Consider the following 144,179-nt stretch of genomic DNA (forward strand, 5'->3'; position numbering starts at 1 on the left):
GTCGTAGCACGGGCCCTCTGTGTGCCACAAAGAGTGATCTCAATATTATGGCAACGATTGAAGCAGACAGGAAACGTGTCCAGGCGTGACGGGGCTTCCAAAGTGTACAACACCACAAGAAGACCCATATCTCACCATCAGTGCCCGCAGACGGCCACGGAGTACTGCAGGTAGCCTTGCTTGGGACCTTACTGCAGCCACTGGAACAGTTGTCACTACGGACGACTGAACAGACATGGTTTATTCGCCCGGAGACCTGCAAGGTGCATTCCACTGACCTCTGGTCACAGGAGAGCCCGTAAAGCGTGGTGTCAAGAACACAGTACATGGTCATTGCAACAGTGGACCTAGGTTATGTTCACGGACGAGTCCAGGTATAGTCTGAACAGTGATTCTCGCCGGGTTTTGATCTGGCGTGAACCAGGAACCAGATACCAACCCCTTAATGTCCTTGGAAGGGACCTGTATGGAGATCGTGGATTGATAGTGTGGTGTGGGATTATGATTCGTGCACGTTCACCCCTACATATCTTTGACAGAGGAACTGTATGAAGTCAGGTGTATCGGGACGTCATTTTGCACCAGTATGTCCGCCTTTTCAGGGGTGCAGTGGGTCCCACCTTCCTCCTGATGGATGATAATGTACGACCCCGCCGAGCTGCCATCGTGGAGGAGGACCTTGAAACTGAAGATATCAGGTGAATGGAGTGGCCTGCCTGTTCTCCAGACCTAAACCCCATCCAGCACGTCTGGGATGCTCTCGGTCGACGTATCGCTGCACAAATCCCTAGGACACTTCAGGAGCTCCGACAGGCACTGGTGCAAGTATGGGAGGCTATATCCCAGCAGCTGCTCGACCACCTGATCCAGAGTATGCCCACCCGTTGGTGCGGCCTCTGTACGCGTGCGTGGTGATCATATCCCATATTGATGTCGTGGTATATGCGCAGGAAACAGTGGCGTTTTGTAGCTGATGTGTTTCGGGACGGTTTTCTCAACTTATCACCAATACCGTGGACTTACAGATCTGTGCCATGTGTGTTCCCTGTATGCATATGCCACTAGCGCCAGTTTTGTGTAGTGCCACGTTGAGTGGCACCACATTCTGCAATTATCTTTAATTTACGAGCATGAGTGTACTTCCTCTCCTGTGCCAAACTCTTCATCTCAGAGTAGTAGTTTTACTCAACATCTTCGATTATTAGTGGGCTGTTTTCTAATATCTGTCTTCTCCACGTTTTTTACGCTGGTGCCATGGAAGCTACTTTCTAATACCTTGACACGTGTCTCATCACCTTATTTATCCCTTCTTGTCGTCAGTGTTTTCCACGTCTTCCTTTCCTCAACGATTTCGTGGAGAACCTTAATATTTCTTGTCTTACGTCTACCTAATTTTCAACGTCTTTCTATAGTACCATTTCTCAAACGCTTAGATTCTGTTCTTCGCCTATTTTCCCACACTCCATAATGAACGCTGTTCTCCAAACAGACAATGTTTAAAAAAACTCTTCCTGAAAATAAGAACAGTGTTTGATAATAGTTGACGTCTTTTGGCCAAGAATTCGTTCTTTGCCTGCGCTAGTCGGCTTTTCAGGTACTTGTTTCGTCCTCATGTGCTATTTTGCTTCCAAGGTAACAGAATTCGTTCATTCCGGCTACTTCGCTATCTCCAGTTTTGATGTTAAGTTTATCGGTAATCTCATTTCTGTTGCTCCTCAATAATTTTTTGATTCCATTCAACAGGTTCTATGATTCCTCCAGACTTTCAATGATCCGTTGTGTCCTATTTTATATGTATCTCTAATCAATCAAAGCTGACGGTAGGGAAAGAAATCTGATGCTTTGCTATAACAATCATGGCAGGAAGTTCTCAGGCACTTAGCTGTGTGCGGAGGATGTTTGAGACACTATCGTGCCATAACCCAGAGCAGCATTTTTACAGTTGGAATGGTGGGAAATGCTGTTCATATAATTTAACGATGGAAAAATTCTTGAAGAACAGCGCGAATGCTCACATCTGTTCTCTGTGTAAAAACCTACGTGCTTGCTAGCAATCATATTCGAATTAAACCAGCATACCTCATCAGCTGTAAGAAAATATATGATTTTTAGGTAGGATTACTACAAGCATGAATAACAGAATTTGTCTATTGAGTGGAAAATGTAGTAGTTGCGCTACATTAAGAATTATACTTTATTTACATGTAAATGGTTGTGTATCAGAATATATACAATAAAAATGTGTTACACACAAAAAAACTTGCAATAAATAAATAGGAAACGAACATTCAACACAAAACACTTACAATGAGGCTATAACCAGGAATGCAATGCAAGATTAATTTATTTATCAAGGGAGTAATCTTAAAACATTCTCATTGAAAATCTTTTGTCTTTCTTCCAATAATGAAAGTTGACGTTAATTCAGCAGTCTTGTTCACGGGTCGGCTGACATCTCCTACGACCAAAAAATCTTGACTTCGACCTTGTAGCATATGATCTTGTGTTGCACTTCATTATACATCTCCCAAACCAGGCTACCTTCCACCTGAAAATAAATCAAAACTTAGCATCGTACTTACTGTGTTGATACACGTATTTGTAATACTTCCTAACTGCCATACAAATATGCATTGAGTGAACAGCATGCAGAATCAAATGTTCTGTAAGTTAAGCTCTTAAAGTGCTGACAACAGTCACAAAAGAAGGTTTACTTTATGCTATAGGGATTGTATCTGTCTTGTTTCTTCCTTTACATACTAAATTAAAGCTACCAGCTGTTTGTATATTTGGGCTAATGTCAGGAACTACTGTACGGACTCTGATGCAGTTTTCACAAATAGGTTCACAAAGAAGATCTGTGTATACAGTTTATAACTACACTACTGGCCATTAAAAATGGCTACACCAAGAAGAAATGCAGATGATAAACGGGTATTCATTGGACGAATATATTATACTAGAATTGACATGTGATTACATTTTCACGCAATTTGGGTGCACAGATCCTGAGAAATCAGTACCCAGAACAACCACGTCTGACTGTAATAACGGCCTTCGTACGCCTGGGTATTGAGTCAAACAGAGCTTGGATGGCGTGTACAGGTACAGCTGCCCATGAAACTTCAACACGATAACACAGTTCATCAAGAGTAGTGACTGGCGTATTGTGACGAGCCAGTTGCTCGGCCACCATTGACCAGACGTTTTAAATTGGTGAGAGATCTGGAGAATGTGCTGGCCAGGGCAGCAGTCGAACATTTTCTGTATCCAGAAAGGCTCGTTCAGGACCTGCAACATGCGGTCGTGCATTAGCCCGCTGAAATGGAGGGTTTCGCAGGGATCGAATGAAGGGTAAAGCAATGGGTCGTAACACATCTGAAATGTAACGTCCACTGTTCAAAGTGCCGTCAATGCGAACAAGAGGTGACGTGTAACCAATGGCACCCCATACCATCACGCCGAGTGATACGCCAGTATGGCGATGACGAATACACGCTTCCAATGTGCGTTCACTGCGATGTCACCAAACACGGATGCGACCGTCATGATCCTGTAAACAGAACCTGGATTCATACGAAAAAACGACGTTTTGCCATTCGTGCACCCAGGTTCGTCGTTGAGTACACCATCGCAGGCGCTCCTGTCTGTGATGCAGCGTCAAGGGTAACCGCAGCCATGGTCTCCGAGCTGATAGTCCATGCTGCTGCAAACGTCGTCGAACTGTTCGTGCAGATAGTTGTTGTCTTGCAAACGTTCCCATCTGTTGACTCAGGGATCGAGACGTGGCTGCACGATCCGTTACAGCCATGCGGATAAGATGCCTGTCATCTCGACTGCTAGTGATACGATGCCGTTGGGGTCCAGTACGGTGTTCCGTATTACTCTCCTGAACACACCGATTCCATGTTCTGCTAACAGTCATTGGATCTCGACCAACGCGAGCAGCAATGTCGAGATACGAGAAACCGCAACTGCGATAGGCTACAATCCGACCTTTATCAAAGTCGGAAACGTGATGGTACGCATTTCTCCTCCTTACACGAGGCATCACAACAACGTTTCACCAGGCAACGCCGGTCAACTGCCGTTTGTGTATGAGAAATCGGTTGGAAACTTTCCTCATGTCAGCATGTTGTAGGTGTCGCCGCCGGCGCCACCCTTGGGTGAATGCTCTGAAAAGCTAATCATTTGCATATCACAGTATCTTCTTCCTGTGGGTTAAATTTTGCGTCTGTAGCACGTCATATTCGTGGTGTAGCAATTTTAATGGCCAGTAGTGTATCTCTGTATTTGAATACGTATGCCTATTCCAGTCTCTATGGCGCTTCACTGTATACTGTCATATTGATTAGGTACAGTAAGGTTTTGAGCTACACACAATAGTAAAATGTCTTTATCAGCATCAGTATGTAATAACAAATTCGCACCATCTGCACTTTTCACAGTTAATGTATTCATCAGAACATGAACTTCCTGAGTACGAGTAGGTAATTTCAGCAGAATTTTTCTCCTAGCTTTGTAAATGGATTTACTTAAGCTGTTGGCATTTAATGCTATTTCTTCTCTTTTCGGTTGGTACTAGAGGCTAACGCGAGGGGCGTGGGTTCTGCGCCCAAAGCTACAAGCATCACAGTACCACCGGGAAAAAAAAAAAAAAACTGCCCCGCATCACAATTTTTCTTTTTCAGGGTAACTGTTTTCGTTAAGTTTTACTTAAATGATGCGCAGGAGCAGCAGCAGAACAAAAAAGAAAGATAAATGTGCTGCAGCAACGTAATGCACAAGCGGTAGCTCGACAAAAGCAGCTATCAAGGAGCTTGGTTGATTAGGTTTTTTCATATTCCCTACATTCATCCAAAATTGCTCTCTCAGTTTCCATCTTTTCCTCTTTGTACGCAATAACTGTTGAAGAAATTATTTCTGTAACGAATTCGTTCTCATTTTACAGGTTCCGTCCCACTAACAGTCTTGCACTTATATTAGTTTCTTCTTCTTCATCTATACCATCACCCTTATCCAGTATTTCTACGGGGTCAGCACCTTTGGATCTGGCAATGTCAGTAATACGGGGTGGCCTCTGGCTGTCGCTATCTCTTCCCCATCTGCCCACCTTTTGCACCTCATCTGTCTGCGTCCAGTGTTATCACATGTGAAAGTAGAGAACATTTTCGAAGCGTTTTCGAATCCTGTAACAGAGGAGGGATAAGGATACCAGCCCGGTATTCACCTACTCGGAAGTGGGGAACCACCTAAAAACCAAATCCAGCTTAGCCAGCACACCGGCCCTCGTCTGTGCGGGCTATGCGGGCGAGTGGGCTTACTTCAGTTGAAGACAGGGAAATTTGTGTAGAAGGTTGTGATTATGTTTCGTTCGTTCTTATTTAATACTGTACATCTCGATTCAAATCAGTGACGCATGTATTCCTTGCACTCCATAAGATAAAAATTTATGATCTACGAAGGCTCGCTGAAAATTAATGCCCCCGAATTTTTAGTGTTAAAATTCTTGAAGCTTTTTTTTTTTTTAAAAAAAAGACGTTAGTAAGATAATCTTTACTCTCCATTTCAAAATATTTATTTCACAACGAGGTCACGCTAGTGACGAATCCATTTCTCCAAACTAGAGACCTGTTTGTGGATACCGTCACTGTGGAATGTTTGAGTTTGTTACAGAGCCATAACCTCACCTGTGCTAGTATCGCTTCGTCACTATCAAAGTGAATTAAGGTTGTTAGATTAGGTCTTTGAACATCCCACACTATCGCATCTCGGCACAGCCTCACTATAAAAAGAATGAAGTAAGTGCGAACTGCGTAACGCAATCGGGACGTTAACGACAATGGGTTGGTTATAAATTGCTGTCAACCTTTATATTGGAGATGAGAGGGAGAGAATCTCCTTGGTTTGAAGCAAATAAGTTTCCTGAAAATAGGTTACAGAATTGCAATACGCAGAAAATATTGGTTAGTTTCTATCAAGTTTATTCTCACCTATACTTATGTGAGGTGTTGTACCATAAACCCCTTAGTAAGATTCAGTCTATTTATTTGGACTTGCTACTTCAAAGCTAATTGCCAGTACATATAAGAAACAAGTACAAAGCAATCACTTGTTCTTGGTTAGCCCTGAAATCTCTCTAAGTAATTGAGACAAAGACTGACAGCTTCTGTTCAACTCTATTCCAGTGAAACTAAAAATCCTACTTGACCTGCAGTTCCTGAGTGTCCACCAGAGTCTATCACTGTTTCCTAATAGTTGAAGTCTTTATCAGCTGTATCGGCTGCTATGGGCCTACTCGGACCCACTGGCGTCTCGCTGCGGAATCTCCAAACTGCCGGCACTGGCTCTGAATCTGAATCTCTGCTTCTAGCTATTCCGCTGCCCGACCTTTTATTACGTTTCTCATGTACTTGGGTGCACACGAGTTAATTTGTTTCACACGACCCTTTCATTTCTAAGTGATCGGATTGCACAAGAATGCCTATGGTTCCACACGACACTCTCGTTTCTAATTGGTCGGCTTGCGCAAGAATGCCTTCGGTTCCACACGACACCTTCGTTTCTAGCTGCACACAACTTAATTTGGTTCCACACTTTTCCGCACGTGACTGACACTCTCTCGTGCTGTATTATCGCACTGATGTTTGCGTCTTCCATTGCGCAAGTTTGATTCAAGCTGCTTTCTCTGACAGGAAGTCAAACACTAAGGTATTTGATCAACAAGTCATACTTGGCAGCCTCCGCCGCTTATCTTGTCCATACGCCCTGGTGGACTATTTCTTAATATCGGCTGGCTGTTTGCCTATGGAGCCTGGACTCATATTATGGTCTCAAAAGCAAGAATAAAACTTAAAATTTTCTACGGACACAACAACACATTCTTCCAAAATTGCTCTCTCAGAATTCCAACTTTTCCTTTACACTTTTGGAGGAGGTGAAAATCGGATGGGGCCACATCGAGAATGTACAGAGGATGATCGATAACAGTGAATACAAGGCGTGGGAATGCTGCAGATGTCACAGCGCTCCTATGTGTCCTGGCATTATAATACTGAAGGAAAGGGTGCTCCATGTGTGGACTAAGTCTTTGAATTCGAAACTCGATCACAGCACATTGTTTCTCGTGCACCGACATAGTTACACGCTACAATTCGGAGCCCTCTAGCGGCAGAAAGGTGCAAATATATAGACACGAATAATACAGATTTAGAATATTAATAACGTTTGTTTCACTCAAAAGCCTTGAGAGTTATCGCATAAAAAAATTGGAGGCATTGCTTTTCTGCACGTCCTCGTAATAAGGAGCTGTTACTGTTTTTATACTGTTGATGAAGGTGAAGAGCCCATTTCTCTTCAATAAGACCTTTAAGCCGATTGGGTTAACTTCCTGACAGATGGATCATCGTTAACACTACCAAAAGGTTAACCAGAAATCACGCACATGCTACTTGTATAGCGCACAGCTTTAGAATATTAGCGTGTGGTTGCAATAGCTTTCGTAGACACGAAAAGGGGACAAAGTCAACTGTGAGCATCGGTAGGTGAGGAAAATGCGTGAATGGCAGCACTTACGCAAACAGTTCTATTGCGTGCGGGACACCTTGTTTACGAATAACATGCACACCTGATCAGCAATTTGACGTCACGCAGTTAGCTGCTGCAGGTGTCCGCTGAACAGTCCCGAAAGTCATGTTTTGGAACTGATAAAGCTTGATGGCGTGTCTGAGATACAGTCTCGCGAAAGTGACGCAGGCTTTCTCGGTATTAACAGACGCAAAAGGGCGACAGGTTTCGGGAGTGTTACTTAGAGCACACTCTATTTACATTACACTGTCTTTCTATCGCCATTGTCACAAACAAAAGCACTACGTCGCCAGTCGTGTTATGCCTTCCTCTTCCACCGCCGGTACCAAAACATAAACATACTGTTGGGAATTATACAGTGCGACATCTGCCGACTGCTTTCTCAGAAATTCAAGTCTGGTTCGTAGCTCATGTTTCTGGAATAACGTCAAGGCAGAAATTCTGCGATACGTTAGTGTTGATCACGGTCTCTCTCCATGGCAACTGGGGCTTCAAGTTTGACGACATTTTGGATGTCATGTACCAAAAGCTTTCGATTAAAGTTAAAAAAAAAATTCTGACTGAAGACCACATGTGTAAAAATAACAGAAAGCGAAAAATTGTCGACAGGCAGTATCAAGAACAGTATAAGGGGCGTTCCAAAAGAAACGAGCCGGAGTCATAATTACAGAAACCAGTGCCTGTATGTTACAAGTATTGACCCTGACTGTTGATACACCTGTCCCACTGTGACACAAGGCGGTGAATGGCTGTCTCATAAAATTCCCGGGGCTGCGATGTTAGCCAGTTCCGCACGTACAGCTGGACGTCGTCGTCCACACGAGTGCACGAAAGGTTATGCTGAGGTACTTCTTTGACCAAGATGGCCCCCTTCTGATTCACTTCCTGCAGCACGGGACAACAGCGAATGCCCAGCGTTACTCGCAAACGTTGACCACCCTTCGCCAAGCGATCAAATCAAAACGACCAGGCAATCTCACCTGTGGGGTCATTCTGCTCCACGACAGTGGAAAGCCTCATAGGGCCAACACAGTCGCGGCACTCCGTAAAAATTCAAATGGGAGGTTCTCGGCCACCCTCCATGCAGTCCGGACATCTCTCCCTATGATTTCGCCATTTTTGGTCCCATTAAAAAGGCTCTGAGGGGCAAACTATTCACTTCGGACGACAAAGTCCAGTTGTACGTGCGGAAATGGCTAACATCGCAGCCCCGGGAATTTTATGAGACAGCCATTCACCGCCTTGTATCACGGTGAGACAAGTGTCTCAACAGCCAGGGTCAATACTTCTAACATACGGGAACTGGTTTCTGTAATTATGCCTCCGGCTCGTTTCTTTTTGAACGCCCCTTATATTTAACAATGATACATTTTATCTTCATTGATTATACAAATTCAGATACAGAAATTTCAGATTGTAAATTTACTTAATACTTTCGGCTCCGTAGCCGAGGTCGCTATGACATACCAATGCGTTGTTCGAGAGTCTGGAAGAATCGTATCGTGTCTTAGTGATGGAAGGAAATTTCATCAGAAAGATGTGGCCGGTACGGAGATAAGAAGTTGCAGCATGGAGTTTCTGATCAACAGGTCGTGTGCAGTGACCAAGCTCTCCGTAGTGCCTAAAAAAGTAATCACATATAATTCCCTCAGTGTTTCACTGATTCAAAATTTCCGACACTTCCCCTCAGATTAGAGAATTTGTTTCCTCTCTCTATCTGACCATCAAAGCGTCTGGGAGTAAGAATCTGTAGTTATCCGAACTGCAAATACGTGGACTGCTGGTTCTTTTCAGGATCTAGGTTTCCGTGAAAGAACATGCCATCCCATACAGCTAATTTATTGTGATGCTGTCCTCACTGATTTTAACATTTGTTGTCATTATTATTATTACTACTATTAGTAGTAGTAGTAGTATTAGTAGTATTCTGACACATTGATTAATTCAACAGATGGTTATTTGAACTGTGGTAATTTTTCATACGTCTGTTATCAACACATTTCTTATTACACAGGCAGCGACGGAAAACTGTTTTAATGAAATTGATTTTCTTAGGTTTTGTAGAGTGTTGAACTTTAACACAATAGGCCGGCCGCGGTGGTCTTGCGGTTCTAGGCGCGCAGTCCGGAACCGTGCGACTACTACGGTCGCAGGTTCGAATCCTTCCTCGGGCATGGTTGTGTGTGATGTCCTTAGGTTAGTTAGGTTTAAGTAGTTCTAAGTTCTAGGGGACTGATGACCACAGCAGTTGAGTCCCATAGTGCTCAGAGCCATCTGAACCATTTTAACACAATAACAAAAAATCAGTATAACTCATCAGTAATCAAAAAATGCATTTTCAGTGATTTTAATGTCATAAATTTCATTTATTAATGTAGTAGTATCAAGCTGAAATTTCGGTGGTAGTGGTTGCACAATTATAAAATGGTTCAAATGGCTCTGAGGACTATGGGACTTAACTTCTAAGGTCATCAGTCCCCTAGAACTTAGAACTACTTAAACCTAACTAACCTAAGGACATCACACACATCCATGCCCGAGGCAGGATTCGAACCTGCGACCGTAGCGGTCACGCGGTTCCAGACTGTAGCGCCTAGAACCGCAAGGCCACCTCGGCCGGCTGCACAATTATAAATTGGTATCTGCTGCGATAAGCCCTTGGTCTCTCCTGGCATTTACGATGAGTTAATGATTAATAAACGTGAAATAAAAATTACAGGTTTCGTAAAGAGTATACTTTTCGCACTTAAGAAACGTTCTGTCCCGACTGAGACAGAGGGAGGTGATGCTAATTAGTTTTAAATCAGTTGCAAAGTGATAGAGCTACAACATATTGAATGTTTTCGACTCCTAAGCACTTCGCCGGCGTCGTAGGGTGAAGTGGTTGTCAGGGAGTCCGTTGTGAGGCCACGTCACTCTCTACACGGTATCAGCGACACAGATAATACGAAAGCAATTGGAAAACAGGTACCAATGCTGGTAGGTGTTAAAAGGCTTAACTCACTGTGCAGTGGGATACGTTATTTTTTGGTGAAAAATAATGGGGAGGGACAAAGCCCCGCTTACTGAAACGATTACGAGATTAGTCAACGCAGAGAAGATCAGAAATGTTTGTTCAGTCTGCTTTTTTTAATCCTGTATATTGACAAATTTCGAGAAGATCATTGGTGATTGTGATAAGAAGAGCAAAATTCGTTAGTGTGTTAACGAGATGTAAGAGACTTCTTTTAAGGGCAATGTGAAATATTTTAGTATTGTCACTGAAAAGAGGCTTCAGAGTTTAGGCGATAGCTTGTTTGATATGGTGGAGCAAAACCATTTGAATGTCGTGTGTGCCATAGTAGGCTACATCGTTTGTGATGATGTTTGGTTTGTGGGGCGCTCGACTGCGCAGTCATCACCGCCCGTACAAAGTCCCCATTATTACGCAGTCCAATGTTTAACTCAATCCAATCTAGTAACTGTCACGAATGATGATGATGATGAAATGTTGAGGGCAAGACAAACACCCAGTCCCCGGGCAAAGAAAATCCCCAACGCGGCCGGGAATCGAACCCGGGACCCCGTGATCCAGAGGCAGCAACACTAGCCACTTTTTTGTTTTTTTTCTTTCTTCTTTCTTTTTTTAAAATCTTATTTTGTTCGATATTGTCCGTTGCATTAGTTCCTATCGGATGTCCCATGACACCCGGTCAAGTTCACTGTTGATCCTTTCACTCAGTTTTTTGTATTACAAAGGGCAGCTAACCCTATGACCGGACACGCTGAGCTACGGTGCCGGCAGCACTAGACCACGAGCTGCGGACTTCATTGTTTGTGAACCGAGAAAATGACTATGCATCAACGCCGGCAGACTTACTGTTTCGTGAGAAAACGATTTTCGTAAATGCTACAAGGATTTCATTCATTAATGTTCAGGCAATGGACAGTGCAGGGGAAACGAATAATGCCGCCACAAATCTGATTCTTTAATAAATCGAACTCTCATGTGTAAAACTGCATGAAACGTCTGATTAATTTCCAAATGCGTTAATGTGTTAAATATTTGAAGGTAAGGATGTAAAATCTTTGTGGCTGAAGATGCAAAGCCCTAATTATGTTAGTTTTATTAACGTCGGATTTTATAAGAGGTGAGTCGAATAGGAATGAGACTGGCAACACTGCGAGTGACCTGGCAGCTCTGAGTTGTTCTAATTGTGTAGATCAGTGTGTTCATCCCTTACGGATGCTTGGTCCGAGTTTCAGCTCCGTACAACCGTCACGTGATTTTTTAGAGCGCTGTCAGCGAAGCTGTATTTTTGTTGTGTTTTATGGAAATGGAACAGAGGAATTTACAGCAACTTCATACCGCCACGTTCTGTGTTGAACTTGGTGTCTCTGCGAAAACCTTTGAAAAGTTAAAACAGAGCTATGGGAAAATTCCTTATCAAGAGCACAAATTTTTCGGTGGCACAAATAACTTTTGAAAGGTCGCTAACACGTTGGAGATGACCTTCAACTTCAAAAACCGACAGAAAACGTCGAATGTACGCGTGATCTTGTGAGATTGTTCCTCCAGGCCAAACTGTCTACCAAGAGTTTTAGAAAGGTGTCCTTGAAAGGCTCAGAAAAAGTGTGCATCGAGTGAAACCGGGAGACCGGACATTGCAGACAAATGGATGCTGCATCACGACAACACCCCATGTCGCACGGTCATTTCCATCAAGGAATTTTTGACCTCAAAAGGCATACCCGTTGTTGCACAGCCTGATTTAAGTCCATGTGACTTTCTCCTCTTCCCAAAAATTGAAAAATGTCTTAAAAGCACATCATTTTGCGTCTCTGGAGGTCATTCAAAACAAATATGACCGATATGTTGAAGGCCCTACCATTGAAACTTCTCACGCTGCTACCAAGAGTGGGAACGACGACTCGCCTGTGTATAGCCTCCGAAGGGAATTACTCCGAAGGGAACAATATTGTTATCCGAAAAAAAATAAAAACTTTGGAAGATAAAATATTCAGTCGCATTATTTTTCTCACACACCTCGTAGTGTATGTAATTTGCAGTCCGTTTGAAGAAAAGCTAGTTTTCCACGCATTTCAATGTTTATGAAGATGTAATTCCTGAACTATGTCTTGTAGAATGATATAATTTTGCAGGTACATTCAGTGGTATAGCTAGATACTGCCTGGAAAATGTGTTGCGAATAAAAATGGTAGTAAAGAAGTAACAAATTAAAACGCCTTGCCTGACGCTAAGTTTTAGTGTATGAACAGCGAAAATGTGACATGCAATAATTTTTTTTCCTGTTATTATTTTGTGGTGAGTGTCAGCGAAAAAATTTAGAAAAGGTTTTAAATTATGTGTAAAGTTTGTTGGAAGTCGTAAGTGCTCTAATTTGCTAATACAATATGAATATATTTAGGGTGATTTGGGCACTGCGAGCTATGCTCTCTTTAGACAGATACACAGTTTCTAACGTTAATACCTATCTTATTGTGGCGAACTTTTAACGTAACATTATGTCTCATAATGAAAAGCTCATGTTAGCATTCTAAATTAACCGAATAGTTATATGAAATAGAGAAAATCAAATTTTTGTTGCCCCTGGAACCCGTTACATGGGCAACTTTCAAATGGAACTGGGTGACCGGGTCATCGTTTCTGCCGTTTATTGATATATACGATAACAAGGTAAAAGATTTAATGATACTTATTCAGAAATGATTAAAATTTCCACAGCAGGAACATGATGCACCTGCAATTTTTTGAAACCGAAGTTTCTTTATGAACGCTTTAGCTGTTAATGTTTCTAATGCAACTAGTTCAGCGCCCGTTGCCTCGCTCTCATAGACTGTATGACATGTAGATATTTTTTGTTTTTATTTAATCGATTTTTTTATAAAAACCTTCATCCTCCGCTTCAACCCCATAGGGCTTGAATGTCTAAAAACAGTGAAATACTTCCAGAATGAGATTTTCACTCTGCAGCGGAGTGTGCGCTGATATGAAACTTCCTGGCAGATTAAAACTGCGTGCCCGACCGAGACTCCCGAGTTCGAGTCTCGGTCGGGCACACAGTTTTAATCTGCCAGGAAGTTTCATATCAGCGCACACTCCGCTGCAGAGTGAAAATCTCATTCTGGAAACATCCCCCAGGCTGTGGCTAAGCCATGTCTCCGCAATATCCTTTCTTTCAGGAGTGCTAGTTCTGCATGGTTCGCAGGAGAGCTTCTGTAAAGTTTGGAAGGTAGGAGACGAGGTACTGGCTGAAGTAAAGCTGTGAGTACCGGGCGTGAGTCGTGCTTCGGTAGCTCAGTTGGTAGAGCACCTGCCCGCGAAAGGCAAAGGTCCCGAGTTCGAATCTCGGTCGGGCACACAGTTTTAATCTGCCAGGAAGTTTCAGTGAAATACTTATTTTTTTAATTTCTAACTGAGAAGCCAAATTTAAATTTTCATAGATTTATCTTTAAAAATGGTTTCATAATAAATTATTTTCATAAAAAAATCTCATCCCCTATTTCATCCCCTTAGGGGCTCAATTTCCAAAAAACACTGAATCAAATACCTTTCTACTTGTAACCAAGAAGTCAAATACCAATGTTCATAGATGTAGCTTTAAAAGAATTTTAGTAGTTCTTTAACAATGATACTTTTCAAAAAAAGCTTTTACCCAGTATTTCATCCCCTGTAGGGTGAAATTTCAAAAATGCTGAAACACCTATTCCTTTATTTCTGGTGGAGAAACCAAATATTCATTTTCGTAGGTCTAGCTTCAAAATGGACTTAAAAAGCGACTTTTTTTTTAAACCTTTACTCCCTATTTTACACCGTTAGGTTCGGAATTTCGAAAAGTCCCTTTCTAAATGGCGCCTTTATGGGTTCCACGTCTTCTGTAGAGGCAGTGGAAGATCTGCTGGCATTAGTATTGGCCACTGCACTAGAAACTGAAGAGACGCCAGATGGAATAGAGAGTGTGTACCAGAACATACTTCGTAGGTGCAATGTCGGCAATAACGTTGGTAGTCGCCACATCAAGCCGATGTTATAGGCATCAGTACTGTTCTGTACGTACAGTATGCTGGGTTCTTTTTTGTTTCGGGATAATGTAAACTCGTAGTGTTTAAGTGCTAAATGGTTCAAATGGCTCTGAGAACTATGGGACTTAACATCTGAGGTCATCAGTCCCCTAGATTTAGAACTACTTAAACCTGACTAACCCAAGGACATCACACACATCCATGCCCGAGGCAGGATTCGAACCTGCGACCGTCGCAGCAGCGCGGTTCCGGACTGAAGCGCCTAGAACCGCTCGGCCACAACGGCCGGCTTTAAGTGTTAACACCAAAAAAAATGTGATAAGGTGCTAAAGGGATGTTTCGTTATATTTCCTTTCAAATTGTTACCTAATAATTGTACTGCGTCACACCTAATTCATTTCCTCAAGCAGAAGGGGATGAGTCAAACCTCTGTCGTAGAACGGAAACAGTACATTTCCGAACTTGGATTCCTGTTCAGAATATTGTGTACTCACTCCACTCTACAAGTTCTAGACGTTTGTAACGGGAATTTCCGAATACCCTGTATATATTCAACTAAACTGCTTTCGTCGTAGTGTATTCCCTTATTACGGAAATGCACATTCACTGTGCTCATAGTGAACGACCTTATACTTATCTACTTAGTCTTACTAAACAACCAGTTCTAGAACGAAGGTTACATTTCGAAAGTAGGTGCGTAATGCGTTTATCCTAAAGCGCCAAGTTATCTGTATATCTCGATAACAAGTGTCTTCAAGAGGTCGATTCTGTGTGATCCTTCTTATCACTTTGTCTCACAAAGCGATTAAAGTGCCTGAGATTTCTGTGACCACCGCCTTGAAATGGACTATTTCTCAACTTATTGATAAAACTTCCTTCAAAGATGTCAGTTCCGGGAAGTATTCGTTGATATCCGATCATCCTTGGAGGCAATCATAAGGCCTGGTTGCAGTGAGACCTCAATATTGTGATCCTTCGCGTTGTTCAGCATCATTCAAACATTGACTGATGTGTGCAGTCATGAAAACTGCACTCGGGAGCTAGGGGTGCCACATTTTTGCCCACGTATGCCTTTGCTTCCAGCACTTCGTCACATTTACGCAGTTCCATAATTTGTTACTGAATCATTGCATGTACTTAAACAAATGTTTTTAATCATCAGATGTACCATTTATCTAAAAAGATGCTGGGTGTACAGTACGCACACCAAACGACAAATGAAGATTCGGGACTGATTGTATCAACAAGTGGGGAGAAATTACTCTGACGTTCAGAGGATCCAGTTCTCGGACCACTACTATTACTCCTTATTACGCTGACAAGAGCAGAAATATTGCTATTTTCTGATCACGAGTAACGTACAGTATAGGAAATAAGGATATATGTAAAACTGGTTCTTCACAGTTTTAAGAGTATGCATTGATCACGCTTTGCATCAAAATCACATGTTACAGATCTTCTCCAATGCTTGAGCGCAGCAATATTTGCTCTAAACGTACTGTATTTCCTGATTTTAGTGCTCAGAGCACTAGAAACGTAGCTTAGCTTTCATCAACTGATGTCATATGGAATAATTTCCTGTAGTAGTTCCATATGAAGACACAAAGTACCCATTTCACAGAAAACTGCTGTAAGGATAATACATCCTTTATCTAAACAATTGCTTAAGAAACTGGCCACACGATAAGCAGTCTCACAATACATTTACTCTTATATGAAGTTTGATATGAGGAATGGGACACTATTTTAAAATAGTTGTATTCATAAATATATCGATTGGATCAAAAAGAGTCTCCAATATCCACAAATTAACCTTACATTTTCACCGAAAGGAGCATAGTATGCACCCATAAAAAGATTTGTCCACCTTTCTAGTGATTAAAAGTACGTCTGACTGATGATCCATAGTTTAATATGAATTTCTGAACAAAAAGCGTGTATGTAATTGGGCTATACTTACAAATTTTGTCTTTTATTAAGGTAAAAAAAGATAAAATCGAGTTATTTGAATGACCGGCAGGTAGCTACACTTCCAGAGAAGTAATTTATCTTACTTATGAATCCACTGACACGATCAAAATACGAAAAGAATGAAAAATACAAAGACTATGATCCGAAAAGAAGAAATGAGTGAATGTTTTAATAGCATTAGAGTCTGGGACACAAAGTGGCTATTGAGGATGTTAAATGCCAGCTTGTCTGATTAGTGCTAAGTAGCACTTATCTATAAGGCTTAATAAAATTAATAATTGACACACAAATTTGTTATGAATTGGAATGATAATCAGATTTCTACAGCGAATGGCTTCACTTTTACGGGGAAAAATTACTATTTTCTTGCTAAAAACAACAGTCTTTGTGAAATGTGAACTTAATGAGGCACGGATTAATACTATCATGCTGAGTTCAAACTTTGGCAAGCTACACAACAGTTTTCCAATCACATTTTATAACGGGGTCGCCTAGAAAAGTTGAAACATTGATTTCTTGTGAAATGTGTTATTCTGCTCCGTTCGCATTTAGGGTCTATTAGTGGGTTATCAAATTGCGAGAGGAAGGGAAAAGTGAAGGGGAGACAAAAACATTTTAATAGTGGCTGAGTCGACGTTTTTAGAATCAAACAAGGAGCACGGAAATCCTTATGTATACGAGTTTTTTTGATGTCGCGTTCTTTATTTCGAAGTGAGGTGGTGGTAGTAGAGGAAAGCTAATTACGTACATACACTCATTCATTCATTTCCATGCCCAGTCAGCATTTACAGAAGGTAACAGCTCCCATGGCCTTGTTGTTTCCCTCGATCAGGTCCTGTGTTATGCAGGGTTGTTGATGTTGAAGACAAATTAGCAGGTGGGCCAGGTCTTGTGTTGTTCCGCATTCGCAGCATGTATCTCCATCAGCTGAAAGAGGGTCCCATTTTCGTATGTTGATCTTGCAAAGAAGAACGCCCACCCTACGACGATTGAGCGATCTTCAAATAGGGTAGGGCAAGTCATTCCCTGGAGCTAGCTCTTCCTTTACAGGGATATCAGGTGGTAGTTTGCTCTTCCACCTGGTGATGAGGTTAGACTCTGGTGTTCCCTCTAGTGGTTGAGTCCTGGCGATGAAGCTCTTTCTCGACTTCAGTCGACGGACTGCAGCCTGATGGTCATGCAGTGGATGTCGGGGATCATAAGTTTGCTTAGCCCTCTCTGCATCAGCAGCAACAGCCCTTCTAATAGTGGGGGGAGCTATTCCAACAATCGGTTAGATTTTATCGACTGGAGTTGGCTTCATACATCCCGACAAGATTCGGACGGACTCATTCATTGTAATATCAACCTGTTTGGTGTGAGTGAATGCACTTCACACAGGTGAAGCATACTCTGCAGCAGACACACACAAAGCAAGGGCCTAAATTCTCAGGACGGGAGGACTTGCTCCCCAGGTGGTGGATGTATGCTTCCTCAAGATGTTATTCCGTGAACTAATTTTCAGCCTGGTGCTATGGCGATGTTTCTTGAAGGACAGAATTCGGTCAAGGGTAACACCCAGATGTATTGGTGTTGAACAATGTTCCAGTTGTTTGCCTTGCCATGTAACGTCCAGTTCCCGTCGAGCTTCTCTATTCACACCTGAGTCTTGTTGGGATTTGGTTTTCTGTGATTAGCTTTGTAGTAGGAGCCAAGCGTATCTAGCGCAGAAGTCAACTTTTCCTCTGCTTCTTCAAACGCCTTTCCTTGAGCAGCCACTGCAGTACCGTTAGTATAGATGAAAAGCCTGGAATTTTCCATTATGGGCTGGTCATTAATGTAAACATTGAAGAGCAGAAGGGCGAGTACACTGCCTTGAGGTAAGCCATTCTTTTGTATGTGTCATCTGCTCTTCTTACCATGGAGAGAGACTGTTCTGCCGGCCAGAGTGGCCGTGCGGTTCTCGGCGCTGCAGTCTGGAGCCGAGCGTCCGCTACGGTCGCAGGTTCGAATCCTGCCTCGGGCATGGATGTGTGTAGTGTCCTTAGGTTAGTTAGGTTTAATTAGTTCTAAGTTCTAGGCGACTGATGACCTCAGAAGTTAAGTCGCATAGTGCTCAGAGCCATTTGAACCATTTGAGACTGTTCTGCAAAGAGATTACCAATAAGGGATGTTAGTTGGTAATCCTTGGCGAGTTGGTAAATTTTCCTCAGCAACATACACTGATAAGCCAAACCGTTATGACCGCTGTCCACTGCGGATGCCGCATGGTGGCGTTGAGGCGGTAACAAAAGCACGAGGTGCATTCAAGTTCTAATAGAAACATGCGCATTGTTTTAAAATGAGGCCGCGTTCATTGTCAATACGTCCCAGAGATGGCAGCACCATACGGCAGATGGAATTTTACCACCAGCGGCGAGAATGAGAACTGTTTTAAATACTTAAAATGGCGACGTTTTCCTTACTTGAACAGCGTGCAATCATTCGTTTTCTGAATTTGCGTGGTGTGAAACCAATTGAAATTCATCGACAGTTGAAGGAGACATGTGGTGATGGAGTTACGGATGTGTCGAAAGTGCGTTCGTGGGTGCGACAGTTTAACGAAGGCAGAACATCGTGTGACAACAAACCGAAACAACCTCGGGCTCGCACAAGCCGGTCTGATGACATGATCGAGAAAGTGGAGAGAATTGTTTTGGTGTTCGCCGAATGACTGTTGAACAGATCGCCTCCCAAGTTGGCATTTCTGAGGGCTCTGTGCATACAATCCTGCATGACGACCTGAAAATACGAAAGTGTCATCCAGGTGGGTGCCACGAATGCTGACGGACGACCACATGGCTGTCCGTGTGGCATGTTGCCAAGCAATGTTGACGCGCAACGACAGCATGAATGGGACTTTCTTTTCGTCGGTTGTGACAATGGATGAGACGTGGATGCCATTTTTCAATCCAGAAACAAATCGCCAGTCAGCTCAATGGAAGCACACAGATTTACCGCCACCAAAAAAATTTCGGGTAACTGCCAGTGCTGAAAACACGATGGTGTCCATGTTCTGGGACAGCGAGGGCGTAATCCTTACCCATTGCGTTCCAAAGGGCACTACGGTAACAGGTGCATCCTACGAAAGTGTTTTGAAGAACAAATTCCTTCCTGCACTGCAACAAAAACGTCCGGGAAGGGCTGCGCGTGTGCTGTTTCACCAAGACAACGCACCCGCACATCGAGCTAACGTTACGCAACAGTTTCTTCATGATAACAACTTTGAAGTGATTCCTCATGCTCCCTACTCACCTGACCTGGCGCCTAGTGACTTTTGGCTTTTTCCAACAATGAAAGACACTCCGTGGCCGCACATCACCAGCCGTACTGCTATTGCCTCAGCGATTTTCCAGTGGTCAAAACAGACTCCTAGCGAAGCCTTCGCCGCTGCCATGGAATCATAGCGTCAGCGTTGTGAAAAATGTGTACGTCTGTAGGGCGATTACGTCGATAAGTAACGCCAGTTTCATCGATTTCGGGTGAGTAGTTAATTAGAAAAAAAATCGGAGGCCTTAGAACTTGAATGCACCTCGTATGTAAGAGGAGCAGACAAGGACAGGGGATCACCCTAGCGAAGACATGGGCTGCAAATGTGGAGATACATTGAGATAAGCTACTTTGACAAAAGGCAGATTATTATTACGCAGAACCTGTGAGCTAGTATCTCGAAAACGGTGAAACTGGTCGAATGTTCACATGCTAGTGCCATGAGCATCTACGGAAAGAGGCAGAATGAGAGTGAAACCACTACTAAGCGCTAAATGGTTGGACGTCCACGACTCTTCAGCGAATGTGGTGTTTTGAGCCTTGTCTGCTTTGTAAAGTAGGATGGTGATCTGTGGCATTTCTGGCAAAAGAGCACAATGCTGGTGCACGCAGAAGTGTTTCGGAGCACACCGTCCATCGTACACCGAGCGAGGTGGCGCAGTGGTTAGCACACTGGACTCGCATTCTGGAGGACGACGGTTCAATCCCGTCTCCGGCCATCCTGATTTAGGTTTTCCGTGATTTCCCTAAATCGCTTCAGGCAAATGCCGGGATGGTTCCTTTGAAAGGGCACGGCCGATTTCCTTCCCCATCCTTCCCTCACCCGAGCTTGCGCTCCGTCTCTAATGACCCCGTTGTCGACGGGACGTTAAACACTAATCTCCTCCTCCTCCATCGTACATTGTTGAACATGGAGCTCCAGAGCAGACCATCCCTACGTATTCACATGTTGACCAAACTACATCGTCAATTACGATTACAGTGGGCACAGGCCGTCGGGATTCGACCGTCGATTAATGGAAACGTGTCGGCTCTTCGTGGTGAATCACATTTTTGCTACACTAGGTCGATGGTCGTCTCCATAGACGCCGTCACTGAGGGGAACGTCAGCTCGAAACGTGCTGCGCGACACGGGCACAGACTCGTAGGAGCAGTATTAGACTATGGAGACATTCTCCTGCGCTTGCATGGCACCTGTGATGGTAATCGGAGACACGCTGACAGCTGCGAACCACCTGCATCCCTTCATGCTTGGTGTCTTTCCCGACAGCTATTCCTTTCACCAGAATAAACGTTCGTGTCTCGGAGCCAGAACCATGCTACAGTGGTTTGAGGAGCACTGTAACGAACTCAGGTTGATGTTTCGGCCACCAAATTCGTCTGATGTAAATCCTATGGACACCATCTGAGTCGCTATCGGGCAGCATCATCCCATTCGCAAATAAGTGTCCCGTTGAAACTTCCTGGCAGATTAAAACTGTGTGCCCGACCGAGACTCGAACTCGGGACCTTTGCCTTTCGCGGGCAAGGCAAAGGTCCCGAGTTCGAGTCTCGGTCGGGCACACAGTTTTAATCTGCCAGGAAGTTTCATATCAGCGCACACTCCGCTGCAGAGTGAAAATCTCATTCTGGAAACATCCCCCAGGCTGTGGCTAAGCCATGTCTCCGCAGTATCCTTTCTTTCAGGAGTGCTAGTTCTGCAAGGTTCGCAGGAGAGCTTCTGTAAAGTTTGGAAGGTAGGAGACGAGATACTGGCAGAAGTAAAGCTGTGAGACCGGGCGTGAGTCGTGCTTCGGTAGCTCAGTTGGTAGAACACTTGCCCGCGAAAGGCAAAGGTCCCGAGTTCGAGTCTCGGTCGGGCACACAGTTTTAATCTGCCAGGAAGTTTCATATCAGCGCACACTCCGCTGCAGAGTGAAAATCTCATTCTGGAAGTGTCCCGTTATTTGCGCGAATTACATGACGTGTGCGTAGACTAGCTACACTTGGTCCACGACACAATGTTCCTGTAACGCCTCCCTCTGAAGATGACCCTGCAGTGGCTCGTAAACATGTTTATGGTTGAATAAATCGTAAAAAAGCGACTGGTTGCATATTTATTACCAGATAAACGCCAACGCACGGTGCTGTTTTTTAGCTTGCTATATTTGAGAAGCTCAATGTAATACGATGTTATATACGTACTCGTAACACTCAGTCACTACAGTGCCGTTCTTAAACCCTTCAGTTTTAAACTAAACGCATGCCGTATGCGGTTCACCAAATACACCCACGGAAAAATACTGCACTACATCAATCAGCCGCGCGCAACAGTGGGTATACTTCGCGCGTTCATTTGTTCGACAGCAGTAGTCCTTTTAAAAGTAGTAGGTCTTCATTGCAAGCACCGATATTAAAATGAAAATGCAACATTTTCACGGCTTGTTTTGTTTGTTGTTTTTTGCCGCTACATGATACAACTGTGTAGAAAAACAAATAGACAAACTGATATTGTAACCTTGCTTCAAGTTCACGTGGAAGTGTCATGCAGCTGTCATAAGAAAATACAAGCTGTTATTGGCCTGTCTTTTCTAGTTCGTTCTTATTGGAGCGTTCTTCAAATGACTTGACGGTCACGGCGGTGTAATAAAAAGAGAACAAAGCCTCTTTGACGCAGTTTGTCGAACAAATGAACGCGCCAGCTTATATTAAAATACACTGAAATTTGCTGCGACAAATTCACAATGCTCCCAACTTGTAACACAATCTGATAAAAAATATTGAAACTAAAGAGTAATTAAACGGAAAAGTTTAACTAACTCCGTTTTCATTATTTGGTTTGTGTAAAAAAAATTTAAAAGATGAGATCAGTAAATATGAATTTAGCGTAAGACCGGAAACAGGACTTTTGACGTCCGGTAGGGATGTTCCACCAAACACCATAATTTTTATTTAAAAACCAGACTGTCCGCGCTAAAATCGGACAGTTGGGAACCCTACCCGTTTCTCCGTGTATATGACACTAGACAAAAATTGTACATTTAACAGTATGCTGTTTTGTCTGAAATTTTTATAGTAGGAAAGTTGCGTATGTGGCTCATCGGCCTATGGTTAGAATATTACTAGGCAGTCTGAATGACCAGAAATATTGTAATGCTGCCCATTTGCAGATTAAAACTGTGCAGAATAATATAACAGAAGCTACTGCCGTCGAAGACTCAGGTGCTGGAGAGGTCTCTCTCATACCCCGTATACCAATGATCCCAACCGATGTATCCATTCAATTTAAGCGAATCAAGGTTTCGTTTGAAGTAACAGTAAAGGAGGCTCAAGGTCGGACATTTAAATACGTTGGAATTAATGTAAGATCAGAGCGTTTTTACCAGGCTCAGTTGTATGTTGCCGTTTCACTAACTCTCACCATACAGTACACCTACGGCTAAAACTATATATTATTAAGACATAGGGTGTATATAGTTTTAACTAACAACTGGGTACTCAGTTACATATACGCTGTGAGAATGTACTGTTTTGTTTTCTTCCTCACAGTCGAGCATTTCTCGCACGGCCAGCTTGTTGTATGTTGCCCTTTCATGTACTGGTAGTTCCGAAAACCAGTTTATACTCTTACCACAGAGTATCAAAAGAATTGTAATATTATCAACTTTAAAAGTGTTGTACTGTGTACAAAAAATTTAAAAAGGAAACCTTAAAAACAATAAAAAACAAAAACGAATACAAAGTAGTACTTTTCATTCATATTCTGTATCATTTGCTGTATTATAATTTCGAGTTCCATAGCTTGAAAGTGGACGAAGTCTCAACGAGAACCCGAAATTTGCGTTCTGACAAAATGGTTCAAATGGCTCTAAGCACTATGGGACTTTGAGGTCATCAGTCCCCTAGACTTAGAACTACTTTAACCTAACTAACCTAAGGACATCACACACATTAATGCCAGAGGCAGGATTCGAACCTGCGACCGCAGCAGCAGCGCGGTTCCGGAGTGAAGCTCCTAGAACCGCTCGGCCACAGCGGCTGACTGCGTTCTGACACAACTGGCATGGACATCACCCCCCCCCCCCCCCCACACACACACACACAGAAAGGGGGGGGGGGGCGGAAAGAGAGAGGGAGAGAGGCCTGTAATCTGTTCTCATTTACATTTCATTGTTATAAAATATATTCATGTTGTAAATAGAGTCAGGTCCAATTATGAAAGTAGAATCAGAAATGAAATACAACACTTAGCATTAGACGCACCATTGTTATGGGCACCAATGTACAGTGAGAACAGAACTGAACTCCTGGATGGAGAGTGCTGACATTTATACAGGTATTGAATATTCCAGAATATACAAACATAAGAGCTTTTGAGAACATTCCAGAAATGATAAATACTAAATAACAAATAGTTGCTGGTGGTTGGGTCTGAAGTGATGACCTGCAGGATGCCAGTGAGTGGAGCTAACTGGTACGTATATCCCGTTCCTATATGCATTTAGCTGTTACGAAGGATTGCCAGCTTCGCTAGTGTAAAGCGTAAATCATAGTTCGATATCTGATCTTCAGCCGAAGTTAAGCGTCGAATACTACCGTTAATTAGCAGCTCTTGTTAGGCAACAGACAATGGGAATTCCTAATCACCTTAAAACTTTGACAAAAATATACGATTATTAGACTTCAGATAAGAGGAAGTGAGAGATAGTGGCTGTAATCTAGTAGAAATCCCCGTTTCTCACTTTTGATCTCATGGTGCCGTCTCTCAGACAATTTCCCATTCAGTGATTTGATCAGATCTCCCCAGATATGAGGGGTCTGCATTTCACCAAGAACTAATCGCTTTATATCGAAAGACAATATCAGCAGTACACACTTCAAGTGTAAATGGTTTTCGTGTCCTGGCAAAACATGAGACGCTCTATGAAAATATGCTTCATGACAATATGCGAGACATAGGTGATTCTGTGTAGCTTGAGTTTCTCTTTAAACCAGTATATCTCACCTTATAGCTTTCGTTAAATATTATTAAAAAATCAGTTGCTGTAGAGCGTTGCTTTTTAAAAATTAGCAGTTTTTGGAGGTTCACGTGCTCCGTGGCTCAGGCGATAACTATTTAGTACAGGTGATTTCATCCCTTCTCGCTATGGAATTGTACCTCACTTTTAATTTGACACCCACAAACAGAATCGTAGAATAGTTTCGATACTCTTGTGATACAGAGGAACGATTCTGCATGGCGGTAGCAGTCAGCGTGGATCGGGGCGGTGTTATCGGCGCTGGGGTGCCGGCTATTCTTCGTATTTTGTGTAGTATTGTATTGTATGTTAACCTGGGACCTAGAAACGACGGAGAGGCTCCGTCCCCGCCGCAGCCGTTGTGGTCCACAACCCCACGACGACTACCGCAGTCCACTTCACCCCTCCGCCGCCCCACACCGAACCACTCTTTCAGGGTTATTGTGCGGTTCGGCCCCCTGTGGACTGGACCCCCCCCCCCCCCCCAGGCAATGTCTCACACCAGACGAGGATAGCTCCTATGTTTGCGTGGTAAAGGTGGTGTACGCGTACGCGCAGCAATCGCCGACATAGTGTAGCTGAGGCGGAATAAGGGTAACCAGCCCGCATTCGCCGAGGCAGATGGAAAACCGCCAAAAACCATCCACATACTGGCCGGCTCACCGGACCTCGACACAAGTCCTCCGGGCGGATTTGTGCCGGTGACCAAGTGCTCCTTCCCAGTCCGGAAAGACTTGCGTTAGACCGCACGGCTAACCGGGTGGGCTTCTTCGTATTTTACTGTCCGTGTTAATACAAATCGATACAATAAATACCGCACAGGACTAATTTGGGACCGCTCTATCGAATGGGCACTTAAACTTCCCCTTTTACAAATAATTTTTTTCGTAACGGGAAACAAACCCACGCTTTCTGTTGACAATGGACTTCACGTGAAAGACCCGACGAGCCGTAGTTGTTTGGGCTGACCCTGGCTACACAACTGCAGATATCTGCCGAAACACCAGAGCCTGACGACTGTTAGGAAGGACAGGCTGTGTGTGTGTGTGTGTGTGTGTGTGTGTGTGTGTGTGTGTGTGTTTGTTTGTGTGTGTGTGTGTGTGTCGGTTCTGTGACACAAACACGGTTCTTTAGATATCCCCACAAACAGAAATCTACTGGTGTTAAACCGGGCGACCGTGCGGGCAGTTCCTGAGGACCACGGCGTCCTAAACATCTGTTGTTCTTGTACAGCATCACGCGCAGAAAGCACTTGGCAACCATGAGCTAAATCCACATTCGGCCTGTATGCCTAGACTGATCTTTTTGAATAAGATTGACTATCGATGATAAAAGATCGATACACCTCACCTCTCGGAAAACTGGTAAGTATTGTGGGATTGCCGATTCCATGTTCAAGGATTCCACACCACACATTAATGCACCACATCATTCGACGATCAATACAATCTACTCACCTAGACTTTCTTGGTTCAAATGGCTCTGAGCACTATGGGACTTAACATCTTTGGTCATCAGTCCCCTAGAACTTAGAACTACTTAAACCTAACTAACCTAAGGACATCACACAACACCCAGTCATCACGAGGCAGAGAAAATTCCTGGCCCCGCCGGGAATCGAACTCGGGAACCTAGACTTTCTGTGAAGCAGTAATCTGTATTACGACGGTTCAGTGTAGCGTAACTTGTGATTGTGGATTCACCACAGAACATAATAGACTGTAAGGCGTATAGAGTACAAGTGTTCACGGCGCACTCGCAGAAAGTAGCTCTCCGATTCAGATCGTTCCCATGTAGCTCCTTTTTCAGTGACAGATGGTAGTGTGAAACCTGAGACCGCGTAATGGAGAGTGTTGTACCTAGTAACACTTTCAAACTTTCGCGTCCAGCCAGCCCTTTAATAGAAGTTTAACATATTTTCTTAAAAGCTGACAAAAGCAGCTATTCATTTTGGCAATTTTCTATTAGAAACGAGAGGAAAAAAGTGAAAGTGTTTGTCTTGTAATATCAAGAAAACGTTTCATTTCCATGTATTCGTGAAAACACTTTCGAAATTATGAAACAGTCGCACAAAGAAACACGCATAATGTACAAATGTATAAGTACAGCTACAAAGTGATGGGCGCAATGGTTAGCACACTGGACGCACATTTGGGAGGACGACGGTTCAGACCCGCGTCTGGCCATCTTGGATCACGTTTTCTCTAAATCTCTTCAAGCAAATGCCGGTATGGTTCCTTTGAAAGAGCACGGTCGATTTCCTTACCCAGTTCCTTCCTAATCTCACTTTATGCTCCGTCTCTAATGAACTCGTTGTCGACGGGATGTTAAACACTAAAATCCTCCTACAAGTACAGGTACTTCGCGTGTCTACACGCGATTATGCAAACGCCTCTACGGCAACGCCTCTTCATAGCTCTATTGTTTTCGCATACAGTCGTTTGGGCTTCAAGGCTGAAATCTGTCAAAAGCTCTGCAAGGTGTCAGGGATTTCCTGAAGTTGACTCGACTGCGGGAGTGTCATGTTTTAATGCTTCATGCATGATGCGGCGTTTTTTCAAGCATCTCACTGCTTATGACGTCATATGTCTTGAATTATGAGTCGTGTCGAAGTACACTACTGGCCATTAAAATTGCTACACCACGAAGATGATGTGCTAGAGACGCCAAATTTAACCGACAGGAAGAAGATGCTGTAATATGCAAATTATTAGCTTTTCAGAGCATTCAAACAAGGTTGGCGCCTGTGGCGACACCTACAACGAGCTGACATGAGGGAAGTTTCCAACCAATTACTCATACACATATAATAGCAGTTGACCGCCGTTGCCTGCTGAAACGTTGCTGTGATGCCTCGTGTAAGGAGGAGAAATGCGTACCATCACGTTTCAGACTTTGATAAAGGTCGGATTGTAGCCTATTGCGATTGCGGTTTATTGTATCACGACATTGCTGCTCGCGTTGGTCGAGATGCAGTGACTGTTAGCAGAATATGGAATCGGTCGGCTGACGAGGGTAATACGGAACGCCGTGCTCGATCCCAACGGCCTCGAATCACTAGCAGTCGAGATGACAGGCATCTTATCCGCATGGCTGTAACGGATCGTGCAGCCACGTCTCGATCCTTGAGTCAACAGATGGGGTCGTTTTCAAGACAACAACCATCTGCACGAACAGTTCGACGACGTTTGCAGCAGCATGGACTATCAGCTCGAAGACCATGGCTGCGGTTACCCTTGATGCTGCATAACAGACAGGAACGCGTGCGATGGTGTACTCAATATGAACCTGGCTGCACGAATGGCAAAACGTCGTTTTTTCGGATGAATCCAGGTTCTGTTTACAGCATCATGATGGTCGCATCAGTGTTTGGTGACATCGTGGTGAACGCACATTGGAAGCGTGTATTCGTCATCGCCATACTGGCGTATCACGCGGCGGGGTGGTAAGGGGTGCCGTCGGTTACACGTCTCGGTCACCTCTTGTTTGCATTGACGGCACTTTGAACAGTGGACGTTACATTTCAGATGGGTTACGACCCGTGGCTCTACCCTTCATTCAATCCCTGCGAAACCCTACATTTCAACAGGATAATGCACGACCACTTGTTGCAGGTCCTGTACGGACCTTTCTGGATACAGAAAATGTTCGACTGCTGCCCTGGACAGCGCATTCTCCAGATCTCTCACCAACTGAAAACGTCTGCTCAATGGTGGCCGGGCAACTGGCTCGTCACAATACGCCACTCACTACTCTTGATGACTGTGGCAACGTGTTGAAGCTGCATGGGCAGCTGTACGCGTACACGCCATCCAAGCTCTGTTTGACTCAATGCCAATGGATACCGCCTGCGAAACATGTTGCGAATACAGTTTGTAACAAAGAAGTAATAAATATAAACATCGTGCACGATGCGACGGTTTTTCAGACATCTCATTGTTAATACGTCTTTCTTCAATGTATGTGCCTTACAACAATAAGCGGCATATGTGGATACTGTCTGCTAAATTTCTTGCGACTGCAGTTAGTAACAACGAAGTAATAAATGTAAACGTCAAGCACTATGTGCCAAAGGCCTTGCCGCAGTGATAACACCGGTTCCCGTCAGATGGTTCAAATGGCTCTGAGCACTATGGGACTCAACTGCTGAGGTCATTAGTCCCCTAGAACTTAGAACTAGTTAAACCTAACTAACCTAAGGACATCACAAACATCCATGCCCGAGGCAGGATTCGAACCTGCGACCGTAGCGGTCTTGCGGTTCCAGACTGCAGCGCCTTTAACCGCACGGCCACTTCGGCCGGCTCCCGTCAGATCACCGACGTTAAGCGCTGTCGGGCTGAACTAGCAGTTGGATGGGTGACCAGTTGGATGGGGGCCGGCCGCGGTGGCCGTGCAGTTCTAGGCGCTTCAGTCCGGAACCTCGCGACTGCTACGGTCGCAGGTTCGAATCCTGCCTCGGGCATGGATGTGTGTGATGTCCTTAGGTTAGTTAGGTTTAAGTAGTTCTAAGTTCTAGGGGACTGATGACCTCAGATGTTAAGTCCCATAGTGCTCAGAGCCATTTGGACCATTTTTGGATGGGTGATCATCCGGTCTGCCGAACGCTGTTGGTTAGTGGGGTGCACTCAGCCCTTGTGAGGCAAACTGAGGAACTACTTGACTGAGAAGTAGGCTCCGGTCTCGTAATCTGACACATGGACAGGAGAGCGGTGTGCTGACCACATGCCCCTCCATATCCGCAACCAGTTACGCCTATGGGCTGTGGATGACATGGCGGCTGGTCGGTGCCGTTGGGCCTTCATGGCCTGTTCGAGGGGAGTTTTAAGTCAAGCTGTTTTTTCATGCATCTCAGTATTTATGACATCATATTTCCCTGAAGTATGTGTGGTATCCATATATAACTTTGTAGTTACATTTAGTGGTGTATGTGGATAAAGTCTGCGAAATATGTTACGAATACAGTTAGTAGCAAAGAAGTAGTAAATTTAAACGTCATACATGATGTGACAGTTATTCACGCATGTCATTGTTTATGACGTCATATCTCCTGAACTGTGATAGGTAGGTGGTTCTTACCGCCACAGAAATTTTTGCCTGACATTAAGAGATGTGTGTATTAAGTTTGGTTGAAATCAATCTAGTGGTTTAGGAGGAGATGTGGAACACACACACACACACACACACACACACACACACACACACACACACACACACACAATCATCTTTATAAAATGTATGGATTCCATTTTGCAGTGACAGCATTCACTTCATGTGTGCTGCAGTGTTTTATGAAGTTACAACCATTACTCTGGAAAATTGACGTTTTTACAAATGTGAAAAACTGTTCCAAGACATAAAATGGTCTTGTACCTAGGAACAAATACTGTTTATGATAAACTGTTTCAAGTTGCAACATAATCTTGTATCAAGAAACAAATACTGTTTTCTATTCAAATTTAAAAGTGTTGCAGTCGAGGACACCCAGTCAGTACTGTATTTAATAATTTGTGTGTCTATTACACACACAAAATCAGTAAGCGCAACGAAGTTAAACGGAAGTGCGTTTTATCAAAAACCAATTGCAGATTTAAAACGTTATGAAATAGAAGCTATTGACCAACTAGCAAAATGGGTCAAATGGCTCTGAGCACTATGGGACTTAACATCTACATCTACATTTATACTCCGCAAGCCACCCAACAGTGTGTGGCGGGGGGCACTTTACGTGCCACGGTCATTACCTCCCTTTTCTGTTCCAGTCGCGTATGGTTCGCGGGAAGAACGACTGTCTGAAAGCCTCCGTACGCGCTCGAATCTCTCTAATTTTACATTCGTGATCTCCTCGGGAGGTATAAGTAGGGGGAAGCAATATATTCGATACCTCATCCAGAAACGCATCCTCTCGAAACCTGGCGAGCAAGCCACACCGCGATGCAGAGCGCCTCTCTTGCAGAGTCTGCCACTTGAGTTTGCTAAACATCTCCGTAACGCTATTACGGTTACCAAATAACCCTGTGACGAAACGCACCGCTCTTCTTTGGATCTTCTCTATCTCCTCCGTCAACCCGATCTGGTACGGATCCCACACTGATGAGCAATACTCAAGTATAGGTCGAACGAGTGTTTTGTAAGCCACCTCCTTTGTTGATGGACTACATTTTCTAAGGACTCTCCCAATGAATCTCAACCTGGCACCCGCCTTACCAACAATTAATTTTATATGATCATTCCACTTCAAATCGCCGGCCGCGGTGGTCACGCGGTTAAGGCGCTCAGTCCGGAACCGCGCGACTGCTACGGTCGCAGGTTCGAATCCTGCTTCGGGCATGGATGTGTGTGATGTCCTTAGGTTAGTTAGATTTAAGTAGTTCTAAGTTCTAGGGGACTTATGACCACAGAAGTTAAGTCCCATACTGCTCAGAGCCATTTTTTTTCCACTTCAAATCGATCCGCACGCATTCTCCCAGATATTTTACAGAAGTAACTGCTACCAGTGTTTGTTCCGCTATCATATAATCATACAATAAAGGATCCTTCTTTCTATGTATTCGCAATACATTTCATTTGTCTATGTTATGGGTCAGTTGCCACTCCCTGCACCAAGTGCCTATCCGCTGCAGATCTTCCTGCATTTCTAATGCTGCAACTTCTCTGTATACTACAGCATCATCCGCGAAAAGCCGAATGGAACTTCCGACACTATCTACTAGGTCATTTATATATATTGTGAAAAGCAATGGTCCCATAACACTCCCCTGTGGCACGCCAGAGGTTACTTTAACGTCTGTAGGCGTCTCTCCATTGATAACAACATGCTGTGTTCTGTTTGCTAAAAACTCTTCAATCCAGCCACACAGCTGGTCTGATATTCCGTAGGCTCTTACTTTGTTTATCAGGCGACAGTGCGGAACAGTATCGAACGCCTTCCGGAAGTCAAGGAAAATAGCATCTACCTGGGAGCCTGTATCTAATATTTTCTGGGTCTCATGAACAAATAAAGTGAGTTGGGTCTCACACGATCGCTGTTTACGGAATCCATGTTGATTCTTACAGAGTAGATTCTGGGTTTCCAAAAACGACATGATACGCGAGCAACTGAGGTCATCAGTCCCCTAGAACTTAGAACTACTTAAACCTAACTAACCTAAGGACATCACACACATCCATGCCGAGGCAGGATTCGAACCTGCGTCCGTAACGGTAGCGCGGTTCCAGACTGAAGCGCCTAGAACCGCTCGGCCACACCGGCCGGCGCCAACTAGCAGAAATTCCCATTTTCAAGACAGGAAAAATTGTTAAGAAGTTATAGAAACTCAGTTCATTTGCTAATATCACGTAGGAGATCTTCCGTTTCAAGCCGCAAGACTGTGCACAACTGACGACAAGTTATCTAACTAGTTTTGTAAGTATACAGAATTTTGTTCACCATAAAACTTTTTGGCTAAAGAGTTAATAACTTTATTGTGTTATACAGCACTTAAATATATAAAATTTGTAATACTTACTAACAAAACGCAGCACCAAGCACAACCTCACGTCTAAGAACGAAAGTAGTAGAAAATGCCGGAAAACTGTTTTCGGTGGTTTCTAGTGCATAATTCTTTATGTGATTTAGATATCTGTTACTAGACTGAAATTGTGACTGGATGCACTATCATCCAGGTAGTATGAGCTGAAATTACGTATGTGAGCCTGACTTGGTAGATATGCTAATGTGTTGATGCGGAATCTATTTACGGTGGAAAAAAGTTCGTTTCAGTTTTGGCCACTAGGTGTAGCTCTGGCGCTGTACAGCATATCATCGACGTTTCCGGTGCTCATATTGTTCAGATTGTGTAAGCGGTGGTTATAATAAAATCAACAGTTAGGTATCTCACTTGTTTTACTTTATGTGCCCATATCCTGTTCCTAATCCAATTTGTACCTGGGGGCCAAAATTGGAACAAATCTTTTCCAGTGTAAATCGATTCCGCATTAACTCATTAGAATATCTACTAAGTTTCGCTGCCATACTATAATTGCAACCCACACTGGACCTTTGTGAGCAGCTGCATTTTAATTGTAACAACACAGTACAACTCTCGCCTACTATTTGCCACACAGATATAAAGCTGCAGCTGGCCGCTGTGGCCGAGCGGTTGTAGGCGCTTCAGTCCGGAACCGCGCTGCTGCTACGGTCGGAGGTTCGAATCCTGCCTCGGGCATGGATGTGTGTGATGTCCTTAGGTTAGTTAATTTCTAGGCGCTTCAGTCCGGAACCGCGCTGATGCTACGGTCGCAGGTTCGAATCCTGCCTCGGGCATGGATGTGTGTGATGTCCTTAGGTTAGTTAGGTTTAAGTAGTTCTAGTCTAGAGGACTGATGACCTCAGATGTTAAGTCCCATAGTGCTCATAGCCATTTGAGCCATTTTATAAAGCTGATATTACTGACTGGACATGAGGATCGTCTTGTATTGCAACACTTCCATATCCTCAATTCTTTCTGGTCTTCGTCTATTATGACCCAGCCTTCAGAAACTACTAGTTTCTTGAAGTTGTAATTTAGCACGTAAGCTGATGGAACACCTCGACCAAGATACACTATGTGATCGAAAGCATCCGGACACCCCCAAAAACATTAGTTTTTGATATTAGGTGCATTTTGTTGCCACCTAATGCTAGGTACTCCATATCAGCGACATCACTAGTTATTAGACATCGTGAGAGACCAGAATGGGGCGCTCCGCGGAACTCACGGACTTGGAAAGTAGTGAGGTGATTGGGTGTCACTTGTGTCATACGTCTGTACGCGAGATTTCCACACCCCTAAACATCCCTAGGTCCACTGTTTCCGAAGTGGTAGTGAAGTGGAAACGTAAAGGGACACGTACTGCACAAAATCGTACAGGCCGACCTCGTGCAGGTCGCTGTGGCCTAGCGGTTCAGTCCGGAACCGCGCTGCTGCTAAGGTCGCAGGTTCGAATCTTGTCTCGGACATGTGTGTGATGTCATTAGGTTAGTTAGTTAGTTATGTCTAGGGGACTGATGACCTCAGATGTTAAAGTCCCAAAGTGCTTAGAGCCATTTGAACCATTTTTAGAGCCGACATCGTCTGCTGACTGACAGAGACCGCCGTCAGTTGAAGAGGGTCGTAATGAGTAATAGGCAGGCATCTATCCAGACCATCAAGCAGGAATTCCAAACTGCATCAGAATCCACTGCAAGTACTATGACAGTCAGGTGGGAGGTGGATTTCATGGACGAGCGGCGGCTCATAATCCACACATCACGCCGGTAAACGCCAAACAACGCCTCTCTTGGTGTAAGGAGCGTAAACATTGGACGATTGAACAGTGGAAAAACGTTGTGTGGAGTGACGAATCACGGTACACAATGTGGCGATCCGATAGCAGGGTAAGGGTATGGCGAATGCCTTGTGAACGTAATGTGCCGGCGTGTGTAGTGCCAACAGTAAAATTCGGAGGCGGTGGTGTTATGGTGTGGTCGTGTTTTTCATGGAGGGGCTTGCATCCCTCATTGTTTTGCGTGGAACTATCACAGCATGATGTTTTAAGCACCTTTTTGCTTCTTACTGTTGAAGAGCAATTCGGGGATGGTGGTTGCATCTTTCAAAACGATAGAGCACCTGTTCTAATGAACGGTCTGTGGCGGAGTGGTAACACGACAATAATATCCCTGTAATGGACTGGCCTGTACGGAATCTTGATCTGCATCCTATAGAACACCTTTGGGATGTTTTGGAACGCCGAGTTCGTGCCAGGCCTCACCGACCGACAACGATCCTCTCCTCAATGCAGCACTCCGTGAAGAATGGGCTGCCATTCCCCAAGAAACCTTCCAGCACCTAAATGATACCTGCGAGAGTGGAAGCTGTCATCAAGGCTAAGGGTGGACCAACACCATATCGAATTCCAGCATTACCGATGGAGGGCGCCACGAACTTGTAAGTCACTTTCAGCCAGGTGCCCGGATACTTTTGATCACATAGTGTATCTCACAGCATTAGTCACGCCTGTTTCCTGGCATGTTGGCATTACTCGAGCATTAGTAACATCCCAACGTACGCACTGGATGTGTGCTGCATATTTATTCCACGTCAGTGTCTGTAGCATGTCGAATCTTGTTTGTTTGTGTAATCAGATTTACTTCGTCTGTGCCAGTGTAACAACACACTTTACAATTTAAAAGAACATAACTTCAAAGAGGGCATCGAGGAAGCGTATCGCTACGTGACACCAGCAACTTTTATGTAGCACAGTGTCGTGCATCCATACCTAAAACTTTGAAAGTTTCTGGCTCCATTACGAAAACTGGTAGAAAGTTAATTTAAATAGATTTCTACGTAGTAGGTTCAAATGGCTCTGAGCACTATGGGACTTAACTTCTGAGGTCATCAGTCCCCTAGAACTTAGAACTACTTAAACCTAACTAACCTAAGGACATCACACACATCCAAGCCCGAGGCAAGATTCGAATCTGCGACCGTAGCGGTCGCGCGGTTCCAGACTGTAGCGCCTAGAACCGCTCGGCCACCCCGGTCGGCTCTACGTATTAGGTTTAAATACAGGGTGAAAAGTATTTAAACCGACAAACTCTGGCAGGTTGAAGGGGACATCAAAACAAATATGTTTCCTCAATGCCATTTTTTCCTATGAGGATTATTTAAACCTGTGGAGGCCGTATTACGTTCTTCAGTTGTAGGCAACTGCTATCCACCAGTGTAGTAGTGCATTGTCTCTGTTTACTAATGGAGCGATACACCTGGAGTGAGTACACTGATATGGTTGGTGCGTACTACGTAGCGCACCACAACGGACGAGCTGCACAGCGGGTTTATCAACAACAATATCCTAATCGCCGTATCCCGCATCATACGACCTTTGCTGCTGTGTACCAACGTCTGCATGAGACCCGGTCATTTAGCAGATTACCTGGACAGGGACACCGTCGCACGGTAAGAACGCTGCAATTTGAGGAAGCTGTCTTGCAGCATGTGGAGCGGGATCCTTCAACCAGCACTCGTGCAATTGCGCGTAACATGGGGACGAATCAGACGAATGTAAGAACAGTCGTTCGAGAGCAATTGTTACGTCAATTTCACTTACAACGTGCCCACAACTTGGAACCAGTTGATTATCCACCCAGAGCACAGTTTTCGCAGTGGTACCTGGAACAGTGTGAAATGCGTCCTACATTTCCATTGTTTACCGATGAAGCAATGTTCGGGCGTGATGGAGTCTTCAACGTTCACAACTCGCATGTTTGGAGTGAGGATAACTCATATTCCACAGTTACTAGCGCTCATCAAGTGCGGTTCTTCGTTAATGTGTGGGTCGGTGTCGTTGGGGACTGTTTAATTGGGCCTTATCTGCTACCTAGGCCATTAAATGGCAGGCACTATTACAATTTTCCCGCCAGAGCATTGCCAGAATTGCTGGAAGACGTCCGATCAGTAAAAGACAACCCACGTGATTCCAACATGACGGGGCGCCGGCACATTTCAGTCGTCGTGTGCGTCGATTCCTGGACCGACGGTTCAGAGAAACGTGGATTGGCAGAGGTGGTCCTGTACCATGGCCTGCTCGATCCCCAGACATGTCCCCTCTGGACTTTTTTATGTGGGGAGATATGCGCAACCTTGTTTACGCAACTCCTGTTGCATCAGAAGAGGATCTGGTTGGCCGGATAGTAGGAGCAGCAGGAACAATTCAGGATACTTCTGGGATTTTTGCCCGTGTCGGACAGGACATGATCCGACTGTGTAACCTTTGTTTACGTGTAAATGGAGGCATTTTTGAAAATCTACTGTAATTGAAATTGGGTTGTGTTAATGTGTTGTCTCTTGGTCACAAAAAATGGAAAAGTGTGTGTTGGTTTAATTAATTTGCCGCCAGAGAAATCTTCCTCTACCGTTTTAAATACTACTCATAGGAAAAATTGACATTAGGGAAAAATATTTGTTTTGATGTCCCCTACAACCTCCCAGAGTTTGTCGGTTTAAATACTTTTCACCCTGTATATCAGCTACATGATAGAAAAAATTATGTTCTATTTAAAAAAAATACAGCTCATTGCTGTAACTCTCCTGAAGAAGAATTGGTAATCTAAGTTCATAGCTCCACAGAAACAGTGACGTTTCTTACGTCTACTTATCAAATAAATTCTCCTTTCACATACTATTGTGTAAGTTTCAGAGAAAAAAAAAACGTTACCTGAAACACCTGGCACGTATAAAGCACGTTCGACAACGGATGCAGAAATATTTTGTACCAACTTCCTGTTTTACTTCGCTTATCATCGCCTCGGCTGTAAACAGTACAACAACCTTTCCCAAAAAGAGTAAATAATCTTTTTAATTGTCGACCAATGTGATTTGTTAGAGTAGCATCTGTATTATCACCAAATATTATCAATCATTCAGTGCCCACTGTGATTGTAATCATATCGCAGTGATTAAGTCATAATTTTTTCTATTGAGGTAAGAGGTACTAGTCCCCTGTGTAACGTGCTTGTCAGTTCTTTGTGTGTTGATACGTTTCCGACGCATCTTTAATTTATCGGCTTTATCTGTCATCGCTAATTGAGTTGGCGCCATATGTGACGTGACCAGAAAGCAGAGCCCTGATAAACACTTACCATTTACGCAACGTCGGTATAAAAACTTCATTAAAGAAATCAAGCCTGGAACTTGGTGATGAACAGTGGAAAATGAACACAGCTCAGAAATTTTATATTTGCATGGGACACTGATAGAGATCAGTAAGCACTGCATTGGAAATTTGCCACTTGAGGCAATGATGTATATAAGAGTCAATTGTGCTGACCTCCGTCAATCCTGTGTGGCAAGGATCCCACAGCAGAGCGATACTCTAGCAGAGGACGGACAAGCGTGGTGTAGGCCCTATTATTATTATTGTTGTTGTTATAGCAGTGCCTAAACCAGCGAAAAGAACGAATGAAATTTTAGAGACACGCAAAAATTCATTATAAATAGCCAATAGACTAGAATCAGATTGCAAATTTTTCGGTTGCCCTGTACTGTTGTCTCTGAATTAGAAGGCCCTCTCGGAAAGGTCCGATCAGGGGAAGAGGATTTGAAAGACGAATGTCCATTTCTACCATAAATACACTCCTGGAAATGGAAAAAAGAACACATTGACACCGGTGTGTCAGACCCACCATACTTGCTCCGGACACTGCGAGAGGGCTGTACAAGCAATGATCACACGCACGGCACAGCGGACACACCAGGAACCGCGGTGTTGGCCGTCGAATGGCGCTAGCTGCGCAGCATTTGTGCACCCCGCCGTCAGTGTCAGCCAGTTTGCCGTGGCATACGGAGCTCCATCGCAGTCTTTAACACTGGTAGTATGCCGCGACAGCGTGGACGTGAACCGTATGTGCAGTTGACGGACTTTGAGCGAGGGCGTATAGTGGGCATGCGGGAGGCCGGGTGGACGTACCGCCGAATTGCTCAACACGTGGGGCGTGAGGTCTCCACAGTACATCGATGTTGTCGCCAGTGGTCGGCGGAAGGTGCACGTGCCCGTCGACCTGGGACCGGACCGCAGCGACGCACGGATGCACGCCAAGACCGTAGGATCCTACGCAGTGCCGTAGGGGACCGCACCGCCACTTCCCAGCAAATTAGGGACACTGTTGCTCCTGGTGTATCGGCGAGGACCATTCGCAACCGTCTCCATGAAGCTGGGCTACGGTCCCGCACACCGTTAGGCCGTCTTCCGCTCACGCCCCAACATCGTGCAGCCCGCCTCCAGTGGTGTCGCGACAGGCGTGAATGGAGGGACGAATGGAGACGTGTCGTCTTCAGCGATGAGAGTCGCTTCTGCCTTGGTGCCAATGATGGTCGTATGCGTGTTTGGCGCCGTGCAGGTGAGCGCCACAATCAGGACTGCATACGACCGAGGCACACAGGGTCAACACCCGGCATCATGGTGTGGGGAGCGATCTCCTACACTGGCCGTACACCACTGGTGATCGTCGAGGGGACACTGAATAGTGCACGGTACATCCAAACCGTCATCGAACCTATCGTTCTACCATTCCTAGACCGGCAAGGGAACTTGCTGTTCCAACAGGACAATGCACGTCCGCATGTATCCCGTGCCACCCAACGTGCTCTAGAAGGTGTAATTCAACTACCCTGGCCAGCAAGATCTCCGGATCTGTCCCCCATTGAGCATGTTTGGGACTGGATGAAGCGTCGTCTCACGCGGTCTGCACGTCCAGCACGAACGCTGGTCCAACTGAGGCGCCAGGTGGAAATGGCATGGCAAGCCGTTCCACAGGACTACATCCAGCATCTCTACGATCGTCTCCATGGGAGAATAGCAGCCTGCATTGCTGCGAAAGGTGGATATACACTGTACTAGTGCCGACATTGTGCATGCTCTGTTGCCTGTGTCTATGTGCCTGTGGTTCTGTCAGTGTGATCATGTGATGTATCTGGCCCCAGGAATGTGTCAATAAAGTTTCCCCTTCCTGGGACAATGAATTCACGGTGTTCTTATTTCAATTTCCAGGAGTGTAGATAGCGCTCACACACATTTACATGATTGTTCTGCAATTCTCACTTAAATGTTTGGTAGAAGCTACAAAGAACACTTTCAGACTATGTCCCCACCGTTGTAGCCCAGAACAGCACGTGGAAAAAAAATCCACACATAAATCTTTTCGTACGATCTCTGATTTCTCCCTATGTTGATGTAAGTCACCAAAATACCTTGGCAAAGTTGGTGATTAAAGGTTCATGAAAAACGACTTTGTTTTCATGATTGCCATGCCTTATTGTATCCTTGACACTCTCTCCACTATTTCCAGATAATACAAACCGAGCTGCCCTTCTCTGAACTTTTTCGAAGTCTTCTGTCAATCCCATCTGATAAGGATCCTGTACCGAGCAGCACAGCTACTACCAGTAATAATAATAACAAAATTAATACTAATAATAACAATAAGATGCATAACTTATCCGACAAATAATTGTATTTTTAGAATTTTGCTGCTTTGTACATAATAAAGTACAGTTTAGGGCATTAACGAAATAAAGTGTAATCCTTTGCAACTCTCCATTTCGCATTTTTGGGTAAGTGGGAGTTTTTCGTGCTTTTTCATTTTTTAGTACAAATGTACAAGATCTCTAACAGATGTATTAATTCACGAATTTACTTCCGGTCTAAAAATCAGATATTCCTACGCTGCACCCACATAACTTGTGCTAACTATCACAATCAAAGGATTCGTTCTAGGAGGCCCCATTTCCTTTGCGGCTAACCTTTTTTGGTAATTTACTTTTCTGTTCCCAGAACGAGATTTTCACTCTGCAGCGGAGTCTTCGCTGATATGAAACATCCTGCCGCACCGAGATTCGAACTCGGGACCTTTGCCTTTCGCGTGCAAGTAATCTACCCACTGAGCTACTCAAGCGCGGCTCACGACCTGTCCTCTCAGCTTTACTTTTCTGTTAGCATTTAAAATAGATTCAGCATAGTTCTTGTTTACACTGCACGCGATAGCCGATTCCCATATAGTAACCAACAAACTTCTAAGTTCCGTTTGTGGAAATGATTAAATGGTTCAAATGGCTCTGAGCACTATGGGACTTAACATCTGAGGTCATCAGTCCCCTAGAACTTAGACCTACTGAAACCTAATTAATCTAAGGACATCGCACACATCGATGCCCGAGGCAGGATTCGAACCTGCGACCGTAGCGGTCTTCCTGTTTTCATGCTTGATCTGTGTTCATTTTTTGACGGTCCATCCACTAGAACGTTTTGCCACTACATCTGCCCGTTGTCAGCGCCTCAAATGGATTACTGTATGATAAAATTCATAACTTAATATACTATAACTCATTCACAAAATAAGTTTACTGAGAGTACATCTTTAATATATACTGACGTCTGATCTAATTTTACTCCAATAATAGTGAGTCAGTCAGCGTACCTGAGGAGCGTGCTATCATCTAGCGGGATTTGTACCGAGGAAATGAGGGTAAAAGGCTGCCACAGAGTGCTACTTACTGGTGACCCTGACGTAAACCTCTTGTTGAAAGGCAAGGGCTAGCTGTGCACGTGTTGAACCGTGCACATTATTTACCAATGCGTGTGCATTTGACCCATGGGCCAATTACGTCACGCAAGTTGCGCATGCGTAAAAGCAGGTGCAGTTCTGTGACACAGTGCCAACCACCACGGATGAACTTTGGATCCAGGTGAATGCAGCATGGATGGCTATACTACAGGACACCAATCACGCCTTATAAGCGTCGATGCCATCATGCATGGATCAACTTATCATGGCCCATGGAGACCCTGTGACTACTAGGCAACAGGACACATGTTGAGCCGAGGTGACTGAAATGCTGATTATTTCTGCAGAGCTCACTAATGTACATATCCTGTGAATATAAACGTTCTATCTCTAGTCGTTCAAGGTGTTCTGTTTTTTTCCAGACCAGAGACGAATGGAGAATCAGTCTAGCGACGATGCTATAGTTGAATTCTTTTATCTTGGCGGCTCGCGCATGCCCGCCCAGACGCGGGAGATTGCTGCGTTGCCAGTTGCACACGACGCACGCGCCAAGAGAAGCAACGCCATAGTATAGTATAGTTCGCAAGCTTACGTTTAGGGGGGAGCGCGCAGTTTATTAAGTAAAGCCACTACGGCCGCATTAACCCTTTCGCTGCTACAGAGACGTGCTCCCCGCATTCCGCGCTGTGCGCGATTTTGTCACTGCACTGCTCGCCTGTGCTGACACATGGTGTTTCCGACTGCTTTGACACACTATCATTCGATTCCACAAAAACTATTTGGCCCAAAAATTAGATTTTTACACATCTTCTTGACTGATACCTTCCCCCCACTTCCTTTGACTGATTGAAGTGCTTTAAAATAAAGCCAAACGCGCCCGGTGTAAATAAAACTTTTATTACAGTCGCGAAAGACGGAATATTTCTCAATATTACATACGACACCTATGTGGTACTTAAATTAAATGAGATATTGTTATACAGTAAATTTTATATGAAATTTAGGTACCTTGTCCACATTTCATCCTCAACATTGTGGCAACTAAAATCGACTATATGGAAAGTATACGCTATGGAATTTTACCTCTGCAAACTCTTCAAAATTTTGTCCAATGGTTTACTACATTTAATGCTGCACAATAACTGGGTTGAACATCGAAACAAAATTAAGTCATTTATGGGGGTAAGGTATCAGTCAAGAAGATGTGTAAAACGCTAATTTTTGGGCCAAATAGTTTTTGTGAAATCGAATGATAAGTGTGTCAAAGCAGTAGGAACACCACGTGTCTGCACAGGCGAGCAGTGCAGTGATGACAAAATCGCGCACAGCGCGGAATGCGGGGAGCACGTGACTGCAGCAGCGAAAGGATTAATGAAGAGACAAAGCACTAGAAATTTCAAAAAATTGCATTCAAACGAATAGAATTCGTGAAGTAAGACACTTCGATATTGTTTTTAAAGAAAGAAAATATTTGGCATCCCAGAAGGTTTGAACTCTTCATCTTTCGCTTACCAACCCAACACCTTAAACACTACGCTAACGCAGCTCGTCCTAAAGTGTCACTCCATAAGGAGTATAACAAGTGACGCAAAATTCTGACAAACACTGTTGGTATGCCTATGAATTACTCGCACTTCGTCGAAGTACAATAAGAAATAAACAATTACCGCAGCTCTTTATTGCGAAAAAGTGGTTCGTGAAATTGATACAAACACCTTTCCTTGCTATCGCCTGAATTAAGAGTCTTATTGCTTGTTTGGTTTAATAGAAAATGAAGCAATTGGTATAAAGAATGGTTTTTCCAAACTTTCAAAAAACAGTCTGCTATCAAGACATTGCTTTTGTTCTATTACTTTATTTATGACTGAACGTTTCTAAAACTGAAGACACTCGTCCGTGCTCTGCTCTGCAGTCGAGATCTGGCAACGTCGTTCGCTGTTCATTGGCTGACTGTATTTTTTGACGTCAGATGCGCAGAACGAACCTAAACTCGGCCGCCAACATAAATGACGCGCACTTTAGCCACAAATCATGAAATCCTCAGATATGAGTGATTTTGTCAAAGGTGAGGTTGCTACGGTCCGCCGCCTGAGAAAGAGAGTCTCAGAAATGGGAAAGCTACTGTCATGAGTGCCTATGGAAAGTCGTTGAAGGATACTGAAACCACGAGTAGGCGACAAGCTGTTTTATGTCTACGCTTCATCGTAGAACATTGATGATGTCGGAAGCTTGCCCGCTCTCTGAAGCTCTCTCTGTGGCGGATATAACGACAGAGTGCTGGCACAAGTGTTTCTGAACATATTGTTCAGCACAAGATGTCAAACATGGGGCTTTTCAGCAGCTGATCCCTGTGTGTTCCCATGTTGACCCAGCAAGAATGTCAGCTACAACTGCAGTGGGCGCTGGATCATCTAAACTGGACCGTGGATCTATGGAAACGTGTCGAGTGGTGAGATGAATCACATTTCTTGATACACCAGGTCAGTGACCGTGTCAGGATAAGCCGTCATCTGGACAAACGGCTGTTCGAAAGATGCATTACGCCACGGATGCAAACTGATGAGGGCAGTATTACCTGGACTCTCATCGCACCTGTGATACTAATAAAAAAGAAGAAGCATGACAAGCCGTGAGCTATGTGAATGTTATTGCAGACCATGTCACCCCTTCACGCTCGATGTCTTCCCTGATGGCGATGGGATCTTCCACCCATGTCACAAGGCCTGATTCTTGCTACAGTGTTTTGAGGAGCATTCCAGTTAATTCGCGTGGACGTCATGGCCACAAAATACGTCTGATCTTAAGCCGATGGAACACATGTGCGTTGCTGTACGGAGCCAGCTGCGCCCCTCAAACCTCCATCTACATCTACATCTACATCTATACTCCGCGAGCCACCCTACGGTGTGTGGCGGAGGGTACTTATTGTACCACTATCTGATCCCCCCTTCCCTGTTCCATTCACGAATTGTGCGTGGGAAGAACGACTGCTTGTAAGTCTCCGTATTTGCTCTAATTTCTCGGATCTTTTCGTTGTGATCATTACGCGAGATATATGTGGGCGGTAGTAATATGTTGCCCATCTCTTCCCGGAATGTGCTCTCTCGTAATTTCGATAATAAACCTCTCCGTATTGCGTAACGCCTTTCTTGAAGTGTCTGCCACTGGAGCTTGTTCAGCATCTCCGTAACGCTCTCGCGCTGACTAAATGTCCCCATGACGAATCGCGCTGCTTTTCGCTGGATCATGTCTATCTCTTCTATTAATCCAACCTGGTAAGGGTCCCATACTGATGAGCAATACTCAAGAATCGGACGAACAAGCGTTTTGTAAGCTACTTCTTTCGTCGATGAGTCACATTTTCTTAGAATTCTTCCTATGAATCTCAACCTGGCGCCTGCTTTTCCCACTATTTGTTTTATGTGATCATTCCACTTCAGATCGCTCCGGATAGTAACTCCTAAGTATTTTACGGTCGTTACCGCTTCCAATGATTTACCACCTATGGCATAATCGTACTGGAATGGATTTCTGCCCCTATGTATGCGCATTATATTACATTTATCTACATTTAGGGAAAGCTGCCAGCTGTCGCACCATTCATTAATCCTCTGCAGGTCTTCCTGGAGTACGTACGAGTCTTCTGATGTTGCTACTTTCTTGTAGACAACCGTGTCATCTGCAAATAGCCTCACGGAGCTACCGATGTTGTCAACTAAGTCATTTATGTATATTGTAAACAATAAAGGTCCTATCACGCTTCCTTGCGGTACTCCCGAAATTACCTCTACATCTGCAGATTTTGAACCGTTAAGAATGACATGTTGTGTTCTTTCTTCTAGGAAATCCTGAATCCAATCACAAACCTGGTCCGATATTCCGTAAGCACGTATTTTTTTCACTAAACGTAAGTGCGGAACCGTATCAAATGCCTTCCTGAAGTCCAGGAATACGGCATCAATCTGCTCGCCAGTGTCTACGGCACTGTGAATTTCTTGGGCAAATAGGGCGAGCTGGGTTTCACATGATCTCTGTTTGCGGAATCCATGTTGGTTATGATGAAGGAGATTTGTATTATCTAAGAACGTCATAATACGAGAACACAAAACATGTTCCATTATTCTACAACAGATTGACGTAAGTGAAATAGGCCTATAATTATTCGCATCTGATTTATGACCCTTCTTGAAAATGGGAACGACCTGTGCTTTCTTCCAGTCGCTAGGTACTTTACGTTCTTCCAGAGATCTACGATAAATTGCTGATAGAAAGGGGGCAAGTTCTTTAGCATAATCACTGTAGAATCTTAAGGGTATCTCGTCTGGTCCGACCCTTAATTTGGGAAATTGCCTGATCTGTGCGTAGATATTTGGTGCTACCTGTCTCGAGAAACCGACCGAGTACTTGTCTTATCCATGTCACGTAGAATCTCTGACGTATTGCGTTCCAAATGTGGCCTACGATGCCATAAGTTTATAATGTTGTGGCTCATCAGTGTATACACGGGGTCAGAAACAGTCTGAATAGATTATAAGTGTGTTGAAGGGTAGATTGTGCTGCGAAATAATTGCTAAGAAATAACTTCGATACGTTGCGCCGTTTCCGAACTAATTAGCATTGATGCTAGCCAACCAAGCCGTTGCACGCACAAATTCAAGCGGCCCGCCAGCTACATCTACATCCATACTCCGCAAGCCACCTGACGGTGTGTGGCGGAGGGTACCATGAGTACCTCTATCGGTTCTCCCTTCTATTCCATTCTCGTATTGTTCGTGGAAAGAAACATCGTCGGTATGCCTCTGTGTGCGCTCTAATCTCTCTGATTTTATCCCCATGATCTCTTCGCGGTATATACGTAGGAGGGAGCAATATACTGCTTGACTCCTCGGTGAAGGTATGTTATCGAAACTTCAACAAAAGCCCGCACCGAGCTACTGAGCGTCTCTCCTGCAGAGTCTTCCACTGGAGTTTATCCATCATCTCCGTAATGCTTTCACGATTACTAAATGATCCTGTAACGAAGCGCGCTGCTCTCCGTTGAATCTTTTCTATCTCTTCTATCAACCCAATATGGTACGGATCCCACACTGGTGAGCAGTATTCAAGCAGTGGACGGAAAGGGTACTGTAAGATACTTCCTTTGATACAATTAGTGACAGTTGTTGTCATAGTGTAGATGATAGCACACGAGACTGCTCAGCATTTGACTCGGGTTCAGATCTTACTGTCGTCCCATCCCTGCTGTCTTATTCGGTTTTAGAAAAACAAACGAAGAATTCGTTTGGCGACGTCGTTTGTGGTACTATACTTGAATTTGCTCACCGGCTAACTTCACTGTTAAAAGAATAGGAAACGTAGCAACGTGGCGATTTTTTTCTTAACAGTTCTTTCTCAGCACAACTTTCTTTGCAACATCCTTACAAGGTTTTCAGACTGTTTCTGACCACCCTTCATAAACGCCCTAGTGGGTAGTATCGGGAGTTACGTGGGGCTGTTTGCACATGATCGCAACGCTGGAAAGTTGTAGTGAAACGCAGGAAGACTTGCATTGGTACAGATATTGGTATTCGACACTCAGCATCAACATATTGGGCATAAATAGGTCAAAAGGCATGTTACTGTAAGATAACACGATTGCTGAACAACCGCTGGATGCAGTCACATACATTAAATACCTGAAATTATACGTGTGGAATGATTTAAAGTGAAGCAACACTCCAGAACCTATCTTTTAATTCCATCATTGCTTCTTCGATGTAGAGATTGAACAGTACGCGCGAAAGACTATATCCCTGTCTTACACCCTTGTTAATCCCAGCACTTCGTTCTTGGTCGTCCACTCTTATTATTCCCTCTTGTCTCATGTACATAACGTATATTACCCCCCTCTCCCTATAGCTTACCCCTATTTTTCTCTGAATTCCGAAGATCTTGCAACATTTTACATTGTCGAACGCTTTTTCCGGGTTGACGAATTCTATGAACGTGTCTTGATATTTCTTTAGTCTTTCCTCCATTATCAATCGCAAAGTCAGAATTGCCTGTCTCGTGCCTGTACCTTCCCTAAAGCCAAACTGACCGTCATGTAACACACTCTCAATTTTCTTATCCAATCTTCTGTATATTATTCTTGACAGCGACTTGGATGCAGGAGTTGTTGAGCTGATTGTGCGATATTTCTCGCACTTATCGGCGCTTGCAGTCTTCGGAATTGTGTGGATGACATTTTCCGAAAGTCAGATAGTATGTCCCCAGACTCATATATTCTACACACCAACGTGAATAGTCGTTTTGTTGCCCCCAATGATTTTAGAAATACTTGAAAAAAGAGACAGCATTGGTCGTATATTTTTTACTATTTCAAAATCGATTTTCTGTCACTGAGTGACCATCTTCAGTGCTATATTGTATAACTTAAATTGGGATGCACTGTTGTCACTAAGCTTACGGCCGTAAGCTTAGTGACAACAGTGCATCCCAATTTAAGTTATACAATATAGCACTGAAGATGGTCACTCAGTGACAGAAAATCGATTTTGAAATAGTAAAAAATATACGACCAATGCTGTCTCTTTTTTCAAGTATACCTGTTATCTGGTCGTAGTGCACAAGACAACATGGAGTCGCCAATCAATAAGATTTTAGAAATTCTAATGGAATGCTATCTATCCAAATGGTTCAAATGGCTCTGAGCACTATGGGACTCAACATCTTAGGTCATAAGTTCCCTAGAACTTAGAACTACTTAAACCTAACTAACCTAAGGACATCACACACACCCATGCCCGAGGCAGGATTCGAACCTGCGACCGTAGCAGTCCCGCGGTTCCGGACTGCAGCGCCAGAACCGCTAGACCACCGCGGCCGGCTGCTATCTATCCCATCTGTCCTATATGATACTAAGTCCTCCAGAGCTCTCTTAAATTCTGATTCTAATATTGGATCCCCCATCTCTTCTAAATTAACTCCTGTTTCTTCTATCACATTAGACAAATCTTCCCCCTCATAGGAGGCCGTCAATGCAGTCTTTCCACCTATCCGCTGTCTCCTCCGCAGTTAACAGTGGAATTCCTGCTGCACTCTTAACGCTACCGCCCTTGCTTTTAATTTCACCGAAGGTTATTTTGACTTTCCTATACGCTGAGTCAGTCCTTCCGACAGTAATTTCTTTCCCTATTTCTTCACATTTTTCCTGCAGCCATTCCATCCTAGCTTTCCTGCATTTTCTATTTATTTCATTCCTCAGCGGCTTGTATATCTGTATTCCTGAATTTCCCCTAACATTTTTGTACTTCCTTCATCCATCAGTCAACTGAAGTATTACTTCTGTTACCCATGGCTTCTTCGCAGATAGCTTCTTTGAACCTACGTATTTCTTTGCAACTTCTGTGATTGCTCTTTTTAGAGATGTCCAGGATGCAACGTATACAAGGTTTTAGGGGTATGCATGCGGTTTCATCTCTTGACGACCGAGGTCAGTGTCCCGAACAACGTTACACCAGTATTTACTTCATCTGCAGACTAATAATTATAGCTATTACGAATACCATGTTTTTACGTTGTTTAGTGCTTTGTACGGAAACCAGACGGCAGTTATGTCGAGGGGCACAAAAGGAAAGCAATCGTTGAGACCTGAGTGAGTCTGGGTTGTAGCCTATCCCTAATGTTATTCAATCTGCATAAAGGAAACAAAAGAAAAATTTGTAGAAGGAATTAAAATCCGTGGAGAAGAAATAAAAACTTTGAGGTTTGCCGACAACATTGTAATTCTGTCAGAGACTGCAAAGGACCTGGATGGGCAGCTGAGCGGAATGGACAGTGTTTTGAAAGGAGGATATAAGGATATAAGATGAACATCAACAAAAGCAAAACGAGGATAATGGAATGTAGCCGAACTAAAGCAGGTGTTTCTGAGTGAATTAGATTAGGAAATGAGACAAAGCAGTAAACGAATTTTGCTATTTGGGAATCAAAATAACGGATGATGGTCGTAGTTGGGAGGTTATAAAATGTAGACTGACAATGACAAGAAAAGCTTTTCTGAAGAAGAGAAATTTGTTAACATCGCGTATAGATTTAAGTGTCAGGAAGTCATTTCTGAAAGTATTTGTATAGTGTAGCCGTGTATGGGAGTGAGACATGGACGATAAATAGTTTAGACAAAAAGAGAACAGAAGCTATCGAAATGCGGTGCTACAGAAGAATGCTGAAGATTAGATGGGTAGATCACGTAACTAATAAGGAGTTATTGAATAGAACTGGGGAGAAGAGAAATTTGTGGTACAACCTGACTAGAAGAAGGGACTTGTTGGTAGGACACATTCTGAGGCATCAAGCGATCAGCAATTTAGTACTGGAGGGAAGCGTCGGGGGTAAAAATCGTAGAGGGAGACCAAGAGATGAATACACTAAGCAGATTCAGAAGGATGCAGGTTGCAGTAGCTACTCGGAGATGAAGAGGCTTGCACAAGATAAGAGTAGCATGGAGAGCTGCATCAGACCAGTCTTTGGACTGAAGACCATACCACAACAGTACTTGCAGGTACATGTGGCATAAGCAAGCCATTAATGCTTATTTTCTCTTGGGCAGCAGGTCAGGTACTAGAGTGCGGACACGTGGCTCAAAACGGATAGACTATACTGATAGGCGTACTGTGCTTCGCAGTGCTGTTACGACGATGCAGATAACCAGTCCTTGGACGATGCGAGCTGCGTAAACAGGGACGCTATCGTCTTGGAATACGCAGTAACAACAGGGAACAAAAATTCTACCACGGGATGGACCTGATCAGCCAAAACGGCCGCAAAATTCTTGGCAGTAATGAGACCTTGCGGAGTAGCTACAGGGTCAAAGGAATGCTCTGAACTGGCTGCCCAAATCATCGTCGAACCCTTGCCAGGCTTCATTCTTGGGACGTAAACTCTGTCAGAAGTCGGAAAAGTGCGAAACAAGACTCATCCGATTAAATGACTTCCTTGTGTTGCTCCATTGTCCAGGTTTTAGGGCTTCAGTGGCACATTTTCCTGCTACTGGCATATGCATCATTGATGAGTGATTTTGAATTACAGATCGCCTTCAATTCACACCTTCTGGAGTTCCCTTCATGTCGTTTTGACGCTGAGAAGATTCGTGTGAGGACATTCACTTCTGCTGTAAGTTTCACAGCTGACATCCTCTTATTTTTCATCACAATCCTCTCCTGAGACCGTATCACTCAACACACACTTTAGTTGTGGCTTAGCGGATGATATTTTTCCATTTTCCTTGTATGCGGATACATCTTTGATACAGTGCCTCTTGGAACACCAAGTTCTTTGGCATAGGAACACCTACCATGGACCCCATTCTGTATCGTTCATACCGACTGGTGCAGTAGGTTAGCCTTCGTAGTGACGTCATTTTCGGTTCTTTATCCGAAGTAGCTATTCTGTAAGCTTCTGAAACCTTTTACCGATCGGAACTCCTGCCGATTTTTCGACAACTGTACTGCGAGGTTTTAGATTTCGGTATAGCCTTCTCATTCGGTTCGGTGTAATTTATTTTCACCTAGAATTTGTTGTTTTAGACATATTGAGAGGTTTTACCTTCAGATATAGTGATTGTGTTTCTGAAGGATCACCAGAACACGTCCGGGTGGAAAGTGAGTTCATGATAGACGGTTTTGCTTTGTTAGAAATATGGTTTGTATTGTTGTTACTGTGAATAATTATAACATAAAGAACCACTTCACTCAATATCATCACAAAATACCTATTATTTTTATGTAATTAAGAATTTAAAGAAGTCATTAACTTTCAAAATGTCAGCTCTGCTTATGTATATCACCTAAGTGTTAGTCAAAATTACTAGTGACTTCGCGTACCTTTTTCTGCAAATGGTTTACTTATGAACTATCGAAACACTTTTAAAACTTAAGTAACAATGCAAAGCAATTTTGTGAAGCCTGATAGAGAAAACCTTCCAAAATTTCATGCATTTACGGCTTACGTCTGCATCATTCGGCAACGAAGTCAGCTTACATCTCTCTCGACTGGAATTATGTGGTATAAAGCGTTAAAGGCATGCAAGTTGTAGCACCCAACTGGGTAAGGCTACGAGCTGCCTTGTCGTAGGTTGTAGGTTCGCAAACCGCTAGGTACAAAAGACTTCATTAATCGTCAAAATAAAGCATTTATCTGAGATATTCGTTGTTATTTACACGTAAGAGCGCGCTTTCTCAGTAACGAGTATCTCAAATTTCGTGACTTCCATATGTTTAAATATTGCTGTGCGTGAAAAAACTGCAGTGACATTTATACTCTTTCTTGTCACAAATAAGTCACCATTTTTTTCTGAATATGTAGCGATTTCCGAGTGTGTGGGCAGACAGAAATCTAAGAGTACAACTTAAATTACTGCGAATGAAACTAGCAGCAATCGTTTTTGTACTCTAGCTTGTCACAAGTATTTATCTGCGATCGAATGCTTAACAACTGTAGACACAGATGACAGATTCCTGCCACAATATTTTATACCACCATATATGAACCATCTGGTGAGCAAAATGTATGAGACAGGCGAAATACCCTCAGACTTCAAGAAGAATATAATAATTCCAATCCCAAAGAAAGCAGGCGTTGACAGATGTGAAAATTACCGAACTATCAGTTTAATAAGTCACGGCTGCAAAATACTAACGCGAATTCTGTACAGTCGAATGGAAAAACTGGTAGAGGCCGACCTCGGGGAAGATCAGTTTGGATTCCGTAGAAATATGGGAACACGTGAGGCAATACTGACCCTACGACTTATCTTAGAAGCTAGATTACGAAAAGGCATACCTACGTTTCTAGCATTTGTAGACTTGGAGAAAGCTTTTGACAATGTTGACTGGAATAACCTCTTTCAAATTCTGAAGGTGGCAGGGGTAAAATACAGGGAGCGAAAGGCCATTTACAATTTGTACAGAAACCAGATGGCAGTTATAAGAGTCGAGGGACATGAAAGGGAAGCAGTGGTTGGGAAGGGAGTGAGACAGGGTTGTAGCCTCTCCCCGATGTTATTCAATCTGTATATTGAGCAAGCAGTAAAGGAAACAAAAGAAAAATCGAAGTAGGTATTAAAATTCATGGAGAAGAAATAAAAACTTTAAGGTTCGCCGATGACATTGTAATTCTGTCAGAGACAGCAAAGGACTTGGAAGAGCAATTGAACGGAATGGACAGTGTCTTGAAGGGAGGATATAAGATGAACATCAACAAAAGCAAAACGAGGATAATGGAATGTAGTCGAATTAAGTCGGGCGATGATGAGGGAATTAGATTAGGAAATGAGACACTTAAAGTAGTAAAGGAGTTTTGCTATTTGGGGAGCAAAGTAACTGATGATGGTCGAAGTAGAGAGGATATAAAATGTAGACTAGCAATGGCAAGGAAAGCGTTTCTGAAGAAGAGAAATTTGTTAACATCGAGTATAGATTCAAATGTCAGGAAGTCGTTTCTGAAAGTATTTGTATGGAGTGTAGCCATGTATGGAAGTGAAACATGGACAATAAATAGTTTGGACAAGAAGAGAATAGAAGCTTCCGAAATGTGGTGCTACAGAAGAACGCTGAAGATTAGATGGGTAGATCACGTAACTAATAAGGAAGTATTGAATAGGATTGGAGAGAAGAGGAGTTTGTGGCACAACTTGACAAGAATAAGGGATCGGTTGGTAGGACATGTTCTGAGGCATCAAGGGATCACCAACTTAGTATTGGAGGGCAGCGTGGAGGGTAAAAATCGTAGAGAGAGACCAAGAGATGAATACACTAAACAGATTCAGAAGGATGTAGGCTACAGTACTTATTGGGAGATGAAGAAGCTTGCACAGGGTAGAGTAGCATGGAGAGCTGCATCAAACCAGTCTCAGGACTGAAGACCACAACAACACAACATACGAAACATTTTGATTCATCAGATGCATGTTATAAACAACAAAGAACTTCTGTAGCTGCACTCGCCACATGGTCTTGAAAAGGCTTTTTTCATAAATTTCGTTTTTATGAAACAAATCGTTGATGTATCATGCAGGGAAGAAGCTACTTCGTCATTTGGATCTCAAGGACCGAGTTACAACCACATTCTAAGCATCTTCTTATTCTTTGACACTCTCTTAAAAGAATTTTCGGATTTTTGGAGATGTGTTCCATCTATGCAGTTGATTGCCCTCTATTGAAGGCAGTTTGTTTATTGCCATACACGTTTCGCTTCTTTTATTTGTGAAGCATCTTCACGAATCAAAGAAGCGAAACGCGTATGGCAGTAAACAAACTGCCTTCGATTAGTTGCATAGATGGAACGTACCTCCACGAATTCTGTAACAACTAAGGAACGAAGGCAAACAGAAAAATGATTAATTTTTTGAGTGTTTCTATAGATGTATTTGTACAGTGTGATACTACAAATAGTTCAAATGGCTTTGAGCACTATGGGACTTAACATCTGAGGTCATCAGTCCCCTAGAACTTAGAATTATTTAAACCTAACTAAGGACATCACACACATGCACACCCGAGGCAGGATTCGAACCTGCGACCATAGTGGTCGCGCGGTTCTAGACTGAAGCACCTAGAACCGCATGGCCACACCGGCCGGCTGAGGTATTTTTTTTTTTTCCTTTATTGAATTTCAATTCCCCCCGAAGGGGGCGGGCTGGCAGCAGCTTAGTATGCCGCTCTTCAGCCGACAGATTTTGTGACAAAGATCAAGAGAACAAATAATAACAAAACAGGCGATAAAATCGGAGACTTAGAGAGTAACAAGGCGAAAAGAAATCGTGGAACTTAAAACAAGAACAGAGGGATGATGATGCTAATAAAAATACATATGAAGCAGACAGGGAAAACAATAGACAATTAAAAAAACACGGCGACAGTCTGGATTCTGTTCGCAAAAGACATAAAATTCACACCTGGCGACAGCATGGTTTCTGTTTGCAACACGAGAAAGACAAACAACACTGAATAGTCACTGGAACACTGCACTAAAAAGTTGGCAAATGTGACACCACAGTCGAGAGCAGGTGGGGGGAAACTGGACAGATGATGGGAAAAGAAAAAAAAGGGGGGAAAGGAGAGTAAAAGCGAAGGGGGGAACCGGGAAAGGAGCTGATGGAGGATGAGGACCCAGAAGAGGGGTGGGGGGCAGACGCGACAGGGAGTGGGGTAGGCAGAGGAGGGGAATACAAAAGGACTGGGGGGGAGAAGGGAGGTAGGGAGAGGTTTAGTGGGGAGAAAACAGGACGGAAGCGGGGGGGGAAGAGGGAGCCCAGGGAAAGGACAAAGGAGGGGGAGTGAGGATCATTGATAGGAAGGATAAATGGAGGGAGAGAGGGCATCAACCGGGAGGGGGTGTTGACGGAAGCCACCTTGGGAAAGGAGATGGAGGGTGTAGAGATGGAGGGTAGGGGGGACACAACGGTGAAGACATGGCAGGGGGCGGGGATGGGAGAGGAGAGGAGCAACCAGGGGGTGAGGGGGTTCAAGACGGCGGGAGGTGTAGAGGATGCGGATATGTTCGAGGAATAGGAGCAGATGGGGGAAAGGAATGAGATCATAGAGGATCCGCGTGGGGGACGGGAGGCGGATACGGAAGGCGAGGCGGAGTGCATGACGCTCAAGGATCTGGAGGGAATTATAGAATTTGGTGGGAGCAGATATCCAGGCGGGACTGGCATAACAGAGGATGGGACGGATTAAGGATTTGTAGGTGTGGAGGATGGTAGAGGGGTGCAAACCCCATGTCCGGCCAGAGGCGGAGGCGGTTGCGGGCTTTGGATTGGATGGAGCGGAGATGAGGTATCCAGGTGAGGTGACCGTCAATGGTGAGGCCAAGGTAGGTGAGGGTGGGGGTGAGGCAGACAGGACGTGCGCAGACAGTAAGGGAGAAATCCAGGAGCCGGAAGGAGCGAGTGGTACGACCTACGATGATTGCCTGGGTCTTGGAAGGATTGAGTTTCAGGAGCCATTGGTTACACCATGCAGCAAAAAGGTCAAGGTGATTCTGGAGAAGGCGTTGGGACCGTTGGAGGGTAGGAGCGAGGGCGAGGAATGCGGTGTCATCAGCATATTGCAAGAGGTGTACTGGAGGGGGGGGGGGGGGTTGGGGCATATCTGCCGTGTACAGGAGGTAGAGGAGAGGGGAGAGGACAGAGCCCTGGGGCACACCGGCAGAGGGGTAGAAGGTGTGGGAATTGGCATGATGGATGGTAACATACGAGGGGCGGTGGGAGAGGAAGGAGACCACCAGACGGATGTAGTTGATAGGAAGGGCGTAGGTTTGGAGTTTAAACAGGAGACCGGGATGCCAGACACGGTCGTAGGCCTTTTCGAGGTCAAGTGAGACAAAAATGGCGGAGCGACGGGAGTTAAGCTGGAGGGAGAGGAGTGAGGCGGAGGAGTTGGTCATCAGCAGAGAAGGAAGGTCGAAAGCCACATTGGGTGTTTGGGAGGAGGTGGTTTTGGTGGAGGTGGAGATGGATGCGCCAGGAAAGGATGGATTCCAAGAGCTTGCTGAACACTGATGTGAGACAGATAGGACGATAGGAAGAGGCATCAGATGGAGGCTTATTGGGTTTGGAGAACATCAGGATACGGGAGGTTTTCCACAGGTCGGGATAGAAGCCAGTGGCAAGGATGACATTGTAGAGGGTGGCAAGGAGGGAAAGGAAGGAGGGAGGGCAGTGTTTGAGGTGGCGGTAGGTAACGCAGTCGTGGCCGGGAGCAGTGTTGCGTTTAGTGCGGAGTGTGAGGCTGATGTCCTGTGTAGTGATGGGAGTGTTAAATGCAGAAGCCGGCTGAGGTAATACATTACTAACTTATATTCCGAAACGTAAACCCAAAACAAGACGTCGATGTGAATGAGAATAAAGTGACATAATGTGACATATATGACAGATTCCAGAACACAATCAATATTCTATTGTTATAATGCATTCATGGAAGAACGTTCTCAGCGAAATTTGAACAGTATTATGTACTCTAACCACACTTTTCGGAACTGTGATGAACAGCGTGCCTGTTTCGGCTGCTAGCCACTTCAGGTTCGTGCCGCTGTGGCGCTGCAGTGCGCATGCGAGACCTGAAGCAGATTGCTTTTGATTGGTTGGCGCGAGGAGAACTGACATCAACGTTTCGGCTCGCTAGGAACTTTCGGCATCGTTTCTAAAATGCTTACAGAATAATGTTGGGGCATTCATTCGAAAACAAGAGCGTTCGGTGTGCTTGCGTACCGAACCGATCGGCAATTTGCCGGAAAGATACAGAAAAGGGCCCCATACGAGTACCAAAACTGGCTAACGTTCTAAGTAACTTAACAGTGGCATAATGCACTCACAACTGCACAGAACACTTCTGACAACTACTGACACTAGAAAGGTGTTGAGGACACTGTATAAGGGAGTACAAAAATAAAAAAAAACACACACACACAGTATAACATTGGCGTGGCCGGAGCTAGTGTAGTAAGCATTACTGCTGCTAAACGTGTATAGAGCAACTCATCGCTAGTTCAGTGCCACCTGTATTGTCGACCTGGCTTGTTCTGTTCATCTGCAGTAATTGTTTTTGCTAGCACTGTTTTGTTCTGGTTTCCTTTTCATGATGGCAAGTTTAAGTGAACAACATGCAGCTGTAAAATTTTGTTTCTACCTGGTAAAAATGGTGCTAAAACTGTTTTTATGTTGAAAACAGGTTGCCAAGATGATGCTATGGGAAAAACTCAAGTGTACGAGTGGTTTGCTCGATTAAAAAATGGGGACATGTCGATTGATACCAAACCTCTTTCTGCACATCCATCAACTGCCCGAATCTAGGAAAATATTGAAAAAATTCGAGAGCTTGTGCTCACAGACTATCGGCAGACAACTGATCAACTGTCAGAGATTAATTGATCTTGGAGCTCGTCTCAGTGAATTTTAACGGAACATTTGGGTGCGAAAAGGGCTGCTGCCAAGTTTCTTCCTCGGGTTCTGACTGACAGTCAAAAGGAATGTCGAGTTGAAATTTGTCGTGCTTTGAAACAACAGACTGAAACTGGTCTAGATTTTCTGTCTAAGGTCATTACTGGTGATGAGTCAGCCGGCCGATGTGGCCGAGCGGATCTAGGCGCTTCAGTCTGGAAACGCGTGACCGCTACGGTCGCAGGTTCGAATGCTGCCTCGGGCATGGATAAGTGATGTCCTTAGGTTAGTTAGGTTTAAGTAGTTCTAAGTTCTAGGGGACTGATGACCATAGATGTTAAGTCCCATAGTGCTCAGAGCCATTTTATTTGGTGATGAGTCATGGTGCTATGGTTACGACCCTGAAACAAATCAACAGTCAAGACAATGGAAGATGTCATCGTCACCCCATCCAAAAAATGTCAAGTCAGACCAAACATAAAAAAAATGCTGATTTGCTTTTTTGATGGCAATGGCATACTTAGTTCATTCAGAGTTTTTGCCCCCAGGTCAGACCGTCAATCAAATCTTTTATTTGGAAGTATTAAGAAGATTGCACAGCAGTGTTTGTAAAAGAAGAGCCAATTTTTGCCAGACAGGAGCCTGGTTCTTCGATCCCGGCAATGCATCTGCACACACAGCCATCTCTCGTTAGTTTTTGGCTAAAAATGGCTTGATCCCGGTGCCCCACGTACTTAACTCGCCTGACCTGGCACCGTGCGACTTTTTCTTATTTCCATACATGAAAAAGGGCATGGAAGAACACCAATTTCACAGCACTGAACAAGTCAACAAAAAAACGTGGGAGGAGCTGTCAGCTATTTCTAAAGATTACTAAGAGGGTCACTCCAAAAGAAATGCACATTATTTTTTAAAAATCCATCTTTTATTCTACATGTTTGAAAGTTTTACAGTGTGTAGATACATCCTTTAGGAACAATATTTTCATTTCTCCACACAATTTCCATCCCTCTCAACTGCATTACGCCATCTTGGAACCTGCGCCTGTGTACCCGCACGGTAAAATTCTGGACCAACCTGTTGGAGCCACCGTTTGGCAGTGTGCACAAGGGAGTCATCATCTTCAAACCTTGTTCCAAGAAGAGAGTCTTTCAGTTTCCCAAAGAGACGATAGTCACATGGAGCCAGGTCAGGCCTGTAAGGCGGGTTTTTCAGTGTTGTCTATCCAAGTTTTGTGATCGCTTCCACGGTTTTTTGACTGACATGTGGCCGTGCATTATCGTGCAACAGCAAAACATCCTGCTTTTGCCTATGTGGTCGAACACGACTCAGTCGAGCTTGAATTTTCTTCAGTGTTGCCGGCCGGTGTGGCCGTGCGGTTAAAGGCGCTTCAGTCTGGAACCGCGTGACCGCTCCGGTCGCAGGTTCGAATCCTGCCTCGGGCATGGATGTGTGTGATGTCCTTAGGTTAGTTAGGTTTAAGTAGTTCTAAGTTCTAGGGGACTGATGACCACAGATGTTAAGTCCCATAGTGCTCAGAGCCATTTGAATCTTCAGTGTTGTCACATATGCATCAGAATTTATGGTGGTTCCACTTGGCATGATGTCCACAAGCGAGAGCCCTTGTTTCTTCCCGAGCCACTGTCAACATCCTGGGAACCCACCTGGCACAAACCTTTTTTAACGCCAACACTTTCAGTATTCTGCAAACACTTCCTTCCCCTATCCCAAGGTAGCGTGACAATTCGTTCAGTGTGATGCGTCTGTCAGCAGTCATCAGTTCGTTAACTCTCTGCACATTGTCTGGAGTGTGTGCAGTACGAGGCCTGCCGCTGATCGGACAATCCTCAATATTGCCATGCCCGCTTTCATCACGTAACCTGCTCGCCCACCGACTAACTGTACTGCAATCGACAGCAGCATCTCCGTACACCTTTCTCAACCTCTTGTGGATGTTTTCCACTGTCTCGTTTTCACAGCACAGGAATTCTATGCCAGCACGTTGCTTCTGTCGAACGTCAAGTGTAGCAGCCGTGCTGTGACGGCGCCACTCACGGGAACAGGTTGAACTAAGTTTGAAAACAAGCAGGAAGGATGTATCTACACACTAAAACTTTCACACATGCAGAATGAAAACTGTATTTTTACAAAAATAGTGTGCATTTCCTTTGGAGTGACCCTCGTACAAAAAATGCTTCGAGCAGTGGAAGCATTGGTGGGACAAATGGAAAGTATTTAGAAGCGGATAAGGTTGTTTTGTAAACAATTTGAAAATATATAGGTTTAAAAAATAATTTAAATTTTTTTCTTGGGTACCACCTCGTACATGCGCCATCTGTGGTCAGGTAAACGAGCGCATCTATAGGCTTCGTCTGCATTTATGTTCAAGCACGCGTTTCTCGCGGTGTTTCCATATTTTTGTCCAACCCCCAGTGGAAAATAAACAGTTCCCGGCGTGTCTGCGGACTGCGTCGCCACTCGTTCAGAAGGAACGCTACAGAAGGGGGTAATAAGCTCGTGAAAGATCGTTTGGGTGCTCCCTTATGATGTACAATGGCACCAGAAAATATTGGCACACGTGAGTATTTATCGTTGCTGGTTACAAACACCGCACCTTCCGGTACACAGCACATGTACGTGCTACCTCACGTACCTGACATTACAATTCTGCCCACAGTGCCTACCATTAACAAAGAAATGCAGTGTTAAGGGCAAACCTCTGCATACAAAAAGTATTGGCACAGAGCGTGGCTTCTCGGTATATTGCTGTGTTTTCAGGTACCAGAATGGCATCTGCTGACGCAATAGACACTGCGGGTTGTTGGCGTCCCAGTCGCTAGTATTTTGCTGTACTGCGCGATAGTGGTCAGCATGGGGCCGACGAAGAAGGGACATTCAGTGGCGTTGCGTGAGAGAGTGGTATTGCTCCATTCACAAGGGAGAAGCTACCGACAAATCGGAGCAGAGGCGTCTGTTAGCTACACCACGGTACGAGCCATCATTCATAAATATAAAGAGACTGGAACAACAGTGAATAAGTGTCGTCCTGGAATTCCAAAAGTGTTTACAACCCGAGAGCGTCGCCGTATCATCGCACTTGCTCGGAAGGAAGCTGCTACAAATGCAGCAACTATTGCTGAGGTTGTTCAGACAACGTCCGTCAAGACGGTTAGTGTAGAAACTATACGAAATGTGTTGAATGAGGCTGACATGCATGGATGTTCTCCCAGGAAAAAGCCATACATATCGGAAATTAACCGGCAGAAATGCCTGCAATTTGCCAAGCACTACATCAGCAAGCCGATGGAGTTTTGGAACACTGTGATATTTGGCGACGAATCGAAGTTCAATGTGTTCGGAATTGATGCAAGAAAGAAAGTTTGGCGCAAGCCGAATACGCACCTCGACATCAAACACATGCATCCCACAGGCAAACACGGTGGGGGCGGTGTCATGGTCTGGAGCTTATTGCGGCGTCCGGCGTTGGAAATCTAGCTGTAATCCACGGTACAATGGATCATATGAGATACATCGACGTGTTGCGAGGTAATTTACACGCTAGTGCACAGACATTGGGCCTTACTGGGGTGTTTCATTTCCAGCAAGACAACGACTCAAAACATACCGCCGTGAAAACCCGGGAGTGGTTGCTGTACAATGCCCCCTGAAGGGTTCTAACACCACCTCAGAGCCCTGATTTGAACCCCACTGAGAACCGTTGGGCTCATCTTGACACATAAAGCAGAAAAAGGCGCCCGTCCGGTAAAAACGACTTAAAGTGCTCCTTGAGGAATGGTCGAAAATTACCCCTGATATCACCTCTGCTGTTCCTGATCTATATAAATGACCTGGTTGACAATCTGAGCAGTTATCTTAGGTTGTTCGCAGATGATGCTGTAATTTACCATCTAGTATGGTCATCCGAAGACCAGTATCAGTTGCAAAGCGATTTAGAAAAGATTGCTCTATGGTGTGGCAGGTGGCAGTTGACGCTAAATAACGAAAAGTATGAGGTGATCCACATGAGTTCCAAAAGAAATCCGTTGGAATTCGATTACTCGATAAATAGTACAATTCTCAAGGCTGTCAATTCAACTAAGTACCTGGGTGTTAAAATTACGAACAACTTCAGTTGGGAAGACCACATAGATAATACTGTGGGGAAGGCGAGCCAAAGGTTGCGTTTCATTGGCAGGACACTTAGAAGATGCAACAAGTCCACTAAAGAGACAGCTTACACTACACTCGTTCGTCCTCTGTTAGAACATTGCTGCGCGGTGTGGGATCCTTACCAGGTGGGATTGACGGAGGACATCGAAAGGGTGCAAAAAAGGACAGCTCGTTTTGTATTATCACATAATAGGGGAGACAGTGTGGCAGATATGATACGCGAGTTGGGATGGAAGTCATTAAAGCGAAGACGTTTTTCGTCGCGGCGAGATCTATTTACGAAATTTCAGTCACCAACTTTCTCTTCCGAATGCGAAAATATTTTGTTGAGCCCAACCTACATAGGTAGGAATGATCATCAAAATAAAATAAGAGAAATCAGAGCTCGAACAGAAAGGTTTAGGTGTTCGATTTTCCCGCGCGCTGTTCGGGAGTGGAATGGTAGGGAGATAGTATGATTGTGGTTCGATGAACCCTCTGCCAAGCACTTAAATGTGAATTGCAGAGTAATCATGTAGATGTAGATGAATTTAATACAAAGCATTGCTAGGCGTTTACGTGCTGTTACAGATGCTAAAGGGATGCACACTAGCTATTAGAAGGTGAACATCAATGAAGAAAACGAACACACTGTCCGAGAGTGCGCCAATACCTTTTTGGATGCAGAAGAGCGATGTTTATTTTCATAAAACTGAATATTACTTTACGGACAGGTGATTTGGACATATTTGTAACCTATGTAGTATAAGGTGGCACGTGTCTGGGATCTGTTCTGAAATATATGTTTCGTTTAACCTACAACCACTAAACGTAACTGTGGCAATACGTTTTGGTGCGATTGTGGCTGGGTATAGAGCGGACTGACTGCAGCGTGCTACACTCACCGGCGGCAAGCCCCTGCCAACGAGCACCTGCGCGTGGTAATCCATTGTCGCGCCCTGGGCGATGGCGCAGCCTTCTTGTCCCACGCACGTGCCATCCACGCCCGAACAGGTGCACGAAGTCACCGTGGCCGGCAGCTGCACTGTGTTCATCACAAAGTACACGTCATTCTGCACGCTGTTCGAGGCGGACTCTGCAAAGAGAATAAATCTGCTCTATTTGACTCATTAGACGACAGACGTATCTTGGGATATGGATACCTTTGCAAGCCATACAGGTAATGATCATCTTTTGGCTGTAAGAATTTTAAAACCAGGTATACAGAAGCATCAGAGCATTAAAAATCAATGGCCCCATCTCAACAATTGCTGGTTACCTACACCACTGGTCATTAAAATTGCTACACCAAGAAGAAATGCAGATGATAAATGGGTATTCATTGGACAAATATATTATACTAGAACTGACATGTGATTACATTTTCACGCAATTTGGGTGCATAGAACCTGAGAAATCAGTACCCAGAACAACCACCTCTGGCCGTAATAACGGCCTTGATACGCCTAGGCATTGAGTCAAACTGAGCTTGGATGGCGTGTACAGGTACAGCTGCTCATGCAGCTTCAACACGATACCACAGTTCATCAAGAGTAGTGACTGGCGTACTGTGACGAGCCAGTTTGCTCTGCCACCATTGACCACACGTTTTCAGTTGGTGAGAGATCTGGAGAATGTGCTGGCCAGGGCAGCAGTCGAACATTTTCTGTATCCAGAAAGGCCCGTACAGGACCTGCAACATGCGGTAGTACATTATCCTGCTGAAATGTAGGACTTCGCAGGGATCGAATGAAGGGTAGAGCCACGGGTCGTAACACATCTGAAATGTAACGTCCACTGTTCAAAGTGGCGTCAATGCGAACAAGAGGTGCCCGAGACGTGTAACCAATGACACCCCATACCATCACGCCGCGTCAGGTGATACGCCAGTATGGCGATGACGAATACACACTTCCAATGTGCGTTCACCGCGATGTCGCCAAACACGGATGCGACCATCATGATGGATTCATCCGAAACAATGACGTTTTGCCATTCGTGCACCCAGGTTCGTCGTTGAGTACAACATCGCTGGCGCTCCTGTCTCTGATGCAGCGTCAAGGGTAACTGCAGCCATGGTCTCCGAGCTGATAGTCCATGCCGCTGAAAACGCCGTCGAACTGCTCGTGTAGATGGTTGTTGTCTTGCAAACGTTCGCATCTGTTTACTCAGGGATCGAGACGTGCTGCACGATCCGTTACGGCCATAGGGATAAGATGCCTGTCATCTCGACTGCTAGTGATACGAGGCCGTTGGGATCCAGCACGGCGTTCCGTATTACCCTCCTGAACCCACCGATTCCATATTCTGCTAACAGTCATTGGATCTCGACCAACGCGAGCAGCAATGTCGCGATTCGATAAACCGCGACCGCGATAGGTTAGAATCCGACCTTTATCAAAGTCGGAAACGTGATGGTACGCATTTCTCCTCCTTACACGTAGCATCACAACAACGTTTCACCAGGCAACGCCGGTCAACTGCTGTTTGTGTATGAGAAATCGGTTGGAAACTTTCCTCATGTCAGCACGTTGTAGGTGTCGCCACCGGTGCCAGCCTTGTGTGAACGATCTGAAAAGCTAATCATTAGCATATCACAGCCTCTTCTTCCTGTCGGTTAAATTTCGAGTCTGTAGCACGTCATGTTCGTGGTGTAGCAATTTTAATGGCCAGTAGTGTATTAGTACTGAGTCACCACCCAACGAAACTGACTTAAATATTCATAGAACTAGCAACACCCTGTACCAAAAGCTCACAATAGAAGAGAATTATCACATCCAAAAATCAATGCTCCAGGCATAAAAGTGCTAAAAGAATACACATATCCATCCAATACAACGCTATTTTCCAGAGTAGAACTGTGTAAATACGCCCTCCACCCTCCACCCCTTCAAAAAAACAGCATATGGTTACCATCGATATCAAATTCGCCCCCCTCTCCTCCTACCTGCCTCTCCACCGCTCTCTCTCTCTCTCTCTCTCTCTCTCTCTCTCACTCACACACACACACACACACACACACACACACACACACATACATACAAGTTCAAATGGTTCAAATGGCTCTGAGCACTATGGGACTCAACATCTTAGGTAATCAGTCCCCCAGAACTTAGAACTACTTAAACCTAACTAACCGAAGGACATCACACACATCCATGCCCGAGGCAGGATTCGAACCTGCGACCGTAGCGGCCGCGCGGTTCCAGACTGTAGCGCCTAGAACTGCATGACCATACCGGCCGCCACATACAAGTCAAACATCTCAAATTGTCAACATGTAAGCTCATCATTGTATCGTTGACTATCGATAGTCGTCTCTCTGCCGAACGCAGAGCAACACTGGGGAGTTGTGGCGTAGCTTTCGTGGAGCGTGGTCCGAGTGTTGGGTTGATGCCGTGGCAGCCGCACATGGCTTACAAATTACGGTGAAGTAATTGATAATGTTTGCCACACAAGTTTTGCGTTTAATTTCAGTGTTCTCAGCGCAGTATCAATGTTTATCCAAAAGGTGATGTTTCTCAGTTTCGTGTGTCGTGTCGGGAGAGCAACAATCAACCGCGTCGCGACAGTTACGGGAAAATAATGTGCTCGTGGTTTTGCGGTAGCGTTCTCGCTTCTCGCGCACGGGGTCCCGGGTTCGATTCCCGGCGGGTGTCAGGGATTTTTCCTGCCCCGAGATGACTGGGTGTTGTTGTATCATCATCATCATTCATCCCCATTACGGTAGGAGGAAGGCAATGGCAAACCACCTCCAATAGGACCTTGCCTAGTACAGCGGTGCGGGTCTCCCCCATCGTCTCCTACGCTCCTCGGAGTATGGGACCTCATCATCATCAATGTGGATTGGTATGACCCTAATTGCAAGTTTTAAGTGAAAGAAACACGTCGTTTTGACCGGATGAATATCACGAGCGCATGTGCTTTCACGTTCGTATATCGTACCCGAAATTTTATGGACCATCCGTGTCGTGATTCGGTCACGCGCACGCTTGTGTTATAAGCTATTGAATTGTTTACTAGTGTTGGAAGAACTGTGCCAATTGTCGACTGATAGAACATCCGTTAATAATAATGTCGTGTGACGATGGCCTCACGTCGGGTAGACCGCTCGCCTGGTGCAAGTCTTTGGACTTGACGCCACTTCGGCGACTTGCGCGTCGATGGGGATGAAATGTTGATGGTGATTAGGACAACCCAACATCCAGTCCCTGAGCATAGAAAATCTCCGACCCAGCCGGGAATCGAACCCGGGCCCTTAGGATTGATAGTCTGTCGCGCTGACCACTCAGCTACCTGGGGCGAACAGAACATCCGTTGAACAGTGATTATTTTGCGTTCTATGCACCGTTTTTTGCATTGGATGCCATCATTTAGACAGCAACCTTATACGTCACAACGGACGCGTACTTTGAGTACGAATACTGATCACGTCCATTGTGGCATAATGTTAATTGTAAACAGTGCAGTCCAAGCCTGTGCGAGTGTTTAACAGAATACAGCGAATTCTACAAGATCAACTTGGTATTGTTGGTGTGAGTGGCTCCTCTCCGTGCTAGACAGTAGTTATTACAGGACACATCTTAGCAAGCACTGCACAGAGCAGCAGATCAATTGCCGCGGGAAGGATCAGGTACGTTGGTTTAGGCGCACGGTCGTTAAATACCCAGCCCCGTCCCTGTGTCAAGGGAGTGATGTACAGTCTCGAGTGCTAAAGGCTAGCCTTTATTAGTTCTGCATATTGCCGGCCGCGGTGGTCTCGCGGTTCTAAGCGGACAGCCCGGAACCGTGCGACTGCTACGGTCGCAGGTTCGAATCCTGCCTCGGGCATGGATGTGTGTGATGTCCTTAGGTTAGTTAGGTTTAAGTAGTTCTAAGTTCTAGGGGACTAATGACCACAGCAGTTGAGTCCCATAGTGCTCAGAGCCATTTGCACCAAGTTCTGCATATTAACCCACTTTCCTCCCGGGCGTGTTACAAACAAACACTTTGAAGTCGCGCACCATCCTCCAAACGAACGCGAAACGAAGCAAATGAACAGCACAGATCTGTAACAACACGTGAAATTAAGGTGAAACTTCGTGCTTTGCTGATGGAATTATATCAAATCATTGTGTAACTGCAAGAAATGATGGTAGCAAAAGAAATAAGCGCATAAACACGTCATAAACAAGGGAAGCAAGAGCTCAATATCAAAAGACCCGTAAGTAACGTGCTAAATATTTCTATATAAAGCGATTCTCTTTCTGAAATGGACAAAAACTGCAAAATTGAAAACACCTCATTGTTTTGCAGATGACAACCTGTAAAATGTATAATAGACATAAAACTGCCATCGTACACAACTAACAGTCTCATGCGACGCATGCGAACAAATATATAACTGTGTTCCCAAATTTAGTATCCTAGACCTAAATCTTCCAACATAGCGTAACTGAATAACATATAAAACCTGAACTCAGTGACATGTGACTGCGCTCTATACGTAATCTAATGCAAAACATTTGACACTTTTGGTCATAGAAATACCTTTCAGACAAAAATTCATAAAACCCACACAGGAGGTTAACATGTAATAAGATTTTTTCAGAAAGAAAATAAAGAATAATCCCACTCGAGATAGCACATAAAATACTGAAACATGTTTAGGTAATAACAAAACAGTAAAACAGCGTCTTGCATAAAGAGGAATTTGTCTCCAAATAATGATCGTGTGGCAAACAATTACATTCACTCTTATTGGCTGTTACACCCGGGTAGCATTCGGCTCTTGGAAAAATATCGTCCACAGGATTCCAAAGATATCTGAGGCAAATGAATGCGAGAATTATCGTGTAATGAGCTTAACAGCTCATGCTTCGAAATTGCTGACAAGAGTAATACACAGAAAAATGCAAAAGGGACTTGAGGATCTGTTAAATGACGACAAGTTTGACTTTAAGAACGGTAAAGGCACAAGAGAGATAGACCTAACTTTCTGTTGGATAATCGACTCAAGATTTAAGAAATATCAAGACACTTGCTTTGGAATAGTTCAGTTAGAAAAAAAAACTGATGACGTAGAACTGTGCTAGGTGACCGAAATTCTCAGAAAACTAGATATAAGTTATACATGAAGATGTTAGCAGAATATGGAATCGGTGGGTTCAGGAGGGTGCTGGATCCCAACGGCCTCGTATCACTAGCAGTCGAGATGACAGGCATCTTATCCGCACGGCTGTAAGGGATCGTGCAGCAACGTCTCGATCCCTGAGTCAACAGATGGGGACGTTTGCAAGACAACAACCATCTGCATGAACAGTTCGACGACGTTTGCAGCAGCATGGACTATCAGCTCGGAGGCCATGGCTGCGGTTACCCTTGACGCTGCATCAGAGACAGGAGCGCCAGCGATGATGTACTCAACGACGAACCTGGGTGCACGAATGGCAAAACGTCATTGTTTCGGATGAATCCAGATTCTGTTTACAGCATCATGATGGTCGCATCCGTGTTTGGCGACATCGCGATGAACGCACATTGGAAGCGTGTATTCGTCATCGCCATACTTGCGCATCAGCCGGCGTGATGGTATGGGGTGCCATTGGTTACACGTCTCGGTCACCTCTTGTTCGCATTGACGGTACTTTGAACAGTGGACGTTACATTTCAGATGTGTTACGACCCGTGGCTCTACCCCTCATTCGATCCCTGCGAAACCCTAGATTTCAGCAGGATAATGCACGACCGCATGTTACAGGTCCTGTACGGGCCTTTCTGGATACAGAAAATGTTCGACTGCTGCCCTGGCCAGCACATTCTCCAGATCTCTCACCAATTGAAAAAGTCTGGCAATGATGGCCGAGCAACTGGCTCGTCACAATACGCCAGTCACTACTCTTGATGAACTGTGGCATCGTGTTGAAGCTGCATCCAAGCTCTGACTCAATGCCCAGGCGTATCAGGGCCGTTATTACAGCCAGAGGTGGTTGTTCTGGGTACTGGTTTCTCAGGACCTGTGCACCCAAACTGCGTGAAAATGTAATCGCATGTTAGTTCTAGTATAATATATTTGTCCAATGCATACCCGTTTATCATCTGCATTTCTTCTTGGTATAGCAATTTTAATGGCCAGTAGTGTAAAAATCAAGCTGAAAGGATATCAACCCGACAAGATCCGATAATCCTCAAGGAATCTGAGGAAGAATTACTGGATATGTTGAACGGAATGAACAGGCTAATAGAGGACAAAATTTGCACTGAAGTTAAACCATAGGAAGATGAACGCCAGTAGGTACGATGCTCTGTACGGTTCTTTCATACTGAAAGCCCCAAGAATCGAATAATAATGCAGATTTTTCTCCGGGAAGGAAAACATCATTCAAATATATTTTGACCTGGTCAGACGTTTGTTCACCAGATTTCGATACTGTCACAAAGACATTTGGGGCTTCAAAAAGAGAGTCTCGGGTTCTCGATCTAAACTCAGCATTAGTTTCCTTTAAAACCATGAAAGGCGGGTGGTCAGTGTGAAAAACCGGTTTGATCATCATACCGCAAGACAAGGCACTTGTTCATCCGGTGATCCCAAAGGCTCGACGGTACAGCTACAGTCGTGAGATGTACACTGCTTTCGATGATGGAAGAATTTTGTGAGAAGAATTTCAGAGCTTGTTCTGTTGAATGATCATGATGTGAATCTCCACTTGAGAAACAAGATAATTAAACAGCTGTCAGTAGTTCATATCTTTGCCAAGGCATAGTAATGTACTGAAATATTCTTGATACAAATCAGAATATTTAGAGGGTCACCCACAATAATTTAAAATAATGCTGAATTTGTTTTATATTGTGTTCTCTTTCGTGTGTATTATATGAAGAAATTTCGTACATTTTAATGTGCATAGTGTAAGAAAATCTTACGTTTAAAGCAGTTATTTACAGATTATCATTATTGTAATGAGGTATTTATTTTTTCAGTTAGCAAAATACACGTATGTGAAAAGGCAAACTAAAAATGAGTGTAAAATGTAAAATAACAATTTAGAACATAAAACAATGTAAGTTAAATAAATAGCTAGACTAATAATGAATGTTTAGATATTTCAATTAGGTATCTTGAAAAATCTCTGACAGCACACTGTGTACGGCTCATTTTCCAAAAATAGTATTTTGGAAACCAGCTCAATTACACATGGATTTATGTGGCGTGAAAGCGTCTTTAACTTATGTTGTGACAAAAGTTTTCATTTTTCAAAATTCGTTAATGGTGGCGGGACATTCTGTAATATATCAGATTATTACAAATTCGATTGTACAATTCTTTTACAAATCAACATTTACATGAGAAACACTTTTTATATACCATCGTTTCGAAAATATTCCCTCCAAACCTCGTAATATGTTAAATTATCTTTTGGGGTGTGTTTAACCCCCTAAAAGTGAAATTGGCCACAAAAAAATGAAAAAAATATTGCATTTTGTCCCCTCTACACACTGTAAGTAGCCTGTTCGTATGTTGGCAATAGTATTTTGGAAACCAGCTCAATTACACATGGATTTATGTGGCGTGAAAGCGTCTTTAACTTATGTTGTGACAAAAGTTTTCATTTTTCAAAATTCGTTAATGGTGGTGGGACATTCTGTAATATATCAGATTATTACAAATTCGATTGTACAATTCTTTTACAAATCAACATTTACATGAGAAACACTTTTTATATACCATCGTTTCGAAAATATTCCCTCCAAACCTCGTAATATGTTAAATTATCTTTTGGGGTGTGTTTAACCCCCTAAAAGTGAAATTGGCCACAAAAAAATGAAAAAATATTGCATTTTGTCCCCTCTACACACTGTAAGTAGCCTGTTTGTATGTTGGCAGCGCTACAGACCGTGTTAATATCACTGACAGCGCTCTTCTGTCGTTGGACGGACTAGAACTTAGCGAGTGGATAAGATATTTACGGACATGATATTCTTAGTGGAGAGACTGTGTTGGTAAGGCATGCACTTTAAAGTGAGATGAAATAATGTGTTTATAAGAAAATACACAAGGAAATTTATGATGGTGGATGTTTGGTTGATAATGTTTGGGCAGTGGAATTATTAACACCTACATAATTTTTGGAACTGGATGTCATATTAAAAAGGTAAAATTTTCTAAATACATTGTTTGCTTTTCAAAAAAATCTTTCTTTCGTTAACCATATGCCTCCTAGTAGTTAGAGTCTATAGTTTTAGAATCTTTTTATTTAGTTGGCTGTAGTTGCTACTTGCTGTAATTGCTGTAGATCGTGTTATGAAAAGTTTCTGTGAGGTAAGTAACTTATGAAAAGGAATGGGATTTGCACTGTAGGAATTCGTGATCGAAATGAGTTCAGGCAATTAACGGAGTTGGAGGTAGTTTCATATTTTTTTTTAATTTCATGTTTCTTGCATTTGTATTATTATTAGGATTTCTTGCAATTCAGAGTCATTTTTTGTGTTAATTTTGGAAGTATTGTTGTCAATGTATAGCAGCCAGACTGCGTTGGGCTTATATATTGTGTGTAATAAATGAATAGGTTAAGTTTGAGTTGTCTTTGTCATAGAAAACTCTGTAGATCAGTTTTAGTAAAAATAACTAAAGAGGCAGTTTCAAGACCGACCAAGTTTCAACAAGATCGTTTATTGACACTTGGGACTGTTCCCTTGTCAGTCATTTCTCTGCATTATCCTTTCTTCCAGGAGTCCTAGCCCTGTAGGATACACAGGAGACGTTCTGTGAATTTGAAGAGAGATTCTGTCAGAAGTGAAGCTTTAAGGACGGATTGTGAGTCGTGACTGGACAGTTCAGCTGGTAAGAACATTACCCACGAAACGGAAGGTTCCGATTGGAGTCCCAGTCCAGCGTACCTTTTTATTCGTCCTGGAAATTTCAGTGCATTTTTACTTACAGGATCAAACGTTTTGGCCAAGACTGTCGTGATCGGCCTTTCAAAATTTCGCTGAAGATAGTATTAGCAAAGTCACTACCAATCCACACTCCTCCCACCATCTTTCGACAAGATAACTCCAGTTCCTCGGCTGTGATGTCTGTCACTAGGATAGCACTTAATATTCAATCAGGTGATATTCGTATCAAATCTCCAGCCGGGACATGTCGTCATCTTGACACAATATTTTGGCTGTCCACCTGGTTGCCATTTTCAGTTGAGTGAACCATCGCACTAAATCGCCGGAACTGAAATCAGACTCGCTGACGCTGACGCTGCACAGGCGAGGGTGGACCCTCGACGTGAGTAGGAAGTTCTAGCGTTGGTGCGCTTCGCCTTCCTCGTGGCGGTGTGGCGAGTGGAGTCGTGGCGGTAGGGAATGGTATGGCGGTGTGCATATGCTTTTTTTTTTATACCGAAAGGAGAGTGAGAGAGAGACAGTAGAAGTGGAGGAAAACGAAGGGCTTCATGTGGCTGGCCCGGGTTCTTTTCTTTTTTTTTTCTTTTTTTGAGAGAAAAGGATAGTAGAAGGGACAGTAAGAGAAGCAGGAAAACGGAAGGCTCAACTGACAAGCCGGTCTTGGAGTGAGATTGGAGAGAAGAAGCAGAATAGAGACAGAGGAGAAGAAGATCAAAAAAACGAAGGCCAACCTAGCCGGTCGCTGACACGGACGGTGAGGCAGACACGAGTAGAATGAGGGGTGGTAGAACCAATAAGGGGGAGGGGAGCGGTCCCGGTGGAGAGAGTCTATGGAGGGAATGGAGGACTAGAACAAGGAGGGAAAGAAGGACGAGAGAACGTGGAAGAGGCGTGGAGCAGCTGGCAGGGACGGGGGGAGAAAGAAAGGAAGGGAACATGGGGAGCGAGGAGGGGAGGGGAGAAGGGACGAACAGGGATCAGTGGGCAAGGAGGTCAGGCCATCGGGTGGTGGCCAGGCGATGGAGGCGGGTGCCAGGGGAAAGGATGAGAGGATTGGCAGATTGGCGGGAGTGGTGGTAAAAGGAAACGGCAGAGGAGCATACACGGTTGTGAAGGAGGGGGATACCAGCAAGCAAGTGAAGTCCGCGGTTGGGGAAACGGTATGGGAGGCGGAGGGCAAGGCGGAGAGCACGGTTCTGCACCGTCTGAAGACGGTGGAGATGTGTAGGGGCGGCATTGCCCCACACAACCGAAGCATATTCGAGGATGGGGCGGATCAGGGATGTGTAGAGGAGGACGCCAAGATGCTGGGGAAGGGAGGAAGACAGATTGATGAAAGGATAGAGCTGACCGAGGCGCCCCAAGGCCTTGCGCCGTATGTCCTCAATGTGGGGACGCCAGGTGACGGCCCTGTCCAGGGTGACCCCCCATATTTGGCGGTCCCTGCCCATGGGGCGGGGGTACCAAGAACAGTGACGAGAAGGGTAATTGATGGGCCACCGTCGCCGACACATGATGAGCGCCTGTGTTTTGACAGGGTTAAAGGCGAGGCGCCATTTTTTGGCATACTCCACGAGAGCGTCGATGGCAGATTGAAGATTTTGACGGAGGAGGGCCTTGCTCCGAGAGCGAGTATAGACCGCCGTATCATCGGCATACAGGGAGAGATGAACCCGCGGAACGGTGGGCGTGTCGGCCATGAAAAGGCTGTAGAGGACAGGGCTGAGCACACTCCCCTGCGGAACACCTGGCCTGATGCGTGAAATCAGACTCGCAGCGGCGGCTCGATTATACACCGCCTGTAGGCTCAACGCGCGTGCGCGAGCGTAACTGCTCTCTAGCGCACCGGTGCTGAAAACTCGCGGAAACGATAAATAGATAGCAGACGCTGTTGACACCTTTTGATGATCGAACCAAAAACCGTTGGTTTTTAAACGTCAAACAAAACGGGGTTTCAATTCTTATTTAAAGGATACCGCTTTTCTCTGTTTATAATATTGTCAGACAGCCGAATTTCAGTAGTTTCTTTCACTACACATTCCCAACAACGCGACGCAGGGTGAAAGGCTGGAAGTAATGAAAGCTCAAAAAGTAGTAAGACTCCTTCACACAGTGGTTGCTCCTCTCCTCTCCCATCCCCGCCCCCTGCCATGTCTTCACTGTTGTGTCCCTCCTACCCTCCATCTCTACACCCTCCATCTCCTTTCCCAAGGTGGCTTCCATCAACTCCCTCTCCCAGATGATGCCCTCTCTCTCTCCATTTATCCCTCTTATCAACTCTGATCCTCACTCCCCCTCCTTTCCTCTGTCCTTTTCCCGGGTTCCCTCTCCCCATCCTCATTTTTCCCCACCTCCCCTCTCTCTGGCCCCCTTCTCTCCTCCAAGTCCTTCTGCATTTCCCTCCTTTGCCCATTCCCTCTCACGTCTGCCCTGTCCCTCTCCCCCCTTATGAGTCCTCTCCGTCCTTTGGTTCCCCCCCCCCTTTTCGTTTTTTCCTCTCCTCCCTCCTTGTTTTCTCCCTCCTCCAGGTCCCCCCCCCCCATCTGCCCTTGGCTAGGGAGTGCTAGGGAGTGTCATCTTTGTGCCGACATTTTTGTGCAGTGACTTACAGTGAGTGTTTTACAGTGAGTGTTCAGTGTTGTGTGTCTTTTGGGAAGTGTTGCATGTCTTTTGGGAAGTGTTGCATGTCTTTTGGGAAGTGTTGCGAACGGCCATCATACTGTCGCTGGGTGTGATTTTTTATCTCTTGCCTGTGTATTTTATTAACATTGCCAACCCCTTTGCTTTCTGTTTTAACTTTCCACAATTTTCCACCATTTTACACTTTAAGTCACCGTTTTATCGCCTGTTTCTTCTTGTTTCTTTTCTTCTTCCGTTTTTAAAAAAGTCTGTAGGCTGTAGAGCAGCGTACTAAGCTGCTGCCAGCCCGCCCCCTTCAGGGGGAATTGAAATTCAATAAAGGAAAAAAAAATTCACACAGTGAAGGTAAATTATGTTCTAGTACAATTTCAAAAGAACAACTTCATTTTTTTGCCGAAAATTATGAAAAAGGTATAATATGAAACAAAAATATCGATATTGCCTTTTGGTATCGATATTTTTGGGAAGAGATATTCCCGATAATTATCGATATTCAGCGGAATTATATCGATGTATCGGTGTTTTACCATCAGCCCTAATTCGGTTGTGGCACCGATCCGATTTTGGACAACTTTTGAACGTGAGAGGAGGCCTACTCGTTCGAGTTGATTATGTCTGACCACCCCGTGGAGGATCACCGTATTGTGCACCATGCACACCGTAACTATTTTTGCCTGTGCCATCCGAGAACAAGTAATGGAGTTACTGCAATATTCTGTGTCTTCCCGCACCATTGGTCAGAGGCTACTAGCATCTGAACTAAGGAATTAGTCACCTACGTAGGTTGCCGCTAACACCGAAGGACAAACGACTGCGTTTCGAATGGCGCGTCCTCATGTGTTATTGTCCACGCATGGCACGTGCCTCTATGAGCTATCTTCGTTATGATCTAATGACCTGGCCATCAAGATCCCCAGATATGACTCGATAGGTCAAGTGTGGGACCAGCTTGGACGTCAGGTCCATCCCAGAGCCAGTATCCAGTATGTCAAGGACCAGTTACAGCAGTTGTGGGCCAGCTAGTCCTGCTAGAGGATATAACGGCTGTAAAACACACTTCGGCACACTTCCCAAGCGAATCGGTGTCTGCATGCAGGAGGTACAACGCCATGTTGGTATGTGGACTCATATTGCCAAGCTCTTGGGTCATTTTTTCGATTTTGTAATCACTGAAATAACACCATAAATTCCATTTCCTCCTCCCCTTCTGGGTCTTCGCTTTTTCTTCAGGCAAAGTATCATTACAATTTTTTACTAGCTGAGAAATTCTTTTTCGCTCACTGTAGTGCCCACGTTTTTGTTGAGATTAAATTAATAATATAAAGCGAAGACATACGACTCACTGGCGTAGAACGTGGAGGTGACGTTGATTGTTGCACCAGCCACCAGAGGACACGGCGGTTTTTCACAACCTGCGAAGTCAACACCCAAGAGGTCGTATGTGGAACCTGCGAACAGAAGAGAAGCAGTCACTCGTCGGCATAGAGGGCGGGAGCTTTCGTTATAGTACCCCCAACTGTGCTGAGACTCTGTAACTACTTTCCATATTCTTTTTTATAACTTAGAAAAAATACAATTCATTCAATTCTGTATAAGGGAAGATACACTAACATCAATAACAATACAGCATGAGAGAAATGTAATTTAAAAAAATTCTGGATGTCCATATTGATCATAATTAAAATTGTAAATCACACATTACAGATTTTCTCCAACGCAGCATTTCCGTTGTACCTGATTTTGGTGATAACATCCCTAGAAAATTAGTTTATTTTACATACTATCTTTCCCTGATGGCATGTGGAATAATTTTCTGTAGCAGTTCCACACATAGACACAGTATTTATTGTCCAGAAATCTACTACACTACACGACAATTGCTAAGGAACAACTGACACTTGCTAAGGAAAAACTATCAATTTTTACAGAACGACCGGTAATTGCTACGGAACACCCGACCAGTGGTAGTGACAAGAAATGGAGAGTGTTCACTGTAGCGAAGCCTGTTATAAACACTCTTTTAATTAAGAACAATGTTATCAGGCTTATAGGGGAGAGGTGATCGATAACATCGGGAATAATTAATAGCATTGACAAAGTTTTAATTAAAATTATCGATATATAATCTCTCATCGAATGTCGCAGGCAGCAAAGTAGCGCTTCAGAGAAATCAAAGAGGGCTTAACGCGACAACTTTTGTTTCTAAATCCTACTATATAAACCATGCACGGGTATTGTTAGTTCTCTTGTTTTGTTTCCTGCGCTCTGAACAAGTCTACGTACACTATGTGATCAAAAGTATCTGGACACCTGGCTGAAAATGATTCACAAGTTCGTGGCGCCCTCTGTCGACAATGCTGGAATTCAGTATGGTGTTGGCCCACCCTTAGCCTTGATGAGAGCTTCCATTCTCGCAGACATAAACTATGTGATCAAAAGTACCCGGACACCCCCAGAACATACTTTTTTCATATTGGGTGCATTGTGCTGCCACCTACTGCCAGGTACTACATGTCAGCGACCTCAGTAGTCATTAGACATCGTGAAAAAGCAGAAGAGGGCGCTCCGCGGAACTCATGGACTTCGAACGTGGTCAGGTGATTGGGAGTCACTTGTGTCATATATCTGTACGCGAGATTTACACACTCCTAAAAGTCCCTAGGCCCAATGTTTCCGATGTGATAGTGAAGTGGAAACGTGAAGGGACACGTACAGCACAAAAGCGTGCAGGCCGACCTCGTCTGACAGAGATGGCCGACAGTTGAAGGAGGTCGTAATGTGTAATAGGCAGACATCTCTCCAGACCATCACACAGGCATTCTAAACTGCATCAGGATCCACTGCAAGTACTATGACAGAGGGGGGGGGGGGGGGGGTGAGGAAACTTAGATTTCATGGTCGAGCGGCTGTTCATAAACTACACACCGGTAAATGCCAAACGACACCTCGCTTGGTGTAAGGAACGTAAACATTAGACGATTGAACAGTGGAAAAACGTTGTTTGGAGTGACGAATCACGGTACACAATGTGGCGATCCGATGCCAGGGTGTGGGTATGGCGAATGCCCGGTGTACGTCATATGCCAACGTGTGTAGTGCCAACAGCAAAATCGGAGGCGGTGATGTTATGGTGTGGTCGTGATTTTCATGGCGTTTTGTTGTTTTGCGTGCCACTATCGCAGCACAGGCCTACATTGATTTTTTAAACACCTTCTTCCTTAACACTGTTGAAGAGCAATTCCCGGATGGCGATTGCATGTTTCTATACGATCGACCACCTGTTCATAATGCACGGCCTGTGGCGGAGTGGTTACACGAGAATAACATCTCTGTAGTGGACTGGCCTGCACAGAGTCCTGACCTGAATCCTATAGAATACCTCTGGGATCTACTGGAACGCCGACTTCGTGCCAGGCCTCACCGACCGACATCGATACCTCTGCTCAGCGCAGCACTCCGTGAACAATGGGCTGCCATACCCCAAGGAACCTTGCAGCGCCTGATTGAACATGTGGCTGCGAGAGTGGAAGCTGTCATCAAGGCTAATGGTGGGCCAACACCGTATTGCACAATTGGCGATGGAGGGCGCCACGAACTTGTAAATCTTTTTCAGCCAGGTGTCCGGATACTTTTGATAACCCAGTCTTCCTGCTTGTTGTTTTTGAACTGCGTCTGCCACAGGCCTCAGTTGTTAATAAATGTCACCAGTGACTACAACACCTCGGCGAAGTAATTCGTAGTACCACACCCTAGTTGTTGTACCAGATGCAAGACATTATCTTTTGTGCATGCGCACAGGTCTTTGTACGGGCAGTTACTGCGTTGTGTGGGCTCAACCATTCCTTTCTTTTTCTTGTATTTGCATAAAGATACGATTTCTCGTCAGTAGTAACGTTACAGGATAGGATCTGTGGGTGCTGTTCACGAACCAGTCGATGACGAGCAAGCAGATGCACATATGACACCCACTGGTTTTTGTAATTTTGGTTTACAGGATGTGGTCACCATACACCCTATCTTTGAACCTTTCCCCATTGCATACAAATGTCGCACGATGGTTGGATAATCACATTGGTCATTTCTGGAGTACACTGACGTGGAACAGAGTGGATTAACGTGGAGAGTCACTAATGTAAAAACGAGAAAACAATTTTCTTGCCATGTTCTGTCCAGTGGCATTATCCCCGTACACAGCGCAAATCTTTCTAGCTGCTTCCGGTGCTGTCACGCCTCTTTTTGAACTCAAACAAAAGAATATGTCGGAAATGTTACGATTTCTCCACTTGGCACTCCATTTTCTAGCGCCCACAGCTACACTCGTTGTCTCCAAAGGGCAATATATAATCTCAAATAGCAATAGTGAACTACAACTAAAAAATGACAATCGATAAATAAACTCACAGCAACCGGGATGTCAAATGGTTCACATGGATCTAAGCACTACAGGACTTAACATCTGAGGTCATCAGTCGCCTAGACTTAGAACTACTTAAACCTAACTAACCTAAGGACATCACACACAGCCATGCCCGAGGCAGGATTCGAACCTGCGACCGTAGCAGCAGCGCGGCTCCGGACTGAAGCGCCGAGAACCGCTCGGCCACCACGGACGCCGGAATGCCAACGTGCAAATCAAAAACGCTACGAATTTATGCACCATGCTAATAATATGGGGTCTTGGGGTTTAATGCCATGAAACAGTTACCGGTATTATTCTAATCAGCTTGATATCTCGTACTCTTTAGATGAATTTCTGAGCAGATAATATGTATATGGTTGGGTTACATTTACGACATTTTTGTTGTAGATTTAGTTTAAAAAATACAGTTATGGAAATGGGCAGGGTACAGCTAAGCTTTCAGAGAAGACGTGTCCCATTTGTCATCCTAATCACAAGTCTCACATCACGACGAGTTGTCGCGAATATGACCCATGCGACATATAAGGAACTAAACTAAATGGGGCACACTAGTTCACTCTGACGTCCGATGAGGAGTACTGAAATGGAATTACTTTCTCGTGTCATTAAAAACAACCGAAAACATTGTGTAACATAATGTTTACGGTGTCGTTCAAAATTTAAACTGATGAGCAAAGGCAGTTAACATTATAATATACCCAGTTTTAGTTTGTTCTGCAAATAGGAAAACTACCGTACTACCTCTTTTAGATCTGGCATCTGATACAGAAGTTTCACTATTCTAGCTGGAAATTCAATAATACAGTGACAAGTATCGTAACCTCCATATACTGCCAAATTATTATTAACATTACTTTTATAATTAATTTTCATTTCGAACGTTTACTTTTTGATTCGATAAGGGCTACTTGAACGCAATCAATCATTTTATGTACGAGCTGAGAGGCTTCATTAGAGTATAAACATGTTAGCAGTGGGTAGTTACGAGTTATGTGAGAAATGTTACGGAACTAGAAACTAGATAACCAAGTGTTGTATAAGCCCGTTCATTGCCCTTGCGATATACGTCCCCACAATACACAAAAAGATGGGTAAAACCGTGGAAATTGCATACAACACGGATCTGCGTAGAATGTTAGATATAATCTAGTAAGAATTATAATATACAAACCGAGAAGTGCGAGCAGGAGTCTAGCTCTGAGGGTTACGTACAAACTTAATTACGCGTATAGACAACAATAATAATTCCGTGAGGCTGGTGCAAGTCTTTCTATTGGACGCCGCTTCGGCGAGTTGCAGGTCTCTAACCTACCCCAGTTATCCAACCGCGGAAAGGGGAGTCACAGTTTGCGTGGAATTCCAGCCACGTTTTGTTTCTGCCGACTCCTCACATCGTTGAGGGGTGAAGGCTAGGTTAACACCGAGACTGAAAAATCCGTTGTCCGACCGTGATTCGACCGCATGACCTCTCCGTTGCCCGGCACGTAATTTACCGCTAGTCCTCCAGCCTCCACATGTACAGGGTGACAGTTATTGAACTACATGAAATAAAATCGTCATAACTTCTGAACGGTTTACGTTAGAACGTTCAAACTGCTCAGCTGGCCGCAGGGCACGATGGGAATTGTATGGTTTGGTTTAGCAACGAAGTCCAGTTTCATTTGGATGGGTTCGTCAATAAGTAACACCGGCGCACTTGGGGGATTGAGACTCTACATTATGCGATCGAGAATTCTTTTCACCCTCAACGGATGACTGTGTGGCGTGCAATGTCCAGTCGCGGAATAATGTGCGATATTTCTTGATGGCACTGTGACTACCGAACGATACTTGAAGGTTTTGAAAGACGATTTAGTCCCCATTATCCAAAGTGACCCTGATTTCGAAAGGATGTGGTTCATGGGAGGTGGAGTCCGATCCAATCGAAGTAGGAGAGTTTGTCCTGGAGGACCACTTTGGGGACCGCATCCTGGCTCTGGGGTACCCAGAGGCCACTGGCATGGGCCTCGATTTGCCGCCATATTCTCCGAATCTGAACACAGGCGACTGCTTTTTGTGGGGCTATATTAAAGACAAGGTGTACAGCAATGACCCCAAGCTGAATGCGGCCATTCAGGAGGTCATCGACAGCACCGATGTTCCGACACTTCGGCGGGTCATGCAGAATTTCGCTATTCGTCTGCGCCAAATCATCGCCAATGATGGCAGGCATAATAACCTAAATCCGAATATCTGTAGCCACGTTTAAATGTGGAATACAGTGTGTTCACTCCGTAGTTTGTAACTAATTTACGTTTTTTCATTTAGTTAAGGTTCGCTGGTCATCGGGACCTGGAATCCCATTGACTGGAGTAGAGTTGTCCTCGGTGACGAGTTTTTTGTTGCCCTTCATGGCAAGTCATCCTGGACTTACATTTCAAGAAAATAATGCCCTTCCACACAAGGCGAGAGTTTCTACTGATTGTCTTCGTGCTTGCCAAACCCTGCCTTGTCCAACAAGGTCGCCGGGCCTCTCCCCAAAAGAGAACGTTTGGAGCATTATGAGCAATTCGTGATTTGGAAAATCTAACGCGCCAGTTGGACAGAATTTGGCACGATATCCTCTAGGAGGACACCAAACAATTCTATCAATCAATGCCAAGCTGAATAATTGCTTGCATAGGGGCCAGATGTGGACCAACGCGTTATTTATGAAGCTCTCTCTCTTGAAAAGTCATTCAATTTTTATGAAATTGTAGTCATTTGTTTGTCGGCACTTGTACGTCACATCTACTTATTTTCGCCCTGTTCGGATAATTCCTTCGTGCTGTGTTTGTTCGACTTAAAAATTAAAAAAAATTGCGACGGAATGGAGATTACTGGATCTTAAGACCAACAGAAAACAACAAAATTAGCAATGTAAATCAGCTTTGTGCATAATACTTTGCAGCACCTTTCCAGTCTGCACCTCTGAATGTTGGCCGCTGTAAATTCGTGCAGGCGCTGGTAGAAAGAGGCAAAGATTGAGGTTTATCCCCGCCGCCAAAGAGAATACTAGCGCCACTCACTCGTCAAGGAAGTTACTACAATCGAGCGGTCAGTGCCATTGATAGGCACGTAGTTTGGGCAGTCACTTAAATTTATGTTAAACCAAGCTGATTAGTAATTACATATTATAAACTGTATTAAATGCCGTTGATCGCCGCTGGGGGTGTTGCTGTCTATTCACGTGATCTCAGCACGCTATTTAAGCCCATACGAAGGGTTAGTCTCGCATAGTTCCCTGCCGTTATTTAGACAGGAGTGACACCACCAGCAGTCGACCAATGGGTAACATATTTTAAATTTACGTAATTTTAGCTTTTGTATTATAGAATCTTTCTGACAGATATCTATAATTTCACAGTGTAAACGCCCAGAAGATGACCCCTACGTCGGGTTGAAACCGGTTGGCGGTATAATAATAATAAATGCGATTAAGACTGTTTTTGAATACTTGATTAATCATAATAATCACTGCTTCATCTCCACAACCATGTTGTGTGGTGTCACTGCTAGACACCACACTTGCTAGGTGGTAGCTTAAATCGGCCGCGGTCCATTAGTACATGTCGGACCCGCGTGTCGCCACTGTGTGATCGCAGACCGAGCGCCACCACACGGCAGGTCTCGAGAGACGTACGAGAACTCGCCCAGTTGTACGACGACGTTGCTAGCGACTATACGGACGAAGCCTTTGCTCTCAATTGCCGAGAGACAGTTAGAATAGCCTTCAGCTAAGTTAATGGCTACGACTTAGCAAGGCGCCAATTGTCACAGTGCATGTATCTAAAGAGTCTCACTTGTATCGCCACAATCTCCAGATGTCTCATCAACAACGATGTATACAAGAATGGATTAAAAGTTAAGTATTCAAGGAGCTACGTACTTTTCTTTATCACATTCATTAAGTCTCCTGTTTCAGACCTCACTCCATCCTTCGTGAGTTAGCGCGTGCATCTTGGCCGCCTCTTTCAATTAGTGTACGTAGTGTTGGCAAGTCTGCCGACACTACAATTTTGGCGACGAGCGTAAAAACGGTCTTCTTTATTCTTGCTTTGCTTAACTTACTTGTGTCATGGCTTCGCCAGATGTACTGTCCGAATTTTATCGCTTGCAGAATCAGCAGACGCAGGCGTTATTGGATGCCCTTGGACAGCTCGTCCAGGGTCAACATGCGCTGCAAAACGATGCGGCCGCCGCCGCTTCCTCGCTACCGCAGCCACGACCCACCGTTGCACCTCCATTTCGTAGCTTTGACGCAGCCCACGAGTCTTGGACGGAATGGTCCCCACAATTCGGATTCCATCTAGCCGCCTACAGAATTCAAGGTAATGAGCGGCAGCCGTTTTTGCTTTCTTGTGTCGGTGTGTCCACCTACCGTGTGATAGTGAAATTGTTTCCCCGACGCGACGTAGCAACTCTGTCATACGAAGAAATTTTGTCTGCTTTAGATGCCTATTTCAAGGAAACAGTCAATGTCGTTGCAAAACGGTATACGTTCTTTCGTACAAAACGTACGGCCGGTCAGACTAATAGGGAGTGGGTTGCAACATTTCAAGGACTTACTAGGGATTGTGATTTTGCATGTGAATGTGGACTTCCGTATTCAGATACTATGGTGCGTGATGCAATAGCACAGAACGTTTCTGATGTTCGCATACGGGAACAGATTTTGACACTAGTTAATCCCTCCCTTCAACAAGTGATAGACATACTGGATAGGCAAGACACACTTGACTTTGCTCAGGAATCATTTGAAACTTCGCCAGCAGTGTGTCGCATTGACCGGCCCGCCGGGCGCGCAGCACGGGACGCTAAACGGCCCTCGCGCACGTCCGCGCAGCTGCAGCCTAGCTCGAAAACACGTGTGCTGCGTAAGCATGCCAGTGCAGTTCTAAAATCATGCCCGCAGTGTGCAACTAGACATTCGTGTGACAATTGCCCGTCACGCCAACCTATTTGCTTTTACTGTCATAAGAAAGGACATGTTCAAAGTGTTTGCCAGAAAAAGCTAAGATCAGACAATCAAAACCATTCCGGGCCCTTTGCTTCGCGCCGGAATCGAACCAGGGACAATCAGGCTCGTGGACCTTCGCCCATGGACATTCATGTCGTTAATTCCACCCCGTCCAGTGCCACTATCTCAAACAGTGACTGTGTTCGTCCCACAAACAGTGTGCGTCGACGTCGCCGGCAATCCCGTCAAGACGCAAGTGCTTCTGTACCTGTATCAGTTCAAATTGCACGTGAAAGTCGCTCTTGTCGTCAGCAGGACAATAAACTTTTTGTAGACTTCGACTTTGGAGGCAAAGTGATACCACTCCAGCTCGATACCGGAGCTGCAGTTTCATTGCTCAATAAAGACACGTACAAACAACTGGGCAAACCTCCGTTGCGTGCCGCAAATGTTCAGCTCAATAGTTATTTAGGACAGCAGGTACCTGTGTTAGGACAGTGCAGCCTTCTTGCCACATACAAGGGACAAACAAAACTTGTGTCATTTTACGTTCTTCGTTCTTCTACGGCAGTGAACTTGTTTGGTTTAGATTTATTTCAGTTGTTTAACATATCTATAGTAAATCAGGTCCTATCAGTGAATCAGACTGTGCCTTCCGCCAGTGTTTCTCGTCTTTGTGAAGAATTTGCAGACATTTTTGCACCGGGCCTTGGTTGCGCTAAGAACTATGAAGCACATTTGGAACTCAAAGTGGACGCGCAACCGAAATTTTTCAGAGCGCGCAATGTTCCCCACGCATTGCGTGATGAGGTCGCAAGAACATTACACGGTTTAGAATCTCAAGGTGTAATTGAACGTGTGCAGGCTTCTCTATGGGCATCACCCTTAGTAATTTTGCCAAAACCTTCCGGGAAACTGAGACTTTGCGTGGACTTCAAGGCAACTGTGAATCCACAACTTGTGACTGCAACTTTTCCTTTGCCCCGCCCGGAAGATCTTTTTGATAAACTGTGCCCGGGTAAATACTTTTCAAAGTTGGACCTAGCAGATGCGTACTTGCAACTACCAGTGGACGAAGAATCCCAACGCATGTTGGATTGTACCGATTCAAAAGACTGCCATTCGGGTGTGCATCCGCCCCTGCATTTTTTCAGCAATATTTACAAACTATTTGTGCGTCGGTCCCTACTGCTGCGAACTATCTGGACGACGGAATGCGAACGCGCCTTTCGCCGGTTGAAATCGGCGTTGCTTTCAAATCCTTGCCTTACGCCATTCGATCCCCAGAAACCCCTTTTGTTGATGGTCGATGCATCGGAATTCGGGATCGGTGCTGTGCTTGCGCACAACGATGGATCGCATGATCGTCCTATTGCCTTTGCTTCAAAATTTCTCTCGTCTGCGCAACGCAATTATTCCCAGATAGAGAAAGAAGCTTTAGCTCTCGTGTTTGGTGTTACTAAGTTCCATGATTTCTTGTATGGTCGTCACTTTACCATCATCACAGACCACAAACCTTTGACATCGTTTTTTCATCCGAACAAGCCTGTACCTCCACGTACAGCGCAGAAATTCATTCGCTGGTCTCTTTTCCTCTCGCAGTACCGCTACGATATCTTGTATCGGTCCACTGCTAAGCACGGAATCGCTGATGCGTTGTCCCGTTTGCCTGTTGCTGAGGATAAAGCATTCGATTCTTCCGAACTTGCTTGCATGTTCATTGATTCGGAAACCGATGACGTGGTCGAATCGTTTCCGATTGATTTTCGTCGTGTCGCTACAGCCACAGCTGCTGACCCTGTCCTTGCTACTGTTTTGCGTTTTGTTGCTACGCAATTGCCCTTGTCAAAGTCACGGATCGAGGATCCGTTGGTTCGCCGATTTTTTGCTCACAAGGAGAGACTTTTTGTACGACGTGGTGTTTTGTTGTTGCGTTCGGATAATGATCAATCAAGAGTCGTGGTCCCACGTTCGATACAGTCCTCTGTCTTACGGCTTCTTCACCACGGACATTGGGGTATAGTGCACACGAAACAACTTGCTCGTCAGCACTGTACTTGGTTCGGAATCGATGCTGCGATTACGAATATGTGCTCTTCTTGCGTTGGCGTGTGCCGAACAACAATCCGCCCCGCCGCGGAAATTCTTTGCATGGCCGACAGCCACTTCCCCATGGCAACGCTTGCACATCGATTTTGCTGGTCCATTCTGGAATGCTCGATGGTTGGTTGTGGTCGATTCTTTCAGTAATTTTCCTTTTATTGTCCGGATGTCTTCCACGACGTCATCTGCCACCATCCAAGCGTTGTCCGCTATTTTTTGCATTGCAGGTCTTCCCCAGACTATTGTTTCCGACAATGGCCCACAATTCATGTCCGCAGAATTTCAGTCATTCTGCAAGGCCAATGGTATTCAACATCTGACATTTGCGCCGTTTTTGCCTCAGTCAAACGGTGCCGCTGAACGATTGGTCCGGACTTTCAAGTCACAGATGTTGAAGTTGAAAGAGTCGCATTCTAGGAAGGACGCATTGTTGCTCTTTTTGTCTTCGTATCGCTCTCAGCCCCGCGATGGTCGCTCGCCGGCTGAGTTGCTCCATGGTCGTCCTCATCGAACCTTGATGTCTTTGCTGCATCCGCCGCATCAGGTTCCAGTGCAGCGGCAGACTACTGCTTTTGCTCCTGGCGACGTTGTTTTCTATCGCAACTATCGCGGTTCACGGTGTTGGCTCGCAGGGCGCATTCTTCGCTGCCTCGGCCGCGCGATGTATTTGGTTTTGGGGGCCTCTGGTGAGGTGCGTCGGCATCTCAATCAGTTGCGCCTCTGTCGTCGCCTGGGTTCTGCCGCTCCCCGTCTGCTTTCAGCGACGGTGCCGTCCGGTCAGCGCCCTGGGGACCCATGTACTGGCTCGCCTCATCCCCAGGTGTTACCGACGATGCCTTCCATTTTGCCCCATGGCGTCGCGCCGCCGCCGCAGCCGCCGCAGCCGCCGCCGGCGCCGCCCGCAGTGGACGCTTCGCTGCAGCCGCCAAGCGCCTCCCTGGGTCACGCGCCGCCGCTCGCTTCCCGTGACCAGCTGTCCTCCGCCATGGAACTCTTGCCCGCTCCGGACCAGATGTCGTCTTCGCGCGTCGGATACCCCGACCACATGGAGGTCGACCCTTCGGCCCCTCCTGTCTCTCTACGGGCGCATACACCGCATGTTGACGTGCACCCTGGACTAGGTTTTCAGGCGTTTCCTAGCTCCCCTCGGACCGAATGGCCGGGTGCGGGTGGCACAGCCTCGCCTGTTGTTAGGCTCCCCACCTCATCGCATACGTCAACATGGGGTCCTCCCCACGGCGGACGGAAGCCTTATAACACGACCGTTCGCCGATTTGCGGGGGAGGAATGTGGTGTCACTGATAGACACCACACTTGCTAGGTGGTAGCTTAAATCGGCCGCGGTCCATTAGTACATGTCGGACCTGCGTGTCGCCACTGTGTGATCGCAGACCGAGCGCCACCACACGGCAGGTCTCGAGAGACGTACGAGAACTCGCCCAGTTGTACGACGACGTTGCTAGCGACTATACGGACGAAGCCTTTGCTCTCAATTGCCGAGAGACAGTTAGAATAGCCTTCAGCTAAGTTAATGGCTACGACTTAGCAAGGCGCCAATTGTCACAGTGCATGTATCTAAAGAGTCTCACTTGTATCGCCACAATCTCCAGATGTCTCATCAACAACGATGTATACAAGAATGGATTAAAAGTTAAGTATTCAAGGAGCTACGTACTTTTCTTTATAGCATTCATTAAGTCTCCTGTTTCAGACCTCACTCCATCCTTCGTGAGTTAGCGCGTGCATCTTGGCCGCCTCTTTCAATTAGTGTACGTAGTGTTGGCAAGTCTGCCGACACTACATGTTGTCCAAAAATTCGCTTCAGAACTGTTCCAGAGATTCAAATGGTTCAAATGGCTCTGAGCACTATGCGACTTAACTTCTGAGGTCATCAGTCGCCTAGAACTTAGAACTAATTAAACCTAACTAACCTAAGGACATCACACACATCCATGCCCGAGGCAGGATTCGAACCTGCGACCGTAGTGGTCGCTCGGCTGCAGACTGTCGCGCCTAGAACCGCACGGCCACTCCGGCCGGCTCCAGGGATTCGACAGGCAGTAGATCGCTCTTCGCACCATTAACAGGACAGGTCCTGCTAACGGTATACTACGCCATTCACATCGCTGACAATGGGTTCTACACACCGCTGGTGACTACCTTGAAGGACAGTAGCAGGTGCAAACATGTAACTCTTTTGTATCGGTTGTGAATAAATAGTTGTCACTACTTAAGTTCCAATCCTCATAAATGCATGCAATGGATTTTGGGTATGGATGGAGACTTCATGACCACCCTGTATTTCATATACCGTTGATTGCGATTTAGCAGAAAAGGTAGATGTGACTGTTGTCGCAGACGCAGTGGTTTATTTTGCAAAAATGTGAGTCTTCGATGCCTTGTATCTGTGAGTAATTATAACATACTGGATCGACATACCCACCGCAGTGCGCAGGACTATAAGTCACTCTGCTTTACATGTGTTTGCGCTTGATGAGATATATGATCCGACTGTTCATGTTCACTTAAATTCAGTTTCCAGATCCTATGCCCATTGTAAATCGTTGCGCAAAAAAATTGTGTTCACTGTCTAGGTAATTTTCTAAAAACTCTTTGCAGTTAGACCGCGTTACTAATTTGACTAATGGGACTAACCAATGTATTTAATGCGGACTTTTCTTAATTCAGCACATATCCAGACTCACATTCGTTGATAATCTGTCTTTAAAACGATACAAGATTTTTCGAAGGAACCGTACTGGTATTTGAAGCTTCCTGACGGATACAAATTGTGTGCCGGATTGGACTCTAATACAGAACCCGTAATCTCGCCTTTCTCGGGTAGTGATCCCACTAACTGAGCTATCGAAACACGAATCACAGTTTCATTTCTGCCAGTAACTGTCTCCTGCTTCCAAAACCTTACAAAAGCTCTCCTGCATACCTTGCTGTGCATAGCTTACCTGGAAGAAGAATATTGCGGAACCGCAGCACAGGGTTTTGTTTCAGGATTAAAAATGCACTGCCTGACAAAAAAGAGAAGCACCCAGAAGGGGAGAAGAAACCGAAATGAAGCTTCACTAATTGAGAGGGTATTTGTTGTGATTTCAGCGATTGCACAACCAAGGCAAATTTACAAAGCACTTGGCAGTATGAGCCCACTTACTAGCTCAATCTGGCACGCGCTCCGGTCTGGACACGTGCACTGATTCGATTACGAAGGATGTCATAAAGCCGTTGCATCCTCTAGTGAGGCTAGTTGGCCGAAAACTGTTGTAACTGGTCCTTGATAACCTGTGTGGGATGGAGTGGACGCCCAAGCTGGTCACACATGTTCTGTTGGGGAAAAATCTGGGGATGTTGCTAACAAGGGAACCTCCCCATCGCACCCCCCTCAGATTTAGTTATAAGTTGGCACAGTGGATAGGCCTTGATAAACTGAACACAGATCAATTGAGAAAACAGGAAGAAGTTGTGTGGAACTGTGAAAAAATAAGCAAAATATACAAACTGAGTAGTCCATGGGCCATATACGTAACATCATGACAACGTGAGCTTAGGAGCGCCGTGGTCCCGTGGTGGCGTGAGCAGCTGCAGAACGAGAGGTCCTTGGTTCAAGTCTTCCCTCGAGTGAAAATTTTACTTTCTTTATTTTTGCATAGTTCTGATCTGTCCGTTCGTTCACTGACGTCTCTGTTCACTGTAATAAGTTTAGTGTCTTTGTTTTGCGACCGCATCGCAAAACCGTGCGATTAGTAGACGAAAGGACGTGCCTCTCCAATGGGAACCGAAAACATTTGATCGCAAGGTCATAGGTCAACCGATTCCTCCACAGGAAAACATGTCTGATATATTCTATACGACACTGGTGACGGCATGTGTGTCACATGACAGGGATATGTTGTCGACCCACCTAACTTGTACACTTGGCGAATGGGTAAAAAGATTCTTCTACCTTGCCCGATTTAGGTTTTCTTGTGGATGTGATAATCACTCCCAAAAAAGTGATGAAAACATAAGAGTTTGTCACATAAACTGAAAATAAAAAATTAAAATTTTCACTCGGTGGAAGATTTGAACCAAAAACCTTTCGTTCCGCAGCTGCTCACGTTACCACGAGACCACACCGTTCCTGCGTTTCCAGTGTCCTTGATGTTGCATATCTTCCCAAGAACTACTCACTTTGTATATTTTGCTTATTTTTTCACAGTTCCACACAACTTCTTCCTGTTTTCTCAATTGATCTGTGTTCAGTTTTTCAAGGCCTATCCACTGTGCCAACTTATAACTAAATCTGAGGGGGGTGCGATGGGGAGGTTCCCTTGTAAGCAGGGGAGTACGTCAGCATCACGCGCACACTTTATACCTACAAGTGTCATGTGTAGACTAACACTGTCCTGTTGTGAAATGGCACCATGATGCTGTCACGTGGGAGATAACACATGAGGGCGCAGATGTCCGTGACATGTTCCCTTAATCATTAGTAATCGTGAACTGAAGTCAAAGCCAATAGCTGCCTACACCATGACGCCAGGGGTAATACCACTGTACCTCTCCAAAACGTTGGAAGAATGCCACCTCCTCTCCTCAGGTCGCAGTCGTATTTGCCGATGATATTCGTTCAGGGCCGTGCAGAAGCAGCACTCGTCGCTGAACGAGATGTGATGCCATTAATGAGCAGTTTGTGCTTCCAAGTCACGACACGGCTCCAGTTGCAGCCGTTTGTATTGGGGTGCTAACGGTCGCCCAGGACATGGCATGGTAATTGCCCAGTCCGGCTGCTGCTAGTCTCTGACTAATAGAGTGGGATGACATGGAATGTGTCAGGTAGTCCATTACTTATCCTTGAATGGCAGGTACGATAGTGAAACCATGGTGTTATTGGAACACAATACGGCGATCTTCCCTTGTGGTGGTCAGATGTGGTCGGCCGAAACCTTGACGAGTATGCCTACCCTCACTTTACCATGAAATCTAACATCAGGCTATTGTCACATCCGTATGCCCCGCAAATCTGTATATTGCACGATTCGACCAGCCCACCAAATGGAGACACACAATGAGGCCCCTTTCAAACTCTGTTGGGTGCTGATAACGTTGTCTCACACGTGTACGCGACATCTCCGTATCCTCCACTACTCTCTCTCAACATCTGACGCTGTTAACACCACTTATATGCCGTATCAGGCCTGGTAACAACATTACACACGAGCGACAAAAATGCAATATGGTGGCCGTTCTACCTATCACAGAGAATTGCAACTCTAATCGTTTACATAGCCGGTACTAGCTTATACTGACCGAGCGAGGTGGCGCAGTAGTTAGCACACTGGACTCGCATTCGAGAGGACGTCGGTTCAAACCCGCGTCCAGCCACCTTGATTTAGGTTTTCCGTGGTTTTCCTAAATCGCTTCAGGTCAGCCGACTTCCTTCCCATCATTCTCCAATCCGATGGGACCAATGAGATCCCCAAATCAACCAACCAACCAACCAAGTTACATTGACATTTGAGCTTTTCTTCTGGGTGCTCCACGTCTTCTGTTGGGCAGTGTAATTTTGTCTTGAGTAAAACAAGAAGTAAGTTAGCGCAGAGGTTAAGAAAGTAGGATTGTGCTGGGAAGGAATGGCCTTCCGTTTTCATTCGGTGACGTCAGGAGAATGTAGCGATGGCTGTTTCGATGCGGCCACTGTAGACCCCTTCCTCTTTCAGTTAATCTCCTGGCAGTGTCCTACAACTTCGATGCTGGTGATGTGATAAGCTCTAATTCTTCTTTTTCTTTTCAGTCGTCTTTATCTCGGTGAGGTTTATCAGTGAGATTTGATAGTGCTGCAACAAGTGTATTATACGAGTATTAAAGGTAAAAATGATAAACCCTGCCATTTCCTTTACGTGAGGGAAAAACGGATGAGTAAATAATTTACAATTGTAAAAAAATGGCTCTCAGCACTATGGGACTCAACTGCTGAGGTCATTAGTCCCCTAGAACTTAGAACTACTTAAAGCTAACTAACCTAAGGACATCACAAACATCCATGCCCGAGGCAGGATTCGAACCTGCGACCGTAGCGGTCTTGCGGTTCCAGACTGCAGCGCCTTTAACCGCACGGCCACTTCGGCCGGCTCACAATTGTAGATGCAAACTAAAATAAATGCACAGGAATACCTTTGACTGCAACTTAAGCAGTTAATCTAAGCAACGAAGGAAAATTAGGGGAAAAAATTCGTGTAGTCGCTAATTTGTGTAGTGGAGAGTGTCATGAACAAGGTACTAAAAATCTTTCCTTGTAAGGCGTGAGGATGGGGTTTGGGTTGCAGACATATAAACGTCACTTATTTATATTTTTCTTGACTATCTCTAAAACCGCGGCTCCGACGGAAAATGTTCTCCAGTACAAAAGTAAACTACATTAAATTTCCTACAAAATGATCCTATTCCTTTTTCTCCAGGACTAATAGTTTCCGCGTTAAGGGGATGGAAAAATTATTGAAAATATTGGCTTAATGGTATAAAATTCATGTATATTGCTGACTAATGTGGGTTAAGAACAAATGTGATTACTTTGTGCCCAAATGAGCTCAGTGAACGCTATTAAGGAGTATATTGTGTTCTGGGAGTGTAACGGAGTGGAAAGGTGGGGGTGGAGGTTAGAAGCGTGAAAGAAGGTAGGTCGCCGGGTTGTGGTCATGCGCTTCGTTCCTCCATAGTGCTCGGTTTAGACTAGCAAGTTATTGCAGCAATTTATTGCGGAAGTGACTTGCTGCACGTTTTCCGCTTCCAGTGTGAACACCACGGAAGAAGTATCTGCAAGTAAATTGCTGCTTTTAGGATTTATTTCTATTTCCTGCAAGTAGGAAGCGCAAGTTATATTAAGTGTGTCGTCTGCATAACACTCATGTTTAACATTTTACTTAATGTGGTGACTTAATTTTACACAACCATCTCACATATTATATGAAAACAAATTTCAGAAATGGAGTAGAAATGGGAATGGATGAAGCAGGATACAGTACATTTTATTGAGCCGTGGAGAGCTACCCCGAAATATGGGACGTGCATAACCGGGACTTTAAGGATGGAGTGAATAAGATGAGCGTATTAAATGAAATCTCGTCGATATTCGACACATCTGTGAAAGAAGTACACGGAAAAAGTAGCATAACTTGAAGACACAACCCCTTTGCCACCCGCATCCACTCGCTTCTAGTTTTAGGAGTCTAGAAAAAGACGATATGTAATTATTACATGTTCTAGTTAATTAGCTTCTCACTTTCCATTTTATGAGCATCAGAAGAAAAAAACATTTTTATAAGCATATGATTCGGTAAAATGCAGTTTATTTCAATAAAAAATTAATTTCGTTGTTGTATTTTCACATACCTTCAAATAATTTTCCGTTTTCAAGACGTCAAAAATGGCTCTACATACATCGGGTACGATCAGAGAAATCGTGCTGACGGGAATATGAAACAAGTACATTAGGGACTTGAATGAGTCTCCTATGTTTCACATAAATAATTGAAAAGGCCTATTTTATTCGTAGCTCACCTGTAGCAGTAAATTGTAGAGTGACTACCAAACGTTCGTTTGCTGAAATAGCAGTACGGAAGTTTGTGTCTCGTTTTGATATGACGGGCACTATTAACGTCAACAAACACTCCAGATGATTTGAGAATATTCTGCAGAAGTTTTCAAAAGTATCCATGCTCCCGATACTAAGTTCTTGCAAAAGGTTATTGTAGGCACCATTCTCCGATCTTGTCATTATCCAATCTCTAACCCAAATACTTCTGTTTTTCTTTTTCACGTTTTTCATTACAATTACAAGAGCTGCATTATATCCCACCCGCCTACTTGTCATTTTGTACTTCGGCTGAAAAAATATGTAAACAGTATAAGCAAGTTGTTGACGCGAGTTTGTTGCCAATGAACTTGCGGAAGGATCAAGCTTAATTCTTGCGCTGCTGTGTAAACAAAGCTGCAAGTGACTCGCAATAACTTGCAGCAATAACTTCTGCAAGCGACTTGCTAGTGTAAACCCAGTTTAGTCTGCAATGTGAAGAGCGTGCAGGCAATACCAAATCCTCTCTACTGTAGTTCTCCACAATGTTAGAGGGAAATTGATTCTTAGTCAATCTGTACGTCAACCGTAGCGCTCCTTTCGGGTAAGGCAACTTTCCCATCACGAGTGCTGCTCGCTTTTCAGTTGCCGCGCAGTGTACCCGCGTGGTCGTGGGCGCCTTGCCACGGTTTGCGCGGCTCCTCCCGTCGGAGGTTCGAATCCTCCATCGGGCTTGGGCATGTGTGTTGTCCTTAGCGTAAATTAGTTTAAGTTAGATTAAATAGTTTGTACGCCTAGGGACCGATGACCTCAGCCGTTTGGTCCCATAGGAACTTAACAAAAATTAAAAAAAAAAAGATCGCTTTTCAGTTTGCAAACAGACAATAGCTTCCCAGCATTTTCTGTCCAGCTCTCCTATGTGAGTAGACAAAATAACTTCACTGAGCACGTGTCCGTATACTGCAGTTATTTTCAGTTTATTAAGTGAGTACTTATTTGCGGTTGTGACTGAGCTATCATATAAAAAAGCTCAACCGCTGGAGCTGTCAACTGTCTACCACACTGAAAAGCCTGTCGCAAGTGTAACATGGTATCAATATGTATTTGACAGTGTCGATTTCATTGTCTCCACTATCAATGGCTGCGTTACTTTTCGCAGCTTAGGGGTGTTAAGTATCTCCCAACGCCTGAAGAGGCCCAGTGGCTTAAATTGGCTCCCACTGCAACAGAAATCACCTATATGTTATGGAACTTCAGATATTTTAACACAAATCAAGCAGTGCATTACGACAGATTACTGTTCCTGATTTAAACATGATCAGTCTTATTCGATGAGACATATTGACACCACATTGCGAGATAAGTGGTAAGTGGCTCCACTCAGAGCAGCTCACTCTACAAGTATCAGTAATTGCTGACTGGAAGAGATTTATCCAGTCTTCCGCTAACACAAATAATGGCGAGAAAAGTGCTGTAAGTTTCTGGTCATTCAGTAACTCATCACCAAGGGACTACAGCATAATTATATGGTTTTACAATTTGCAATGAATGACAGACAGCAGCATGATGCAAGATTTACCAATTCAACCCAATTCCCACCAACGACAACATCACACTTGCAAATTAAGCACTTCTCAGTCATTGTTTATAGGAACGTACTTCACATAATGACTTTATTAAAACCTACCGAGCGAAGTGGTGCAGCGGTTAGCACACTGGAGTCTTATTCGGAAGGACGACGGTTCAAACCCGTTCCGGCCATCCTGATTAAAATTTTCCGTGATTTCCCTAAATCGCTTCAGGCGAATTCCGGGATGGTTCCTTTGAAACAAGACGGCCGATTTTCTCACACATATTTTCCTAATCTAAGTCTGCGCTCCGTCTCTAATGACCTCGATGTCTACCGAGTTCAGTAAATTATTTTGAGCACTTACACGAGACAAGAGATTCTGGGGCTCTATACACTGTGACATTCTCCAAATCGAAACCATCAGTGGTCAGGTTAAATGAGATCTGATCTTCGACTGCAAAAGAAACTGGTACAGGCATGCGTATTCAAATACAAAGTAAACAGGCAGAATATGGCGCTGCGATCGGCAATGCCTGTGTAAGGCAACAAGTGTCTGGCGCAGTTGTTAGATCGTTTACTGCTGCTACAATAGCAGGTTATCAAGATTTAAGTGAGTTTGAACATGGTGTTATAGTCGGCGCACGGGCGATGGGACACAGCATCTCCGAGGTAGCGATGAAGTGGGGATTTTCCTGTACGACCATTTCACGAGTGTACCGTGAATATCAGGAATCCGGTAAAACGTCAAATCTCCGGGATCGCCGCGGCAGGGAAAAGATCCTGCAAGAGCGGGGCCAACGACGACTGAAGACAATCGTTCAATGTAAGTGCAACCCTTCCGCAAATTGCTGCCGATGTCAATGCTGGGCCATCAAAAAGTGTCAGCGTGCGAACCATTCAACGAAACATCATCGATATGGGCTTTCGGAGCCGAAGGGCCACTCGTGTAGCCCTGATGACTGCGCGACACAAAGATTTACGCCTCGCCTGGGCCCGTCAACACCGACGTTGGACTCTTGATGACTGGAAACATGTTGCCTGGTCTGACGAGTCTCGTCTCAAATTGTATCGAGTGGATAGACGTACACTGGTATGGAGATAACTTCATGAATCCCAGCAGGGGACTGCTCAAGCGTGTGAAGGGTCTGTAATTGTGTGGAGCGTATGCACTTGGAGAGATATGGGACCCCTGATATATGTAGATACAACTCTGACAGATGACACGTACGTAACCATCCTGTCTGATCACCTGCATTCATTCATGTACTTGGGCAGTTCCAGCAGGACAATGCGACTCCCCCTTCATCCAGAATTGCTACAGAGTGGCTCCAGGAACACTCTTCTGAGTTTTAACACTTCCGCTGTCCAGCAAACTCCCCAGCCGGCCGCGGTGGTCTCGCGGTTCTAGGCGCGCAGTCCGGAACCGTGCGACTGCTACGGTCACAGGTTCGAATCCTGCCTCGGGCATGGATGTGTGTGATGTCCTTAGGTTAGTTAAGTTTAAGTAGTTCTAAGTTCTAGGGGACTGATGACCACAGCAGTTGAGTCCCATAGTGCTCAGAGCCATTTTTGAGCAAACTCCCCAGACAAACATTATTGAGAATATCTGGGATGCCTTGCAGTGTGCTGTTCAGAAGAGATCTCAACCCCCTCGTACTCTTAAGGATTCATAGACAGTCCTGCAGGATTTATGGTATCAGTTCCGTCCAGCACCACTTCAAACATTAGTCGAGTCCTTGCCACGTCGTGTTGCGTCACTTCTGCGTGCTCGCGGTGGCCCTACACTATATTAGGCAGGTGTACCAGATTCTTTGGCTCTTCAGTGTATTCCGTCTGTAAACCGAAAGGCGAGCAGCGTTTGTGGCGGACTTATTCACTTTTCTCGAAAGAAGAGTGCAAGTACATTAAAGGAGACTAAGAAACAATTTTCACTGTAGCAGTGTATAATAGTCTGCAGAGATATATGTAGGATCTGTTCATATCCTTTTCATGTGGTAGTATTGTCAGTATCTCACATCTGCAATCGTTGTATAGTAACACACTTAGTGTAAGATATACATCTCGTGCTCCTCGTATTTCATTGTTACGATTAGCCCAAATCATGGACTTATGAGATGCCAGAATATTTATTGATGAAAATAGCAGTCCCTTTTTCTAGCAGTATCTTATTCGAGGATAAACGTGGAGAAGATGTCTTTAAGCTTTTCGCAAGTCGACTTATACATTCCCTGGAATTCCTATTCAGATGTGATGTTGTGAGGTCGTCTCCATATTGAAACTAGCGATATGGCTCTTCAGAAATATCTGTCGCTTAAAGATTGCTTTGCAGGGACGAACTCCTTCCACAACCAAGGTTTAGAAATGCGTCACCTGTAAATTTCTTGATCCTAAGTGTACTTGAAGCCAACAGTTGGACAGTGTGTTGTTATAGTGGTGAAACGTTTTTCAAGAGTCAACTTTAAGGAATGCTGGAGTCCAACGTGGGCAGTGGAACACAATTACCTTTGGACACATCGATTCGTTTACAGGATAGTAACTGATTGTTGTTCCCTGTAGAACGAATGTGAAAATGGCTCTGAGCACTATGGGACTCAACTGCTGAGGTCATTAGTCCCCTAGAACTTAGAACTAGTTAAACCTAACTAACCTAAGGACATCACAAACATCCATGCTCGAGGCAGGATTCGAACCTGCGACCGTAGCGGTCTTGCGGTTCCAGACTGCAGCGCCTTTAACCGCACGGCCACTTCGGCCGGCAGAACGAATGTGATCTCGTTAGTACATTGATTCTCAGGGGACCGTCATAATAACAGGTAAAAATTAACAATGGTTATGTTTCTAGGAGCTCTGCTGAGAGCCAGGCAATCAGCACTTCTAAAATGTGCCAGATACACGTGCGGGATTCCCCGCCAGGTAAAACATGTATTTTGACACGTAGAAGGGCATTCATCCTGCTTTTGCGCGCTCTTACACGTGTAAGTTGGCTGTTTAAGTTTTTATGCTGGTAACGCCATGTAGCGCTCTATATGAAAATCACTGAGTTGTGCTGTGTGCAGTCTGTGGTTAGTTTGCACTGTTGGAATTTGCTATTGTAGTGTTGGGCAGTTGGCTGTTAACAGCGCTTAGCGTTGCGCAGTTGGAGGTGAGCCGCCAGCAGTGGTGGATGTGGGGAGAGAGAGGGCAGAGTTTTGAGAGCGGATGATCTGGACGTGTGTCCAACAGAGACAGTAAATTTGTAAGACTGGATGTCATGAACTGATATATATATATATATATATATATATATATATATATATATATATATATATATATATGTGACTTTTGAACACTATTAAGGTAAATACATTGTTTGTTCTTCATCAAAATCTTTCATTTGCTAACTATGCCTATCAGTAGTTAGTCCCTTCAGTAGTTAGAATCTTTTATTTAGCTGGCAGTATTGGCGCTCGCTGTATTGCAGTAGTTCGAGTAATGAAGATTTTTGTGAGGTAAGTGATTCATGAAAGGTATAGGTTATTGTTAGTCAGGGCCATTCTTTTGTAGGGATTATTAAAAATCGGATTGCGTTGCGCTAAAAATATTGTGTGTCAGTTTAAGCACAGTCATTTATAATTTTTCTAAGGGGACGTTTCACACGTACACCTAGGTTTCGTCCTACCAGCTGCTGTCTTACGTCTGATTGACTCGTTACGTCTGCGTTGACGGAGATCGCTTATGCTGTTGTTGAGAGCTACTGCAAAGCTACCTGTAGGCTTTTCATCTACACCATACTTTCGGTACCATTATCTTATACCTTCAACCCTGTTCCACTTGCGAATAGTGCGTGGGAAAAATGATTGTCGGCAAGCCTCTGTATTGGCTCTACTTTCTCGAATTTTCTCCCTGCGGACAGTACGCGAGATGTATGTGGGAGGAAGTAATATGTTGTCTGACTCCTCCTGAAAAGTGCTGTTCCGAAATTTCAGTAGTAAATCTCTCCGTGATGCGCAACGTCTCTCTTGTAACGTCTGCCAGTGGAGTTTGTTTAGCATCTCCGTAACGCTCTCTCACCAACTAAACGATCCCGTGATGAAACGCGCCGCTCTTCGTTGTATCTTCTCTATCTCCTCTATCAGTGCTACCTGATATGGAGCCCAGATAGATGAACAATCCGTAACGCTCTCTCGCCAGCTAAACGATCCCGTAATGAAACGCGCAGCTCTTCGTTTTATCTTCTCTCTCTCTCCTCTATCAGTCCTACCTGATAGGGAGCCCGGATAGATGAACATTACTCAAGAATAGGTCGAATAAGCGCCTTATAAGTCACTTCTTTCGTGGATGAGTTACATTTCCTTAAGATTCTTTTCCCACTATCTGTTTTATACAATTCCACTTAAGGTGGCTCTGGATAGTCACTCCTAGATATTTTACGGCAGACGCTGTCTCTAGCTGTTTGTCATCAATAGCGTAGCTGCACAGTAGTGGATTTCTTTTCCCATGTATGCGCAATATGATACATTTATTTACGTTCAAAGTCAACTGCCAGAGTTTGCACCATTCATCAGTTCTCTGCAGGTCGTTCTGCAAATTCTTACTATCTTCTGGTGTTTCTACTTTGGTATAAACAACTGCTTCATCTACGAATAGCCTTAAAGAGCATCGACGCTTTCTACTTTATCAAACTGTGAACAGCAACGGTCCTTTCACACTTCCCTGTGGTAGTCCGGATATTACTTTTACATCTGTAGATTTAGCTCCGTTAAGAGCGACGTGTTGAGTTCTGTCTGCAAGAAAGTCTTGAATCCAATCGCAGGTCTGCTTCGATACTCCGTAAGCTCGTATTGTTTCATTAAACGGCAATACGGGACGGTGTCAAATGCCTTACTGAAAACAAGGTACACGGCATCAGCCTGAGCACCGTTGTCCACTGCGCTGTGGATGTCATGGAGGAACAGAGCGAGCTGAGTTTCGCAGAATCTCTGTTTGCGGAATCCATATTGATTTTTATAGAGGAGTTGTTTATTTCCCAAGAACGTCATAATTATTGAGCATAAAATATATTCCATAATTTTACAACAGATTGACGTCAACGATATAGGTCTATAATTGTGTGGATATGTCATACGGTCTTTCTTAAAAACGGGAATGACCTGCGCTTTTTTTTCCAGTCGTTAGGTACCTTTCGTTGCTCAAGCGATCTACGATAAACTACTGCTAGAAGGGGAGCAAGTTCTTTCGCATAATCTTTATGTGGGATATTTCATACATAGGAATCTTTACTTCGTGGTTTGACTATTTCTGTGTACCACGTACGTGGCAGATAAACTAGCCTAAACTATGTGATCAGGCGCTGAAGGCTCGAGGGATGTTGACCGGAGATCGTGTCATCTTCTGCTTTGTGGCATCACGTGGATGCCGTACGGGAGGGATGGGGAGGGAGGGGGGCGCTTGGGCCAGGATACCGCTCTCCCGGCCGTCGTTGGCTTTGAAGAGCTTGGAGCCGCTACCTCTCAATCAAGTAGTTCCTCATTTGGCATGACGAGGCTGAGTGCAGTTCGTTCCAGTCTTCTCATCGAAGAAAAAGTAGTGACATTTGCGTCTGAGAATCAGACACGCTGATCGCTCGGCTACAGAGATTTGCAAATAGCGCTCATTATAAAATCAGTGAATCTGCTAACGTTTCTCTTACATACGAGCTCAACGGACAAGAAAGTAGTCGCCCCTGGAGAAATAATTACAAACATCATTTAATATCGTATAAATCCACCACTGGACGTAATGCCCGCTTGGATTCGGTTAGCAAGTGAGTCACACAAGGTTCAGCAATTACGTCGTATACAGGTTAAGCCACCCGCTGAGGATGTGATCACGCAGTTCAACCAAAATGTAGGGATGCTGACGACGCAGTTTTATCCACTGTTACAACATGCCTCATAGATTTCCTATGAGGGACAGGTGATTTTGCAGGCCAGTCGAGAAGTAGTACGGCTGTGGAGTGTCCGGAAAACCAGTCACATAGTCTGCTAGCCCAATGAATTTTGCTATTGTCGTCATTACGTTTCTGTGCGAGCAATGGTCTTTTGCCAGGTGGCAAAGTCTAAATTTCATCGTATGCAGTTTCCGTCGCAATGTTCTTTCGCTAACAGGTTGGTATCGACCTTCATCCACTGACTGCAGGAATCTCTGTCGTGTTTGAAAGCGATTTTTATTCGCAGGCCGTGAAACGCGTCTCCAGCCTCTCTCAATTTTTTTCGACCACAATTCAGATGTCGTATTTCGCGGCCACTTGTGTTGCACCATTACTTGTACACACTTTGCAAGAACAAACATAATGTCTGATGGAATAACCGCAATCAGTGGTTTTACAATGTTAGTTATAATCCGGCTTGATTGCATAAAATGTTTATTCACATGACCGGTTTCGGTTCCTCTAGAACCATCTTCAGATCTGCAATTTCGGTTACAGGAATAACCCGTCCACACAGCAACCTTCACATGCTGCGTGACGCAGCAGCATGTGAAGGTTGCTGTGCGCGGACGGGTTGCTCCTGTAACTGAAATTGCAGATCTGAAGATGGTTCTAGAGGAATCGAAACCGGTCATGTGAATAAACATTTTATGCAGTCAAGACGGATTATACGAGGGCCGTTCAGAAAGTAACCTCCGGTTGATTTAAAAAAATACACCAAGTTAAATAAAAATATTTTAATATATACATCTTACAACTACATCTTTGCACTATTTTTCTACATAGTCTCCATAGCAATTGAGGCACTTATCGTATCTCTTCACAAGCTTTGAAATTCCTTCTGCATAAAAATCACCCGCTTGTGCCTGGAGCCAGCCTGTGACCGCATCTTTGAGCTCTTCGTCGTCATCACACCGCTGTGACCCGAGCCATTTCTTCAAATGCATGAAGAGGTGATAATCACTTGGCGCCAGGTCTGGGCTGTAAGGTGCATGGTTGATAACGTCCCACTTGAAGGACTCAAGAAGGGCCGTTGTTCTGCGATCAGAGTGAGGACGGGCGTTATCGTGCAAAAAAAACGATACCGGAAGTCAGCATACCACGGCGTTTGTTCTGTATAGCCCGTCGTAACTTTTTTATTGTTTCACAGTACACGTCTTGATTAATGGTCGTACCACGTTCCATGAATTCAACCAACAACACCCCTTTGGCATCCCAAAACACCGTTGCCATCAGTTTTCTGGCAGAAAAATCTTGCGAGGCTTTTCTTGGTTTGGTAGGCGAATTTGAATGTGCCCACATCTTTGATTGTTCTTTTGTCTCAGGGTTCACGTACTTAATCCAGGTTTCGTCACCGGTCACGATTCTGTTTAACAATGGTTCTCCTTCGTCCTCATAACGTGACAGAAAGTCTAATGCAGAGGCCATGCTTTGAGTTTTGTGGTGGTCGGTAAGAATTTTGGGCACCCATCGTGCACAGAACTTACGGTAACCCAATCTTGCTGTCACTATCTCGTACAAGAGAGTCTTAGAAATCTGTGGAAAACCAGTAGACAACTCCGACATTGAGAAACGTCGATTTTAACGAACTTTTGCATCAACTGTCTGAACGAGTTCGTCAGTCACCAATGATGGTCTACCACTCCTCTCTTCATCATGAACGTTTTCTCGTCCACTTTTAAATAAACGTACGCATTCACGGACAACTCCTTCACTCATAACTCTTGGTCCGTACACGGCACAAAGCTCACGATGAATAGCTGCTGCAGAATATCCTTTGGCTGTAAAAAACCTTATGACAGCACGCACTTCACATTTGGCGGGGTTTTCTATTGCAGCACACATTTCAAACTGCCACAAAAACTAAACTAGCACAGGTACTACGTTCACTCGACCACGGCTTGATGCCGACTGACCTGTTGAGTGCGTGAACGCACAGATGGCGTCGCTACTCCCCCCACAACCCGCACTGTGACCAATCGGAGGTTACTTTCTGAACCGCCCTCGTATGTAACATTGTAACTTGTACACACGTTGAACAGTCCGCCGCGAAACACCAACAAATCCAACATCATCACACAGTGTATGGCCAGAGGAACGGCCAAACGCGATTGCCCCTTTCTGCTACTCTGTCACGTCCTTACATTTCTCCATATATACATATAAAGTCCGCTTGAAAAATACACGTGTCATTGATTGTCTTATACCCATGTAGAGGCATTGCGCGCGCAGTTGAGCGCGTGACTCGATTACTGCGCCATCTATAAAGGTTTGACGAATCATCTGTGCGTGCGCACTGAGGTTACTAATTTTTGTTTCGGTGAATGCGTTAACAAGTACACAGTGCAATGCTTGTTACAGTGGCAAGTGTACAAGTTAACATGATTTAACATTGTGGTGAATTCATGAATATTTGATAAATGAAATATACGACTAGCTTCGAACATTATACAGCATGTGAAGACAACTACTGCCACGGCATCATTTGACTTCCGAATGTTATGCAATTATTCTCCATAAAATTTCAAACAGCTGCTTCATTAATTGGGACAGAAAGGTGTTATTCACAGAACTTACCTGGATATGACGGTTATTTTGTTATTCGAAATTTATTCGCTGAATTCAGCTGTATTAGGCGTAGACCTAATACCCAGTAGTGATTCATGAAAATTTGCTCTGGACCGGGATCCGTAACCGGATTTTTCGCTTATCGCTAGTGGTCGCCTATCCGTACACGATCCCCGGTCAGATGCACATTTCCGTATGTCACACCGTGTGCAGCCTTTTATCGTAGTCCACTACAGTATACACAACAGAGCCGATATCAAGAAATTCGCACTCAGCGAATTGATTTCGAGTTTTTTGTACAACTGTGGATCGTCAACAGTGTCTGCTCTTTCAGACATACATGTAAATATTTTGTACTACCTTAACGCCCACTGCTTCGCTCGCGTACGGTCTATGGTCTACACAGTTTTTTTTGTTTTTATTTAATGGGATTCATATTTTGTTTACAAATTGCAACACCTAAATTTTCACGCCAAATAAGCTCAAAGAAGCATGGTCTTTCCAGCAAAAAATGATTCTGGAGCTGGAGTTGAAGGCTTTTGTTAATCATGCCTTTTGCGTTCTTATGTAGGTACCTCCATAGAAACTTCATCCCCTAACACAAATTTCTTTAAATGTAACCGAGAAGTGAAATACTAATTTTCATAGATTTACCTTTAATCTAATGAAATAGTTTCATAAAAATTTTCATCCCCTATTTTACCCCCTCGGTGGTTGAATTTCCAAAAGTGCTGAAACACGTATTTTTTTATTTCTGACAGAGAAACTAAATGACAAATTTGGCAGTTCTAGCTCCAAGTTGCGTTAATAGCGACGTATTTTCAAAAAGCCATTCAGTTCCTGTTTCACCTCCTTAGGAGTTGTAACTTCCCCTTAGAAAAATTTATAAATGACAGTGCTGGAAAACCTCTTACATTATTTGATTTTCAAACAGCTGAGCAAAACTGAACGTACTCAGACATTTCACTCTTTACTTATTGTGATCATCACTAAACTGACACACAATATTTTTAGCGAAACGCAATCTGACTTTCAATAATCCCCACAAAAGGATGGCCCTGACAAACAATAACCTATACCTTTCATGAATCACTTACAAAAATCTTCGTTATTCGAACTACTGCTATACAGCGAGCGCCAATACTGTCAGATAAATAAAAGATTCTAACTACGGAAGGCACTAACTACTGATAGGCATAGTTAGCAAATGAAAGAGTTTGATGGAGAACAAACAATGTATTTACCTTAATAGTGTTCAAAAGTCATTATATATATATATATATATCAGTTCATGACATCCAGTCTTACAAATTTCCCTTTTCTGACGGACACACGTCCAGATCGTCCGCTCTCAAAATTCTGCCATATCTCTCCCCACATCCACCACTGCTGGCGGCTCACCTCCAACTGCACAACGCTACGCGCTGTTCGCGGATGCCCAACACAACAATAGCAAATATTCCAACAATTCCATCCAGCCACAGACTGCACAGAGCACAGTCAGTGATTTTCATACAGAGCGCTATGTGGCGCTACCAACATAAAAACCTAAACAGCCTACTTACAGAGTGTAATTTCGAACAATCGCTTCTTGAGCGATGCCTACAGTATAAGATCCACACCCTCTCCATATTTCAAATTTCATCAACTATTTTACACCATTAGGGGTGGAATTTCGAAAAATCTGTTCTTAGATTACGCCTGTAGTACAAGATCAACATCTTCTGCAAGTATTAAATTTCTTTCGTTAGTGGTTTGGGATGGGCGAGGATCGGTCAGTAACTGAGTCAGTCAGGATATTCATTTTTATATATAGAGATTAAAATAGGTCACGATTGGCTTCTATTTTCTTAGTCGATAGAATGTCGATTACAACATCAACTGCCGGCCGCGGTGGCCGAGCTGTTCTAGGCGCTTCAGTCCGGAACCGCGCGACTGCTACGGTCGCAGGTTCGAATCCTGCCTCGGGCATGGATGTGTGTGATGTCCTTAGGTTAGTTAGGTTTAAGTAGTTCTACGTCTTGGGGACTGATGACCTCAGATGTTAAGTCCCATAGTACTCAGAGCCATTTGAACCGTTTTTGACGTCAACTTAATAAGTTTCCTTTAATTTACGTGGTATTATCTCATTTTGTGATTTTGGAGACTTCGACACTTCTTACTAAAAGAAAAAAACAGTGACCCGTATATGTAATAAGTTTCCTTTAATTTACGTCTGTGGTCACAAAGTTTTTGTCAGCAGATTACCGGTATCGGTCTTCAGTGACCATCATCAGATCTGCAGCAAAAATGTGAAAAACATAAATACACTCGCAAACTGTATACAGCTTAAGAACAATACATAGACCATAATGAGAAGTAGTACTGACAAAATTTACATTTGCACGCTTTAAATATGAAGAGGCATACCTGTTTCATAAAAACCAAGTCCTAATGTACTGCAGCCATAGTGGCATCGTCAAATGCGGAATCAGCACCAGCATCGTCAAATACATGTAAATAACATCATACGCACGAGTCATATTGTCAGTAGTACTACTGTTTAAAACAAGCTACCGTACAGTAGCCACCAGATGTCACTAATGTCGGCATACACTAGTTTTCAATAATTAATTCAAACAGCGAAAATAAAGGGGGATACAATAGTTGAAGTCTGTAATAAGCTTATACCGTATAAAATGCATTACACTAATGAAAAGCAATAAAAAGAAGAACACGACAAAAGTAATATTGTTAAAAAGAGGAAGAGTTAAAAAACAGTGGTTGACATGTGCTCTAGTGCCAATATTCTAGATAATGACATAAATATTAAACACCGTTGTTAGTGCACCGGGTAATATTAAACAAATCGCTAAGGAAGCCACAAATGAAAGAAAACATAGTTCTGCACATAATGAGCGCCCTCTGTTAGCGCTAACGCCAGAATTTCGCACAGGCGGGAAGTAGTTGGAGGAACGCGACCGGCAGAGGGCGGTGCTCCGTTGCAAGAACGGATAAAATTCCCTAACAGTGGATGATCCACATTATCTGATTAATGCAGTCTATGAAATGAATAGAGAAGGAACAAGAACATACAAGAGTCATGAGTAAAACGTATGAAAACTAAGTAAATATGTGATGTACTCAATACTAGCTGAACTTATCAACACACTATATTTAACAGAGGCATGCAGTGATTTAGAGTAAAACATTGTCAAATAAAGCAAAGTAGGCATTGGTCACAAAATTATTTTGCCAGTTAAGCAGTTTAGTTGTTTCTCTATTTTTTGCTTTATAAATTTCAAACTTCTCTAACAAATTAAGAGCACGGCCTTTTTCCACTCTGTGAAGAATACGCAGACAATTCTCAATGCTCCCTATGGAATGACCAGTATCAGATAAATGCGGTCCCAAAGCCGTTTGATTCCTCTTCATATTTAAAGCGCACAAATGTAAATTTTGTCAGTACTACTTTTCATTATGGCCTATGTATTGTTCTTAAGCTGTATACAGTTTGCGAGTGTATTTATGTTTCACATTTTTGCTGCAGATCTGATGATGGTCACTGAAGACCGATACCGGTAATCTGTTAACAAAAAGTTTGTGACCACAGACGTAAATTAAAGGAAACTTATTACATATACGGGTCACTGTTTTTTTCTTTTAGTAAGAAGTGTCGAAGTCTCCAAAATCACAAAATAAGATAATACCACCATCTTAAAGATAACGAAGAGACAATCTAATACATACCTATAAAGATATACTTTAAATTAAAAATAAAGTACTTAAAGTCATAAACAAATTAAAAATAAAGTACTTAAAGTGATAAACAAAACATAACTAAAGGCCCTACTTGATTTTAGTGCGGCGGGACTCTAGTTAAAACTAGGTACGATGGTAGTACCGTTGAAGGTGTTCCTGGATTGGAGGCTTTCAATAGCACAGAGGGTATGGCTTTTCGTACATTTCAAGTTTGCGAGGTCTTTAATCGTGACATCGGAACATCTTATTTTACTAGTAACATGGCTTTTGTTTTGAGGACCCGGAATCATCGGAAAATAAATGAACAAGAATGTGTTTGGCTTTGGGTGAAAGGATCCGGAACTTGTTATGAAATAAAACTTGGTTTTTGTTTCGCAGCTTCTGAAACGTCAACTTGGGCTGTCAAAGATTTAGGCTAGGGGAAATTCAGCTAAAAGAATTGCGCACACGGAAAAGGTTATGTTGTTGTTGTTGTGGTCTTCAGTCCTGAGACTGGTTTGATGCAGCTCTCCATGCTACTCTATCCTGTGCAAGCTTCTTCATCTCCCAGTACCTACTGCAGCCTACATCCTTCTGAATCTGCTTAGTGTATTCATCTCTTGGTCTCCCTCTACGATTTTTACCCTCCACGCTGTCTGCCAATACTAAATTGGTGATCCCTTGATGCCTCAGAACATAGCCTACCAACTGATCCCTTCTTCTAGTCAAGTTGTGCCACAAACTTCTCTTCTCCCCAATCCTATTCAATACCTCATTAGTTATATGATCTACCCATCTAATCTTCAGCATTCTTCTGTAGCACCACATTTCGAATGGTTTTATTCTCTTCTTTTCCAAACTAGTTATCGTCCATGTTTCACTTCCATACATGGCTACACTCCATACAAATACTTTCAGAAACGACTTCCTGACTCTTAAATCTATACTTGATGTTAACAAATTTCTCTTCTCCAGAAATGCTTTCCTTGCCATTGCCAGTCTACATCTTATACCCTCTCTACTTCGACCATCACCAGTTATTTTGCTCCCCAAATAGCAAAACTCCTTTACTATTTTAAGTGTCTCATTTCCTTATCTGATTCCCTCAGCATCACCCGACTTAATTCGACTACATTCCATTATCCTCGTTTTGCTTTTGTTGATGTTCATCTTATATCCTCGTTTCAAGACACTGTCCATTCCGTTCAGCTGCTCTTTCAAGTCCTTTGCTGTCTCTGACAGAATTACAATGTCATCGGTGAACCTCAAAGTTTTTACTTCTTCTCCATGGATTTTAATACCTACTCCGAATTTTTCTTTTGTTTCCTTTACTACTTGCTCAATATACAGATTGAGTAACATCGGGGAGAGGCTACAACCCTGTCTCACTCCCTTCCCAGCCACTGCTGTCCCTCAACTCTTATAATTGCCATCTGGTTTCTCTACAAATTGTAAATAGCCTTTCGCTCCCTGTATTTTACCCCTGCCATCTTCAGAATTTGAAAGAGTATTCCACTCAACATTGTCAAAGCTTTCTCTAAGTCTATAGGTTATATGGTTCGCAAAATTTTAACATCGGCGGATGTGGGTAAAGACGGGATGGATGCGTAAATGGTTCTTGCGTAGGCCTCCGGTTTGTCTTACCCGCGCAGAGTTCCACCTAATTCCGCACGCTCCGACTTGGTAGTGTTAACAGTGCGTGCCAGTCTACTCACCACAGTCGTGGTAAGCCACGGCCGAGACGGCGGCGCTCAGCAGGCACGTGACGAACGCGAAGAGAAACACTTTGGCGGCAGCAGGCGCCATGGCGGGCGACGAACACAGACCTCGTCTATGCACGCGGCCCCGCTGCCCCCGCCTTAAATACCGACGCCGCAGATATCACGCCGGAGACACAGAGTCTGCGTCACGGCGCCTGCGTGCCGCGTCGCCCGCCGTCCCCCAGTGGAGCAGGTGTTTTCTGTCGCGTCAGTTGCGTGCAGCACTCCACAGTCTCAATGCCGTCGCCCACAGCACGCGACGCGATAACAGCCAACCGTGTGCGGTGATCACCGGCGGCGCGACGCAACAGTAGTCTCTGTCACGCTCCTATATACCGTATTTACTTGCGATATCTTCGGTAATCAGTAGGTAGACGTAGAGACAGACTTCCTGTATTTCGCGATGACATACGATATCAATCCCTACTGACGGCTGATACGGTGGTGCTAAGTTGGGTGACGCTGAGGGAATTAGATTAGGAAATGAGACACTTAAAGTAGTAAAGGAGTTTTGCTAGTTGGGGAGCAAAATAACTGATGATGGTCGAAGTACAGAGGATATAAAATGTAGACTGTCAATGGCAAGGAAAGCGTTTCTGAAGAAGAGGAATTTGTTCAAATGGTTCAAATGGCTCTGAGCACTATGGGACTCAACTGCTGAGGTCATTAGTCCCCTAGAACTTAGAACTAGTTAAACCTAACTAACCTAAGGACATTACACACATCCATGCCCGAGGCAGGATTCGAACCTGCGACCGTAGCGGTCTCGCGGTTCCAGACTGCAGCGCCAGAACCGCGCGGCCACTTCGGCCGGCAGGAATTTGTTAACATCGAGTATAGATTTAAGTGTCAGGAAGTCGTTTCTGAAAGTATTTGTATGGAGTGTAGCCATGTATGGAAGTGAAACGTGGACGATAAATAGTTTGGAGAAGAAGAGATTAGAAGCTTTCGAAATGTGGTGCTACAGAAGAATGCTGAAGATTAGATGGTTAGATCACATAACTAATGAGGAGGTATTGAATAGAATTGGGGAGAAGAGGAGTTTGTGGCACAACTTGACAAGAAGAAGCGAACGGTTGGTAGGACATGTTCTGAGGCATCAAGGGATCACAAATTTAGTATTGGAGGGCAGCGTGGAGGGTAAAAATCGTAGAGAGAGACCAAGAGACGAATACACTAAACAGATTCAGAAGGATGTAGGCAACAGTACTTATTGGGAGATGAAGAAGCTTGCACAGGATAGAGTAGCATGGAGAGCTGCATCAAACCAGTCTCAGGACTGAAGACAACAACAACAACAACAACAACAAGTCCCTATGGGACCAAGCTGCTGAGGTCATCGGTCCCTAGGCTTAAATACTATTGAAGGGGGGTAGAACGTCAAACGGGCCGACTTCGAGAAGGAGAGGCACCACAGGACATTTTAATTTTCACTGTCTATACTTTTACAAATAAATTCATAAAACTTACCGCATAAAACATAGCGCAGTAACCGGTTTCGAACAGACAAGTTCATCATCAGAAGGCTGTTCACATGATTTGCAACATACACTTTAATAATCGTCAGTTTTCGATTTTTATTCTTCCGCTGTGGCGAAATATTCTTGGTGTGTTGGTGCCATCGAAAATTCCGCGCGATTTTGTTGAGAAGTTGCTGGATTGTGTTTTTCAAATATTCCAAAACATATGCACCACTTATATAATTTGCACGTCACCATATTGTGCAAAGCACCACACACACACACACACACACACACACACACACACACACACACCAAAAAGTATTTGCCACATGTGAAGTTGACACAAAGATTGCAGATTTCCAATCTTTTTTTTTTTTTTTTTTTTTTTGTAAGTCCGCAAATTTTTTTCAACTTCATATGTGGCAAATACTTTTCGGTGTGTGTGTGTGTGTGGTGCTTTGTACAATATGGTGACGTGTAAATTATATAAATGGTTCAAATGGCTCTGAGCACTATGGGACTCAACTGCTGTGGTCATTAGTCCCCTAGAACTTAGAACTACTTAAACCTAACTAACCTAAGGACATCACACACATCCATGCCCGAGGCAGGATTCGAACCTGCGACCGTAGCAGTCGCACGGTTCCGGACTGCGCGCCTAGAACCGCGAGACCACCGCGGCCGGCAAATTATATAAGTGCTGCATATATTTTGGAGTATTTGAAAAATACAATCCTGCAACTTCGCAACAAAATCGGGCGGAATTTTCGATGGCACCAACACACCAAGAATATTTCGCCACATTGGAAGAATAAAAATCGAAAACTGAGGATTATGTAAAGTGTAGCTTGCAAATCATGTGAACAGCCGTCTGATGATAAACTTGTCAGTTCGAATCCGGGTTACGGCGCTTTAACCTAAATAAATAGCAGTATTAATAGTGGCTGGTTGCTGTCTTCTTTGTAAGAAGCAACTTACATTAATCCAATATTTCTTGCTTATTTGTTGGTTTATCGTGCCCAGCTATGGCCTGCACTCCCTTACTGACTTCGGACCAGACATCTTACACTTAACATGTTGTACATGAACAATTAACATAACCGCCTCGCCACTCTCACCCATTCCACCCATTCTGTAACGAATCCGAACACTCATGTGTAAAACAGTTTGATACGTCTGATTACTTAACAAAAGAGTTCGCATATTAAATATTTACCGGTAAGCTTGTTAAAATTCTATCGTTCAAGATGCAAAATACTAGTTACGTTGGTTTTATTAGTTTCGGAGTTTTCATCCATAGACTAATGAAGAAGTCAAAACGAAAACTCAATGTTTGACATCACATCTCCGGGTGGCATACAATGACATAATTCTTCAGGTACACTGAGTGGTATATGTGGATGCAGAATGCAAACAGGTTTGTTAACGCAGTTAGTAGTAAGGAATTAGTATATTAAAATGCCGGGCCGTACGCTGAAGTTTTACTACACAAAGAGCGAAAGTATATTATTTTATGGGACTGGAACTATTCTCTGCGTTCCCCCACAAGTACAGTTCTCACGTCGCTTTGGTAATAGGTCTCCCGACTAGAAAATACGGTTGTAAAGTTACCTTCTCTACTAACAACAGTTTCAAGAAAAATTTAGTACATATTAAAAACTGGACAAGATCCTTTCACAAAATCACGCGTCTATGAAATTGCCTGTGAAAAATACCCTAGCTATTATGTAGGGCAAACTGGTAGAGCTATTAAGGGGACCACATCGTGGTTCAGGTCGAAAAAAATCGATTTTCGTTTTTTATCATATTTCGATAGATTAAGATTTTATTTAAGTACACCGAAAAGGATTTTGCTGAAATTTTTTTTTCGAGCATTTAAAGAGCATTTTCCTGCCACGTGTGTTTATGTGCCACGCCCACTTTTGTCACCCACTGTCAACTCTAAGTCATATGCAGATGCCATTATTAGCAAAATAGAATGTGTAGGTCATGTTCAAAAACGTTTGGGAACAAGGCTGAGAAAAGTAACTGTTGATATGAGAGGAAAAAAATTAGAAGATGGAAAATTGTTGACCGGACATGGTCGGTTAACTAAAACTGAAATAGAAAACTTGCAGGTATACTATGGGCAGGCAATTAGGAGAAATAAAAGAAATCTAGAGGCAATGAAGTGAGATTTTTGGACCATATTCTTCCATAAGTTCTCTTCCATAAGCCATGCCATGGATTGTGTTCATCAGGAGAAAATTCGTGGTGCAAATACAATAGGGGTCAGGCAACTGGAGTATCTTATTCTTACCAGCATTCTCCTCCTGCTGCTGTCATTACAGCAATTAAACCTATTTTCAGAGACTTGGCTCATCCTGACCTAAGGAAATGTCTGCATTGGCAGACACAGAACCCAAATGAATGTTTCAACAGCATAATTTGGAACCGCCTTCTTAAAACTGTATTTGTAGGCATGCATAAAATGAAACTAGGAGATCATGATGCTGCTATTACATTCAATTGTGGTAATATTGGAAAATGTTGGGTACTGAAAAAGCTGGGAATTAATCGTGGTGAAAATATGATCACTGGACTGAAACTTTGTGATAAAATGAGGATAGCCGATGCAGACAGGTCTGCATCTAATATGGCCATGAAAGCAAGACAAACATCCAGGAAGGTGAAAAAGAAGCTGGAAGACCTGCTAGAGGACAAAGAAGGGCCATCATTTGCAGCAGGACAGTTTTAATTAACGGTAAGTAACAAATTTCAAAAGCTTTTTCTTTAAAGTCAATTTCCCGCAAACTGAAATTTTCAGTACATATGCCCCATTATATCAGAAACTATCATAGATAAGTGAATCAAATTTTCAGAGACTCTACATAACATGAAACGCCACCTCTGAACGACATTCATTAATATTCCCCCATTAGGAAGTTCACAAAAAAATATTTTCTGCAGAAAAAACTTAATATTTTTTGTTGATAAATTTAAAAACGTATTTCTTAGAAACTGTAAAATGGATGAATTATATTTTAGTACAGTTGACTCTAGTAGCATCATGTAACATCCAGTAAAAATATTAAGGTCCTGCATCAAATAGTTTTTTCAGAAATGGGTCACATACTTGCCTAAATTAACATGGGTTAGATAGGCTGGGTGTGGTCCCCTTAAAGCGAGACATAAGGAGCACCTGTTGCATAAGAAAGGGGGAAATGGTCATAATTCTTCTTTTGATGAACAGTTTCTTATTTCAGACCATTCTACGAGGGAATTAGCAGAAACCGTAATCCTCCATAAGGAAATAAAGGGCTAACCACTTCCATGATGGCTTTAAACCGCTGCTCACGGTCACATAATACTTGTTTATCGATCTCCGCTGTGGCGAATGTGCCGTTTTCCTCAAAATGCTTTCTCTCTACTGTGAGCTAGTGACATTTCGTATCACTACGTTTCATATCTCGTGGCGTTTTCACCACGTTTTCCGCTTATGTCTCCGTACAGTTAAGCTGAAGGTTCTCATTTTTTATGCTCTGATGTTAACTTTATCCATTTTAGTCTTTTCTCCACCTTGTTGTAACAGAAGTAACTGAGAGCTGGTTTCTCAGAATGGGGCAGGATAAGGTTACGATTGTGGATGGGGCCGTAATCAGTTACTCTCGGTTGCACATCAAATATGTAAACTTTATTTAAAGAAATTAAAATTTAAAACAATCTCATGAAAAAAAAACACAATTGACTGTATGACGGCTCAAGGCCTTATTAAAGAAAAAAAATCTACAATTTTAGGGCCGAAGGCCACCAACAATAACCTCAAACAACAAACGGCTGAAGGCCTGAATTAGAAGCCAGAAGAACAATTCCAAATCGCGCATATTAAGATAAACAATTCGCTTTAAAACAAGCTGTAACACGGCTGAAGGCCTTATTATAAAAGAAGTGAAATTATTACTCGGATGAGGGCCACACACAACTTCAAATCACAAATGGCTGAAGGCCTGAATTAGAAGTCAGGAAAAGAACTCCAAATGAACTTTTAAAATAAATACCTTGCTTTAAACAAGTTTGCTTAAAAAACTTACTGTAACACGGCCTTATCACGAAAGAAATGAAATTATTACTTGGCTGAAGGGCACACACATCATCAAATAACGAGCAGCTGAATGCCTGAATTATAAGTGAGAAGAACAATTCGACATAGCAAACATTTAAACAAATACCTTGCTTTTAAAACAAGTTTGCTTTTAAAATAACTTATTGTAACACGGCTGAAGGCCTCATTATGAAAGAAGTGAAATTATTGCTCAGCTGAAGGCCACATACAACTTCATATCACAAACAGCTGAAGGCCTGAATTAGAAGTCAGAAGAATTATCCCAAATAGCACATATTAAGATAAATACACTCCTGGAAATTGAAATAAGAACACCGTGAATTCATTGTCCCAGGAAGGGGAAACTTTATTGACACATTCCTGGGGTCAGATACATCACATGATCACATTGACAGAACCACAGGCACATAGACACAGGCAACAGAGCATGCATAATGTCGGCACTAGTACAGTGTATATCCACCTTTCGCAGCAATGCAGGCTGCTATTCTCCCATGGAGACGATCGTAGAGATGCTGGATGTAGTCCTCTGGAACGGCTTGCCATGCCATTTCCACCTGGCGCCTCAGTTGGACCAGCGTTCGTGCTGGACGTGCAGACCGCGTGAGACGACGCTTCATCCAGTCCCAAACATGCTCAATGGGGGACAGATCCGGAGATCTTGCTGGCCAGGGTAGTTGACTTACACCTTCTAGAGCACGTTGGGTGGCACGGGATACATGCGGACGTGCATTGTCCTGTTGGAACAGCATGTTCCCTTGCCGGTCTAGGAATGGTAGAACGATGGGTTCGATGACAGTTTGGATGTACCGTGCACTATTCAGTGTCCCCTCGACGATCACCAGTGGTGTACGGCCAGTGTAGGAGATCGCTCCCCACACCATGATGCCGGGTGTTGGCCCTGTGTGCCTCGGTCGTATGCAGTCCTGATTGTGGCGCTCACCTGCACGGCGCCAAACACGCATACGACCATCATTGGCACCAAGGCAGAAGCGACTCTCATCGCTGAAGACGACACGTCTCCATTCGTCCCTCCATTCACGCCTGTCGCGACACCACTGGAGGCGGGCTGCACGATGTTGGGGCGTGAGCGGAAGACGGCCTAACGGTGTGCGGGACCGTAGCCCAGCTTCATGGAGACGGTTGCGAATGGTCCTCGCCGATACCCCAGGAGCAACAGTGTCCCTAATTTGCTGGGAAGTGGCGGTGCGGTCCCCTACGGCACTGCGTAGGATCCTACGGTCTTGGCGTGCATCCGTGCGTCGCTGCGGTCCGGTCCCAGGTCGACGGGCACGTGCACCTTCCGCCGACCACTGGCGACAACATCGATCTACTGTGGAGACCTCACGCCCCACGTGTTGAGCAATTCGGCAGTACGTCCACCCGGCCTCCCGCATGCCCACTATACGCCCTCGCTCAAAGTACGTCAACTGCACATACGGTTCACGTCCACGCTGTCGCGGCATGCTACCAGTGTTAAAGACTGCGATGGAGCTCCGTATGCCACGGCAAACTGGCTGACACTAGACTTGGCCACTGTTTCTATGTTTCGATACAGTGTATCGATTCGTGGAACTGTTTCAGTGTTTCGGAACGGCTGTGGTTCACTGTTTCGAAACAGTGGTGTTTCATTCTGCCCCTGTCTCGGATAACCGGACCAGATTCGATCTCGAGCCAGACACAGAAACTGTATCGTTGTTTCAAAATAAGGCTGTTTCAGTCCACCTGTGCTTGTATCGAAACAGTGATGTTTCATTCCGCCCTGTGTCGGACGAGATTCGGGCTTGGCACAGGTACTGAAACACAACATAACGCTTCATGAAACACTTTCAGGAGTGTCGAAATCTTTTTGACAAGCAATAGCGTGAAGCTGAAGATATCCGAAAATAAAGCTTCGTTTCTAGCTGACTGTCCTATTACGAAATGGCGTAACATCTGCTTTATAAACACTAACCAAACAATAAAACGACGCATACTATTCACATTCAAAATAATAAATATGTGAAAATCATTCAGTTAAATTACACTTTTTTATAACATACGCTTCTCTGTTCATGTACAGTAATCACATTAAGAAACGCAAATAAGCCTACATTTTGAATAAACAAAAAGGTTCAAATGGTTCAAATGGCTCTGAGCACTATGGGACTCAACATCTGAGGTCATCAGTCCCCTAGACTTAGAACTACTTAAACCTAAGGACATCACACACATCCAAGCCCGAGGCAGGATTCGAACCTGCGACCGTAGCAGCAGCGCGGTTCCGAACTAGAGCGCCTAGAACCGCACGGCCACCGTGGCCGGCAATAAAAAAAAGGCGTAGAGTGACAGTTATTAGACATATACATAAATTTGATGTAGGTATAATTGCAAGCAATCTGTTTGACGTATCACTGGTAGTGTAATGGTGAACAGGAAAGGCTGGGAAGCATGGTGAATTTATAGTAACGGTTCGAAAATCCTTGAAAGACAAAAGTTTTTTCTGTTATACTTTGTTATTTATTCGAATTATTTGGCGTTATTTGTGAGTCTATAGTCACTATGCCTATTATCCACAATGATTCCCTTTGTGTGAATGGAAATTAGCAGGATGGGTATATTACCCATACTAACAGAATATGGGAATCCCAGTAGCATATCCGTTGTTTCTGCAGTTTGCTCCCACTTCCAGTTCCGTTTGTGGTAGTTCTTATCTTCAGCTATGACTGTCCTCAGCCAATTGAAAAGTATGGAAGTCACACGACACGAAAGCAGCGCATTTGCTGCAAGAAATACGAAACTGCCAAGACGCCTAAGTGATAGCTTCATGCTTTCTGCGATATGATTAGCGCTCTCTCACTTCATTTGTGTTTATATGGACATACTTATAGAGTAGACATTCAAGATGATAAAATGTGTAGGTTTATTAGATTACAAAACACAAACTGTTTCATTGTTTCGAAACAGCGTATCGAAACATTACATTGTACTGTTTCATTTGTTTCGAAACAGTTACGTGTTTCAGTTTGCCCATCTCTAGCTGACACTGACGGCGGCGGTGCACAAATGCTGCGCAGCTAGCGCCATTCGACGGCCAACACCGCGGTTCCTGGTGTGTCCGCTGTGCCGTGCGTGTGATCATTGCTTGTACAGCCCTCTCGCAGTGTCCGGAGCAAGTATGGTGGGTCTGACACACCGGTGTCAATGTGTTCTTTTTTCCATTTCCAGGAGTGTACTTCGTTATAAAACAAACCGTAACACGGCTGATGACCTTATTATAAAAGAAGTGAAATTATTACTCGGCTGAAGGCCATAACAACAGCAATAATTAGAAAATTACAAATATCGTTAAAATAAACATCACAATCTAAGGAATCAGGACAAGCGGTTTTCAGCAAGTGTTCCAAGAGTCGGCCTGGGAAGGTAACTCAAACATAAGGTAAGGTGAGACAGGCAGCCAAGAGTTGTACTCACGTAACAGGATGCCAACTCAAACTAGGGGCAGCCTAAGCGCTGACCGGCCGACTAACCAATCCACCTAACGTCCGATCACTGGTACAACGATGGAATATTTTCAGGCAAGGGCGAAGAGACAGGCAGCACTACGTCTTCAGAGAACACCTAAGGTCGAAGGAAAAACTAGAACCAAGGTAGACTTCCCCAAAAACATGCACAGTACAATACAAGAGGGTGTCGAACTACACGCCGTGTCAGACAGCATCAACACAATGTAGAAAGGTACACTGCCGGAAAAGTACGCTAACCTCTAGGGCAGGTAACTGGGGCGTTAATGGCCACAAGGTTGGTTCAAATGGCTCTGAGCACTATGGGACTTAACTTCTAAGGTCATCAGTCCCCTAGACCTTAGAACTACTTAAACCTAACTAAGGACACCACACACATCCATGCCCGAGGCAGGATTCGAACCTGCGACCGTAGCGGTAGTGCGGTTCCAGACTGTAGCGCCTAGAACCGCTCGGCCACTCCGGTCGGCGGCCACAAGGTATAAAATATAGCTGGTTGCACTTTACTAATAAGAATAATACTAAATTCCATGATGAATAACAAACATAGAAAGACGGCTTCAATATTTCACCACCTCGCCAGGCTCAGCGGCCCTGGGGGCAACAACCCGCCGACCAAAGGCGAGATCTCAAAATAGTTGAGGTTGCATTAGCAGTTAACTCTTCACTCAACTTCAACATCCAGGGTTCAATGTGCAACAGAGTCTTCGCCCTTGCAGCTACCCCTCCTCGATCAGACAGTGGCAGCACGCCGCCAGCGGCCCCGGCTTGTCCTCGCGCTGCACGGACCTGCTCGCTGCTTCACCCCAACCGAACTGATGTCCATTCGCAACTCTCACCAAATCCAGTACGCAGACAGCATTAACAGCTCATTCAAAACCACAAGATACACGTGGATCCGGGAAAACAATTCCAAGAACAACTCACAATACTAAAACCAATCACTGAAACAACACGGACGAATTATATGTCGGCACAAACACAGCGGTCGGGCGAGTACTGGCTGTCTGGACCTCACTGCTACTCCGTCCCAACTCACCTCTCGACACGCGACGACCCGGAAATACTAGAGACCGCTCCAAAGATGGTACCACAGTACGCGCTATCGATAAACGCTGCTGCTGCCATTCACGGACAGACAAGGCGAGCAAACGTAATGGTGCTAGTGAACACACTAAGAAAACGAGACGCCACTATCGCTATTACAAGATGCCAAGCTATGAACGGCATCAACGCGAGCCGCACACGGCTCAGTAAGATGTTGTAGTAGAATTGTTATCTTTTGCATACTAATTTTACATGCAGTATCACATAACTGTTTTACATATTTATATTCAGTGTATACTTTTAAAATTGTTGCATTTGTTACTGACCTTCTATAAGAAGATTGTCATTTTGCTTTAATGTAAAATTCCGTTACTTAACATCAGTCAGATGCAGAGCTTACGCGCATGTGCGAGGGTCTCCCAGAAAGTAATGTACCGATTTTTTTTTCTCAGCCGAAAACAATGCTACGAAAGCAAAACGTTACGTACGTATTATTTGAAGTCTCCTGAGTGAGCGCGCCAAGTTCCCGTCACTTCCGACAGATAGCGTAGCTGCAGGACAGTTTCAAAATGGCGTCTGTAGCTGATGTACGTTACTAACAACGTGCCATCATTGAATTTCTCACTGCAGAGAAAAAAAAACTGCTGGGAATATTCACAAACGCTTGCCAAAAGTCTATGAAGCATCTGCTGTCGACAGAAGTAGAGTTAATCGCTGGTTACGGAGGGTGAGGTCATCAGATGGCGGTTCGGCGGAGCTCCGCGATTTGCAATAGTGAGGGAGACCATCCACGGCTGTCACACCTGACATGTTGCAGCGAGATGATGTTCTCATTCGCGAGGACAGGGGCATTAAAAGATGCCATTCCTGAGGACATTTTGAGGATGATGAGCAGGTGATTCACATAGTGAAGCACTAGCTCCGCCACCAGGACAAGGATTGGTACCGACAGGGCATACATGCCCTTTTCGCGCTGGAGGAAGGCCATAGAATGGGATGGAAATTACGTGGAAAAATAGGGTATGTAGATAAAACACCATTCTTACGTGTGTGTAATTCTCTTATCTTCAGTAAAAAAATGTTGAAGAAAAAAATGCGGTGCATTACTTTCTGGGCAACTCTCGTATTATAGCGGCCACAGCATTCCAATTTTTCCTTAGCGCTCTTCCTCCCGTAGTATTTAGCGGTAGTTTCTCTTTTTAATGACGTTGTTTCGCTTTATATTTGCTCTTCCTTCCCCATGCATTTGTAACAGTGGTCCTTTACAAATAGAACTGTCGTTCCTGCACGTTGAATTTACGAACAGTATTATCCAGTCAGCAAATATATTAGACATTTTATAAGCAATGTATACCTGTAAATTTATTGCATTATTAGTAGCCGTGTAGAAGAAATTTTCATTCTTACTTTAATGTAAAATGCTGTTACTTAACACAAGGAAGGCGTAGTTCTTACACACACACCCTCTGCATCCCAGTTTTTCCTTATCGCTTGAGCCTGTACTTCTGAACAGTTGGCCTTTGTCTCTGGCACGGTGAATACCTATGTTATGCAAATATTTTATTCTTTGGCCTCTTGTTATAATTTTGTATAGCCTTTGCCAGTGAGCGAATTCATTTGTGCATTTATTCTAACATATGCTGCGTGTTTGACAAAGGAAGTTAGTTTTTAAGTCGGAAAGTTCATCCTAGAAACGAGTGGTGTGCGGTTAGGAGGCACCCTGCAAAACAGTGAGAAATACGGATGTGTAAGTCTTCACATGGAACAAGCTGGTCAGATTGTTGAAAATTTAGAACTCCTTACGGGTTAAGAGTAATAACTTAGCACAGGGCGGCACCTGTTGATTGCTACCTTTCAGTGAATCCAAAACGTAGAGCGAACAGTTTGGCCACAGGGTAAACTTGACAGCAGATTGGGGACCTCAGGAAGAAATGTTCAGGACTCAGTCATTCCATAGGTTAACTTAGTAAACTCAGAAACTGTTGATTACTTACGACCATCCCATTGGGTTGAGTCTGTCAGTAAGTCATACTGAGGCAGAAGCGAGAGTTAGTCTGGAGAAAGAACGGAAGGAAATTTTTCTCTGGCCACTGAATAGAACTAACTTTGCCTCCTGCAAGCATTGCTCCCTAAACAACGCGAACTTCTGTGCCAACAACCCATGACAGCAGATCGTGACTTCTCAACATCGTGCAGAATTTGGTAAAATGATGCGAGCTTAGGCAAACGAGTGATGTTAGAACTGAGCGATAGTTTCGAATCTTGTTAATTCATGGAGAATTTGAGGGCACGTTCAGTTTATTCCTTGGTGTAGACCTGTTATATCCTGGTCTTTTCCCAGACTTTTTTTATCATTCATGTTCAGTAATCATTTAATTTGAGAACGTCATTTCTGATTCGCATTCAGATCATATGATTAAATTCATGCTAATGTCTTTTAACAGCGATTTGTAATAAATTGATTTAATTTAGAATAGTGTTTCATTTGGTAATTGGGTGACCTCATTGATACTAATTAATTATATTACAAGATGACCAACCCAATTATCATGTTGCATAACAGCCAGCCTTTTAAATTAATTTGCCCGTTGTGTATAGTTCACTTAACCCACATGAGCCTATGGAAGTTTAGAGTAATTAAATCAATACAATCGGGCTTTGCTAAACGCATGGTGCTTTTAAAAATATCCATTACGAACCCATGCATATGTGGGAAACATAATACGTAGAGGTGCATGATCTAATATACAATGAACAAACATTCTACTTTAGCGCTAAGAGAAAGAATATATGAGATATGACCCTTTATCACTATGCCATATGCGACATGTTGTGTCTAGACAAGACAGCCTAGACACAATGAGAAGAAGCCGAAAGGCACGCGCTTAAACTCACGCAGGCTGGCGTGAGGTCTGAAACAGGATACGTAATGAATGCTATAAAGAAAAGTACGTAGCTTCTGGAATACTTAACTTTAATCCACATTTGTAGAACATCGCTCTTGATGATACATTAATAGAATCTCAATATCAATTGAATACGGCGCCTTGCTAGGTCGTAGCAAATGTAGCTGAAGGCTGTGCTAACTATCGTCTCGGCAAATGATAGCGTAGTTGTCAGTGAACCATTGCTATGAACGTCGGCTGTACAACTGGGGCGAGTGCTAGTACGTCTCTCTAGACCTGCCGTGTGGTGGCGCTCGGTCTGCAATTACTGACAGTGGCGACACGCGGGTCCGCCGTATACTAACGGACCGCGGCCGATTTAAAGGCTACCACCTAGCAAGTGTGGTGTCTGGCGGTGACACCACACGACATGTAGGTTTTTTGCCGATAGCTTCGACATTTAGATTATTAACTCATCTATAAAATGATAAATTGTTGTGTCCTTGATTGGAGGCCCTCTAGAGCGTAGGTGCTGTTGTCTCAAGTACTATAATTATGTTTCGAATAGCAGATAAAAAGCACGCTTTTTACATTGAAGTGTCGTGTCCCGTATCGGGGTTAATCTTAACGCTTAAGTTAAAAGTACATACTGAACGTGTTGAATCATATGTATTTAGGTGCTGTGGTTTTCACGATGGATGATTTACTCTTTAAAAGTGCCGTTCGCACTGTCTTCTGGATTAAATGACGTGAAAGTAACAAAATAACATCGCTGTCTTTTATTTATTTATACCTATGATTCGACAGAATCTCTGTAAATCCTGCTGTTTTCAAGAGTGGCACAATCCCTGCGACTAGCTGCACTCGGTAATCAATATAATGTTTCTGTATACATCCACCGTCTCTTGATGAGTCTGTAGCGTTTCGAAAGCTGCCATGGGAAAACAAAAAGCTAAAAAATGGTAGTAATGACCACTTGCACTTTCCACGCCAATCTGTTATTCAACTATTGTAGTAGTAGTCACCGTCCCCAGTGGGTAAGATAAGTAGATATTCTTACTTCACTTAAAGACAATGCGTGAGCGTGTATAAATGATTTATTGTTATTATTCACTTTGGCCCCACTGGACCACACATAGTACGACAGTGGGCGTTTTCGGAGGTTTATTTTTTGTCTTCTTTTTGCCCATATTACTTTTATTCACTTAGAATTGGATCATTTCCCCGCGTCAGATCAAGTTCTTTCGATCTCCTGGGGTTTTTCTGGCAGTCAAACTGTCCAGTTGTCAATTTTCTGCTTAAAATGTTTTGCGCCTGGTATATTAAATTGAATTTTACCTGTTTCCTTTATGGCTTCTTTTACTACACCTATCCATTTTATCCTTTCTATTTAAACTTTACTGCGCTCTTCGTTAATGATTTACATCATAATAAATACCTTAAACACAGTATCTGTCTTACTTATGGTAACTACAGTACAATTAATACTGAAAAATAGTAAAAAATAGAAACAGAGGAAGAGTGAGGAAAAAGGGAGAAGTAGTTAAAACCTAAGACCTTAGGTAACAAAACTGAGACTATATATTATTGCGTGCATGGTCTCAGCGAGAAGCTATGGGTGAGTTACAATTAATTTAAGAGAAAATGGACAAATTTTATCTCCTTACACGTTCTAGGACTAGTTATTCCTCTGTGGAATAACATAAACTCATTTAACATGTGGAGGACTGAAAGTAATGCATAACTCGAGGATCTGGTGTCTCGTGAATATTGTTGCTGTGGGAGTGTTGTATTTTTGGATACATATTCGTTGTTACGTTTTTTTACTAAGGTATCGACAAAGCTAACAAAGTTTGTGTTAATCGCGCCCTTGGTCCGTAGGCAACGAGAAAAGTTCTCTGTGCAGTAGAAAGCGGTAATGTTGTCGTACAATGGCGTGTCACCTAATGTACCCTACAAAGCACTTTAAGGCGAGGTCAGGTGTTAACTGTTTGTTGTAGAATATCACAATAATCGAAGATGGACAAAACTAACCCATGTACAATTGTTCTTCCTGTTTATCAAGGAAGAACAGCTTTTTATCCTTTTCTAAAACTTGAAGTAGGGTATACAACTTCCAGCTCACATATAACGTAATTTCACTTCAATTAAGTTCTCGTCCAGTATCACCTCAAGATCTCAAACCGAGAAATTTAAAGGGATTTTAGTAGCAGTTATAACGACATGAGGAAGAGATTCAATGAGATGTGAACTGAAATTTATGATTTACGGCACCGGAAATTAATCCTGATTCCTCCTCATGGTGGAGAGCCATGCTGATGGATCACTTACTTATGCGGTCTAACACAAGTCCGTTGTGGATGGCAAATCTAATGTTCGTCTGTTTTTTCAGTGCTAACCAAAATGTCTTTGCACCCTGGATCACTGCAGCTTAAAATATAACACTTTGCAGGAAGGGATGTGGACCACATAAAATCTTGGCTCTCTTTGGCTGGGACGCTAACCAAGTATGAGCGATTTCCCGCAACAGGCGAGTCTCATAACAGTTAACAGTTCAGTCATATGACCAGAGACAAAACTTACGCTATTAACCCATAGATGGTGTTGTATTCCCTTATCGTCTTTGAGTAAATTACAAATTGGTCACACGAAAGGCATTCGAGAAAGGGCCAACAGTTATTGCGTATGTACGCCGAACACAAAATAGCACCAGAGAGTCACTTTCGAGGTGTGAAACTATTATGTGGTAGTTTATACCCAAACTGCCATCCTATTTTTATAATGCAATATGTACAGGGTGTTTCAAAAATGACCGGTATATTTGAAACGGCAATAAAAACTAAACGAGCAGCGATAGAAATACACCGTTTGTTGCAATATGCTTGGGACAACAGTACATTTTCAGGCAGACAAACTTTCGAAATTACAGTAGTTACAATTTTCAACAACAGATGGCGCTGCGGTCTGGGAAACACTATAGTACGATATTTTCCACATATCCACCATGCGTAGCAATAATATGGCGTAGTCTCTGAATGAAATTACCCGAAACCTTTGACAACGTGTCTGGCGGAATGGCTTCACATGCAGATGAGATGTACTGCTTCAGCTGTTCAATTGTTTCTGGATTCTGGCGGTACACCTGGTCTTTCACGTGTCCCCACAGAAAGAAGTCACAGGGGTTCATGTATGGCGAATAGGGAGGCCAATCCATGCCGCCTCCTGTATGTTTCGGATAGCCCAAAGCAATCACACGATCATCGAAATATTCATTCAGGAAATTAAAGACGTCGGCCGTGCGATGTGGCCGGGCACCATCTTGCATAAACCACGAGGTGTTCGCAGTGTCGTCTAAGGCAGTTTGTACCGCCACAAATTCACGGAGAATGTCCAGATAGCGTGATGCAGTAATCGTTTCGGATCTGAAAAATGGGCCAATGATTCCTTTGGAAGAAATGGCGGCCCAGACCAGTACTTTTTGAGGATGCAGGGACGATGGGACTGCAACATGGGGCTTTTCGGTTCCCCATATGCGCCAGTTCTGTTTATTGACGAAGCCGTCCAGGTAAAAATAAGCTTCGTCAGTAAACCAAATGCTGCCCACATGCATATCGCCGTCATCAATCCTGTGTACTATATCGTTAGCGAATGTCTCTCGTGCAGCAATGGTAGCGGCACTAAGGGGTTGCCGCGTTTGAATTTTGTATGGATAGAGGTGTAAACTCTGGCGCATGAGACGATACGTGGACGTTGGCGTCATTTGGACCGCAGCTGCAACACGGCGAACGGAAACCCGAGGCCGCTGTTGGATCACCTGCTGCACTAGCTGCGCGTTGCCCTCTGTGGTTGCCGTACGCGGTCGCCCTACCTTTCCAGCAAGTTCATCCGTCACGTTCCCAGTCCGTTGAAATTTTTCAAACAGATCCTTTATTGTATCGCTTTTCGGTCCTTTGGTTACATTAAACTTCCGTTGAAAACTTCGTCTTGTTGCAACAACACTGTGTTCTAGGCGGTGGAATTCCAACACCAGAAAAATCCTCTGTTCTAAGGAATAAACCATGTTGTCTACAGCACACTTGCACGTTGTGAACAGCACACGCTTACAGCAGAAAGACGACGTACAGAATGGCTCACCCACAGACTGCGTTGTCTTCTATATCGTTCACATCACTTGCAGCGCCATCTGTTGTTGAAAATTGTAACTACTGTAATTTCGAAAGTTTGTCCGCCTGAAAATGTACTGTTGTCCCAAGCATATTGCAACAAACGGTGTATTTCTATCGCTGCTCGTTTAGTTTTTATTGCCGTTTCAAATATACCGGTCATTTTTGAAACACCCTGTAGATCCCAAGTGTCAGTACAGTCAGTTCTTTAAGGCTGCAGCCTTGGGGGCTTTCTCCAACTGGCACACGACAGGGAAGTTAGCTTAGAAGAACCCCAGTGTTGTCAAGTTCTTCGCTGCTGAAAGCTGTCTCCGAGCAGGTATATAACAGGGAAATGGCAGTCTCCTGTGTTCGCAGAGCAGGAGCGTAGGAGAGGCCAGACTGCATTCCATAAAACTTGTGATGTGCGAGATGCTAAAAGAAATGATTTTTAGCTAGATAAGAACTGAAGGCCAGCTTCAGGCCGTGGGACCAGCTACTGTACGTTGCCGAGCCAATCAGAAATGTTCGTTAAAATTCTAGTAAGGGGTTCTGTGACTGGCTCCCGGTGATTACTGGGGTAGAAGGGACATGCCTACTTCCAAGGTCATGGATGTAAGTCTGTTATATGGTGGGAAATATTTTCTGCCTTGTTTTCCATGCCATACCATTATTGCTCAACCAGGCAAAATCCGAGTGAGCAGGAAATTGTTACACTTGTTTGTTAAATTATTGTTGGTCAGAACTCGCAAAGCGTGCTGCAATTGGCTGCCGAGATTCTGACGCTGCCAGAACCAGCCAAGTTCGGTGGAGCTATATCAGCTGCACTTGATTCAAGATCGCTGTCGAAAATGCAGTTCACCTTAGGCAGCTACTGAAGATATTTGCAGATCGAGATGTCCTGACTTATAGCGAAGTAAAAAGGACAGGCTGGAATCAAAATTCCTAGACCCTACTGCAGCCATCTTCCACACTTGCACTGTTCAAGAGTGGTAAGTACTTGCTGTTGAAACGTCACCTTGGAAAAATTATGAAATGACTGTGCTGATAAACCTCTTACGTTGTTTGATTTTCAAACAGCTGAGCAAAACTGAACGTACTCAGACATTTTTCTCTTTACTTATTCTGATCATCACTAAACTGACACAAAATATTTATTTTTAGCGCAACGCAGCCTGACTTTCAATAATCCCTACAAAAGAATGGCCTTGACTAACAATAACCTATACCTTTCATGAATCACTTACCTCACAAAAATCCTCGTTACTCGAACTACTGCAATACAGCGAGGGCCAATACTGCCAGCTAAATGAAAGATTCTAACTACTGAAGGCCCTAATAACTGAAAGGCATAGTTAGCAAATGAAAGATTTTGATAGAGAACAAACAATGTATTTACCTTAATAGTGTTCAGTCTTATATATATATCAGTTCATGACATCCAGTCTTACAAATTTCCCTTTTCTGACGGACACACGTCCAGATCGTCCGCTCTCAAAACTCTGCCATCTCTCTCCCCACATCCACCACTACTGGCGGCTCACCTCCAACTGCACAACGCTACGCGCTGTTCACATCCAACTGCCCAACACTACAATAGCGAATATTCCGACAATGAGTCCAACCAGCCACAGACTGCATAGCACAGTCAGTGATTTTCATACAGAGCGTTACGTGGCGTTACCAACATAAAAACCTAAACAGCCTAATTACACGGTTAATGCAGCAGCCACTTAGAGGGAGATATTAAGCTGGTTAATTTGGAACAGGATTTCATTGTGCATATTTAACACCCAGAGCCAACTAGTAGCACCCGTCATGCACTCTGGTGAAAATATTGATGTTCATGCTTGCTTTTCTGGGGATCTTCCTTTAAATCACTAACTACTTTCGAAGTCATTAACGATATGTAGTTTCATTTGGTGCTTTCATGTGTCCATCCACCTGCGCTAAGGCTATAGTTCCTATTTTCAGCCGGCCGCTGCGACCGAGCGGTTCAAGGCGGTTCAGTCCGGGGCCGCGCGACTGCTAGGGTCGCAGGTTCAAATCCTGCCTCGGGCATGGATGTGTATGATGTCCTTAGGTTAGTTCGGTTTAAGTAGTTCTAAGTTGTAGGGGACTGATGACCTCAGATGTTAAGTCCCATAGTGCTCAGAGCCATTTGAACCATTTTCGTATTTTCAGTATCTTGTTCGGTTATTAAATGTTTTCATACTTGAGTCAGTTGATAAATCATTTTGTTTGATATCTTGTGGCAATAAACGAAACTGTTGTAGTGACCACTAGTTCCATTTTGTAGTTTCACGAATCCTTTATTAATATATTCGTGTGAGGTGTGGTACCCACATTTTCGTGCTTAATTGGGCCACCGATGGCAATTTTCAGTTAATACGACATTATCCTTTGCATGACACTGTCTCTCTTAGATTTTCACGGTCTTACAGAGGGCTTTCCTTCCCTGTAACTTATCGGGGATTGGATCTGTGGTATCTCACGGATATGCTTAACTGCTTCCGGCCGAGGTGGCCGAGCGGTTCTAGGCGCTACAGTCTGGAACCGCGCGACCGCTACGGTCGCAGGTTCGAATCCTGCCTCGGGCATGGATGTGTGTGATGTCCTTACGTTAGTTAGGTTTAAGTAGTTCTAAGTTCTAGGGGACTGATGACCTCAGAAGTTAAGTCCCATAGTGCTCAGAGCCATTTGAACCATTTTGCTAAACTGCTTAAGTGATACCTCACAAAACCGTGGTTTGATGAATCCATTAGTCATAATTTTGCTTCTGTAGGAAGGCCACTGCCGTGTACCTTCGAATCCAAGACAAGGTTTTTCCCCTGAAATTTCGTGCCCAGAAGTAGGGAATCGACTTGAATTTGCGCCATATGATGTGGAGTTTTATTTACCGAATAAAGTCCCGAGCTTCCATTAAGCCGTAACTCAACTCTCTGTCGCGCCTACAGCTTTAACCTTGAATTATGCATGGGCTTTGAGCATTGTTGTAGGATAGCAGGAAGTGCCTGTTGCGGCTAATTCTTTTTTATGAGTTGGTGTTTGAATTTGGAGAGCCCACTTATAAACTCTGTAGTAAAGAGTGTAATTGATTGTCGTGTGGAACACCTTGGTTCTGCATCGATTTTTTCAGCAGAATGCAGCCGTTGCAATGACGAAGATTACAAAATCATGGTTGTTCGGCATGCAGAACCAACAAACAATTGTGCGGCTTCGAGGAAGTATGGAGTCACAGAAGCCAATGTTCAGTGGAGATGAAAGAACGAAGAACGTCTGAAAAATGCGGAGTGAACTAGGAAAGTTTTCAGTAGCCCACAAACTGGACGTTTCGAAAAGACTGAAAGGAAGTAGTGGCATTTGTGCACTAGAAACGTAAAGAAGGAATGGCAGTTTCCCGCGACGTCTACGAAGTATAGCAAGTGTATTGGCACAGGAACACGGTGTCCATTTTGGTGTTCAAGGATGATGCCACGCAATGGACTTGTGGTGCTGCGACGTCGAACATCCGTTGCTCAGTGTATTCCAGCATCATATGTGGGGAAGTTGGTTGAGTATCAAGAACATGTTACAGAACTGAGAAAGGAATATGCTTACCCCTCAGGGAAAATCGGAAACACTAGCTCCTGTTTACTTCGACATGCCATCCAAGACAATATTTGAAGAGAAAGATGCCAAAAGTGTATTGATTCGCACCACCGGTAATGACAAATCGTGAATCAGCGTGACGTTATGTATGCTTCCCGATGGAACAAAGACGCGACCCGATGTCTTCCTCAATCGTAAAACTATGCTAGAGGAAAAGCTCCCGTTTCGTGTCATATTTCGTTGCAACGGACAAGCATGGATGACCAGTGAGTTGGTTATAGGATGGCTCAGTACAGTCTGCAGAAGGAGGCCGGGTGCTCTTTTAAAAAATCGAAGTGTGTTGATCCCTGATACTTTCAGAGGCACCTGACAGCAGCAGTGAAGGCAGAAATCCTGAAATTAAATTCTATTCTTCTTGTAATTCCAGAAGGCATAACCTCACAACTACAACTCTTAGATTTGGTGGCGAATAAGCCACTTTAGACCGTCTGAAGCAGCTGTACAGCAATTGGTTACTCCAAGATGGTCAAGCGCTGACCCCTGCCGGGAAGCTGATGAAGCCTTCGGTATCTCTTATTGCGGGATGGATCCAGACTGCCTTGCACACGCATATCCAGTGCATCAGTTGTGAACGACTTGAAGAGATGCTGTAAGCAAATTCATTAGACGGCAATGAAGTCATTCTACTACGGGAATAAATGCAAGATAACCATTACAGTGACAGTAAAACTACAGATTCTATGGACCATTCCAGCGAACAGCACTAAGTGGCATCTGTATCTGAGGAAGATTTTTGTTTGATTTCACACTACTGACCATTAAAATTGGTACACCAAGAAGAAATGCAGATGATAAACGGGTATTCATTGGACAAATATATTATACTAGAACTGACATGTGATTACATTTTCACGCAATTTGGGTGCATAAATCCTGAGAAATCAGTACCCAGAACAACCACCTCTACCCGTAATAACGGCCTTGATACGCCTGGGCATTGAGTCAAACAGAGCTTGGATGGCGTGTACAGATACAGCTGCCCATGCAGCTTCAACACGATACCACAGTTCATCAAGAGTAGTGACTGGAGTATTGTGACGAGCCAGTTGCTCGGCCACCATTGACCAGACGTTTTAAATTGGTGAGAGATCTGGAGAATGTGCTGGCCAGGGCAGCAGTCGAACATTTTTTTATCCAGAAAGGCCCATACAGGACCTGCAACATGCGGTCATGCAATATCCTGCTGAAATGTAGGGTTTCGCAGGGATCGAATGAAGGGTAGAGCCATGGGTCGTAACACATCTGAAATGTAACGTCCATTGTTCAAAGTGCCGTCAATGCGAACGAGAGGTGACCGAAACGTGTAACCAATGGCACCCCATACCATGACGCTGGGTGATACGCCAGTATGGCGATGACGAATACACACTTCCAATGTGCGTTCACCGCGATGACGCCAAATACGGATGCGTCCAACATGATGCTGTAAACAGAACCTGAATTCATCCGAAAAAATGACGTTTTGCTATTCGTGCACCCAGGTTCGTCGTTGAGTACACCATCACAGGCGCTCCTGTGTGTGATGCAGCGTCAAGGGTAACTGCAGCCGTGGTCTCCGAGCTGATAGTCCATGCTGCTGCAAACATCGTCGAACTGTTCGTGCAGATGGTTGTTGTCCTGCAAACGTCCCCATCTGTTGACCCAGGGATCCGTTACAGCCATGCGGATAAGATGCCTGTCATCTCGACTGGTGATATGAGGCCGTTGGGATCCACCACAACGTTCCGTATTAGCCTCCTGAACCCACCGATTCCATATTCTGCTAACAGTCACTGGATCTCGACCAACGTGAGCAGCAATGTCGCGATACGATAAACCGCAATCGCGATAGGCTACAATCCGACCTTTGTCAAAGTCGGAAACGTGATTGTACGCGTTTCTCCTCTTTACACGAGGCATCATAACAATTTCACCAGGCAACGCCGGTCAACTGCTGTTTGTGTATGAGAAATCGGTTGGGAACTTTCCTCATGTCAGCACGTTTTAGGTGTCGCCACCGGCGCCAACCTTGTGTGAATGCTCTGAAAAGCTAATAATTTGCATATCACAGCATCTTCTTCCTGTTGGTTAAATTTCGCGTCTGTAGTACGTCATCTTCGTGGTGTAGCAATTTTAATGGCCAGTAGTGTATATATATAGAGGGGCAGTTGATGGCTAAGTACGACTCATTCTGTCTTGGCATTCCCATCTCTTACAGCAGCAGTGTTAGTGCATAATTATACATTGTGCTTGGTGTTGCTACATTAAAATAAACAGCCCTAGAGTCACTGCAGATCATATTCCTAATGTCATGCAGACACACGGTCTGCAGGAAGTATTATTTGTGGCAGTGTAGCAAGAGTAGATCTGTGGTATTGTTTTGCTTAAGATAGTGGGCGCATTGAAATGGAGATGCGCTGTTTGTGATCATTCTACTATCAGTGGAAGTTCGTCGCAAGATGGTATACGTGCTGCAACAGATTTTGCATGCAATAAATGTGGAATTCAAACCATACAAAGAACAAAAATATTGTCGCATAGTGCCCAGACATCAATGAGTGCTATTTAAGTATACCGATGCTGTGTGTGGTTCTCCGTCCTACCATTAACAAATGTCCCATTAAAACTTCGAGTATCCATGCCATATACGTGCGTGCAGACTCGGTAGACACGGAAGCACATTTCCAAAATAAATATGGGATGTTTATGGTGTGGAATATTGCAGTTTTAGTGGAACATTTGTTAATTATGGAAGGGAGTACCCTACCCTGCATCACTGTACTTAAATAGCCCAGTAAGTTCTTTGAGACCTATGTTACACGCTTTTGATTCCAGTGCACTGTAGGATTATTTGTTCTTTTTTCCTTCGTAAACAAATTACGTATCGAAATTAGAAGGGTGTCTATACAAACGCATATAACATGTAAGACTCCATGTTTAATGGAACATTTGTTAAGTGTGGAAAGAAGTACCACACTGACATGACTGTACTTAAATAGGACTGACAGACATTTCGAGGTTAAGTTACGTGCATTACATTCCATTGCACTGCTTGATTACTGCATATTTTTTACTTTCTAAGCAAATTACATTTCTACATCAGGAGGGGCTCTACCTGTCACGAAAACTGTAGTTTTAATAGCACATTTGTTAATGGTGGGATGGAGTACCACATACAGCATCACTTTTCTTAAGTGATTTTCTGGCAAAACGGGAGTTGAGAGGTGAGCTCTACACCACTTCTTCTAAGTGCTGTGGGCAAACGTATTACAGCCTATCACATACTTGTTTCGTGACTGCAATGAGAAAATTAGAGGCTAATACAAAAGGATTTAGTTGAAAGACAATCAGCAGCAGAAGTTTTGTCTTTTGTTTTCCATTGTGGCGATGGAGCTGATGTAGATAAATGTAACTATTCTACGGTCGCAGGTTCGAATCCTGCCTCGGGCTTGGATGTGTGTTATGTCCTTAGGTTAGTTAGGTTTAAGTAGTTCTAAGTTCTAGGGGACTGATGACCTCAGAAGTTAAGTCCCATAGTGCTCAGAGCCATTTGTAACTATTGAACCCAATGTAGCTGAAGAAATCTGCTACTATTCTTTTGCATCATTGAATACAAATCACTACAAGCAGAACAACACATCAGGACGCAAGCATCCGCATGGTTGTTGAATTTGTCCCTGAACGTTAGTGTGCTATTTTTTCTCATTGTGATAGGTCCTTGGATAGCCAGTGACTGGTGGGGGACTGAAAAACCCTCTAACTTCTGGAGCAGTGCTGTCGGACCGTGATGGGATTTTGTAAGAATTAGTAGGGGTCTGTGACTTAGCGAGGGACACCTCTTACTCGTCAAAATCGGGTGGAATATTTTTTGTTGTTGTTGTCATCAGTCTTCTGTCTTGTGTGATGTGGCCCGCCATTCTTCTCCTGTGAAAGCATTTTCATCGCAGGGTACCACTTACAGTCTATGTCCTCAATTGTTTGCTGCCTGTATTCCAATCTCTGTCTTCCTCTATAGATTTTGCCCTCTACAGTTCCCTCTAGTACCATGGAAGTCAATCTCTGATGTCTCAACAGATGCCCTATCATCCAGCCCCTTCTCCTTGTCAGTGTTTTCCACATATCCCTTTCCTATCTGATTCTGTGGAGAATCTCCTCATTCCTTACCTCTTCAGTACACCTAATTGTCAACATTCGTCTGTAGCACCACATCTCACTTCGATTCTCTTCTGTTCCGGTTTTCCCACAGTTCATGTCTCATTACCATACAATGTTGTGCTCCAAACGTACATTCTCAGAAATTTCTTCCTCAAATTAAGGTCTATGTTTGATTCTGGTAGACTTCTCTTGGCCAGAAATGCCATTTTTTCCAGTGCAGGTCTGCTTTTGATGTTCTCCTTGCTCCATCCGTCCCTGATTATTTTGCTGCCTAGGCAGTAGAATTCCTAAATTTCATCTACTTCGTGACCATCAATCCTGATGTTAAGTTTCTCGCTGTTATCATTTATGCTACTTCTCATTACTTTCGTCTTTTTTCGATTTACTCTCAGTCCATATATATATATATATATATATATATATATATATATATATATATATATAGGGTGAGTCACCTAACATTACCGCTGGATATATTTCGTAATCCACATCAAATACTGACGAATCGATTCCACAGACCGAACGTGAGGAGTGGGGCTAGTGTAATTGGTTAATACAAACCATAAAAAAATGCACGGAAGTATGTTTTTTAACACAAACCTACGTTTTTTTAAAATGGAACCCCGTTAGTTTTGTTAGCACATCTGGACATATAAACAAATATGTAATCAGTGCCGTTTGTTTCATTGTAAAATGTTAATTACATCCGGAGATATTGTAACCTAAAGTTGACGCTTGAGTACCACTCCTCCGCTGTTCGATCGTGTGTATCGGAGAGCACCGAATTACGTAGGGATCCAAAGGGAACGGTGATGGACCTTAGGTACAGAAGAGACTGGAACAGCACATTACGTCCACATGCTAACACCTTTTCATTGGTCTTTTTCACTGACGCACATGTACATTACCATGAGGGGTGAGGTACACGTACACACGTGGTTTCCGTTTTCAATTACGGAGTGGAATAGAGTGGGTCCCGACATGTCAGGCCAATAGATGTTCAATGTGGTGGCCATCATTTGATGCACACAATTGCAATCTCTGGCGTAATGAATGTCGTACACGCCGCAGTACATCTGGTGTAATGTCGCCGCAGGCTGCCACAATACGTTGTTTCATATCCTCTGGGGTTGTAGGCACATCACGGTACACATTCTCCTTTAACGTACCCCACAGAAAGAAGTCCAGAGGTGTAAGATCAGGAGAACGGGCTGGCCAATTTATGCGTCCTCCACGTCCTATGAAACGCCCGTCGAACATCCTGTCAAGGGTCAGCCTAGTGTTAATTGCGGAATGTGCAGGTGCACCATCATGCTGATACGACATACGTCGACGCGTTTCCAGTGGGACATTTTCGAGCAACGTTGGCAGATCATTCTGTAGAAACGCGATCTATGTTGCAGCTGTTTGGGCCCCTGCACTGAAGTGAGGACCAATGAGGTGGTCGCCAATGATTCCGCACCATGCATTTACAGTCCACGGTCGCTGTCGCTCTACCTGTCTGAGCCAGCGAAGATTGTGCACGGACCAGTAATGCATGTTCCGTAGATTCACTGCCCCGTGGTTTGTGAAACCCGCTTTATCGGTAAACAGGTAGAACTGCAACGCATTCTCTGTTAATGCCCATTGATAGAACTGCACTCGATGATTAAAGTCATCACCATTGCTGATGTAGCGACACATGAAACGGGTGAAAGCGGTGACGATGCAGTATGCGCATGACACTACTCAGTCCATCGGCTCTCGCAATGTCCCGTGTACTCATGTGTGGGTTCATGGCAACAGCAGCTAACACACCAAGTGCACCCGCTTCTCCTGTGACGGGCCTGTTACGGACCCGTTTGCGTGCTACGACGATACCTGTTGCATACAGTTGGCGGTAGATGTTTTGCAATGTGCGGCACGTTGGATGCTCTTTGTCCGGGTACCGTTCTGCATACACCCTGCAGGCTTCAGCTGCATTTCGTCGACACTCGCCATAGGTGAGTATCATCTCCGCCTTTTCAGAGTTCGAATACACCATGGTCACAGTTCCTACAACACTACACTATCACAGACGTCTGGTAACACGGTGTACTACAGTTGGTCTGCGTGCGGAGACGAATGCAGAATAACAATAGCAGCAAGCGCTACATGCGGACACTGCGACAGCTAGACCAAACCACAACAGTGCACTACAGCCACACTCGTAAACACGATCGTCATCGTAAACATGTCCCTGCAGATGCTGCTCGCCGACCGTGGCCCGTGTTTGTTACAACACGCAACTGAACGTCGGAGGTTTCAAGCGTCAACTTTAGGTTACAATATCTCCGGATGTAATTAACATTTTACAATGCAACAAACGGCACTGATTACGTATTTGTTTATATGTCCAGATGTGCTAACAAAACTAACGGGGTTCTATTTAAAAAAACGTAGGTTTGTGTTAAAAAACATACTTCCGTGCATTTTTTTATGGTTTGTATTAAACAATTACACTAGCTCCTCTCCTCACGTTCGGTCTGTGGAATCGGTTCGTCAGTATTTGATGTGGTTTACGAAATATATCCAGCGGTAACGTTAGGTGACTCACCCTATATATATATATATATATATATATATATATATATATATATATATATATATATATATATATATATGTGTTAGCTGCATAGCTCCCCTCCCCCCGCTATATTTGAATGAGCCTCACCATTATAACTCACTATACATTCTTGATATCCACTAATCCACTAAAAGTTTGAGGGCATTGTCAGCTGCTGTCCTGACGTGAACATGTAGCGAATCGTTTGTGGTTAAATAATATGCACTGGTGAACAATAACATCAATTTGATGGCTCAACACTGCATAGTCGCTGTTTACTAACCATGTGCCCACATCCGTTCGTGTTATGTGACCAATCTGCAAAGCAAAAGCATAATGTAGATGCTGCTATGATGATAAAGGTTGGCTTACTCCATTCGAGTATGTGATGGAAAAAGAACTATGGGAAGGACGATGTACTTCTCCTGGAAACATAGGGGCGGATTAGGGTATCATGGAAGTATATAGGCAATTTTTTACTTGAGGTGCATGTGAGATTGGGATGGAAGGATAATCGATAATACAGGTACAATGTACCCTCTGTCATACACTGCACAGCCGCTTGCAGTGTATTTGTTTTAGATATGGGATGTTCATAGGTGGTAGAGTTTCTGCAAGCAGGCGGGAAGACCTGTGTTGAAGTTGGTAGTTAACCTGAACGTAACTAAATCTATTGCACATTAATAATACTAGGAATCCTGTACACCGTCATTGGATGCTTTTAGCTACAGTAAAATGCCTAGCAGTAAGCATCTGGAGCGAGCTGAAGAAGAATGCATATGCGAGCTGATAAAGAATGCATATGTCAGGGTCAGATTCATTTGCTGGAATCTTAAAGAAAGCAATCCAAACACTGTGACTGACAGGTCGGTGAACTAAAGCAGAAGAATATGTCAGGCTTAAATTCATTTACATGGATTTGTAAGGGAGTATAATCCAACCACCAAGTAGTGACAGAGCAGGAGTGAGTGGCCGCATTTCCTGTTGGCATGCCACCAGGGGATCGTGGCACTACTATTCACATCGACGTGTAAGAGGCACTAAGATAACTGCCGTTGCTACAAGAAATGTCGACATTGATTGGGTCTGGCTTGTACTTGTTGGTTAATTGGCTCTCAGAGTACAATAGTTGGGTATGTGAGAAGTTCCGGATTTGCTTCCAACTAAATAAATACCACTACATATGTGCTTATTAGCCGAGTGGTCTAAGGCGCTGCAGTCATGGACTGTGCGGCTGGTCCCGGCGGAGGTTCGAGTCCTTTCTTAGGATAATTTAGGTTAAGTAGTGTGTAAGCTTAGGGACTGATGACCTTAGCAGTTATGTCCCATAAGAATTCACACACATTTGAACATTTGAACATATGTGCGTACTACCCACGTGGATATATTCCGCTCTAGATGGAATGTGGTAGTATGGTAGATCCGCTATCGAACAGTGTTTGGGGGTAAAAATGTGCAGTGCTGTCATTAAGTCCCAGATCTGCCCCCACTCTTTCCATAGCTCTGAATTATGGAGGTGTGAGGCTGTCACACCAATGTAAATGATTCAGTGAGTAGCATTGGTGCAGGAAGCTCTGGGTGGCACTGTTAGAATTGTATGATGGAGGTACATCATAATTGAAATACTGGTGATGTATTACCTGCAGTGATGTCAACGAAGACTCTGATACCATTATGCTGTCGCATGTCTAACGTAGTGATAAATGGAATATGATCAACGAGATTAGGACATGTACAGGTATATATTTATAGACTATTATTTGGTATCGATGAAATGGAGATGTATCAGATTTTCTTTGTGCAGTCTTCATACAGCAAAGGTGCAGCAGTAAGTCTTCTTTGGCTATTAAAAAACTGTGTCTGGCTTAGCCATCATACAGTGACATACAGACACTCATTTCTACTCAATATAGTCCACACCATGCAGTGGTTTGTGGAATACACATTTATATGTAGGCTCCTGACTATAGCAGGGTTGTGACACTGGTATGCTATTTGGCTACATTATGAGACATCGTAGGTGATGAGGCATTTGACTACCTTAAAAGAGAAAGTTGGGAGGCATCCGGTGACAGACGTAATACACTCTCAGCACTGCGTAAAGAGTCAGAAATAAGTTTACTATTCTAGTCCTGTGATGCAGCAAAATGGTTCAAATGGCTCTAAGCACTATGGACTTAACATCTGAGGTCATCAGTCCCATAGACTTAGAACTATTTAAACCTAACTAACCTAAGGACATGCCCCCAGGCATGTTTCGAACCTGCGACCGTAGCAGCAGCGCTGTTCCGGACTGGGTTATTTGCTTGTTTCATTGCCCTCATCTCGCCCCTTTCCTTTGCACCTACGATAATCAAACACCCTGTAAATGTAATTCGAGATGGTCAACAATTATCGACATTTACAATATATTCATCCAGGGAGTTCAAAAGTCGATATTTCAGGATCGGTAATGAAGTTCTGAAACATCGTAACACCGATGTTAAAGACAAAATATAGACCAACGATTTTGACAAAAAGCTAGTCTAATTGTTATCATAGTGAATAGCTTTTTATTCGTTTAAAACAATTTACGAGGGAGGGAAAGTAAAGTTTTGGATCGAGCTAAGGCTGGAAGAGTGGCTTTGCTGTAGATAAGCGTCGAGTAATGCCTTTCATTAAGGGAGCCAAAATGTCTACAAGTACGGTTTTTCAAATGTTCATGTTGTGTCAGTTCTCGTAGGCTTTTACTCCATCCATTCGTTACTTTGAAAGACAATTATTACGAATAAAATACACTTTAAGTGTCTTCCATTTTCTCGCGGTATGTGTCAACTTTTAGGTTGGTTGGTTGATTCGGGGGAGGCGACCAAACGGCGGGGTCATCGGTCCCATAGGTGGGGAAGGAAGTCGGCCGTGCCCTTTCATAGGAACCATCCCGACAGTTACCTGGAACGATGTAGGGAAATCATTAAAAACCTGTATCAGGATGGCCGGACGCGGGTTTGAACCGACGTCTTTTTGAATGCCACTGCAGAGTGCTAACCACTGCACCACCTCGCTCGGTCAACATTTAGGATGCTTACGAAATAATAGGGTAGCGTAAGAACATCGTATTCTCGGCGATCGTTGTCGGTTGTAGTCCATACATTTAATTTTTTAATTTTTAACACTTACGCTGTTAAGAAACCCACTACAAATGTGGAGGAGTATTCCTTGTTGCGTTAAATGCGTAGAGAGCAGTAATAAGCAATTTATATGTGGTTATTACTGGAGCAACCAAAATATGTGAGATACAGTCGAATGAAAACCGAACACCCGCCACAACGGGACGACGGAATGGTTCCATTCAAACGTAATTGCCACACGCCCGCCCCCAGACTACCAATTGGACGGAGGCTACGCTTCAGCGGCTTGGCAGGGAAATACTGTAAAATCCTACGTATGGTCTGGATCTTCCACCGCGTGGTTTTCACATCTTTGGCGACCTGAAGAAAGACATGAGTGGACTTCTGTTTCAGTCGGACAAGGAAGTGCAAGAGTGCTTGCGATTGTGGGTCAATCAGGTGCCGACCGCTTTCTATGAAACAGGAATTGATAGTCTTGTCTCCCTGTGGAATAAGTGTTTTAAAGCGTGTGCTGATTACTTTTCAATGGAATCATTCCATTGTCCCTTCCTGGCGGGTGTTCGATTTTCATTTGATTGTCCATTCAGATGAACCTGTATTTTGATTTTTGCGGCACTGTCGATATTTTAACGTCGGTGGTCAAATCGAAATCAGCGTCAATGATTTGCCGTCGTCGCACCCAAACTACAAGTATTGCTTGAATGTTCACCACAATTTTGAAACATCGTTTTCAACTGAAACTTTTTCTGTATTCTTGACGTTTGTACAATAGGTATTTGATTATGGTCATCTAACATAACATATTAAAGAATAACTTAGAGATATCTTACGTTTAACATTTTAAAGAACATAGTTCTTATATAGGAAAACTGCGATCTGTAATTATTATAAATAAATTAGAACGCCGGTCTCTGTGGCCGAGCGGTTCTAGGCGCTTCAGTTCGGAACCGCGCTGCTGCTACGGTCGCAGGTTCGAATCCTGCCTCGGCCATGGATGCGTGTGATCTCCTTAGGTTAGTTAGGTTTAAGTAGTTCTAAGTCTAGAGGACTGATGACCTCAGATGTTAAGTCCCATGGTGCTTAAAGCAAAATAAATTAGAAGCAATCTTGATTGCTTAACTTTTTTAATGGTGACCTGTTTCGATCTTCTTATCGGATGATCTTCGGACCATCACTGTCTGCCGGAGGCGGACTGCTCTTACCATAATACGTAATACGTTATATCTGTTTCAAGAGCTGCGCTTTCTTGTAGTATTCTGGCATTAAATCAGAATGGCTGTAAGTCTGCCATGCGCCACCGTCTCCGGCAGACATTCACGGTCCGAAGATGATCTGATAAAAAGATCAAACAGTTCAACATTAAAAAAGTTAAGCGACCAAGACGGCTTCTAATTTATTTAGATCTTACGATGTTGCACTTCGTCATTTCTGAATGAATCGAGATCAGTCGACTTCGTAATTCCAATGTACAATGTGGGATTGAAGGCAGCAAAAGGCCTCCTATCAAGGTAGAAATCTGAAAAGGTTTAAGTAAATATAATTAATATCGGAGTTGTAGTTCATCATTGCTCTTCGAAATTTATAGCTAAATTTCATGTATAGGAGTCAAAGCATCCATAAACTGGCTGTTCTGCACAGAACAAGAACTAAAACTATAAAAATAGGTCTACCCGTGATAATACAGGCGATGCTTAAGTGTAATATTTCTCACCGTAATGAAACATGACGAAATAAAAGTTAACTGAGAAGTCGCGATAACGCAAAAAGCGGATTACGAAATAGTCACGTATCAGCAGTGTGACTGTTCTTACCGTAATACGCAAAACGTTATATGTGTTTTAAGAGTTGCGCTTTGTTGCAGTATTCTGGCACTACATCAGAATGGCTGTAAGTCGTTACGTTGTCTCCTAGAAGTGGGTGTACTGCCCGTGGTCCACGTCTTCCAAATACGATATTTCAACGTTGAAATTCGCCGTCGAAATACCGTGTTTGGAAGACGTGGACCACTGACAGCACACGCTAGGATATGACAACGAATTGCTGGGAAAGTCTAAACATAAGTCAATACGTAATTGCAGGCTTCTGAGCACGTATCAGATGTCACGTTACACGCGGTTTCTGAAAATCGTTTCTAGAAAGAAAAACGTTGAGGTTGATTAATGATCCAGCTGTTAACCAAACACATATGGAAGAGGGATTTGTGGCTTCACATAGTCTGTACGTTTCGCAGACGATGCTTCTACATGTTTCTATTCTCTTTTTCATTACGGCATTTGGCTAATTATAGACTGCTTAGAACCTAAGACAAAGGTGCAATATTTATATTCCCAGAACGTCTTCAAGCGTTGGCTTAAGGCTTGCCTCTCTTGTCCACAGCTCGTGGTCTCACGATCACGTTCTCGCTTCCCGAGCATGGGTTCGATTCCCGGCGGGGTCAGAGATTTTCACCTGCCTCGAGATGACTGGGTGTTTGTGTTGTCCTCATCATTTCATCATCATTCATGAAAGTGGCGAAATTGGACTGAGAAAATGTTGGGAATTTGTACGGGCGCTGATAACTGCGCAGTTGAGCGCCCCACAAAACCCTCCTAGGTTGTGAATTTCGTTGTTGGACAGGAAATTTTGCTGTATTGATCAGCAGCCTGAAACTTTCCCTGTTGTATATGGTGTTTTCTCAAGTCCTTTCTTGTCTCTTCCAGCCATCCGGTGGTGTTTTTTTATTTGGAAATGAAGTAAAAAACTTTCTTATTTAGCTTGTTATCATTCATTCTGTAGATATGACTGTAAAATTTTAATCTCCTCTTGCTTATTGTGTCTACGATTGTTTCTATGTTTCTATATAGATCTTCATTTCTCTTCTTCGTCTAGTTGTTATCTTTGTTCTTTAGTGGTCCTAATATATTTCTGAGTATTTTTCTTTCTTTCTTTTCCAGTTCTTCTTGTTCATCTGTTTTATTCAGTGTTAGGCGTTCGGAACCGTAAAGCGCTTACGGATTAATCACTGATCTTTTATTATACCGGTTTTGGGTGAGTTTGTATGCTAATTACATTTTCTTCGATCTTTCCTTGTTCAAAATGTTGAAATGTGTGTGAATTCCTATGGGACCAAACTGCTTAGGTCATCGATCCCTAGACTTACACACTACTTAAACTAACGTATGCTAAGAACAACACTAAGAACAACACACACACACACACCTATGCCCGAGGGAGGACTCGAACCTCCGGCGGGGGGGACCGTGCACTCCGTGACGTGACGCCTCAAACCGCGCGGCCACTAAGCGCTGCGATCTTTCCTTACTTGTGACTTGTGGTGCTATCTAACCCATTGGACTGTATCCATTCTCCTAGATACATGAACTTATCAACTCTTTTGATGTTTCCGTGTTGCGTTTGTGTATACGTTCCTCTCTGTTGTGTTTATGTTCAAATGGTTCAAATGGCTCTGAGCACTATGGGACTTCTAAGGTCATCAGTCCCCTAGAACTTAGAACTAATTAAACCTAACTAACCTAAGGACATCACACACATCCATGCCCGAGGCAGGATTCGAACCTGCGACCGTGGCGGTCGCGCGGTTCCAGACTGTAGCGCCTTTAACCGCTTGGCCACCACAGCCGGCATGTGTGTTTATGTTCAATGTTGTTAAATTTTTTTTCACAATTACAATAACAAAGAAATCAAATGCACACACTTATTGATACAATGTTGGTCAAAAGCTAAACTTTCTCACAGTCCATAAAGACAGTCCTAATCGTTCATCGTAAAACTGCCGTTTCTTTTCTCAAAGTCTGAGCAGTAAAAGACAATGCACACAGACGTAGTGGATTTCCATGCAGTCTTGAAGAAGTAGTGTTGTCCTTCCAACGGAAAGACAGTGCTGACTCGACATGCAGACAGGTAATGGGCCACAACAGAGTAAACCCACAGCAGAGTCAGTCGACGTTTTGAAGAACATTGGTAGGTAGGTCATCACAGAGTAGACCCACTGTAGTCCTGGTAGAGATTACGGTACTGGTGGGCCACCAGAGGCACAGACCCACTGCAGTCCTTGTAGAGATAATGGTACTGGTGGGTCATCAAAGATGCAGACCCACTGTAGTCCTTGTAGAGATCGCCAGCAGCCATCTGTTGCAAATGTGCAGGTGCACAATCACCATTGAAGAGTCTTGCGGACAATATAGCAAGTCCATAAACCACCACTTGTGCACTCACAAAGTTTTTTTAATTGTCCTTAGAACCAGCAATGCTGTTATCCAGTCCCTTGCTGAATTATTAACACACGTGCAAACACTAACAGTCCCTACGTGTCACATATTGTCCATATAGTATGACCAACAGAAACGTGTGCAGTGAAATGGAACTTACAAGTTACTTAATTTGATGAACTGCTGTCAATTACCATTTTATAATATGAGAGTACAATTACAAAGGTACAAAATACATCATTAAAGAACATAACAATACAGATAACATTTGTAGTACAGGCTTTACAACACAATAGAAATAAACATATACATCAATGTTACAGGAATTATGAGATAAGTAGATACATAAAAGATCAGAATAACTTTTGAAACATCAACTTTACACATGAGCATTAAAACAGAACAAAATAAATAATGTCTAAACATCTTTACAAAGAAAATAATATATTATTAATGCCAATTGTATTTGAGGATAACAGTATTCCTCATCATAGTGAATGTAACTTAGTATTAGAAGAGAAAAAAATTCTATGAAACAGTACACAGAGACAGGAAGAAAACAAATACACAAGGGTACACAAACACATAGGGGGATAACACAAAAGGAAAGGATAGGGTTCGTTTTCAGTGTAACTTTTGGTACTGCAGTCCAACCCAAAACTTCATTCCATAGATCTTTCGTCTTATTTCCACATTTGTTTCCACCAAAAAAATCCTATTCAAGCATGCTTTCTGTATATATACGTTCACATATTTCTTACCTCATTATTTATTTTCCATTATCTTACTTCATCATTTATTTCCAAGAAAATCCTACCTAAACCTGTTGCCCCTAAACCCTACTTTTTTGTTCATATCCTCTTTCAAAATACTGTTTTGGCCAAACCATTTTCTTATAGATTTTCAATGTATTTCTTCCAATTCATCACAACTTGTTCTCTTATATAGTCTACCCCCTCTTAAGCTAACTTAAATCTACTGAGCTCAGATATATATACCAAGGGACGAGGCAATGCAGCATCAGATAAAACAATTAATATAAACAGCAATGAAAAAAAAACGCAGATTTGCGAAGCAAGCAGCATTAAGAAATTAGCAAAGCAATTGTAATATTACAACTAATCTAAGGCAATGTGCAGCAAACAATAAAATAAATCATTAGTAAAACTGGCTTAACAGAATAATACAAAGTCAAATTCAATAACATTATGCC

At 43.9% G+C, this 144,179-nt stretch overlaps 1 protein-coding gene across 1 annotated transcript; it reads right to left on the minus strand.

Moving 5' to 3' along the window:
• Window positions 1-2,176: 2,176 nt before the first annotated feature.
• On the minus strand, window positions 2,177-108,353 carry LOC126238474 (uncharacterized). Its single transcript, XM_049947793.1, has 4 exons — window positions 108,096-108,353; window positions 74,857-74,961; window positions 61,903-62,093; window positions 2,177-2,548 (listed from the first exon to the last, which is right to left on the minus strand). Exons 1-4 carry the CDS (start codon window positions 108,184-108,186, stop codon window positions 2,459-2,461), a joined length of 477 nt encoding a protein of 158 aa, XP_049803750.1. The 5' UTR covers window positions 108,187-108,353; the 3' UTR covers window positions 2,177-2,458.
• Between the last annotated feature and the right edge of the window lie 35,826 nt (window positions 108,354-144,179).

This window comes from Schistocerca nitens, chromosome 1 (assembly GCF_023898315.1).
Source record: "Schistocerca nitens isolate TAMUIC-IGC-003100 chromosome 1, iqSchNite1.1, whole genome shotgun sequence".
Lineage (NCBI taxonomy): Eukaryota > Metazoa > Arthropoda > Insecta > Orthoptera > Acrididae > Schistocerca > Schistocerca nitens.

What these genes read in the sequence shown, in the direction of transcription:
- LOC126238474 (XM_049947793.1), bottom strand. Translation starts at nt 108,186, where the DNA reads ATGGCGCCTGCTGCCGCCAAAGTGTTTCTCTTCGCGTTCGTCACGTGC. An exon ending in CGTGGCTTACCACGACTGTG is followed by an intron (nt 74,962 to 108,095) that starts GTGAGTAGACTG and finishes TTCTGTTCGCAG; the next exon opens with GTTCCACATACGACCTCTTG. An exon ending in TTGGCAGGGGCTTGCCGCCG is followed by an intron (nt 2,549 to 61,902) that starts GTGAGTGTAGCA and finishes ATTTATTTTCAG; the next exon opens with GTGGAAGGTAGCCTGGTTTG.